Source organism: Pan troglodytes, chromosome 21 (genome assembly GCF_028858775.2).
Source record: "Pan troglodytes isolate AG18354 chromosome 21, NHGRI_mPanTro3-v2.0_pri, whole genome shotgun sequence".
NCBI classification, from domain to species: Eukaryota; Metazoa; Chordata; class Mammalia; order Primates; family Hominidae; genus Pan; species Pan troglodytes.
In genome coordinates this window covers 43,228,511-43,336,453 of record NC_072419.2, presented here as the reverse complement: position 1 = coordinate 43,336,453, position 107,943 = coordinate 43,228,511, and the positions used below count along the sequence as shown (strand labels likewise).

Below are 107,943 nucleotides of genomic sequence, written 5' to 3'. Positions count from 1 at the left end.
GCCTTCCATACTTCATTTTCTATTCAGAAAAGCTCAATTTTGGGTTAAATGGGCATGTCCTGGGATAATAAGAAAAAATAAAACCAATATAAGGAAGGGCATATTGATTTTTGGTTTTTTTTAATGCATGTAGGTGAGGCTGGGTTTGACAGATGTGTCCTCAGTTGTTTGTTTTTGAGACAGAGTCTCACTCTGTTACCCAGACTGGAGTGCAGTGGTGCAATCTTGGCTTACTACAGCCTCTGCCTCCTCGGTTCAAGCGATTCTTGATTCTCATGTCTCAGTTGCCCAGGTTGTTAGGATTACACAAGTGCACCCACACGCCCAGCTAATTTTTATATTTTTAGTAGTGACGGGGTTTTGCCTTGTTGGCCTGACTGGTCTCGAACTCCTGGACTCAAGTGATCCACCTGCCTCGGCCTCCCAAAGTACTGGGATTACAGGCAAAGCAAATAATGGAACAACAAAAGAACGAAGACAGGGATTTATTGAAAACAAAAGTACACTCCATAGTGGGGAAGCGAACCCACGCAGCAGCTCAAGGGCCCAGACACAGAATCTTCTGGGGTCCAAATACCCTCTAGAAGTTTCCCATTGGCCACTTTATGCTCTCTTGATGTAACTGAAGTGGTAGCCCACAATCAGTCTGAGTGGTTGCAGAAAGCAACCAATCAGAGGCCAGGGTGAAGTTACAAAATTATACTTCTATGCAAAGGAAGACTCTCCCGCCATCAGTCTGATTGGTTGTGGACAGCAACGGTTCAGAGGCTGGAGTGAAGTTACAAAGTTGCAAACGAAGACTGGAAGGCGCTCAGTGTGATTTGTTGCAGACAGCCAATTTCCCATCTGCCATGCAGAAAAGGTCCAAGGGAACAGCCTCTGGTTCTTTTGTTACTTAGGCGTGGAAAGTTGGGGTTTTCCTTTCAATTTAGGTCTAAGAAGTCACGTGAAACAGCCATAGGTTCCCTGCATCCAGACCCTATTCTCCTGCCTCATTTACTGCAGTCTTCTCTGCCTGCCTCTTTTAGCGACTAGCATGAGATGAGGATTCGTCTTCTAATATCCGTCACCAGTCCTTCCCCTCTGTCATTTAGCGAACCACTCACTGGGCACTAGGACTTTGGGGAGAGTCCCAAGAGGCCCCTCTTCGTCCAGCCTCCATCTCCTAACTCAAGGGGTACAGCTCAGTCAGATTATGTTTGGCGCCCAGGGACAGTGACAAACCCAGGGCCCGTGGATAGAGGAGGCATCTCACTACGCTGCATGAGGCCACCTGGCAGTAGGCAGCCCAGCCCTGCCCCAAAACCCAAGAGCCTAACCAGGAAGACGGGGGAGGCCGCGGGCTTCATCTCCCAAGCGATGGACTACACCTCCCAGCAGGCTCCGCGCGCGGGCTGAGGATCCCTCCGCTCTTTTTCTGTCCCGCCGGCTGGGCCCCCCGCGACCAGCCAAGGGCCAAGGACAGGTCTTTCAGAATCTGAGGTCCATCTTCTTATCACATTTCCGGGGAGGGACTGCTAGGAGCTCCGGAGGAAAAACGGACTTTTTTTGAGGAGAAAAGCGGAGGCAGACGGTGGATGACAAGACGTTCCGCAACTGCAGATTTTCGCGCGCTTTGGCGCAGGTGGTTGTGGGTAGCGCGCCTGGGAGGGAGAAAGAAGTCGGGGGCCGTGGCGCGCAGCCCGCGGGGCCTGAAGGGATGTTCGAGGACAAGCCCTACGCTGAGGGGGCGGCGGTGGTCGCCGCAGCCGGGGAGGCGCTACAGGCCCTGTGCCAGGAGCTGAACCTGGACGAGGGGAGCGCGGCCGAAGCCCTGGACGACTTTACTGCCATCCGAGGCAACTACAGCCTAGAGGTGAGCGGCAGCAGGTGGGGCGGCCGGACCCTACCCTCGCCAGGCCCCACCCCTGCCCCGCCCCTTCCCCGGCCTATGGGGTGGTGGGAGTTTCCCCACCTAGGAGGGTCGCTGCGCAGCCAAGAGCCGAGGGGCGGGAAAGGTGGGTGTAGCTCAGCCAATCCACCCATCATTTCGAGGCGGGAAACTGAAGCTCAGGAAAGGAGCGGCCTAGGTCCCGCGCCGCTCAGACCCCAGGCTTCCTGACCACACTTCCTTCTACCCCGCCAAGCGCCACAAACGTCATGGTGCTGCCCTTAAATCAGTAAGAACAAATATAATGGTAAAGTGAAAATGAACTGCATGCCAAGACATCACTGCCCAGAGCTTTAAATGGACCCTCAGTTCCATCTGAACCCCTTCTGTGATCCCCGTTTCACTCAAGAGGAAGCGGAGCCCTAGACGGGTTAAGCTACAGGCCCAAGGTCACACGGTTAGAGATGGAGCCAGACCCAGGGTCTGAGCCGTATAACCTCCACCCTGTGCTTCACCAGGGTGGAGCTGCCGATCGCTGTGCAGCAGTTTGATCAAAGCCAATGTGCACACGAAGCTGGTCTCAGCCCTACGTTTCCTCCTCCGTCAGAGCATCGTCCTGATGCTTTGCATCAGTATCTGGCTCTGAATAAAACAAATGTCAGTTATAATTACTTGATTTTTTTCCCCATCATTCTTGCATTTTATCCTCGCAACAGCCCTGTGAACATGGCATGGCAATGAGTATTAGACTGCTTTCCAGGTGATAATGGCAAGGCTCAGAAGGTTGTCTTGCCTAGGATTATTCTAATATAGAAACCCAGGCTGGGCGTGGCGGCTCACACCTATAATCCCAGCACTTTGGGAGGCCAAGGCGGGCGGATCACTTGAGGCCAGGAGTTCGAGACCAACCTGGGCAACACGGCGAAACCCCATCTCTACTAAAAAAATACAAAAACTAGCTGGGTGTGGTGGCGCCTGCCTGTAATCTAGCTACTCGGGAGGCTGAGGCAGGAGAATTGCTTAAACCCAGGAGGCATAGGCCGCAGTGAGTGGAGATGACACCACTGCACTCCAGCCTGGGTGACAGCAAGACTCTATCTAAAAACAGAGAAAGAAACCCAGACGAGCATAAGCCCAGTGTAGACAGAATTGTGATGGAGTGTATTTCATGTAGCACCACTGGCCTCATGTTCAAAGGCTTTCATGTGCCAAGGGCGCTGGACCCACTCCCAGGGTGCACCACTGACTCACCACCCAGTGAAATAATTGCTGGGTTCAAAGGCATAGAGTTGGAAAAGTGTTGATTGTATGTGTGCCTATATATGAAGGAATAGTACCTGAAAAAAGTGTCTTCAGAACTGGATAGACTGGGTAAAGGACAATGGTCCACATCCGTGGGTGGCATGACTGGAGAGCTGTGGGAAGAATAAGAAAGTAAGGGAGATTAGAATGAATGGCGTCTCAATTGAAAACAGATTGATTTTTGAAAGCCTGAGAAAGCATTTCTGACATCCTAGGTCTGATTTGGTCTCTCTTGCCCAAGGTCACACCATCTGTCATTGAATAAGCATTTACTGTGTCAAACTATGGTCAAGGTATGCACCTGTTTCAGATTCTTGAATATGACAAGTTTGTTCCCAGTTTTGTGGTATATCCATAACATTCCCTCTGCCTGGAATCTTTCCCCTCACCCCCAACACCAGGAAAGGTTAAGAGCTAAATCTCTAGTTAGGCAGAGTTGAATAGGACATCTTCAATGTTTGCTCTACTTATTTATTTTTTCTTTCTTTTTTTCTTTCTTAGAAACAGGGTCTTGGCCGGGCGCACGGTGGCTCACACCTGTAATCCCACCACTTTGGGAGGCCGAGGTGGGCAGATCACCTTAGGTCAGGGGTCCAAGACCAGCCTGGCCAGCATGGTGAAACCCCGTCTCTACTAAAAATATAAAATTAGCTGAGCATGGTGACGTGCACTTGTAATCCCAGCTACTCAGGAGGCTGAAGCAGGAGAATCTCTTGAAACCAGGAGGTAGAGGTTGCAGTGAGCCAAGCTCGCGCCATTGCACTCCACCCTGCACAAGAGTGTAACTCCATCTCAAAAAAAAAAAAAAAAAAAAAAGGAAAGAAACAGGGTCTTGCTCTTTTGACCAGGCCTGGAATGCAGTGGTGCAATTATAGCTCACTGTAAACTCAGACTTCTGTGCTCAAGTGATGTTCCTGCTTCAGCCTCCCCAGTAGCTGGGACTATAGGCATGCACCACGGTGCTCAGCTAATTTTTCAATTTTTTGTGGAGATAGTATCTGACTATGTTGCCCAAGCTGGTCTTGAACTGGCCTCAAGTGATTTTTCTGCCGCAGCCTCCCAGAGCATTGGGATTACAAGCATGAGCCACTGTGCCCAGCCCAATGCTTGCTTTAGAAAGCACAAATGTATGAACTGAAATTTTGTGTTTATTCTATCCAGTGTTTATTTTCCTCTTTTTTTAAAATCAATTTTTAAAGGTATTTGGAGTAGTCATTTTCATATATCTCATGCTTCCTAAGAAGTCTTTCTCCAATCCCTACCCCTCTCTAGTCTACCTGACAAACTCCTGCTTACATTTTTAGTGATTTACAAATTTTGTCTCCTTTTGTGAGGCCTTCCCTAAACTGTAGTCAAAATCAGTTATTCACTGCACTATATTCTCCTACAACACTTTATCTTCAGTTCTTCTTATAGCTTGTATATCTCACCAATTATAAATGATAGTATCTGTTCCTCTTCTTAGCTCCAGATGTGAAGTTCTGTGAGATCAGAAACCATTTTTTGTATTTCTAAGGCCTGGCAAGTAGGCCTTAGAAATGCAAAAAATGGTTTCTGATATCATAGAATTCATAGAATTTTTATGAAATAGGATTTTATCAAATAGAATTGTATTCTATTTTATTCTCATGGAATAAAATAGTTGACTTTTTTAAGGAAAGAAAGTCAGACCAGGCACAGTGGCTCACGCCTATAATCCCAGCACTTTGGGAGGCTGAGGCAGGAGGATCACTTGAGCCCAGGAGTTCAAGACCAGCCTGGGCAACATAGTGAGACCCTATCTCTACAAAAAATAAAATAGGCTGGGCATGGTGGCTCACACCTGTTATCCCGACATTTTGGGAGGCTGAGGCAGGAGGATCACTTGAGCCCAGGAGTTCAAGACCAGCCTGGGCAACATAGTGAGACCCTATCTCTACAAAAAATAAAATAGGCTGGGCATGGTGGCTCACACCTGTTATCCCGACATTTTGGGAAGCTGAGGCAGGTGGATCACTTGAGCCCAGGAGTTTGAGACCAGCTTGGGCAATATGGTGAAACCCCATCTCTACAAAAATTAGCTGGGTGTGGTGGCATGTGCCTTTAGTCCCAGCTACTCCAGAGGCTAAGGTGGGGGGAATTGCTTGAGCCTGGGAGGTCGAGGCTGCAGTGGCCCTCATTCCTGGGAAGTCAAGACTGCAGTGGCCCTGATTGTACCACTGCACTCCAGCCTGGGGCAACAGAGTGAGACCCTGTTTTAAAAAGTAAAATAAAAATCAGTGTATTCTTTAATGTTTTTTAAAAAATCGAAACAATAATTTTAGGACTTATATTTTCACCATCTTGCTAGAATTTTCATTTAGTAGCCTGTATCCAAAGGCTCTATAATACTTGGATGCTAATCCCAAACAACTCTTTCTCTTTTTATTTTTTGAGACAAAAAAAGTGCCTCAGGCACTTCTCCCATCTCAGCCTCCAGAGTAGCTGGGACTACAGGCGCATACCACCACGTCCTGCTAATTTTTTTGTATTTTGTAGAGATAGGGTTTTGCCGTGTTACCCAAGCTAGTCTCAAACCCCTGAACTCGAGCAGTCCACCCACATCAGCTTCCCAAAGTGCTGGAACTACATGCGTAAGCCACCATGACCAGACCCTATTCCCAAGCAATTCATTAATCAAAGCTTGTAAAAATATTCATCTTTAAGCTTACCTGCCTCATTTAGTGCTTTGAGAAAAGACTCCTCATTCCTTCAGGGTAGGAACATTGGGTTTATTGATGGCCACCCATTTCTACCCACCCCTTTTAGATTATTGCAAGAAATCTTTTTATCAATCTTTTTATCCTTCTAGGGTTTGGTCTTAAAGACAGTCTGTGGAACAGTGTATAAGAACACTATTGTGTTGTGCTATCAGATTTACATCTGTAATTCTTTTTTTTCTTTTTTTGAGATAGAGTCTCGTTCTTTCACCCTTGCTGGAGTCCAATGGGTCAGTCACAGCTCACTGCAGCCTTAACCTTCTGGGCTCAAATGATCCTCCCATCTCAGTTCCCCAGGTAGCTCTAACTACAGACATGTGCCACGTACCCGGCTGATTTTTTCCTTTTTTGTACAGACGGGGGTCTCACTATGTTTCCTAGGCTGATCTTGAACTCCTGAGCTCAAGCAATCCTCTGCCTCAGCCTCCCAAAGTGCTGGGGTTACGAGCATGAGCCACTGTGCCTGGCCTTTATCTGTAATTCTTTTTTTTTTTTTTTGAGATGGAGTCTCACTCCCGTCACGCAGGCTGGAGTGCAGTGGCGTGATCTCGGCTCACTGCAACCCCCACCTCCCAGGTTCAAGTGATTCTCCTTCCTCAGCCTCCCAAGTAGCTGGGATTACAGGCGTGCACCACCACACCTGGCTAATTTTTGTATTTTTTAGTAGAGATGGGGTTTCGCCACATTGGCCAGGCTGCTCTCAAACTCCTGACCTCAGGTGATCCACCCATCTCGACCTCCCAAAGTGCTAGGATTACAGACGTGAGCCACCGCACCGGCCTATCTGTAATTCTTAATCCTTAAACTTCAGCTATTGTATTTCAGCAGTGAAATCATGAAGTGATTCTAGCTTGGAGATGTCTGAAGTCTAATGCAGAAAATTGTTGAATTCCCAAATGTCACCTTTTTGTGGCATTGTAAATTGAGATATCTACTAATATAAAGAGCCGTGCTTACTACAGTCGTGTGCTGCAGAATGTTTCACTCAGTGATGGACCACACATACTTTATTTTTACTATATGTTTTCTGTGTTTAGATACACAAATAATTACTATTGTGTTACATTTGCCAACAGTATTTAGTATAGTAACATGCTCCACAGGTTTGTAGCCTAGAAACAATAAGCATACCATATAGCCTAGGTTTAGTAGGCTATGCTATGTTTGCACAACAAAATTGCCTAATGTTGCATTTCTCAGAATATATCCCTGTCATTAAGCAATGCATATGACTGTATTTTAAAGATGACATGTTTTGGGGTAAATAATTCCCCAAATGTTTACCTTACAAAAATGACAGTCTCCTTCATGTTGCGTAAGATTAATATTAATTTTTTATGTGTGACTCCCTTGCCAACTTTTTACTCTGTTCTTGCCTTTCCCTGCCACACTAGTTAAAGAGAAACATAAAGCAAAAATGATAGAAACTTCAGGATCATCAAGGCCATTTCTTAAAATCAAGAAAGTCATGCTGACAAATTTTAATAGAACTCTTCTGGTAATTCAGACATGCTTCACTTAATGACAGGGACATGGTCTAAGAAATGCAACATTAGGTGATTTTGTTGTGTGAACTTCACAGAGTATACTTATGCAAACCTAGATAGTGTAGTCTACTATACACCTAGGCTGTTTAATATAGCCTGTTGCTCCTGGGCTGCAAACTTGTTCAGCATGTTTCTGTACTGAACACTATAGGCAACTATAATGGTGAGTATGTGTGTATCTAAACATAAAAGGGGTACAGTAAATTATAATTTTTTTAATATATAGAACAGTTAGAACATACAGTATTACAATCTTTTTTGTGTGTGTGACAGAGTGTCCCTGTGTTGCCCAGGCTAGACTGTAGTGGCACGATCTCTACTCACTGCAACCTCTGCCTCCCGGATTTAAACTATTCTCCTGCCTCAGCCTCCCAAGTAGGTGGGACTACAGGTGCATGCCACCACACCCAGCTAATTTTTTGCATTTTTAGTAGAGACGGAGTTTTGCCATGTTGGCCAGGCTGGTCTTGAACTCCTGGCCTCAAGTGATTCACCCGCTCCAGCCTCCCAGGCATGAGCCACCGCGCCTGGCAAGTATTATAATCTTAAGTGACCACCATTGTATATGTGGTCCAGTGTTGACCAAGATGTTATGTGGCATATGCCTGTATTAGATTTGGAGTGTAGGTGAAAGAGTTTTTTTCTTTTTTTTTTTTTTAAGAGACAGGATTTAAGAGACAGGATCTCGCTCAGCTGCCTATGTTGGAATGTAGTGGCACAAACATAGCTCACTGCAGTCTTGAACTCCTGAGCTTAAGCGATCCTCTTGCCTCAGCCACCCAAGTAGCTGGGACTGCAGGCAAGCACCACCATGCCTGGCTAATTTTTTTATTTTCATTTTTAGAGTCTACGTTGCCCTGGCTAGTCTTAAACTCCTGGCATCAAGTGATACTCGCACCTCAGCCTCCCGAGTTACTGGGATTACAAACATGAGCCACCAAGCCAGGCTTTTATCTTTAGATTAATATTAATTTAGCATGTTATAGTTGTAAAAACACAGAACTAAGAGTAAGGAGTTTTATACCCATTACTGCAACTAACAGCTTTGTGACCTTGGGCAAATATCTTCACTTCTCTGGCCCTTTATCTACATAAGGAAAATTGAGACCAGATAATTCTACATCTCTTGTTTCTAGAATTAAAGCATTTTAACATAATATTATACCTGTTTTGGCTGTTTGTCTTTTGCTTGCCAGGGAGAAGTTACACACTGGTTGGCATGTTCATTATATGTTGCATGCCGCAAAAGCATTATTCCCACGGTTGGAAAAGGTATCATGGAAGGCAACTGTGTTTCACTTACCAGAATACTACGTTCAGCTAAATTAAGGTAAACCTCTTTGATGTTTTTAAATGTTATATAAGCTCTAAATTTTGGAATCAGTTTTCTCTTGTTTTGAGATCATTTGACTTCATTTAATTTTTATTTTATTTATTTATTTATTTATTTTTGAGACGCAGTCTCACTGTGCCAGCCAGGCTGGAGTGCAGTGGCACAGTCTTGGCTTACTGCAATCTCTGCCTCCTGGGTTCAAGTGATTCTCATGCCTCAGCCTCCCGAGTATCTGGGATTACAGACACACACCACCAAGCCCGGCTAATTTTTTGTATTTTTTTTTTTTTTAGTAGAGATGGGGTTTCATCATGTTGGTCAGGCTGTTCTCGAACTCCTGACCTCAAATGATCTACCCACCTCAGCCTCCCAAAGTGCTATAGGATTATAGACGTGAGCCACTGTGTGACTTCATTTAATTCTAAGTTATAACATAGATAATCCTTTCCCAATTTTCATATTCTTTCTCTGCCTTTCTCAAATTCTGCTAGAAACCTCTGTGTTGAATCTTTAGCTATACTTTTTAAAATTAATTTTTTAAAATTTGGAAATAATTTTAGGCTTACAGAGAAGTTACAAAAATAAGAAAAGGATAATACCCATATACCCTTGACTCAGAGTCACCTGTTATTGACATTTTATCCCATTTGCTTTCTCATTTGATTTTTCTTTCTTCAATATATAGATCTTTCCCTCTCTCTCTTTTTTTTTTTTTGAGATGGAGTTTCGCTCTTGTTGCCCAGGCTAGAGTGCAATGGTGCAATCTCGGCTCACCACAACCTCTGCCTCCTGGGTTCAAGCGATTCTCCTGCCTCAGCCTCCCGAGTAGCTGGGATTACAGGCATGTGCCACCACGCCTGGCTAATTTTGTATTTTTAGTAGAGACGGAGTTACTCCATGTTGGTCAGGCTGGTCTCGAACTCCCGACCTCAGGTGATCCACCCGCCTCGGCCTCCCTAAGTGCTGGGACTACAGGCGTGAGCCAGCACTCCCAGCCAGATCTTTCTCTTTTTATCCTCAACCATTTCAATCTAAGTAGCATACATTTATAGCCTTTTACCCCAAAATACTTCACTGTGTATTTCTTTAAATAACTACAGTACAGCTACCAACTTCAGCAAAATTAACACTGATAAAATAATTTTATTTAACCTGCTAACTCTTTTCTAGTTTTGTTAGTTGATTCAATAATGTTCTTTATGGCATTTTTTTTCCTGGAAGTACAATTTCTAATTAAGGATCAGGTATTGCATTTGCTTATCATGTCTATTTATTCTTCTGTAATTAGGAACATTTCCACAGCCTTTCTTTTTCTTTTATGACATTACCATTTTTGAAGAATATAATCCACAATCACTTTGTCCCTTTCTTTAATTAAAAAAAATTTTTTTAGAGGCCGAGTCTTGCTATATTGCCCAGGCCTCGAGTGCAGTGGCACCTTTTTAGCTCACTGCAGCCTCAAACTCCTCAGCTCAAATGATCCTCCTGCTTCAGCCTCCCAAGTAGCTGAGACTACAATCATGTGCCACCATGCCTGACTGATATTTTTAAATCTTTTTATAGAGACAGGGTCTTACTATGTTGCTCAAGCTTGTCTCAAAGTCCTGACCTTAAGTGGTCCTCTTGCCTCAGCCTCTTTTTTTTTTTTTTTGGGACAGAGTCTCACTCTGTTGCCCAGGTGGAGTGCAGTGGTGCGATCTGGGCTCGTTGCAACCTCCGCCTCCCGGGTTCAAGCGATTCTCCTGCCTCAGCCTCCTGAGTAGCTGGGACTACAGGCATGTGCCACCACGCCCAGCTAATTTTTGTATTTTTCGTAGAGACGCGGATTCACCATATTAGCCAGGCTGGTCTCAAACTCCTGACCTTGTGATCCGCCCGCCTCAGCCTCCCAAAGTGCTGGGATTACAGGCGTGAGCCACTGTGCCCGCCCTCATCCCCTCTTTTAATAGATGGTTCCCAATTTTGGATTTGTCTCCTATTAACTTTTGATTAGATGCAGGTTAGTCATTCCCTGATGGAAAACTGTATAAGTGATTTTGTCTCCTCAGGATATCACATCTGATGATGGCATGTGTTATCCATCTGCATCTCATTGGTGATGTTAATTTTTGTCATCTGGTCAAGATGTTGTCCTATTTCTCTACTGTATATTAATTTTTTTCACCTTGCAGCTACTCTATGGGTCTCAGATACATCTTTTACTTACTCTAGTATCAAGCATATAGAATTATTTGGCTGGATAGGAAACAAAACAAATTTAGCTATCCAGTTTGGATTCATGCTAATATTCTTTGTTTCTGGGACAAAACTATTTGTGGTCATTGTCTATTTGCTATTCCTGTGTTTCCAGAATAGAAGAGGAGCAAAGTTTAAAGCCCTATTCAGAAATGGCAAATAGGTTTTAGTTGATGCTAAATTTAAATTTTTTTTTATTTTTTATTTTTGAGACGGAGTTTTGCTCTTGTTGCCCTGGCTGGAGTGCAATGGCCTGATCTCAGCCTCCCCAGTAGCTGGGATTACAGGCGCCCGCCACCATGCCTGGCTAATTTTTTATATTTTTAATAGGGAGAGGGTTTCACCATGTTGGCCAGGATGGTTTCAAACTCCTGACCTCAGGTGATCCACCCGCCTCGGCCTCCCTAAGTGCTGGGACTATAGACGTAAGCCACTGTGTCCAGCCTAAAAAAAATGTTTTTAAACAATTTTGGTTCTAAAAATAAAATAAGATGATAAAAATTAAATGAAGATCAATGGGGTTAATTTTTTAATTGAGCAAGACATTATCATTGTTAGTATAAAACAATCTGATCTTTTTCTGTCAATGTTTGTCATCATTGTTCATATAATTTCAAAAATCTTTGTAATGACAGATTCTGGGGGAACTAAACAAAAAAGAATTATAACAAAACAAATGTAGAGCAGTACATGGCAGGAGAATCACTTGAACCTTGGAGGTGGAGGTTGCAGTGAGCTGAGATAGCACCACTGCACTCCAGCCTGGGCGACAGAGCAAGACTCCACTTCAAATTAAAAAAACAAGGCTGGGCGCGGTGGCTCACGCCTGTAATCCCAGCACTTTGGGAGACCAAGCCGGGTGGATCACAAGGTCAGGAGATCGAGACCATCCTGGCTAACACAGTGAAACCTCATCTCTACTAAAAATACAAAAACAAAATTAGCCAGGTGGGCGCCTGTAGTCCCAGCTACTCGGGAGGCTGAGGCAGGAGTATGGCGTGAACCCAGGAGGCGGCGCTTACAGCGAGCCGAGATTGCGCCATTGCACTCCAGCCTAGGTGACACAGTGAGACTCTGTCTCAAAAAAAAAAAAAAAAAAAAAATCAAATTTCAAATAATGAAACAAACTCTGGAGATGGACAGTGGTGATGGTTGCACAATGTGAATGTACTTAATGCTACTGAACTATAGACTTAACAGTGGTTACAACAGTAAAGGTTATGTATGTTTTACCATGCGCACACACACACATACACACAAATGTATTTTCAAAAATTTTAAATAATACAGAAGGCTTATAAGTAGAAAGGAGTCTCCTTGGCCACGTACAGTGGCTCACACCTGTAATCCCAGCACTTTGGGAGGCTGAGGCGGGTGGATCACCTGAGGTCAGGAGTTCAAGACCAGCCTGGCCAACATGATGAAACACCGTCTTTACTAAAAAATACAAAAAAATTAGCTGGGCGTGGTTGCGGGCGCCTGTAATCCTAGCTACTGGGGAGGCTGAGGCAGGAAAATTGCTTGAACCCAGGGAGGCGGAGGTTGCAGCGAGCAGAGATCGTGCCATTGTACTCCAGTGTGGGTGACAAGAGTGAAACTCCATCTCAAAAAAAAGAAAAGAAAAACGTCTCCTTTTGGCACTCTCTGTAATTAACCATTATTAATAATTTCTTCTGGCCAGGCGCAGTAGCTCATGCCTGGACTCCCCAGCACTTTGGAAAGCTTAGACGGGCGGATCACCTCGGGTCAGGAGTTCAAGATCAGCCTGGCTAACATGGTGAAACCTCGTTTCTATAAAAATACAAAAAATTAGGCGGACATGGTGGGGCACACCTGTAATCCCAGCTACTCGGGAGGCTAAGGCAAGAGAATTTCTTGAACCCAGGAGGTGGAGGTTGCAGTGAGCCGAGATTGTGCTATTGCACTCTAGCTTGGGCAACAAGAGCAAAACTCTGTCTCAAAAAAAAAATGTCTTCCTATGTACAAATACATAAACTTGTTTTTTGTTATTTTTTCCTTTTATTTTCTTTTCTCTTTATTTGTTTGAGACAGAGTCTTGCTCTGTCACTCAGGATGGAGTGTAGTGGTGTGATCACAGCTCACTACAGCCTAGACCTCACAGGCTGAAGCGATCCCTCACTTTAGCCTCCTGAGTAGCTGGGACCACAGGTATACACCACCATGCTTGGCAAATTTTATATTTTTTGTAGAGACGGGTCTCACCATGTTGCCCAGGCTGGTGTTTTTTCTTTTTAAAACATAAATTATACTATATGTGTTGCTCTACAGTTATTTTTCTTCATATTTTGGAAATTCTTCCATATCAGCATATGTAGTTCTACCTCATTAATTTTTTTAATGATACTAGGATATTTTAGGGTATAAGGATCTTTCATCTATTTAGCCATGCCTTATGGCCATTTCGATTGTATCCAGTCCTTTGTAGTTGCGGACAAATAAACATCATTGTAAAGATGATATTTCTGATAAATTCCAAAAATATGTATGATTCCTAAAAATGGGTCAAAAGATTTATCTTTTTTGGTCAGGCCCAGTGGCACACACCTGTAATCCCAGCACTTTGGGAGGCCAAGGCGGGCAGATCTCTTGAACCCAAGAGTTCAAGACCAGCCTGGGCAACAGGGTGATACCCTGTTTCTACAAAAATTAGCCAGGCATGGTGGTGCATGCCTGTAATCCCAGCTACTCGGGAGGCTGAGGTGGGAGAATCACTTGAACCCAGGAGGTGGAGGCTGCAGTGAGTTATGATGATGCAACTCTACTCCAGCCGGGCTGGTAAAGCAAGACCCACTCTCAAAAAAAAAAAAAAAAAAAAATCCATTAAAAATAATTACAAACTTATGAAAAAAAAAAAACTAAGTCTTTTTAAAATGTAGATTGATATTCTCAAAATCCCTTTCCCCCAAAATGTTTATTTTTTTTTGAGCTAGAATCTCGCTCTGTTGCCCAGGCTGGAGTGCAATGCACGGTCTCTGCTCACTGCAGCCTCTTCCTCCTGGGTTCAAGTGATTCTCCTGCCTCAGCCTCCCCAGTAGCTGGGGCTACAGGTGCATGCCACCACACCCGCCTGTATTTTTTTTTTTTTTTTTTGTATTTTTAGTAGGGACGGGGTTTCACTATTTTGGCCAGGCTGATCTTGAACTCCTAACCTTGTGATCCGCCCACCTCGGCCTCCCAAAGTGCTAGGATTACAGGTGTGAGCCACCGCGCCCAGCCTGTTTTTATCTTTTTTATTTTTTGTTTGTGTTTTTTGAGACAGGGTCTCACCTTGTCACCCAGGCTGGAGTGCAGTGTCGCGATCTCTGCTCACTTGCAACCTCCGCCTTCTGGGCTCAAGTGATCCTCCCACCATGCCCTCCTGAGTAGCTGGGACTACAGGTGCATTTCATCACGCTCAGGTAATTTTTGTATTTTTAGTTGAGACAGGATTTCACCATGTTGGCCAGGCTGGTCTCAAACTCTTGGCCTCAAGTGATCCACCCACCTCAGCCTCCCAAAGTGCTAAGATTACAGGCATGAGCCACCACGCCCAGCCTTCCGCAAAACGTTTTTAAGTGTCAAATTTTTAATGCTAAAAGAGCAGTTACCCAGCATCAATGTGTTCATTCAGAGAAATAAACAAAAATTTCAAATGATTTTGTTTGCTTTGACTTATAATAATTTGGGCTGTTTTCAAATTTTCAACTTAAATATAATTTTTTTAACTTTTATTATTATTATTTGAGTCAGGGTCTTACTCTGTTGCCCAGGCTAGAGTACAGTAACATGATCTCAGCTCACTGCAACCTCTGCCTCCCAGATTCAAGCAATCCTCCCACCTCATCCTCCCGAGTAGCTGGGACTACGGGTGTGTGCCACCATGCCCAGATAATTTTTGTAGCTCTTTTTTTTTAGAGATGGGGTTTCACCATGTTCCCCAAGCTGGTCTTGAAGTCCTGAGCTCAAGTGATCCACCCATCTTCGCCTCCCAAAGTGCAGGGATTACAGGGGTGAGCCACCACACCTGGTCCCATCTCTAGATTATTTATACCTAATACAATGTAAATACTATGTCAGTAGTTGTTACACTGTATACTTTAGGGAATAATCACAAGAAATGAAGTTGGTACATGTTCAATACGGACACAACCATCCTTTTTTTCCAATTATTTTTGATGTGTGGTTGGTTGAATCCATGGATGTGGAACTCACAGATATGGAGGGTAAACTCTAGAGAGAGAGAGAGTGTGTGTGTGTGTGTGTGTTTGTATGTGTATGGTGTTAGTGGTGGAGTAAAATATATATAACATAAAATTCATAAAGTTGACAATTTTTAAGTTCAGCATACCTTCACCTTCACATTGTTCAACCAACACCACCACCATTTCCCGAACTTTCTTATCTTCCCAAACTATACACATTAAATGGTAACTCAGCTGTTTAGCTGTTAGTCCAGCCCAGCTCTGCCTCAGTGAACTATGCTGTGCTCTGCTCCACTGAGGTGCAGGGCTGACTGTATCAGCACCAGCAGGGGGGATGGCTGGCCCCAACCTGAGGAGGAGAAAAAGAAGGAGGTACGCAGGTCCCTGGGGTTTCTGGTTGTATTCTTGTCCCTAGGCCCCTGCGTTGTCCCTTAGTGATGCAGAAACCTTATGATCCTGGCCCAGCCTTGCAGGCTCCCCTGGCATAGAGACACGTGCTCTGTGCTGTCTTCTAGGGGCTGCTGCTGCCCTATGTCTCCTGGCCAGTTGACATTTTGGCAACCATGAAGTGACCTGAAGCGAGCCTCCATTTACTGATATTATAATTGGAGCCTTGGTACCATTCACCCAATCTTGCTGAGCCAGCAGGGGTCTCTGTTGAGTCTCCTCTCAGATTTCGAATCTTCCTAATTTTGGTTTGAGATTCATACTTTGTTCAAGCAACCAATTCCACACTTGATGGAGCTGGAATTAAAGTTCTGCTTCTAAGGACACAATCATAGACACTGGTTATTTTACCTAGGCTTTGATTGGAATGGCATATTTTCAGATATGACCAGACTGCTTTAAAACATTGAGGTTGTTTTTGTTTTGTTTTTGTTTTTTAGAGACAGGCTTTTACTCTGTTGCTCAGGCTGGAGTGCAATGGCATGATCATAGCTCACTGCAGCCTCAAACTCGGGGGGGTCAAGCTGTCCTCTTGCCTCAGTGACCTAAGTAGCTGGGGCTATAGGTGCATTCCACCATGCCTGGCTAAGTTTTTGTTTTGTTTTGTTTTTTGTTTTTTCTTAGAGACTGGGTCTGGCTTTGTTGCCCAGGTTGGTCTTGAACTTCTGGCATGAGGAGATCCTCCTGCCTTTGCCTCCCAAAGCACTAAAGCACTGGGATTACAGGTGTGAGCCACCACACCAGCCAAAGTTTACTTTATAGAGCTGATAAAAAAGATTGGGAAGATTGACTCGCCATTGCAGAACAATCATGTATTTGGGTCATGTTTAAGTCAATATCTCACACCATTAGGAAGATTCATTCCTAAGAAGTTGAGTCTCATGGAGGGGGGAATATTACAAAGGACCAAAGCTGAATTTTAAACAAGAGAGAAGTGGTCCTGGAAACTGTTTCAGACTACATGACTGTCCCTTTGATCAAAGCAATTCCTTGAGCAATCATTATTGTTCAAAGGTTCCCTAACAAGGTCCCTGACCTTGCAGTAAGTAAAAGATGTCACTTTCTGACAAGCCCAGGAACCTCAAGATATTTTTGGGGACTTCAGGAAGAGAGGATTTCACCCAATGCATACAGGTATTATGGGAACAGTCTGATGATGGATCCTTGGCTTGACTTCTTAGCCTCAAGGCTTTTAAAAGTCTAATCCAAAATTCCTTATGAATGTTCCAACAAAACCAACTTAAAAGAGCCTAGGTGGCCACTCACTATTCTTATTGCCCCCTGTGCAAATAATCAGGCCAAATATATTACTAAACCTTATTTTGAAAGTAAATTGCGAGCCAGGCGTGGTGGCTCACACCTATAATCCCAGCACTTTGGGAGGCCTAGGCGGGTGGGTCTATTGAGGTCAGGAGTTCGAGACTGGCCTGGCCAACGTGGTGAAACCCTGTCTCTACTAAAATTATAAAAATTTGCTGGGCGCAATGGTGGGTGTCTGTAATCCCAGCTACTTGGGAGGCTTAGAAACGAGAATCACCTGAACCCAGGAGGTGGAGGTTGTAGTGAGCCGAGATCGCACCACTGCACTCCAGCCTAGGCCACAAAGTGAGATTCCATCTCAAAAAAAAAAAAAAAGAGAGAGAGTAAATTGTGGCGGGACCAGGCACAGGCAGCATTTTGGGAGGCCAAGATGGGCAGATCACTTGAGGCCAGGAGTTAGAGACCAGCCTGGCCAACATAGTAAAGCCCCATCTTTACCAAAAATATAAAAAACAGCCGAACATGGCGGTGCTTGCCTGTAATCCCAGCTACTTGGGAGGCCAAGGCAGGAAAATTGCTTGAACCCCGTGGACAGAGGTGGCAGTGAGCCAAGATTGCCACTGCACTCCAGCCTGGGCAACAGAGCGAGACTCTTGTCTCAAAAAATAAAATTAAATAAATAAATAAAATAAATATTTTTAAAAAGAAAGTAAATTGGTCCCACTAAGATTAATCTTTGGTAAAAATGGGGAATTGAAGAGGAAAAAAAAGTACATTCTATCAAAATTATAGCATACCTATTATTAAATTCCAGCCTTGACTATTTTTTTTAATTTATTATTTGCATAGAATTTGGACTAAGTCCTGAATTCTTTCCTGTCTGCAAGTCTTGAAATTGATGTTTCTAAATTTTTCTCCCACTTTTCTGACTTGAAATCACTAAAATTAAAACTGCTTTTTCCTGAAGTCTGGCAAACTGAAACTGGACAATTTTACATAAACTTCAGAAAAGTCACCATAGTAGCTTACATATGGAAACCTTTGTGGGCTGGGCGTGGTGGCTCATGCCTGTAGTCTCAACGCTTTGGGAAGCCGAGGTGGGAGGATCGCTTGGGAGGGAGCCCAGGAGTTCAGGACCAGCCTGGGCAACATAGTAAGAGACTACTTTTTAGTCTCTACAAAAAAATTTTACAAAGAATGTTAGTGAAGTGTGGTGATATGCACCTGTAGTCCCAGCTATCTTGGGAGGCTGAGGTAGGAGGATCACTTGAGCCCAGGAGTTCCAGACTATAGTGAGCTATGATCATGCCACTGCACTCCAACCTAGGTGACAGAGCAAGACCCTTCTCAAAAAAAAAAAAAAAAATGCTTTAAGCCCAGCATCTAAAAATCTCAACTGGCTGCCCCCTGTTCTCAAAAACTAAGTATCTATATCCCAGATAAATCAGATAACATCACTAAGTTAATGGCCGATATAAAGACCCAAATAAAAGATTGGCTAAACAGCTGGTTTAGATCTTGGGAAACTTGATAACAAAAAAAGTTTCTTTTTCTAAAAATTATAATCATTTGTTATTTTTTGTCTACACTGCTGTTATGGCATTTGAGGGTTTTTGTTTTGTTTTGTTTTCTTTTTTTTTTTTTTTTTTTTTTTGGCTGAGACAGGGTCTTACTCTGTGGCATCAGCTGGAGTGCAGTGGTGCCACCTCAGCTCACTGCAGTTTCTACCTCCTGGGCTCAATCCTCCCACCTCACCCTCCCAAGTAGCTGGGACTTAACAGGTACACACCATCATGCCAGGCTAATTTTTGTAGTTTTTGTTTTATAGAGATGGGGTTTGCCATGTTACCAAGGCTGGTCTTGAACTCCTGAGCTCCAAGGGTCTGCCTGCCTCGGCCTCCTAAAGTGCTAGGAACCCATGACAGTTACATCTTCAGTGTGAAATGTTAAATATACCTCCCCCCCGCCCCCCCAATAAAAGACCATCTTGACTAATCAGATCATTGTAACTATACATTAAGCCTTACATAGGAAAATATTAGTGTTAAACTTCAAATAAAACCAAAATGAAAACTGCCCATTTCACCCTTACCCCCAGCCTCAGCAACCACCATTCTACTTTTTCTTCCTCTATGAATTTGATTACTCTGAGCATCTCTTAGAAGTGTCATCCTACAATGTTTGTTCTTTTGTGACATGCTTATTTCACTTAGCGTAATGTCCTCAAGGAAATGGCTGATTCCAATGCTTAGCAGACGTGTTTTCTCTGATGCATCTGGAACAGCTTCTTATGCCAGAAAGTAAGGAGTGCTCAAAAAAATGGTGGAGGTGTGTCAAGGAACTTAGAAGCTAGGTTGAAAAGACTCCCATTAGTAGACTCCCGTTATTAGAAAGGAATGCTGCTTACATTAGAATGCCAGCTAATAAATGTAGAAAAAGTGGTAGAATTAGAAAATAGTCACCATTTTGCAACCTCATAGTAATAATTGATACAGTCAAAGATCATCAATGGATATTAAAACTAGTGAATAAAAGTTTGATGAAGAACAGAATATTCACGTAATTGCAAAGTATCTCCTATGAATCACTAATTACAAAGGAAAAAATAGAAACTTTGAAATGGAAAACATGGCACATACCACCTAAATCAAGTACAAAGTTATCAGTAATGGGACTAATGGATATGATCCTCTGACAAGGATATGACATCACTTAGGTAATACTCTTGTCAAAAATACATAGCCTAAATCTAATAATGAGGGAAGCATGAGACAAACCCAAATTAGGGACATACTACAATTAACTGACCAATTGTCTTCTAAAATGTTCGTGTTACAAAGAAGTCTGAGGAACTGGTTCCAGGCTGAAAGAAACAGAAAGGAAATGACACCTAAATGCAATACATGCTACTAGATTAGGATGTTTAAAATTGCTCCGAAAGAACATTTGGACAATTGGTAAATTTTAAATTTAAGTTGAAATATGGACTAATATTTTATCAATGTAAAATTTTCTGATTTTGATAATTGTACTTTGGTTATGTAAGAGAATTTTTTTTTTTTTCAGAAAATAGAAACTGAAGTATTTTTGGGTAAAGGGCATGAAAGCTAAACGTGACTCTCAAATGGTTCAGAAAAAAATTATATGTATATTGCAATAACTAGGATTATCCAGAGAAAAAGAGCCAACAAGCTATATATAGAGAAAAATTTATTTTAAGGAATTGGCTCACACGATGGAGGCTTGGAGAGTCGAAAGTCTGATGGGGTAGGCCCCATGTTGGAGACTGCACTTTGAGTCTTCATCTTGAGGGAAGAGCTGCAGTTTGAGTCTTGAGGCAGTCTTGTGGTAGAATTTCTTCTTACTCAGGGGAAGTCAGTCTTTTTTCTATTAAGACCTTCAGCTGATTGGATGAGTTCCACCTACATTATGAAGAGTAATCTGCTTTACTAAAAGTCCACCAATCTAAATGCTGATTTCATCTACTAAACACCTTCACAAAAAGATCCAGAATATTTGAGAAAATATCTGGGCATCGTGGCCCAGCCAAGCTGACACATAAAATTTACTACCATATATGCATATGTATATACAGTATACATGTATATATAGATGGCTGGGCAAGGTGGCTTACACCTGTAATCCCAGCACTTTGGGAGGCCAAGGTGGGGCAGATCATCGAGGTCAGGCGTTTGAGACCAGCCTGACCAATGTGATGAAACCCAGTCTCTCTAAAAATACAAAAAATTAGCCGAGCTTGGTGGCAGGCGCCTGTAGTCCCAGCTACTCGGGAGGCTGAGACAGGAGAATTGCTTGAACCCGGGAGGCGGAGATTGCAGTGAGCCGCGATTGTGCCACTGCACTCCAGCCTGGGCAACAGAGCAAGACTCTGCCTCAAAAAAAAAAAAAAAAAAAAAGATAAAGCAAATATGCAAAATGTTAATATTTGGTAAAGGGTATAAAGGACTTCTTATGCTCTCCTCGCAAGTGTAGGTTTGATGGTATTTCAAAGTAAAAAGTTTAAGAGATAAAATGAATGGTATACAATGGAATAAACTCCAGCTGTTAAAATGATAGAAGGGGTTTTACTGATGTAAAAACATGTACAAGATAAATTAGAGGAAAAAGCAAGGTGCAGAATATTGTAGGTACATTAATCCTTCTTTATCCTTGGTTTCACTTTCCATGGTTTCAGTAGCCCATCAGCCATGGTTTGAAAATATTAAATGGAAAATTCGAGAAATAAACAATTTTAAGTTTTAAATTGTGTATGGTTTTGAGTAGCATAATGAAATCTTGTGCTATCCACTCCATCCTGCTTGGGACGTGAATCATCTCTTTGTTTACTGTATCCATGCTGTGTATGCTACCTGCCTGTTGGCCACTTAGTGGCCCTCTCAGTTATCAGATTGACAGATCACAAGAAGGGTGAGTACAGTACAATAAGATATTTTGAGAAAGAGAGAGAGACCACATTCACATAACTTTTATTATAGTAAATTGTTATAATTGTTCTATTTTATTATTGTTAAACTCTTACTGTGCCTAATTTGTAAATGAAACTTTATCATAGGTATATGCGTATAGGAAAATATATACTCTATATATGGTTCTGTACTATTTGCAGTTTCAGGCATCTCTGAGTCTTGCAATATATTCCCTGAGGATAAATGGGGGGACTACTGTTGTAGTATGACATCATTTGAGTGGAAAAAATTATGTATGCCGGTATATGTTTATAAATTCCCAAAATACCTCTGCAAAGATAAACAAAACCTGGTGACAGTCTATTAGTCCCTAAGGCAACCATGATTGCCTTAGTGGAGAAAAACTGGGAGGCAGGTGATGAGAAAGAGAATTTTCATTATACATGCTTTAGTAACTTTTAGAATTTTGTGCTTGTGCATATTACTTATTAAAAAACAACACCTTCACACAAAGTATCATGATATGCATCTTTGTATTTTTGCCTGTATTTTTTACTTTCTTCTTAGGTTAGAGTCTTTAAAAAGTAATTTCTGGATGAAAGGAATTGAGCATTTTTAAGGCTTTTTATTCATGTTGCCAAATTGCCTCTAGAAAAGTGAACAAATTAGGCCGGTGCAGTGGCTCACACCTGTAATCCCAGCACTTTGGGAGGCCGAGGTGGGTGGATCACCTGAGGTCAGGAGTTTGAGACCACCCTGGCCAACATGGCAAAACCCCATCTCTACCAAAAATACAAAAATTAGTCAGGTGTGGTGGCATGTGCCTATAATCCCAGCTACTCAGGAGGCTGAGGGAGGAGAATCACTTGAACCCAGGAGGTGGAGGTTGCAGTGAGCCAAGATCGCGCCACTGCACTCCAGCCTGGGAGACAGACTGAGACTCCATCTCAAAAAAAAAAAAGTGAACAAATTAATATTTCTAACATATTTACATGTATTTACTGTAACCTCTTTGGAGTAGTGTTGTGGGGAGGTATTTTTTAATAGCCTATTGAGATATTATGACATACCATATAATTCATCCTTTAAACTGTACAGTTCCATGGTTTTTTGTATTTTCACAGAGTTGTGTAACCACCACCACAATCCATTTTAGGACATTTCCATCACCCTAAAAAGAAACCCCTGTTAGCATTCACTTCGTATTCCAACCCCCACACCCAGCTCTTGGCAGCCACTGATCCAACTTCTGTCTCTATAGAGTTTTCTATTCTGGACATTTCATATGAATGGAATCGTATAATATGTGGTCTTCTGTGTTGGCTTCTTTAGGATAATGGTGTCAAGGTTCATCCATGATGTAGCATGTATCAGCAGTTCTTTTTATGGCTGAATAATATTCCATTGCATAGATATACCACATTTTGTTTATCCATTTATCAGTTAATGAGTTATTTCTACCTTTTGGCTATTGATTAGTGTTGCTATGAACATTTGTATACAACTTTTTATGTGGACATATATTTTTTCTTTTGGATATATATGGAGAGGAGTGGAATTGCTGAGTCATATGGTGATTCTATGTTTAACTTTTCTTTGAGACAGAGTCTCACTCTGTCACCCAGGCTGGAGTGCAGTGGCATGATCTCGGCTCACTGCAACCTGCGCCTCCCAGGTTTCAACGATTCTTGTACCTCAGCCTCCTGAGTGGCTGGGATTACAGGCGTGAACCACCGCTCCCAGCCCTGTGTTTAACCTTTTTAGGAACTGTCAGGCTGTTTTCCAAGGTGACTGTACCAGTTTACGTCCCCACCAGGAGTTTACAAGGGTTCCAGTTTCTCCACATTCTTGCCAATTCTTCTTGTTATCCATCTTTTTTATTGTAGCCATCCCAGTTTTGATTTGCATTTCCCTGATGGCTAATGATGTTGAGCACCTTTTCATATACTTGCTTGGATAGTGTATTCTCTTCTCTCTCTCTCTCTCTTACATTTTTTTTTTTTTTTTTTTTTTTTTTTTTCTGAGACAGGGTCTTGCTCTGTCACCCAGGCTGGAGTGCAATGGCGCAATCATGGCTCACTGCACTCTCAACCTCCCAGGCTCAAGCGATCTGCCTACCTCAGCCCCTCGAGTAGCTAAGATCACAGGTGCATGCCACCATGCCAAGCTAATTTTTAAACTTTATATAGAGACAGGTTCTCTCTATGTTGCCCAGGCTGGTCTCGAACTCCTGGACTCAAAGCTGTCTTCCTGCCTCAGCCTCCCAAAGTGCTGGCATTACAGGTGTAAGCTACCATGCCAGCTTAAAATGTGTTTGTTTGTTTATTTTGAGACAGTGTCTCGCTCTGTCACCCAGGCTGGAGTGCAGTAGCGCGATCTCAGCTCACTGCAAGCTCCGCCTCCTGGGTTCACGCCATTCTCCTGCCTCAGCCTCCCATGTAGCTGGGACTACAGGTGCCCGCCACCACACCTGGCTAATTTTTTTTTTGTATTTTTAGTAGAGACGGGGTTTCACTGTGTTAGCCAGGATGGTCTCGATCTCCTGACCTTGTGATCCGCCCGCTTCGGCCTTTTAATTTTTTTTATAAGATGAGATCACACTATGTTGCCCAGACTCATCTCGAATTCCTCAGCTCAAGCAGTCCTCCCGCCTAAGACTCCTGAGTAGCTGGGACTACAGGTACATGCTGCCACACCCAACTTGAGTAGTATATTCTTTTTTTTTTTTTCTTTTTCTTTTTTTGAGACAGGATCTCACTCTGTCACCCAGACTGGAGTTCAGTGATGTGGTCACAGCTCACTGCAGCCTTGACCTCCTGGTCTCAAGCAATCTTCCCACCTCAGCCTCTTGAGTAGCTGGGACTATAGGTGCACACTACCAAGTCTAGCTAATTTTTAAGTTTTTTGTAGACATGAGGTCCCACTATGTTGCCCAGGCTGGTCTCAAACTCCTGGGCTCAAGCAATCCTCCCACCTCAGTCACCCAAAGTGCTGGGATTACAGATATGAGCCACCACACCCAGCAGTAGCATATTCTTTGTAACAGAATCCCAATGAATTGAAAGCTGTGAAGTTTACTTTGCTTCTTATTTTAGTTTTAAAAACTGTAATTATGATTTAAGTTATAACAGTGCTATAAGGTTTTTTTGTTTTCAAACACCCTGATGCATTTTGTTCCAGGTTAGGAAAGCCATTCTTGGGAGAGCAGTATGTACAATGGATTATATGATGATGTAGTAGTCAAGGCTCTTGTTTATAAAAAGCAAGTATCAGTCTAGGCAACAAAAAGTGATACCCCTGTCTCTAAAAAACATTTTAAAATTAGCTGGGTGTGGGGGCACATACCTGTGGTCCCAGCTACTTGGGAGGGTGGAGCGGGAGGATCGATTGCTTGAGCCCAGGAAGTCAAGCCTGCAGTGAGCCACAATCACGCCACTGTACTGCAGCCTGAGTGACAGAGCGGGACCCTATCTCAAAAAAATAAGAGATATCACTTACCAACTTTGGCTGACCTAAAAGAAGTATTGGATAGGTGATAAAATCTTTAGGATGACTTAAGAAAACTAGGCTTAGAAAAGGCCAGGAACAAAAGGATGCTGGCCACACAGCCAAAGAGCATATCACAGAATCCATCTAGCAGGGACATAGTTTGCATGGCTAGCAATGCTGTCCCTGGACATTGCCACTTTATTTGCCCCAGGAGATTGATCCTGCTGTAAGAATTCACCACTTCTTCACTTCTCTGCACCAGCAGCTTCAGATTCAAAATCTCAAGCAGATGTATCTGATAAAGGATATCAGATTATATGCCTTCATCCTAGCTTCCAGTAAAGCTGATCTGTTTAGTGGTAGACAAGGCTCAAAAGTGGAAATGTCCTCAAAGCAGAGGGTTTCACATGCAAAATGTGACCATCCAAAAATAAAAACAGTCTTTTTTTTTTTAAGACGGAGTTTCGCTCTCGTTGCCCAGGCTGGAGTGCAATGGTGCGATCTCAGCTCACCGCAACTTCCGCCTCCCCGCAACTTCCACCTCCCCGCAACTTCCACCTCCCAGGTTCAAGCAATTCTCCTGCCTCAGCCTCCGGAGTAGCTGGGACTACAGGCATGTGCCACCACGCCTGGCTAATTTTGTATTTTTAGTAGAGACAGGGTTTCTCCATGTTGGTCAGGCTGGTCTCGAGCTCCTGACCTCAGGTTGTCCACCTGCCTCGGACTCCCAAAGTGCTGGGATTACAGGCGTGAGCCACTGCACCCGGCCAAAAAACAAAATTTTTAAAGTCCTCTGTAAGGGAGCATAATTTTTTGTAAGCCAAAAAATATTTAGTAATCTGACAAATTTTTTGCTGCTATTGGTAAGAATCTTTTAATGAGGTCCTTAAGAGTCTCAGATTATAATCAGCATGTCCAGAGTTTGAATGCTGTATTAGGACGTTTTACGTTGCTATGAAGGAATACCTGAGGTTGGGTGACTTATTTAAAAACAGAGATTTATTTGGCCCAGGGTTCTGCAGGCCGTATAGGAAGCATGGGGCTGGCATCTGCTCCTGGTGAGGGCCTCAGGAAGTTTACAGTCATGGTAGGTGAAGGGGGAGGAGGCACATCACATGATGAGAGCAGGAGCAATTGAGGGTGGGAAGTGCCACACTTTTAAACAGCCAGATCTCAGGTGAGTGACAACTAAACTTACTACCATGAGGAGAGCACCAAGCCATTCATGAGGGATCTGCTCCCATGACCCAAACACCTCCCACTAGGCCCACCTCCAACATTGGAGGTCACGTTTCTTTTTTATTTTTTTGAGACGGGCTTTCACTCTCTTGCCCAGGCAGTAGCATGTTCATGACTCACTGCAGCTTCAACCCCTCAGGCTCAAGTGATCCTCCTGCCTCAGCTTCCTGAGTAGCTGGGCCCACAGTCACACACCACCATGCTTTGCTAACTTTTAAATTTTTTGTAGAGACGAGATCTCACTGTGTTGCCCAAGCTGGTCTCAAACTGGTGGGCTCAGGTGATCCTCCAGCCTCACCCTCCCAAAGTGTTGGGATTACAGGCATGAGCTACCATGCTCAGCCAAGGAAATTACATTGCAACATGAGATTTGGAGGGGACAAAACATCCAAACCATATTAAATAGCTTTGGATGATTTGCTATTAATGTCTTCTGTCACCTTAAAAAGAAATTATAAGTATTGGCCAGGCGAAATGGACTCAAGTAAGCCTTTCCAATCTACATGAAATAATCAGAACATAGGGCTGAGTGCGGTGGTTCATGCCTGTAATCCCAGCACTTTGGGAGGCCGAGGCAGGTGGATCATCTGAGGTCAGGAGTTCAAGACCATCCTGGCAAACATGGTGAAACCTCGTCTCTACTAAAAATACAAAAATTAGCCAGGCATGGTGGTGTGCACCTGTAGTCCCAGCTATCAGGAGGTGGAGGCAGGAAAATTGCTTGAAGCTGGGATGCAGAGGTTGCAGTGAGCCAAGATCATGCCACTGCACTCCAGCCTGGGCGACAGAGTGAGACTCCATCTCAAAAAAAAAAAAAATTACAAGTATTATTCTGTATATATTGCTAGACCTTTAATTAAGTGAGCTTTGACATAACAAGTTTTCTATCTAAGACCACATTAACATAGGGACATAAAAAAATGTACCCAGAATTGGCCTGGGCACGGTGGCTTGCTTGAACACAGGAGGTGGAAGTTGCAGTGAACCAAGGTGGTGCCACTGCACTCCAACCTGGGCACCAGAGCTATTTTTTTTTCTGAGTATGTGCTACCTTCTTTACTTTTGGTTGTGGAACCACACATTGGAACTCAAACTCTTGAATTTTACTCCTAACCTGTAACAATCTGGTGCTTTGTAATCAAATTCCCATTTGGAAAATGGAATTGTCTTTCCATTTGGGAGACTTCTGTTTTCCCTCAAACTAATTTTATAAACTGTCAATCTGTTAACTAACATTAACTTTGTAAATTTTATGCAAAATATTGTCTAGGTAATATAGAGAATAAAGGAAGTAGATAGGTGCTCTCGCTCCCTCCATAGAAGTAACTCTATGTGATGACCACTAATTAATAACCTGTATTCCCCTGGTGATCCTGGGAACGAAAGTGATTTCATAGTGAGGACTTTTTTTTTTTAATTAAATTTAGGCTTGAGGGATGGTGTTTGTTCTTTGTTCATGTAAGACAGTGTCTTGCTTTGTCACCCGGGCTGGAGTACATGATTGAGGCTCACTGCAGTCTCGACATCGTGGGCTCAAGCAATTCTCCCACCTCAGCCTCCCAAGTACCTGGGGCTACAGGCACATGCCACCACACCCAGCTAATTTTTTAAATTTTTGTAGAGATGGGGTCTTAACTATGTTGCCTGGGAGATCTGGCTTTTTAATAAAGAGTCTTAGTCATGAATAGAATATTTCCTTTCAATCCATTATATAAATGAATTTTAAAGGTGCCTTTTTTCTCCTCTTTTTTTTTTAGTTTAATACAGTTTTTTAGTAAAATGAAGAAATGGATGGACATGTCAAATCTACCACAAGAATTTCGTGAACGTATAGAAAGGCTAGAGAGAAATTTTGAGGTGTCTACTGTAATATTCAAAAAATATGAGCCAATTTTTTTAGATATATTTCAAAATCCATATGAAGAACCACCAAAGTTACCACGAAGCCGGAAGCAGAGGTGAGCCCTTAATCCTTATATAATTGACATAAAGATTATGATACAAACTAAGAGAATGTACTTTTTTGCAAGTCTGTTTTTTATGAAAAGTATTCCTGCAAAGAACTTAATTATTTTCTTTTTAAATCCATGTACAATTATCCATATTTGGAAATTCAGGATAATACTTTTACTTACTTTTCTTTCTGTTGTTGTTTTTTTTTTTTTTTTTGAGGAGTCTCATTCTGTTGCCCAGGCTGGAGTGCAGTGTCCTGATCTCGGCTCACTGCAACCTCTGTCTCCCAGAGGTTCTCCTACCTTAGCCTCCTGAGTAGCTGGGATCACAGGTGTGCACCACCCCGTCTGGCTAATTTTTTGTATTTTTAGTAGAGACGGGGTCTCACCGTGTTGGCCAAGGTGGTCTCGAACTCCTAACCTCAGGTGATCTACCCACCTCGGCCTCCCAGAGTGCTGGGATTACAGGCGTGAGCCACCACACCCAGCCCTATGTTCTGATTATTTTATGCAGATTGGAAAGGCTTACTTAAGTCCATTTCATAAATAATAGATTACTTTTCTTCATGAATGGAATTTCATGTGTAATTTGATCTATTTGATATTTATATTTACTATTTCAGTTTACATGATATTTAGCGAGCTAGTCAGACAAAAAGTAATTTTTTTCCCTTTTTAGGAGGATTCCTTGCAGTGTTAAGGATCTATTTAATTTCTGTTGGACACTTTTTGTTTATACTAAGGGTAAGATGACACTTTCAGTGGTCTTACATTTCTACTGTGGGAACTTGGTGCTATTTGACATGAGAGGTTTCTGGTTTTTGTGTCTTTTTTTTTTTTTTTCCCTTATAAAGGTAATTTTCGGATGATTGGGGATGACTTAGTAAACTCTTATCATTTACTTCTATGCTGCTTGGATCTGATTTTTGCCAATGCGATTATGTGCCCAAATAGACAAGACTTGCTAAATCCATCATTTAAAGGTAAGACCTTTTATTTATTTTTGAAAACTGATTATCAGTTTTTGGAAAAAGATTTTTAAAAGTTGACTATTTTTTTTTCCCTCTGCCCTTCCTACACTGTCAAACTAGGTTTACCATCTGATTTTCATACTGCTGACTTTAGGGCTTCTGAAGAGCCACCCTGCATCATTGCTGTACTGTGTGAACTGCATGATGGACTTCTCGTAGAAGCAAAAGGAATAAAGGAGCACTACTTTAAGCCATATATTTCAAAACTCTTTGACAGGAAGGTACTGTACTTATAATTAGATGACTGAGATGTTTACAGATCACCAGTAATGTGAAAAGAAAAAAATGTTTTAAGCAAGTTCTCAGCATTATAGAACTTAGGGTCAGGATTCCCAGGCTTTAGCCTCTACTGTGATTCAGAATTTCCTTATGATCTTGTGTGATGTGAGAAACAGAGCTGTTGAAAAATGTGACCAACTATATGTACTGTTGGGTAAATGTACTGTCAGAGGCAACCGTAGGAGGTACTGATAAAGAATTGTAAAGAATAGAACATCAGAGTAGGGCTGACAAAGAATTAGGAAAAACAGGAGGTCAGAATAAGCTGACTAATTTACTGCCACAATTTGAATAACTGCTGACTGTTGACTAAAAGTAGGATGATGTATAACAACCACAGTTTTAATTCCATGTAAATCGAGCAGAAAATCCATGATAGTTTTGTAGCCACTTGTAGGCTATCTGTGTGCATTCTGGACATTGTCTCCTTGGTAATTAACTTAGCTATTTCTACATTTATGAATTGGCTTGTTCCTTTGGGTTTCAATTTCTTATTTCCCCAACGTCGAGCCATTAAATGTAGTTAAGCCTCAAGATTTCTCTTTGGTAAAAGGAGGGGTTTGGATTATGGATCCCACTTTTCAAATATTATGAGATTTTTCTTTAAGCATAAATTCTTCCCTTACTGGTTTCTTCTTCTTTTATACAAATTTTTGTATTCAGTCTTGTGTTCCTCAGATATCTATATTATGGCCCATTGTCTGTATGCTAAACATCTCTAGCAAAGTAAACTTTTTTTAAAGGATCCCAGGGACTGGGCGCGGTGGCTCACGCCTGTAATCCCAACACTTTGGGAGGCCAAGGCAGGTGGATTGCTTGAGCCCAAGAGTTCCAGACGAACCTGAGCAACATGGCAAAACCTTGTCTCTACAAACAATACAAAAATTAGTTGGGCATGGTGGTGCACAACTGTAGTCCCAGCTACTTGGCATGCTGAGGCTGCAGTGAGCCATGATTGTACCACTGCACTCCAGCCCTGGTGACAGAACAAAACCCTGTCTCAAAAAAAAAAAAAGTTAAAAAAAAAAGTTATTTGCATGCTAAATAGTTTATCCTAGTCTGAAAGAAATATTTAATAATTCTGTTTTGTGTGTGTGTTATAACAATATGGAAATTTAGGTAAATTTCACGTTTGTGTGTGTATTAATATGCTTAATTATATGGTGTCCCAAAATAATTTTTTCTTCACAGATATTAAAAGGAGAATGCCTCCTGGACCTTTCAAGTTTTACTGATAATAGGTAAATATCTAGTACTAATGGTGCCTGGCTTATCACAAGCTGTCGTATTTGTTGATTTGTTGAAATTTGTTAAGCATAACAGTATATCAAAGTAAGACCTCCAAATTCAAGTTCTCTCTGCTTTAGTGGCATTGAATGTTTATTATCACTAAGACTTGTTGGCTTTAAATACATTTATTTTAAGAAATCAAGGCCAGGCACGGTGGCCCACACCTGTAAACCCATCACTTTGGAAGGCCAAGGCAGGCAGATTGCTTGAGCTCAGAAGGTTGGAGACCAGCCTGGGCAACATGGTGAAACCCTGTCTCTACAAAAAATACAAAAATCAGCCAGACGTAGTGGTGTGAGCCTGTGGTCCCAGCTACTTGGGAGGTTGAGGTTGGAGGATCGTTTGAATCTGGGAGGTTGTGGTTGCAGTGAGCCGTGATTGCACCACTGCACTTCAGTCTAGGTGACAGAGTGAGACCCTATTTCCAAAAAAAAAAAAAGAAAGAAAGAGGACGGGCATGGTGGCTCACGCCTGTAATCCCAACACTTTGGGAGGCCGAGGCGGGCCGATCACTTGAGGTCAGGAGTTTGAGATCAGCCTGGCCAACATGGTGAAACCACATCTCTACTAAAAATTCAAAAATTATCTGGGTGTGGTGGTGCACACCTGTAATCCCAGCTGCTTGGGAGACTGAGGCAGGAGAATCACTTGAACCCAGGAGGCAGAGGCTGCAGTGAGCCGAGATCATGCCACTGCACTCCAGCCTAGGCGACAGAGCGAGATTCCATCTCAATTTAAAAAAAAAAAAATTATTGATACTTATGTATTTATTTTTATTTTTTTAGAGATGGGATCTCACTGTGTTGCCCAGGCTGGTCTCGAATTCCTGGCCTCAAGCAATCCTCTCACCATAGCCTCCCAAAGTGCTAGGATTACAGGTATGACCCACCACACCTGGCCAATTGGCATTTAAAACAGCTACTCGGCCAGGCGTGCAATGGCTCATTCCTATAATCCCAGCACTTTGGGAGGCCAAGGCAGGCAGATCACGAGGTCAGGAGATTGAGACCATCCTGGCCAAAATGGTGAAACCCGGTCTCTACTAAAAATACAAAAATTAGCTGGGTGTGGTGGCACACGCCTGTAGTCCCAGCTACTTGGGAGGCTGAGGCAGGCGGATCGCTTGAACCCGGGAGGTGGAGGTTGCAGTAAGTTGAGATCGCACCACTGCACTCCAGCCTGGGCAGCAGAGCAAGACTCATCTCAAAAAAAAAAAAGAAAAGAAAAGAAATTAAGGCCGGGCACAGTGGCTCACACCTGTAATCCCAGCACTTTGGAAGGCCAAGGCAGCCAGATTGCTTGAGCTCAGAAGGTTGGAGACCAGCCTGGGCAACATGGTGAAACCTTGTCTCTACAAAAAATACAAAATCAGCCAGACGTAGTGGCGTGAGCCTGTAGTCCCAGCTACTTGGGAGGTTGAGGTGGGAGGATCATTTGAATCTGGGAGGTTGAGGTTGCAGTGAGCCATGATTGCACCACTGCACTTCAGCCTGCTTGACTGAGCGAGACCCTATTTCCAAAAAAAAAAACAAGAAAAAAAGAAAGAGGCCGGGCATGGTGGCTCACTCCTGTAATCCCAACACTTTGGGAGGCCGAGGTGGGCTGATCACTTGAGGTCAGGAGTTTGAGACCAGCCTGGCCAACATGGTGAAACCCCATCTCTACTAAAAATACAAAAATTATCTGGGTATGATGGCGCGCACCTATAATCCCAGCTGCTTGGAAGACTGAGGCAGGAGAATCACTTGAACCCAGGAGGCAGAGGCTGCAGTGAGCCCAGATCACACCATTGCACTCCAGCCTAGGCAACAGAGTGAGATTCCAACTCAATTAAAAAAAAAAAAAAATCATTGACACGTATTTATTTTTATTTTTTTAGAGATGGGATCTCACTGTGTTGCCCAGGCTGGTCTCGAATTCCTGGCCTCAAGCAATCCTCTCACCATAGCCTCCCAAAGTGCTAGGATTACAGGCATGACCCACCACACCCAGCCAATTGGCATTTAAAAGAGCTACTCAGCCAAGCTCGAAGTGACTCACACCTATAATCCTAGCACTTTGGGAGGCCAAGTTGGGCCAACATGGTGAAACCCCGTCTCTACTGAAAGTACAAAAACTATCCGGGCATGGTGGCACAAGCCTGTAGTCCCGGCTACTCAGGAGGCTAAGGCAGGAGAATTGCTTAAACCTGGGAGGTAGAGGCTGCAGTGAGCCAAGATTGGGCCACTGCATTCCAGCTTGGGTGACGGAGTGAGACTCTGTCTTAAAAACAAACAAAAAACAGCCACTCTCTTGAGAAACTCATAAACAGACCCAATGACTCTGTATTTGATTTTACATTCTTTCATTAATCACATGTTGGCAGTGCCCATATTTTTTTTTGGAGACGGAGTCTCGCTCTGTCGCCCAGGCTGGAGTGCAGTGGCGTGATCTCAGCTCACTGCAAGCTCCGCCTCCCAGGTTCATGCCATTCTTCTGCCTCAGCCTCCCAAGTAGCTGGGACTACAGGCGCCCGCCACCACGCCTGGCTAATTTTTTGTATTTTTAGTGGAGATGGGGTTTCACCGTGTTAGCCAGGATAGTCTTGATCTCCTGACCTCGTGATCTGCCTGCCTCGGCCTCCCAAAGTGCTGGGATTACAGGCGTGAGCCACCGCACCTGGCCCATTTTTTTTTTTTTTTTTTTTTTTGAGACAGAGTCTTGTTCTGTTGCCAGGCTGGAGTGCAGTGATGTAATCTTGGCTCACTGCAACCTCCACCTGCCATATTTCAAAGCCACTATTGTTTCCTTAGTGATCAGAAACCATTTTCATAATTAGATTCAACTAGTTTTCAGATTAAGTATATGTAGTCTCTCACTTTTGAAAGTAATTTATTGGTTGTGTATATGAATTTGAAGAATGTCCATAATCAGGTAGGACCCTCTGATATTGTTAGATGGTCAGAGTTAATAAAAATTAGAAAGTTGTCAAGTTTTCTAAGCTGTAAACACTAAATCTATCTTCAAGTCAAAATAAATCCATTGTGTAACTTAGTATTACAGCTTATAATAATTCTCTTTGCAGCAAAGCAGTGAATAAGGAGTATGAAGAGTATGTTCTAACTGTTGGTGATTTTGATGAGAGGATCTTTTTGGGAGCAGACGCAGAAGAGGAAATTGGAACACCTCGAAAGTTCACTCGTGACACCCCATTAGGGAAACTGACAGCACAGGCTAATGTGGAGTATAACCTTCAACAACACTTTGAAAAAGTAATATAACCTAGCCTGGCCTCAATCTTGAATGATCTTTTTCTCTCTGTGTGTGATTCTACTAACAGCAGAAGCATCTTTCAAGTTAAATCTTGAGCTTCTTCTACTAATTCATATTTCTCATGAAAGCCTTAAAAGGTAATTTTTAAAACTGGCATTTAGTATTTTTACCTCATTTCTTACTATTCATATTTTATATCCATTTTCCCAGCATGACTGGGTTTATTAGTAGAGTATATGTCTTTTGACATGAAGAAGAAGTTTTGCTTTCTTACAGTTCTTTCTTTGCTTCAACTTAGGCTCCGTTACGTTGCTTTAAATTTTAGTTTGCTTTCCTACCCGTGACACAAACTATGTGTTTTTCTGTAACTTCAGCCATAAAACTCTGGACTTGATTGTTAATGGCCAAGGCTTAACTCTGTATTTATGTGTAAAATGGGTTGGAGGAAGAGATCTAATGGAAAATTCACTTGTCTAGAACATAGTAAAACCTAAGTTTTAGTCCAAGCTTTACCATTAACTTTGTCAACTGAAATAAGTTTTTAAATTTCTCTGTTCCTATTTCCTCATATATAAAATTAAATTATGTATACATTATCTTTCAAATCAGTGGTGTGAAGATTAAATGAAATTATATGTAGAAAGTGCTTTTAAAAAGTGTTATTCAAATATAAGGATGTTATTAGCATAGTATTGCTAAAAATTTCATGGATATTATAAATATGAATAGAGAAGATGGTATATGCACTGAATTAAACACATAATAAGGAAGATGGTAACTTTTAAAAACTCACGGATTTTTCTTTTCTGACAGAAAAGGTCATTTGCACCTTCTACCCCACTGACCGGACGGAGATATTTACGAGAAAAAGAAGCAGTCATTACTCCTGTTGCATCAGCCACCCAAAGTGTGAGCCGGTTACAGAGTATTGTGGCTGGTCTGAAAAATGCACCTAGTGACCAACTTATAAATATTTTTGAGTATGTACAATACTGTTATTTTTCCAAATGTCTTTTTAAAATTAGATTTCTTGTTCCATTCTATTTTTAGTATATTCAGAATTCTCAAGATAGTGGATGTTCATCTAGCAAGTTTTACTATACCATTTCAATCACAAAATATATTGACCTAAAACCATATTGAAGTACCTATTAAAAATTATGTATAACAGTCAGGCACAGTGGCACACACCTGTAGTCCCAGCTACTTGGGAAGCTAGTTTGGCCAACATAGTGAGACTAATTCCATCTTGGCCAAGATAGGGAGACCTTATCTCTCCCTTTTTTTTTTTTTTTTTTTTTTTTGAGACAGGGTCTCGCTATGTCTCCCAGGCTGGAGTGCAGTGCTGCAATCACAGCTCACTGCAGCCTCCACCTCCTGGGCTCAAGCAACTCTCCCACCTCAGTCCCCCAAGTTAGCTGGAACTACAGGTGCAAGCCACCATGCCTAATTTTTTATATTTTTTGTAGAGACAGGGTTTTGCCATGTTGCTCAGGCTGGTCTTGAACTTCCGAGCTCAAGTGATCCAACTGCCTCGGCCTTCCAAACTGCTGGGATTACAGGCATAAGCGACCATGCCAGGCCAACTTTGTCTCTTAAAAAAAATTATATATAATGTTATTTCATGGGAGTATAGACTTTTAGAGATAAGTGTACCTTAAAGATTATTTCGCACTGATATTTCACTCTTGTAACTACCCCTGAGTTATGCATGTTTTGATTTTACATTGACTTTATTTTTAATTTATTTTTATTTTTGTTTGTTTCTAAAGATCACCTGTATAAGGACATACATTAACTTTAAATGGGGCCATTCTAAATGTCCATTAGATAGGGGACTAATTGCATATTGGTGGTACAGCCATAAAAATGGATTTATTTATTTATTTATTTATTTATTTATTTATTTTGAGACAGAGTTTCACTCTTGTTGCCCAGGCTGGAGTGCAATGGCATGATCTCGGCTCACTGCAACCTCCACCTCCCAGGTCCAAGTGATTCTCCTGCCTCAGCCTCCTGAGTAGCTGGGATTACAGGCGTACGCCACCACGCCCAGCTAATTTTGTATTTTTAGTAGAGACAGGGTTTCTCCGTGTTGGTCAGGCTGGTCTCAAACTCCTGACCTCAGATGATTCGCCTGCCTCGGCCTCCCAAAGTGCTGGGATTACAGACGTGAGCCACCGCGCCCAGCCCATAAAATGGAATTTTATACAGTTTTTTTTTGTTGTTTTTTAAGGAAGCATGATTCCTGGTAAAGATGGTAGAATGAAGCCAGATCAGAGAACCTTCTTTCCTAATACCTAATAAAATAAGAGAATAGTCAAAACCAGCAAAATATTTATCAATGGCAACCAAATGAGGAGAGAGATATGATTTCATGACAAATTTCCAAAGTAGAGATCAAAAAGAAAATTGATGATTCTGGTATTCCCATCCCTAAGCAGTGTTGGGGAAAGAGGGTATAGTGATAGATCTTGAGAATTCTCATCAATACTTCAGATTTGGAGAGAAACAAATGGGGGAGTAGGCAGACAGACAAAAAGTCATACAAACCTTCCCAATTGAAAGTCCATATGTACCACCAGCAGGATCCCAGCAGAACAACTGCCAAGGGCTGCCATTTTCCAACATTCCATGATGATTTGGGGAGAGATCCTCATATACCTAGACGTCCCTGACTAGGAATAGTGAACCCTAGAATAGGAATATTTAACTAAATCTCAGAAGACAACGCGAAGCCCTGGTCCTCCAAGAAAAGCTGAACATAGCTGAGCTCTCCCTCATTCCTCAAACCTTCAGGATACAAGAAAGTAGACAGAACAATCTCCAGCCTCAGAAATAGCTCGGAAGAAAAGCATACTGCCAGTAAGGTAGGAAGACTGTCACGGATCTACCTTCCATATCATTTGAGTAAATAGATCTGGATTGAACTACTGTTCAAACATGAATAATTTGAAAAGCAGTGACAAAGCAAATATACAAATATGTCAATAAGAAAAAGGAAGTATAGAATGCAAAAGAAAAAAAATCTAGACACAAATAAATGGAAACGCTGGGTGTTGTGGCCCATGCCTGTAATTGCAGCACTTTGGGAGGCTGAGGCGAGAGGATCAGTTGAGCCCAGGAGTTTAAGACCAGCCTGAGCAACATGATGAGACCCTGTCTCTACAGAAAAAATTTAAAAATTAGTCATGGTGATATGCATTCCAGCTACTTGGGAGGCTGAGATGGGAGAATCGCTTGAGCTCAGCCATGATCACACCATTGTACTCTAGCCTGGGCAACAGAGCAAGACCCTATCTCAACAACAAAAAAAAAAGGAAAGACATCTGTGTTTGTGGACTGGAAGACTTAATATTGTTAAGATATCCATATTAGAGGCCAGGTGCAATGGCACATATCTGTAATCCCAGGACTTTGAGAGGCCAGGGTGGGTGTATTGCTTAAGCTCAGGAGTTTGAGACTAGCCCGGGCAACATAGCGACACCTCATCTCTACAAAAACAAAAAAACAAAACAAATAAAACCTGGTCATTGTTTCTTTCTTTCCTTTTTTTTTTTTTTTTTTTCTTTTGAGGCGGAGTCTTGCTCTATTGCCAGGCTGGAGTGCAATGACATGATCTTGGCTCACTGCAACCTCCACCTCCCAGGTTCAAGCAGTTCTCCTGCCTCAGCCTCCAAGTAGCTGGGACTACAGGCGCCTGCCACCATGCGCAGCTAATTTTTGTATTTTTAGTAGAGATGGGGTTTCACCATGTTGGCCAGGATGGTCTCGATCTCCTGACCTCATGAGCTGCCTGCTTCAGCCTCCCAAAGTGCTGGGATTACAGGCATGAGCCAAGGGCTGCCATTTTCCAACATTCCATGAAGATTTGGGGAGAGATCCTCATATAACTAGACGTCCCTGACTAGGAATAGTGAACCCTGGAATAGGCATTTTTTTTTTTTTTTCAGACAGAGTTTCGCCCTTGTTGCCCAGGCTGGAGTACAATGGCCCGATCTGCAGCCTTCGCCTCCCAGGTTCAATCGATTCTCCTGCCTCAGCCTCCTGAGTAGCTGGGATGACAGGCATGCACCACCACGCCCGGCTAATTTTTTGTATTTAGTAGAGACGGGGTTTTACCATATTGGTCAGGCTGGTCTCGAACTCCTGACCTCAGGTGATCCACCCACCCTGGCCTCCCAAAGTGCTGGGATTACAACAGGCGTTAGCCAACAGGCCTGGCCAATTTTTGTATTTTTAGTAGAGACATGTTTCACCATGTTGGCCAGGCCGATCTCCAACCCCTGGCGTCAAGTGATCCACCTACCTTGGCCTCCCGAAGTGGGAATATAGGTGTGAGCCACCACGCCCGGCGTCAAACCTAAAAGCTTTAACATAGCAAAGAAAACAATCAACAGAGTAAAAAAACAACCTATAGAATGGGAAAAGTAATGGTAAACCATATATTAGTTAAGGGGTTCATACTCAGAATATGTAAAGAACTCCTGAAACTCAAGAACAACAAATAACTCAATTTAAAAACGTATAAAGGATTCAGCAGATATTTCTCCAAAGAGTATATGCAACTGGCCAAAAGCATATGAAAAAATATTTGATATCACTAATCAGGGAGTTACAAATCAAAATCACAATGAGATAATACCTCACATATCAGCATAGCCACTTCCCACTCATCACCCCAAAAAACCCAAAATAGCAGGTGTTGGTAAGAATGTGGAAAAATTGGGACCCTTACACACTGTTGGTAGAATTGTAAAGTGGTGCAGCCACTATGGAAAACCGTACGGACATTCCTCAAAAAATTAAAAATAGAACTACCATATAACTCAGCAATACCACTTCTGGGTATACATCCAAAAGAATTAAAAACAGCATCTCAAAGGGATATTTGCACATCATGTTAACTGCAGCATTATTCCCAATAGCCAAGATGTGGAAACACCTTAAGTGTCCATTGATAGAGAAAGAAAATGCTGTGGGTGTATGTGTGTGTGTGTAGATAGGTAGATAGGTAGGTAGGTAGGTAGGTAGATAGATAGATAGATAGATAGATAGATAGATAGATAGATAGAGATAGAGATATGAGATGGAATATTATTCAGCCTTATAAAAGAAGGAAATCCTGCCATTTGCTACAACATGGATGAACCTTTAGTACATTATGTTAAGTTAGTCAATCACAAAAAGACAAAATACTGCATGATTCCACTCATATAAGGTACATAGTATAGTCAAACTTACAGCAGCAAAGTTTTATTACATGTGTATACAATCTGTATTTTTATTATATAATTTTACGTGTTAAAATATTTTATCATATAAAGCTTTGCTTACATATGTAGATTTCCAACTGAGAATACAACTTTGGCTTCTAAAAACCAATTCTTGAAAGAAGGCATGTTGGCCAGGCATGGTGGCTCATGCCTGTAATCCCAGCATTTTGGGAGGCTGAGGTGGGTGGATCACAAGGTTAGGAGATCTAGACCAGCCTAGGCAACATGGTGAAACCCCATCTCTACTAAAACTACAAAAATTAGCCAGGTGTGGTAGTGCGCGCCTGTAATCCCAGCTACTTGGGAGGTTGAGACAGGAGAATCGCTTGAACCCTGGAGGAAGAGGTTGCAGTGAACTGAGATCGCACCACTGCACTCCAGCCTGGGTTACAGAGCGAGACTCCATCTCAAAAAAAAAAAAAAAGAAAGAAGAAGAAGGCATGTTAGTATTCTGGTGTGGAGTCTTTTTTGTTTGTTTGTTTTTGTTTTTGTTTGGTTTGGTTTGGTAATTGGTTCCTCTTGTATTTTGTAGATCTTGTGTGCGTAATCCTATGGAAAATATTATGAAAATACTAAAAGGAATAGGAGAGACTTTCTGTCAACACTATACTCAATCAACAGATGAACAGCCAGGATCTCACATAGGTAAGAAAAGAAAACTACAGTTGGCATAGCATTGAAAATAAGTAATCCCCCCAAAATTAGAAATTCACGGTTTTTCCTCTCCCGTTATTCTTATTTCTTTTTTTTTTTTGAGACCGAGTTGCCCAGGCTGGAGTGCAATGGCATGATCTCGACTCACTGCAACCTCCTCCTCCCAGGTTCAAACGATTCTCCTGCCTCAGCCTCCCAAGTAGCTGCTATTACAGGGACCCACCACCACACCGGCTAATTTTGTATGTTTAGTAGAGATGGAGTTTCACCATGTTGGTCAGGCTGGTCTCAGACTCCGGACCTCAGGTGATCTGCTTGCCTAGGCCTCCCAAAGTGCTAGGATTACAGGCGTGAACCACCATTCCCGGCCTGCCCTGCTATTCTTAATGTATCAGATTTAAGTTTATATATAATTTTTGCTTTTCAGTCCTTAACAACTAAAATTCATTAACACATGTTTTCTCTGTATTTCCCTGATAGACTTTGCTGTAAACAGACTAAAGCTGGCAGAAATTTTGTATTATAAAATACTAGAGACTGTAATGGTTCAGGAAACACGAAGACTTCATGGAATGGACATGTCAGTAAGTAAATCCACTCTCTGAGCTACTGGCAAGGTCCAAAAGTCATAGCCTGGAAGCAGTGTTTTGAGAGGCTCTGTAAGGCGTTGTGGGAGTCACCAATCTATGACACACTTGGCCAGGATGGCATTTAGTTGACTTTAGCACATGCAAGGCTAATCAATCTAGGCAGAAATGTGAAATAACGTAAAGTTCATCTTTGGTACACATCAGTGTTTTTTAAGTGTTTTTTTTTTTTTTTTTTTTGTCCTTCATTCCCAGCTAGTGATCCCTCCACCTGTTAAAGCAACTGTTAATTAAGACATTTGTCCATACCTTCCAAGGATTTTGGATTATAAAATGGTATGGGTTTTTCTTGTTTTGTTTTGTTTCTTTAACTATGACCAAGTCAGACCACTCTCTCCAATAAGATGTGTAAAAGAATTTTTACAAATTCAAACCTATCACATGATCTTTGTTTCCTCCTCCTTCATTATTTCCCTCTGCAGTCACTCTTGGAGTCTTCTAACTTTTCTATCCCAATAGGAACAGGTTGATGTCTTAAGGATGCTGCGTAACTATTGTAATAGAGTTTCTCTTTGTGTTTACCTGGAAATTTTTTTCATGTCTTTTCTGTGTTGGTTTCTCTTTTCTGTGTCTTTCTTTTTCATAGTTTACGCTAATATCTTGATGGTGCATACACTTCCATGGCTTCCTGAGAAAGAAGTAAATTTTTTTTTTTTAGACTGAGTCTTGCTCTGTTGCCCAGGCTGGAGTGCAGTGGCACAATCTCGGCTCACTGCAACCTCCATCTCCTGGGTTCAGGCGATTCTTATGCCTCAGCCTCTTGAGTAGCTGGGGTTACAGGCGCCCGCCACCACGCCTGGCTAATTTTTGTATTTTTAGTAAAGACAGGGTTTCACCATGTTAGCCAGGCTGGTCTCGAGCTCCTGACCTCAAGTGATCTGCCCACCTCAGCCTCACAAAGTGCTAGGATTACAGCCATGAGCCACCTCACCCAGCTGAAAGAAGTAAATTTTTAAACTTTTATTTATTTTAATTTTTTTAATTTTATTTATTTATTTTTTTAGACGTAGTCTCACTCTGTCACCCAGGCTGGAGTGCAGTGGCGCGATCTTGGCTCACTGCAACCTCCGCCTCGCGAGTTCAAGCAGTTCTCTGCCTCAGCCTCCCGACTAGCTGGGATTTCAGGCGCCCGCCACCACACCCAGCTAATTTTTTCGTATTTTTAGTAGAGACGGGGCTTCACTGTCTTGGCCAGGCTGGTCTTGAACTCCTGACCATGTGATCCACCTGCCTTAGCCTCCAAAAGTGCTGGGATTACAGGTGTGAGCCACTGCACCTGGCCAACTTTTTATTTTGAAATAATTATAGATTCACAGAAGGTTGCAAAAGTAGTACAGAGAAGTCCCACACATCCTTTGTCCAGTTTCCCTAATGGTTACAATTTTATATACTGCAGTATCAGAACTGGGGAATTGACATTAAAACAATGTGTGTGTGTGTGTGTGTGTATAAAATTGTATCATATGCATAGATTAACCATAACCAAAATAAAAATACTGAACTGTTAAAGATCTCCTTCCTGCTACCCCTTTATAGTTAGTTACACTTACTCCTCTCAGCCATTATTGTTTTCCACTTCTACATACTCTGTATGAATTTAGTTCTTTTCAATTTGTTTTAGTTATATTGTAGCCCAGGATATGGTTTATCATGGTGAATGTTCTGTGGCCACTTGAAAAGAATGTATACAGTAAATCCTCACATTTAACCTTGTCAGTAGGTTCTTGGAAACAGTGACTTTAAGCAAAAACAACATACAATGAAACCAATTTTACCATAGGCTAACTGATATAAACAGAAGTTTAAGTTCTTTTGGCATATGTCTAGTCACAATAACCTCACCAAACTTCTAAATAAAGACAAAACACTTATAATGTTAAACATTGAAATAAATAAGAGAAAGTAATAAAAATAAGGAAGATTATTACTTATCCAGTTATTCCTGTTCAGGGTCATGAGAGCCTACCTCAGCAGCTCAAGATGAAAGGCGGGCCCCAACCCTAGTCAGGACACCATTTCATCATAGGACACACACACACCCACACTTACACTGTCACAATTTAGATATGCCAGTTAAGCTAATGTACATATCTTTGGAATGTAAGAAGAAACCAGAGTACCCAGAGAGAACTCGTGCAGACATAGGAGAATGTGTAAATTTCATACAGTGGCCCCAGCTGGGAATCCATTATTTTTCATTGTTATAACAAAATGGTGTTGAGCGAAATGGTGTTATTCAAGGATCTGCTGTATTCTGCTATTGTTGGATGGAGTGTTCTGTAAATGTCAGTTTTATCTTGTTGGTTGATGTTGTTATTTTATATTCTTGCTGATTTCCAGTCTAGTTGTTATATCAGTTGTTGACAGAGGATGTTGAAGTGTCCATGTATGATTGTAGATTTGTCTATTTCTTTCAAGTCTGTCAGCTTTTCTCCACGTATTTTGAAGCTCTGCTGTTTGATGCTTACACATTTAGGATTGCTGTCTGCCTTCTTGATGAATTGACTCTGTAATCATTATAAAATGTTCCTCCCTGGCCAGGCGCAGTGGCTCATGCCTGTAATCCCAGCACTTTGGGAGACTGAGGCAGGTGGATCACCTGAGGTCAGGAGTTCAAGACCAGCCTGGCCAGCATGGCGAAACACTGTTTCTACTGAAAATATAAAAGGCTGGGCATGGTAGCTCACATCTCTAATCCTAGCACTTTAGGAGACTGAGGCAAGTGGATCACCTGAGGTCAGGAGTTCGAGACCAGCCTGACCAACATGGCAAAATCCCGTCTCAACTAAAAATACAAAAATTAGCCAGGCGTGGTGGCGCATGCCCATAGTCCCAGCTACTCAGGAGTCTGAGACAGGAGAATCACTTGAACCCAGGAGGTGGCAGTTGCAGTGAGCCAAGATCGCACCACTGCACTCCACCCTGTGCAACAGAGTGAGACTCCATCTCAAAAAAATAAATATATGAAAATACAAAAATTAGCCGAGTATGGTGGCAGGCGCCTGCAATCCCAGCTACTCGGGAGGCTGAAGCAGGAGAATCGCTTGAGCCCGGGAGGAAGAGGTTGCAGTGAGCCGAGATCACACCACTGCACTCCCACGTGGAAGACAGAGCGAGACTGCATCTCAAAATAAATAAATAAATAAGACTGGGCACGGCGGCTCACGCCTGTAATCCCAGCACTTTGGGAGGCCAAGCCGGGTGGATCACAAGGTCAGGAGTTTGAGACCAGCCTGGCCAACATAGTGAAACCCCATCTCTACTAAAAATACAACAATTGGCCAGGCATAGTGGTGTGCACCTGTAATCCCAGCTACTCGGGAGGCTGAGACAGGAGAATCGCTTGAACCTGGGAGGCGGAAGTTGTTGTGAGCCAAGATTGCACCACTGCACTCCAGCCTGGGCAACAGAGCGAGACTCTATCTAAAAAAAAAAAACTTAAAAATAAAATAAATAAATAAAATGTTCCTCTCTGTCCCTGGTAATTTTCTTTGCATCTACCTGATGTTTATGAATAACCACTCCTGCCTTCTTTTCATTAATGTTTGCATGGCATATCTTTTTCCATCCTTTTTCAAGTGACCTTTGAAGTGAATTTCTTATAGTCAGTATGTAGTTGGGTCATTTTTTTTTTTCTAATCTGTGCTAATCTCTGTCATTTAATTAGTAAATTTAGATGACTTAAAATTAGTAATTGTTATGTTAGCGCTTAAGTCTGCCATTTTATTTTTGTTTTCTGTTTGTTCTCACTCTTTTTTTTAATTTTGTTTTCTTTTTCCTCCCTCTCTGTTGGTTACTTGAACATTTTTTAGAGCCTTGTAAAGATTTTTTTTTTTTGTATAGATGTTTTGTATAGCCATTTAACCAATTTAAGTAAAGTATAGAAATCTTACCTCACTTAAAGTCCCTTTTTAAAGATTTTGCATAAGTAACTTTATTTTAGACTCATAATTGATTGATAGTTGTCTATGTACAGAATTCAAGATTGGTGGGAGAGGCCGGGTGCTGTGGCTTACCCCTGTAATCCCAACACTTTGGGAGGCCAAGGCAGGTGGATCACCTAAGGTCAGGAGTTCTAGACCAGCCTGACCAACATGGTGAAACCCTGTCTCTACTAAAAAATACAAAATTATCCAGGTGTAGTGGCACATGCCTAAAATCCCGGCTACTTGGGAGAGGCTGAGGCAGGATTGTGTTAACCCAGGAGGCAGAGGTTGCAAGGAGCTGAGATCACGCCATTGCACTCCAGCCTGGGCAACAAGAGCGAAACTCCATCTCAGAAAAAAAAAGGAAAAAAAGATCTGTGGGAGGCTGAGGCATGAGGATTGCTTGAGCCCAGGAGTTTGAGGTTGTAGTATACTGTGTATTGTATGTACACTGTGTAGTATGATTGCACTGTGAATAGCTACTGTCCTCCAACCTAGGCAACATAGCAAGACCCCATCCCTAAAAACAAAAAAAAACTTAAAAAAAGAAAAGAATTCTAGATTGACAATCATTTTCCTTTATGAGTTTGAAGGTACTGTTGCATTATTTTCTATTATAGATTCCACTGTTACTAATGAGAAGTCCAGTGACATTCTCATTCCCACTTAGTAGTATGTGACCTGTTTTTTTTTCTGAAATCTTTGAATATCTTTTATCACTGATGTTCTTAAATTTATAAAAATGTATCTTATTGTGTTTTTTTTCATTCATGTATTTGTCATTCCCACAGACTTGCCCGTTTAGTCTAGAAATTCATGCCCTGCAGTTCTTGGTCGTTTTATTTTGTTATTTCTTAGATGATATATTGCCCACTGATTTATCTTTCTGGAACTTTTATTTTTCAGATGATGGACCTTCTGAATTGACCTTCTTAATTTCTTCTCTTGTTTTCCATTTCTTTATCTCTTTTATTGTACCTTTTTTTTTTTTTTTTTTTTTTTTTTGAGACGGAGTCTTGCTCTGCCACCCAGGCTGGAGTGCAGTGGTGCAATCTCCGCTCACTGCAAGCTCCACCTCCCAGGTTCACGCCATTCTCCTGCCTCAGCCTCCCAAGTAGCTGGTACTACAGGCGCCAGCCACCACACCTGGCTAATTTTTTTGTATTTTTAGTAGAGATGGGGTTTCACCCATGTTAGCCAGGATGGTCTCGATCTCCTGACCTTGTGATCTGCCCGTCTCGGCCTCCCAAAGTGCTGGGATTACAGGCATGAGCCACTGCGCCCGGCCTTATTCTACTTTTAAAGATATTTACTCAACTTTTCATCTAGTCCCAATGAACTTTTAAATTCAACTATATTTTCATTTCTCTTTCATGTTCTCTAAAGTTACTAATTTAGATTTATTCGAAATTTTCTTGACTGCTTCGTCTCTGTTTCTCCTGAATTTTTCTCCATTTTTTTTTTTCTCTCTCTTTTTTTTTTTTTTGAGATGGAGTTTCGCTCTTGTTGCCCAGGCTGGAGTGCAATGGCACGATCTTGGCTCACCGCAACCACCGCCTCCCAGGTTCCAGCTATTCTCCTGCCTCAGCCTCCTGAGTAGCTAGGATTACAGGGATGCGCCACCACACCTGGCTACTTTTGTATTTTTTGTAGAGACGGGGTTTCTCCATGTTAGTCAGGCTGGTCTCCAACTCCTGACCTCAGGTGATCCACCCACCTCAGCCTCCCAAAGTGCCGGGATTACAGGTGTGAGCCACCATGTCTGGCCTTTTTTCTCTCTCTAAAAAATATTTTAAATTTTTTTAAATGTTAGTTTATATCTTTTATTAACTCATACACAGTTAGTTGTCTTCTGGTTTGTTGAAGCAGTAAGTCAGACATTTGCCACAATAATGTCTGTCAAAGTGGCTTGCCATAAACACTCCAGCACCACATTCATCAGAAGGGCACTCTCGACAAAAGCAACTAATTTTGCCGTTCTCATCTACCTTATAATATTTCAGGATAGCCAGCTTAACCTTCTTTCTCTTGTGCTTACTCTTCTTGGGAGTGGTGTAAGACTTATTCCTTTTCTTAGCACCACCATGAAGTCTCAACACAAGATGAAGAGTAGACTCCTTTTGAATGTTGTAGTCAGACATCTTCCAGTTGCTTGCCAGCAAATATTAGTCTTTGCCGATCAGGAGGAATTCCTTCCTTATCCTGGATCTTGGTCTTTACATTTCCTATCGTATCGGAGGGTTCAACCTTGAGGGTGATGGTTCTCCCTGTAAGGGTTTTCACGAAAATCTGCATTTGCAGATGGCGGATCTTTAAATTTTTTTTTTGTTTTTTGTTTTTTGTTTTTGGGACAGAGTCTCACTCTGTCACCCTGGCTGGAGTGCAGTAGCATGACCTCGGCCCACTGCACCTCCATCTCCCGGGTTCAAATGATTCTCCTGCCTCAGCCTCTTGAGTAGCTGGGGCTATAGGCATATGCCACCACGCCCAGCTAATTTTTGTGTTTTTTGGTAGAGATGGGGTTTCACCATGTTGGCCAAGCTGGTCTCGAACTCCTGACCTCAGGTAATCCACCCGCCTCGGCCTCCCAAAGTGCTGGGATTACAGGCTTGAGCCACCGCACCTGGCTTTTTTTTTTTTTTTTTTTTTTAATACGATGGTGTCTCGCTATGTTGCTCAGGCTAGTGTCAAAACTCCTGGGTTCAAGTGATCCTCCTGCCCCAGCTTCCCAAGTACCTGGGACTACAGGTGCATGCTGCTGCACCTCGCTTTTCTGTTTGTTTTGACCTATGTTTTTCAGGTAAGAGGTTTTCCTCAAATGTCAGATAATTCTTAGTGGTCCACTTAAATTTGAATGAGACACTAAAAACGTGTTCAAAGCTCTGTGAATGAGGCAGTAAAAGTTTGTTTCAAAGCTCTTTTATTTCAAGAGTGGAAGTAAAAAATCCATTGACCTCAGGTGATCACATAGTATTAGAGACTTATCTGCTGGTACCCGTAAGACTTTTCTGGAATATCTCAGTTTCTCCAGAGACATATCTGTAAATCTCTTGCCTGGCTGTTGGTGTTGTGGATCAGAAGAAGGAAGGGAAACTTGGTCTTATGGTTCAGTCTGCAGAGTTTCACCTAAAACCCTAGTCTTTTCTGTGCCTAATGTTCTCTACCTCTGAGTCTCCAGTTCAATTTCTCTAGAGAATAATCCTGTAGATTCCTGTGGAGACAGAATAGAGGTCTGTCATCTGATCCCATAGAGTGGGGGTTGTGTGGGGACCTGAGGATCCTAAGACTTTCAGATCACCCACCCAATGCTTCACCCCCACTTCCCATTCTGCCTGTGTCCTCAGTTGCTATGTATTTTAGATCAGATTCTTTTAAGTGTCTCACTGCAGGTCCTTATGCTTGACCATCGTCCCTTCTGCTGAGTAATTTGTCATCCTTCATATATTGTGGTTTACAGTTACAAATGACTGCTAGTTTTACTGATGATGGAGTTTCTGTTTTTTATCCTCCCTTGATTTGGGGTGATACTTGTTTTTTGTTTGTTTGTTTTAGTTTTTTGTTTTTTCTGAGACTGAGTCTCGCTGTGTCGCCCAGTATGGAGTGCGGTGGCGTGATCTCGGCTCATTGCAACCTCTGCCTCACAGGTTTAAGTGATTCCACTGCCTCAGCCTCCAGAGTAACTGGGATCACAGGCACGCGCCACCACACCCAGCTAATTTTTGTATTTTTAGTAGAGACGGGGTTTCACCATCATGGCCAAGCTGGTCTTGAACTCCTGACCTCAAGCAATCCACCTGCCTCGGCCTCCCAAAGTGCCGAGATTACAGGGGTGAGCCACCACACTCAGCCAATCTAGGGTGATATTTGAAAGAAAGAAGGCAACAAACACCATTTTTAAAACTGAAAACTTATATTAAACTTAATGGTAAAGTAGGACTTTTACTTTCTCAGTGAAATATTTCTTTTTCTGAACAGTTTTGTCTAAACTGACATATTACCTTTCATTTCTGTGTTTTGATAAATAAACCCTTATGTTGACAAAACAATTAACTGTCATTAAGAAAAATAACCAATTCTAATGCTTTTCTGTTGATGGGAATACTGACTTTTATTATTTGTTCAGATTTCAAAGCAGATTGTTATGTACACCTTATTTAAATTTATTCCCTACCCACTGAGCAAGAATAGGTATTATAGGAAAACTACCAATTTAAGAACTCAAATTTTTATCTCCAGTAATCTAGTGTAATATAATTTGCACGTTATTTTTTCTTGTTTTTATAGGTTTCTTTATGGAATGGCAAAGACTGAAATTGCTGAAAAATATTAAACTGTGGTCTTTCTCTTCCCCCAGGTTCTTTTAGAGCAAGATATATTTCATCGTTCCTTGATGGCTTGTTGTTTGGAAATTGTGCTCTTTGCCTATAGCTCACCTCGTACTTTTCCTTGGATTATTGAAGTTCTCAACTTGCAACCATTTTACTTTTATAAGGTGAGATGAAAACAAAGTTCTGTTATGAGATGAAAACAGTGTTTCTCACAGAAACATTGTATTTATCTTAGTGCTGAAGAAAAACACTGTTGTGATATCTGGAAAGTGTTTCCAGATGTGTTCTGAAAATATATATTCCTGGCTAGGCATGGTGGCTTACGCCTGTAATCCCACCACTTTGAAAGGCCAAGGTGGGAGGATCATCTGAGGTCAGGAGTTCGAGATCAGCCTGGCCAAAATGGTGAAACTCCGTCTCTACTAAAAATACCAAAAAAAATTAGCCAGGCATTGTGGTGAGCACCTGTAATCTCAGCTGCTTGAGAGGCTGAGGCAGGAGAATTGCTTTAACCTGGGAGGTGGAGGTTTGCAGTGAGCGGAGATCATACAATTACACTCCAGCCTAGACGACAGGAGCAAAATTCTGTCTCAAAAAAAAAAAAAAAAAGATAATATATATTCCTCTTGGGTGAAACCAAGAACACAAGAGAGAGTTGAGCATACAGTGGCTCACACCTATAATCCCAGCACTTTGGAAAACTGAGGCTGGAGGATGGCTTGAGTCCAGGAGTTTGAGGTTACAGTGAGCTATGATTATGCCACCACACTCCAGCCTGGGCACCTAAGCAAGACCCTGTTTCAAACAAAAAAAAAGAGAGAGAGAGAGAAGGTGAGAGTATCAGTAAATTAAGTCAATCTTACAGCTTCAGTTCCTTTGTTAACACGGACTTGAAAATGTGACCTGGAACTAGTACTTAACTTCAAATTTTCCATATTTATGAATGAAAATTATAATCCTATTAAACAAATGCATGATGAAGAACAAAAAACGCTTTCTACCAAGAGGAAGGAAGACCTAAAATTGATTTTGGTGGTGGTCTAACTAATAAAGCTGTAATAATAGATTATGCTTGTTCCCCAAGTTTGAGCTAATTCAGTGTGAATGAATCTTACTTACCTTACCTTTATTTTTCTTGCTAGAACTATTTTTGTTAATCTTTTCAAAATAAAACAGAGGTCATAGCTATTGAACTACATCATCACCCTCAATAACGTTTAGTCATCACAGTCAATAACGTTTAATGTTACATAGTAGCAAACTTTAAGACTAATGCTACTGTTACGCTTCTTGGCATGATTTAGTTAATATTTAGTCATCTAGGTACTTTTCTACTGGTGATAGAAAAATTGGTTTGAAGAGTTAAATTTTTATACCTAAAGTATGCCTGAATTAAAGTTGTAGAAAATGCAGGTCATTGGAAAGCTTATCTGTGTGAATTACTGAGTGTGATTAAAGTATTTTTAGGTTTCTTAGGGAGAAGTGATTCTACTATACACTCACTTTAATGTTAATGTGTGTATTCAACTTTTGCCATTAGGAAAAAGTTTAGTTTTGTCAACAACCTCATAGTAATTGGTTTTTATTTATAACATCCTTATTTTATTCAAGCAGCTAAATGCCTTTTTTTTTTAATAGAGACTCGGTTTCACTATGTTGCCCAGGCTGGTCTCGAACTCCTGGTCTCAAGCAATCCTCTCACTGTGGCCTCCTAAAGTGCTGGGATTACAGGCATGAGCCACTGTGTCAGCCTCCTTTGTTTTTTTAAACGACATAAATGATATGTGCTCATTGAAGAAAATCATAAACATAAATGTGGGCCAGGCACGGTGGCTCACGCCTATAATCCCAGCACTTTGGGAGGCCAAGGCGGGCGGATCATGAGGTCAGGAGATTGAGACCATCCTGGCTAATATAGTAAAACCCCATCTCTACTAAAAATACAAAAAATTAGCCAGGCATGGGAGCACATGCCTGTAGTCCCAGCTACCCAGGAGGCTGAGGCAGGAGAATCGCTTGAACCTGGGAGGCGGAGATTGCAGTGAGCTGAGATGGCGCCGCTGCACTCCAGCCTGGGTGACAGAGTGAGACTCCGTCTCAAAATAAATAAATAAATAAATAAATAAATAAATGTGAATATTAAAGTCATACATCATAATCTAATTATTAACAATCATATTATTAATATTTTGTGTATATAAACTTTATTCTAGATACTTCCCTTATAAAATGGAATTATAGTGTATATACGCAAAGTCACTTTAAATAGTTCATTCATTCTGTTATTTTGAGTTAGTGGAAAAAATAGTCTGGAAAGGAGCAATACATTCAAAATAGAACTAGACTTGGAACCCAAGACCTGACTTCTCCCACTGTTGGGCTGTTGACCAGTTTTCACCTATCGTTGCCTCAAGTTGTCATTTATAATATAAAACGTGAAAAACAGAAATATATGTGAACATATTTTAAAGAACTTAAAAACTCCTTTATAAATTAGAAGATGTTAGTAAGCCACAGAATTATGGTTCAAAGATGACTTTGGTTCTGTGCCACAGAATAAGGCCACAGTGGCCGGCCACAGTGGCTCACAACTGTAGTCCCAGCACTTTGGGAGGCCTAGGCGGGCAGATCACCTGAGGTCAGGAGTTCTAGACCAGCCTAGCCAACATGGTGAAACCTCGGCTCTACTAAAAACTACAAAAATTAGCCAGGTGTGGTGGCAGGTGCCTGTAATCCCAGCTACTCGGGAGGCTGAGGCAGGAGAATCACTTGAACCCGGGAGGCAGAGGTTGCAGTGAGCCAAGATCACACCACTGTACTCCAGCCTGGGCAACAGAGGGAAACTCCGTCTCAAAAAGAAGAAGAAGAAGAAGAAAGCCACAGCTAGTCCTACATGCAAGTCCAGACTAGAACTAACTGCTTGAAACCACATTGCCTTCTCACCTTTCTCTGCAGGTTATTGAGGTGGTGATCCGCTCAGAAGAGGGGCTCTCAAGGGACATGGTGAAACACCTAAACAGCATTGAAGAACAGATTTTGGAGAGTTTAGCATGGAGTCACGATTCTGCACTGTGGGAGGCTCTCCAGGTTTCTGCAAACAAAGTTCCTACCTGTGAAGAAGTGAGTCTGGGCAAGGCTGATAATCCTATCATTAAAAAAAAAAAAAAAAAACCAGCTTTATTGAGAGATAATTCCTATACCATAGAGTTCACCCATTTTAAGTGTACAATTCAGTGGTTTTAGTATATAAATAGATATGTGCAGCCATAACCACAATTTTAGAATATATTCATCACTTCAAAAAGAAACCTACATCCTTTAGCTATCACTTCCCTACCCCCGAATCTTCTCCCTAGCTGTAAGTAACCGCTAATCTACTTTCTGTCTCCATAAATTTGCCTATTCTAGATATTTCATATAAATGGAATCATAAAAATGTAGTCCCTTTTGACTGGGCATCTGTCACTTAGCATAATGTTTTTAAGGTTCATCCATGTTGTAGAATGTATTGGTATTTCATTTCCTCTTTTTTTTTAAGGCGGGGTTTCACTCTTGCCCGGGCTGGTGTGCAGTGGACAAACATGGTGCACTGACTGCACCCTCAACTTCCTCGGCCCAAACTGTCCTTCTGCCTCTCAAGTAGCTGAGACCACAGGCACATACCACCACACCCACACCCGGCTAATTTTTTTTTCTTTCTGTTTTTCTTTTTTTGAGATGGAGTCTTGCTCTGTCACCCAGGCTGGAGAGCAGTGGCACAATCTCGGCTCACTGCAACGTCTGCCTCCCAGTTCAAGCAATTCTCTGTCTCAGCCTCCCGTGTAGCTGGGATTATAGGCACCCACCACCACACCCGGCTAATTTTTTTTGTACCTTTTTTAGTAGAGACGGGGTTTCACCATCTTGTCCAGGCTGTTCTTGAACTCCTGACCTCATGCTCCACCTGCCTCAGCCTCCCAAAGTGCTGGGATTAGAGGCTAGAGGCTTGAGCCACCGCGCCTGGCCACACCCGGCTAATTTTGTGTGTGTGTGTGTGCACGCACGCATGTGTGTGTAGAGACAGGATCTTGCCATGTTGCACAGGCTGATCTCAAACTCCTGAGCTCAAGCAGTCCTCCCATCTCAGCCTCCCAAAGTGCTAGAATTGCAAGTGTGAGCCACCACATCTGGCTCATTTCCTTTTGTTGCTAAGTAATATTCCATTGTATGGATGCTACATTTTATTTATCCATTCATCGGTTGATAAATATTTGAGTTGTTTCCACCTTTTGACTTTTTTTTTTTTTTTTTTTTTTTTTGGGACAAGATCTCACTCTGTCACCCAGGCTGGAGTGCAGTGGCGCCATCACGGCTCACTGCAGCCTCAACCTCCCAGGCACAAATGATCTCCCCACAGCTTTCTGAGTAGCTGGGACTACAGGCACACACACCACACCTGGCTAATTTTTGTAGTTTTTGTAGAGATGGGATCTCCCTATGTTGCCCAGGCTAGTCTTGAATTCCTGGGCTCAAGCGATCCTCCCACCTCAGTTTCCCAAAGTGCTGGGATTACAGGCATGAGCCACCACAACTAACCCCTTTTGGCTATTATGATTGATGCTGCTATGAACATTCAGGCACAAGTTTTTGTGTGAACATATGTACATATGTTTTCATTTTTCTTGGAGTGGAATTGCAGGTTCATATGGTAACTCTGTTTAAGCTTTTGGGAAACTGTCAGACTGCTTTCTAAAATGGCTGCACCATTTTATTGTTCCTACGGTCAATGTAGAAAGATTCCAGTTTCTTCATATCCTTGCTAATGCTTGTTATTATCTGCCTTTTTAATCCTGCCATTCTAGTAGGAGTGAAGTAATATCTCATTGTGGTTTTATTTGCATTTCCCTGGTGGCTAATGATGATCAACATCTTTTTATGTGCTTGTAAGCTGTTTGCATATCTTCTTTGAAGAAATGTCTATTCAGATCTTTTGCCCATTTTGTAATTGGGTTGTCTTTTTATTATTGAATTATAGGAGTTCTTCATCTATTCTAGATACAAATCCCTTATCAGATAAATGATTTGCAAAATGTTTCTCCCATTTTCTAGGTTGCCTTTTCACTTTCTTTTTTTTTTTTTGAGACAAAGTCTTGCTCTGTTGCCCAGGCTGGAGTGCGGTGGCGCGATCTCGGCTCACTGCAAGCTCCACCTCCCGGGTTCACGCCATTCTCCAGCCTCAGCCTCCTGAGTAGCTGGGACTACAAGCACCCACCACCACGCCCAGCTAATTTCTTTGTATTTGTGATAGATGCAGGGTTTCACCGTGTTAGCCAGGATGGTCTTCCAAAGTGCTGGGATTACAGGCATGAGCCACTGCACCTGGCCTGTCTTTTCACTTTCTTGATGGTGTCTTTGAAATGCAAAATTTTTTAATTTTGATGGTGTCCAATTCAGATATTTTTTCTTTTGCTTGTGCTTTTTGATATCATGTCTAGGAAACCATTAAACTTACTTAAAAATTTTCAAATGTCTGTATAAAGATTGAACACTTTTCATTGGTGGTATTTAGAATTAAAAAAATAAAAAACAGAGGCTGGTGCAGTGGCTCATGACTGTAATCCCAGCACTTTGGGAGGCCAAGGCAAGTGGATTGCCTGAGGTCAAGAGTTCGAGAACAGGCTGGCCAATATGGTGAAACCCCGTCTCTACTAAAAATACAAAAAATTAGCTGGGCATGGTGGCACACACCCATAATCCCAGCTACTTGGGAGGCTGAGGCAGGAGAATTGCTTGAACCCAGGAGGCGGAGGTTGCAGTGAGCTGAGATCGTGCCATTGCACTCCAGCCTGGACAACAGAGCGAGACTGTGTCTCAAAAAAAAATTAAATGAATAAATAAATAAAAATTAAAAATGTATGCCCAGAGTTGTGCACAAATTACATTTTTAATAGTAGTATCGTGAGAAATTGTGGGGGTTTTTTTTGTCTACTTCTGTTATTCTTTTGTAACTCTTGTCTTTTGATTCTTTGTTTTGTCTCCTTATGTACTTCATTAATCTTCTTGAATTTTTCCCTAATCCCAAACTACTAGAACTGTCCAAGGCCAGGAGGAATTGGAAAGAAGATGGTTTCTTGAAATCTTTCTTCCATACTTCTTTGGTCTTTTGCAGCAGACAGTAACTTATTGGGCCACTCTTCAGTATTCATCAGTTTATTTCCATTGAAGAACTTCAGACTCCTTCAAGTTCAAAAAAGCTGTGAACTTGAAGAAGGATTAGTATTGAAGCCGTTGCTCTTATAACTTACTAGTTGTGTGACCTTGGGCAAATTTCACATTCAGATCCTCAATTTTCTCATCCCTAAATGGAGAATGATACTGCCTACCTCAGAGGTTTAGTTCTTGTGGTTGGTAACTTACCTATATAAATTATAAGGTTAAATGAAATGAACTCTTTCCATACGTTCGTTACCATTAAGAATTGAGCACTTTATCTAAGTTGTATTTTGTGAAGAAGTGAGAAAGAAATAAAATAGTAAAAAAAAGTTAAGAAAACACTTTTTCGGCCAGGCACAGTGGCTCACGCCTGTAATCCTAGCACTTTGGGAGGCTGAGGTGGGTGAATCATCTGAGGTCAGGAATTCGAGATCAGCCTGGCCAACATGGTGAAACCTCGTCTCTCCTAAAAATACAAAAATTAGCCGGGCATGATGGCACACACCTGTAGTCCCAGCTACTCAGGAGGCTGAGGAAGGAGAATTACTTGAACCCCGGGCGGTGGAGGTTGCTGTGAGCTGAAATCGTGCCACTGCATTCCAGCCTGGGCAACAGAATGAGACTTTATCTCAAAAAAAGAAAAGAAAACATTTTTAATAAGTTTTAATCAGCAAGTTTATCTATATGTAAATCAAAGGGTTTTTGTTTTCTACAGGTTATATTCCCAAATAACTTTGAAACAGGAAATGGAGGAAATGTGCAGGGACATCTTCCCCTGATGCCAATGTCTCCTCTAATGCACCCAAGAGTCAAGGAAGTTCGAACTGACAGTGGGAGTCTTCGAAGAGGTAGGTTCAACATTGGTAAAGGAATGAAAAAGTAACAAAGGGCATTTGGCTTTTTTTCAGGGAAAATTTTAAGTCTTGTGAGTATGTTATTAAGAAATCTAATTTTTTCAGCAGGATTCGAAAAGGAGCTTGATGCTTGTGCCAGCACCCCTGTGTAGCTCATTGTACACTATATTATATACTATAGTGTATTCTATATTAATAGAATTTTAAATGTAATGTATTTAATAAATATATGTAATCTTTCCTGAATGCTAATGGAGAACTGTTTAAATAAGCTAAAGTCAGGCACGATGGCATCTTTCTGTAGTCCTAGCTACTCAGGAGGCTGAGGCAGGAGTATTGAGGATTGTGTTTGAACCCAGCCTGGGCAAAATAGTGAGACCCCCCTCATGTCCCAGAAAAAAAGAAAAAGAAGAAAGGAAAAAACAAGATAAGTGTATTAGCCTCTTCTCACACTGCTAATAAAGACATACCCAAAATTGGGTAATTTATAAAGGAAAGAGGTTTGATTTACTCACAGTTCCACATGGCTGGGGAGGCCTCACGATCATGGTGGAAGGCAAAGGGAAGAGCAAAGGCACATCTTACATGGCAGCAGGCAAGAGAGCTTGTGCAGGGGAACTCCTCTTGATAAAACCATCAGATCTCATGAGACTTATTCACTATCAGGAGAACAGCATGGGAAAGACCCACCCCCATGATTCAGTGACCTCCCACCTGGTCCCTCCCATGACACGTGGGAATTATGGGAACTACAGTCAAGATGAGATTTGGGTGGGGACACAGCCAAACCATATCACTAAGCTAAATACCTACTTTTCCAAATTTCCCAAATTTATATTCTTCCTTTGCCTGTGTATGTCTCTGTAGAAAAACATTTAAAGCAAAATAAAATTTGTATTCTCTTTGGAATGCTTAAGTTCATCTAATAAACTAGTTATTTATACTCTTAAAATAGTTCATTTTGAGACTTACCAATGGAAAGATTTTAGTTCATTCTTCCTTATTTTTTCTTGTGATGTAGCGAGCTGATGTGTGTATCTTGTGGACTATATAGCGCTTGGATTTTAAAAAATCAGTTAAAATCTCCTGACCACATAGTATCCCTTAACAAATCTTAGATGAACAAGTATTCAGGTTACATAGTACGGTACATCCATTTTTGGACTCTGTGTGATTGTGTATGTGTGTTTGTCTGTTTGTCTGTCTGCAATCTTTGCTTTACATGCAATGCAGGATCATAAAAATGACTGCAGGCCAGGTGCGGTGGCTCACACCTGTAATCCCAGCACTTTGGGAGGCCAAGGCAGGCGGATCACCTGAGGTCAGGAGTTTGAGACCAGCCTGGCCAACATGGTGAAACCCCATCTCTACCAAAAACACAAAAATTAGCTGGGTGTGGTGGCGGGTGCCTGTAATCCCAGCTACTCAGGAGGTTGAGGCAGGAGAATCACTTGAACCTGGGAGGCAGAGGTTGCAGTGAGCCAAGATCACACCACTGGACCCCAGCCTGGCGGACAGAGCAAGACTGTTTCAGAAAAAAAAAAAAAAGGCCAGGCACAGTAGCTCATTCCTGTAATCCCAGCACTTTGGGAGGCTGAGGCAGGTCAATCATGAGGTCAGGAGTTCAAGACCAGCCTGGCCAAGATGGAGAAACCCTATCTCTACTAAAAATACAAAAATTAGCCAGGCATGGTGGCAGGTGCCTGTAATCCCAGCTACTCGGGAGGCTGAGGCAGGGAATCACTTGAACCTGGGAGGCAGAGGTTGCAGTGAGCAAAGATCGCGCCATTGCCCTCCAGCCTGGGCGAAAGAGCGAGACTCCGACCCAAAAAAAAAAAAAAAAGATTGCATAAGGTCAGGCACAGTGGCTCACGCCTGTAATCCCAGCAGTTTGGGAGGCTGAGGCAGGTGGATCATCTGAGGTCAAGAGTTCGAGACCAGCCTGGCCAACATGGTGAAACCCTGTCTCTACTAAAAATACAAAAATTAGCCAGGCATGGTGGTGCACACCTGTAATCCCAGCTGCTCAGGCAGCTAAGGCAGGAGAATTGCTTCAACCCAGGGGATGGAGTTTGCAGTGAGTGGAGATCGCACCACTGTACTCCAGTCTGGGGACAGAGCAAGACTGCATCTCAAAAAAAAAAAAAAAAAAAACAATGGCCGGGCGCAGTGGCTTACACCCGTAATCCTAGCACTTTGGGAGGCCGAGGCAGGCAGATCACGAGGTCAGGAGTTTAAGACCAGCCTGGGCAACACAGTGAAAACTGGTCCCTAGTAAAATACAAAAAATTAGGCAAGCATGGCAGCATGCGCCTGTAGTCCCAGCTACTTGGGAGGCTGAGGCAAGAGTGAGGCAAGAGAATTGCTTGAACCCAGGAGGCGGAGGTTGCAGTGAGCCGAGATTGTGCCACTGCACTCCAGCCTGGGCGACAGAGTGAGACTCCGTCTCCAAAAAAAAAACAAAAAACAAAAAAAAAACAAGATTGCATAAGATGTGAATACTCAGTCATTTTAATCAGTGGGAATAATTATAATTATTATAATTGTTTTTTGATCTTTACAAATCTTGTCAAAATGTTAAAAAAAGGCTCTTCTTTCTGTCAGTTATTAATGTTTAGAGAAATGAAAAAATAGTAAAAATATTTAGTATACTATAATTTAAAACTTCCGAAATATTGAGAATTATTTTCTTTTTTAAAAACTTACCAAGAATAGTTTAAACTGTGCTTGCCACCTTCCTCTCATATAATTTATAACTAAGTGAGCATCTTTTCTGTACCTTGACAGATTGTCATGTTTCTAAATTTGGATCCGCTTTACATTTGTATATTCATTACATTCTTATTGAGCATCCACCATAGCTGTTCCAGTACTGTGCTAAGAAAAGATCATTTCAATGGATTTGCAGCTAACTTTATGGCTTCAACTCGAGTCTTGCCTTGAAATGTCACCTTTAAACATGCCTAGTCAGATTCAAGGGCTTGCGTGGATTTCTTAGATATAAGGCATTCACATGGACTCTTGTAAAAGAGTAATGGAAACAACTATAGAAATTTGCACTTGTTTACTGAAGACAGGGGAAGTAAAAGCTACTTTCATAAGCCCAAGAATTACGGAGATATTTATTAAACTATAACTATTTTCCCAATCACCTCACTAATACAGAGAGCTTCTAAATCATTGCCAGGGGTCATTTTCATACCTTTTGAACATGTTTTGAAAATAGATTACAGGGCCGTGTGCAGTGGCTCACGCCTGTAATCCCAGCACTTTGGGAGGCCGAGGCGGGCAGATCACAGGTCAGGAGATCGAGACCATCCTGGCTAACACGGTGAAACCCCATCTCTACTAAAAATACAAAAAATTAGCCGGGCATGGTGGCGGTTGCCTGTAGTCCCAGCTACAGGCTGGGCAGGAGAATGGCGTGAACCTGGGAGGCGGAGCTTGCAGTGAGCCGAGATCATACCACTGCACTCCAGCCTGGGCAACAGAGCGAGACTCCATCTCAAAAAAAAAAAAAAAAAAGAAAAGAAAATAGATTACATGACTATCTAATTATCTAGTGAATGTAAAAATAAATAATGAAGGCCGGGCACGGTGGCTCAAGCTTGTAATCCCAAATGAGGCAGGTGGATCACCTGAGGTCAGGAGTTCAAGACCAGCCTGGCCAACATGGCGAAACCCTGTCTCTACTAAAAATAGAAAAATTAGCCAGGCATGGTGGCACATGCCTGTAGTCCCAGCTACTTGGGAGGCTGAGGCAGGAGAATCGCTTGAACCCAAGAGGCAGAGGTCACAGTAGGCCAAAATCGTGCCACTGCACTCCAGCCTGGGTGACAGAGCAAGACTCCATCTCATAAATAAATAAATACTTTTGTTTTAAAAGCATATTATTGACCTACCTGTAAGGAATAATTGGTTGAGGGAAGAATTGTGAAAAAAGATGTAGAAAAGGTGTAGGGTTGTAAGGGGCTAGAAAAACCCGTGCAGCTGGTAGAGAGGGAATGGAAAGCAGATCCTGTGAAAGGATAGCACAGGAAGAGAGGCAAAATCCATAATCCTTACTTTATTTTTGATCAACACAGTACTGCCAACCCTCAGATTAAGGCAAGGTAAGCAGATTTATATCATCTTTACTCATATCTTCTGATAGATTTACTAAAGATGATTCCATATCTACTAAATTAGAAAGCCAGAGCTACTGCCTTAAACTGCTTGGAGTGCAAATATTCACAAAGAGGCAAAACTGTGACCCAAATTCCTGATTTTTGCTTTTGCTTCCCTTCTTCTCAGGTGCTCTCTACTAGGTAAGATTGGGAGATATTGGACTACTACTAAAATTTAGTGCTCACTTCATTCTACCTCTCAACCTCTACTTTGTCCTTAATGTTTTGCTCCTTTAATGTAGGCAGAGGTTCAAGAAACCAGGAAGATGAGTGATCATAATTTTCACGTTTTATCGTAGTGACTTATTTCATGCCTCTTTCTCCCAGTAGACTACATATTCCATGAGGGCAAAGGCCATGTTATTCATATCTAGCTAGTGCCCAGCATAAGTAACTCACTATCTGTTGAGTGAATGAGTAAACCTAATTTATTATTTTGGAATACATTTCTGTTTTAAATTTATTATTTTTTTTTTAGATATGCAACCATTGTCTCCAATTTCTGTCCATGAACGCTACAGTTCTCCTACCGCAGGGAGTGCTAAGAGAAGACTCTTTGGAGAGGACCCCCCAAAGGAAATGCTTATGGACAAGATCATAACAGAAGGAACAAAATTGAAAATCGCTCCTTCTTCAAGCATTACTGCTGAAAATACATCAATTTTACCTGGTCAAACTCTTCTAACAATGGCCACAGCCCCAGTAACAGGAACAACAGGACATAAAGTTACAATTCCATTACATGGTAACGTTATAGTGCATTTGTTTTGTATTTTTTCTGAGATAAAAATTTAAGAAATGTCTTAGTGGATTAGATCACATGGTTTTTCTAACTCATTATTTTTTCTTGAACCTATACTTTTTTTTTTTAAATAGATTTGAATTTTTTAGAGCAGTTGTAGATTCACAGCAAAATTCAGAGGAAGGTACAGACATTTCTCATATTCCCTCTTCCCCAACCAGAGGCATATAAAGCCTCCCTCATTATCAGTATTCCACACCAGAATGCTACATTTGTTACAGTTGATGAACCTACATTATTGACACATTACCCAATGCCCATAGTTTACTTTAGGGTTCACTCTTGGTGAATAGTTTATTGATTTTGAGAACGTATAATGACATGTATCTGTCACTATAGCTCCATACAGAGTCGTTTCACTGCCCTATAAGTCCTCTGTGCCCCACCTTTTTGTTTTGAACCTATAGTGGGTTTTTTTTAATTTTTAAATTTTATAAATTTACTACCCTCTCTGTTTGTTTAGACTTATTTTACTTTTTCTTTTCTTCTTTTTTTATTTTTTGAGACAGGATCTCACTCTGTCACCCACGTTGGAGTACAGCAGCATGATCTCATCTCACTGCAACCTCTGCTCCCAGGCTCAAGTGATCGTCCCACCTCGGCCTCCTGAGTAGCTGGGACCACAGGCAAGTGCCACCACTCCCAGCTAATTTTTTGTATTTGTGGTACAGATGGGGTTTTACCATGTTGCCCAGGTCTCAAACTCCTGAGCTACTTTTAAAATGTTCTTATCTGAGCTTTCCAATATGTATGTATTGAGCAAAAATTCTGTTTTTTGACTAACAGCTCAAGTGCTCAAAATGTTAAAAAAAAATGCTTTTTTTCCTAATAAATTTAAACTATAAATGTATCCCAGGCAAATACAAAATAGAGAACAAAATTTGCTTTTTTTCCATAAATTTAAAGTATAAAAACAAAACCAAATATTCTTGTTTCTAGAAAATAAGGATTTATGCGGGGCATGGTAGCTTTCACCTGTAATCCCAGCACTTTGGGAGACCGAGGCAAGAGGATCACTTTAGCCCAGGAGTTTGAGACCCAGACTGGGCAACATAGCAATATCCTATCTCTACAAAAAATTAAATTAGCTGGGCATGGTGATGTATGCCTATGGTCCCAGCTACTTAGGAGGCTGAGGCAGGAAAATCACTTGAGCCCAGGAATTTGAGGCTACAGTGAGCCATGATCACGCTACTGTACTCCAGCCAGGACAACAGAGCAAGATGTTGTCAAAAAAAAAAGAAAAAGAAAAAAAAAGGGGGGCCCGGGGGGCGCCAGGCACAGTGGCTCACACCTATAATCCCAGCACTTTGGGATGCTGAGGCAGGTGGATCACTTGAGGTCAGGAGTTTGAGACCAGCCTGGCCAACGTGGTGAAACCCCGTCTCTACTAAAAATAGAGAAAAAACATTAGCTGGGTGTGGTGGCGCGTGCCTGTAGTCCCAACTATTCAGGAGGCTGAGGCAGGAGAATTGCTTGAACCTGGGAGGCAGAGGTCTCAGTGAGCCAAGATGAGGCCACTGCACTCCCACCTGGGTGACAGAGTGAGACTGTCTCAAAAAAAAAAAAAAAGTCCAGCTGCAGTGGCTCATGCCTGTAATCCTAGCATTTTGGGAGGCCGAGGCAGGCAGATGGCTTGAGCTGACGAGTTCAAGACTAACCTGGGCAACATGGCAAAACTCCCATCTCTAAAAAAAAAATACAAGCCGGGCACGGTAGCTCACTCCTGTAATCCCAGCACTTTGGGAGGCCAAGGAGGGCAGATCATGAGGTCAGGAGATCAAGACCATCCTGGCTAACATGGTGAAACCCTGTCTCTACTAAAAATATTTTAAAAATTAGCCGGGTGTGGTAGCATGTGCCTGTAGTTCCAGCTACTCAGGAGGCTAAGGCAGGAGAATTGAACCCGGGAGGCAGAGGTTGCAGTGAGCCGAGATCACGCCACTGCACTCCAGCCTGGGCGACAGAGCAAGACTCCATCTCAAAAAAAAAAAAAAAAAAAATTTACCAGGCATAGTGGCTTGCACCTGTAGTCTCAGCTATTTGCGGGGGTTGAGATGGGAGGATCACTTGAGCCCAGGAGGTCGAGGCCACAGTGAGCTGAGATGGCGCCACTGCACTCCAGCCTGAGTGACCAAGTGAGACCCTGTCTCAAAAAAAAAAAAAAAAAAGAATTCAGTCATAACCTAGAATTACTATTTTGTAGCCTTCTTATACACACAGATATATGTATATATAATTGTCAAAATATATATAGTTGACAACTTTCCTAGAACATATGCAGATTATTTCTAATAATGCTTATACATTCAGGTGTCGCAAATGATGCTGGAGAGATCACACTGATACCTATTTCCATGAATACAAATCAGGAGTCCAAAGTCAAGAGTCCTGTATCACTTACTGCTCATTCATTAATTGGTGCTTCTCCAAAACAGACCAATCTGACTAAAGCACAAGAGGTACATTCAACTGGAATAAACAGGCCAAAGAGAACTGGGTCCTTAGCACTATTTTACAGAAAGGTATGTGTTTTTATAGCACTTAAGAAGAATTTGTTTAATCAATGGAAGAAAGATTGAGTAACAGAGATAGACTTTGGTCTTTTTTTTTTTTCTAATATACATAACACAAAATTTACCATTTTAACCATTTTTAAGTGTACAGTTCAATGGTATTAAATACATTCACATTGTTGTGCAGCTTTATTACTACCGTCTATCTCCAGAACTTTTTCGTCTTCCCATTCTGAAATTCTGTATCCATTTCTCCCTTTCCCCAGCTTCTGGCAACTACTATTCTACTTTCTGTTTCTGTGAATTTGACTACTCTAGGTTCTTCATATGAGTGAAGTCATACGATATTTGTTTGTTTTTGTGACTGGCTTAGCATAATGTCTTCTAGGTTCATTCATATTATAGCTTGTGCCAGAATTTCCTTCCTTTTCAAGGCTGAATAATATTCCATTGTATGAAGAAGAGAAAAAAAGAACAAAAGAAAAAATATTCCATCGTATGAATATACTTTTTTTAATACCACATTTTGTTTATTCATTCATCTGCTGATGGGCATTTGGGTTGCTTCTACCTTTTGACTATTGTGAGTTATGCTGCTATGAACATTTGTGTACAGGTGTCTGTTCAAACCAGGCGTGGTTGCTCATGCCTGTAAACCCAGCACTTTATGAGGCCGAGGCAGGAGGATCACTTGAACCCAGGGGTTTGAGACCACCCTGGGCGACACAGTGAGACCCTATCTCTATTAAAAAAAAAAAAAAAAAAAAAAAACAGCCAGGTGTGGTGGCAGATGCCTATAGTCTTGGCTATTTTGGTGGCTGAGGTGGGAGGATCACGTGAGCCCAGGAGGTTGAGGCTACAGTGAGTCAAGATCACACCTCTGCACTCCAGCCTGGGCAACAGAACGAGGCCCTGTCTTAAGAAGAAAAAAAAATAGCAACAAATATCTATTCAAGTCTCTGCTTTCAATTCCTTTGGGTATATTCCCAGAAATGGGAGAGTAATTTAGTATTTCATTTTCTGAGGAACCACCGTACCATTTTCCACAGTGGCTGGACCATTTTACATTCCCACTAGCAAGGCACAAGTGTTCCAAGTTCTTCACATCGTTGCCAACGTTTCGTGTTTTCTGGTTTGTTTGTTTTTTTGATAATGGCCATCCAATGGGTGTAAAGAGACATCTTACTATAGTTTCGATTTTCATTTCCCTAATGATTAGTAATATTGAGTATCTTTTCATGTGCTTTTGCCCGTCTATATATCTTCATTATAGAAATGTCTATTCGAGTCTTTTGCCCATTTTTTTAATTATGGGTTTTGGGTTTTGTTTTTGTTAAATTGTAGGAGTTCTTTATGTATTCTAGATATTAATCCCCTATAAAATATACTATTTACAAGTATTTTCTCCCATTCTGTGGGTTGTCTTTTCATTCCGTTGATAGTGTTCTTGACACATGAAAGTTTTTAATCTTAATAAAGTCAATTTATTCTTTTCATTTTTTGTCTGTGCTTTTGGTGTCATACACAAGAAATCATTGCCAAATCCAGTATTATAAAACTTTTCCCCTATGTTTTCGTCTAAGAGTTTTATAGTTTTTAGCTCTTATATTTATTATGTCTATTTTTTTTTGAGACAGTCTCACTTTATCACCCAGGCTGGAGTGCAGTCACGCAGTCACAGCTCACTGCAGCCTCCGCCTCCCAGGTTCAGATGATCCTCCCACCTCGACCCTCTGAGCAGCTAGGACTACAGGCATGTGCCACCATGCCCAGCTAATTTTCGTTTTTTGGGTTTTTTTTTTTTTTTTTTTTGAGACAGAGTCTCACTCTGTTGCCCAGGCTAGAGTGCAGTAGCGCAATCTCGGCTCACTGCAACCTCTGCCTCCCGGGTTCAAGCAGTTCTCCTTTCTCAGCCTCCTGAGTAGCTGGGACTACAGGAATATGCCACCACGCCTGGCTAATTTTTGTATTTTTAGTAGAGACGAGGTTTCACCATGCTGGTTAGGCTGGTTTCAAACTACTGACCTCAGGTGATCCACCCGCCTTGGCCTCCCAAAGTGCTGGGATTACAGGCGTGAGCCACCATGCCGGGCCTGTTTTTGAACTTTTTTGTAGAGACGGGGTTTCACCATGTTGCCCAGGCTGGTCTCGAACTCGTGAGCTTAAGTGATCTGCCCACCTCAGCCTCCCAAAGTGCTGGGATTACAGCCATGAGCCACCACGCCCAGCCCATTTTAATTTTTGTATATGGTGTTAGATAAGGGTCTAAAGTCATTCTTTTGCACGTGGATATCCATTTTTCCCAGCACGATTTGTTGAAAGACTGCCCTTTCCCATTGAATGAGCTTAGAATCCTTGTTGAAAAGTCACTTGAGCATAGATATGGGGGTTTAATTCTGGGCTCTCTATTCTATTCATTGGACTATATGTCTATCTGTATTCAGTACCACACTGTTTTGATAACCATAGCTTTGTGTCATAAGTTTTAAAATCAGGAGGTGTGAGACCTCCAACTTTGTTTTTCTTTCTTAAGATTGTTTTGGCTATTTAAGATTTCTTGAGAGTCTTGTATGAGTTTTAGGATGGATTTTTCTCTTTCTGCAAAAACGTTGTGGAATTTTGACAGAGATTGCATTGAATATGGAGATTGCATTGGCTAGTGTTGACATCTTAAGAATGTCAAGTCTTCCAGTCCATGATCATAGGATGTCTTTTCATTTGCGTCTTCTTTAATTTCTTTCAGCAACATTTTGTAGTTTTCTGTATATGTCTTTTGCAAGACAAGTCCTTGCTTAAGATTATTCCTAAGTATTGTATTCTTTTTGATGCTATTGTAAGTAATAAGTAAGTAGAATTGTCTTAATTTCATTTTTTAGATTGTTCATTAATGTAAAGGAACACAAGAGATGTTGTTGTATTGATTTTCTTGCAGCTTTGCTGATTTGTTTATTAATTCTATCAGTTTTTATGGATTCTTTAGGTTTTTTGAGTTTTCCATACATAAGATTATGTCATCTGTGAACAAAGATAATTTTACTTCTTTCTTTGCAATTTGGATTTCTTTTTCCTGCCTTATTGCTCTAGCTAGGAATTCCCGTTCTATGTTGAATAAAAGTGGTGAAAGCAAACATCCTTGTCTTACTCCTGATCTTAGAGGAACACCTTTCAGGTTTTCAATTTGAGTATGATGTTAGCTTTGGGTTTTTTATATACAGTTGACCCTTGAACAACATGTTTTTGCACTGTAAAAGTCCACTTATATACAGACTTTTTTCAGCCAACACAGAATGAAAATACAGTATTTGAGGGATGTGAAACCTGTGTATATAGAGGGCCATCTTTTTGTACATGGGGATTCTACAGGGCCAAACGCAGGACTTGAGTATGCATACATTCAGGTATATGCAGGGGCTCCTGGAAGAAATCTCCTGTGTATACCAAGGGATTACTGTATATCCTTTATTATGTTTAGGTAGTTTCCTTCTCTTCCTAGCTTTTTGAGTATTTTTATCATGAAAGGGTGTTAAATTTTGTCAAATGCTTTCCTGTATCACTTGAAATGATTATGTGGCCATTTTCCCTTTGTCCTTTTAATATGGTGTGTTATACTGAATGATTTCCTTGTTTTAAATTATCCTTACCTTCTAAGAATAAGTTCTACTTGGTCATGGTGTATAACCCTCTTCATATGCTGTTGAATTTGTTTTACTAGTATTTAGTTGAGGATTTTTGCGCCAATATTCATAAGAGATAGTGGTCTGTATTTTTTCTTATGCTTTCTTTGTCTGGCTTTGCTGTCAAGTAATGTACCTTTAGCCACTTAAAAAATACATTTGACCTTTCAAGAGAACATTATGATCCTGGTGAGCTATAAGTTTAGACTCAGGCTCACAGGGTTTGATTCTGTTTTCAGATCTAACTTATGTTTTTTGCCAGCTTGTATTCTTTTCTAACTTTGAGTAAGTAGTTGGCCAGCCTCTGGAATTTACTGAAACTCTTTTGTGTTATGTTGCTGTAGAATGGAGTTCACTGTGGGACAAATACATGTTGGATCTCATGGGTGAATTTTAATTAGTGAAGAATCATTCTAAAGATTGATGGGATACTGTGAGAAGGCTATATATTTTTTTATTATTTTTTTTTTTTAGAGACAAGGTCTTGCTCTGTTACCCAAGCTACAGTGCAGTGGCATGATCATGGCACACTGTAGCCTTGAACTCCTGGGTTCAAGTGATCCTCCCTCTTTGACCTCCCAAAGCATTGGGATTACTGTGTGAGTCACCACCCAAGCCATTATTTATTTATTTATTTTTGAGACAGTCTTACTCTGTCTCCCAAGCTGGAATGCAGTAGCGTGATCTCAGCTCACTACAGCTTCTGTCTCCCAGGTTCAAGCGATTCACCTGCCTCACCCTCCCAAGTAGCTGGGACTATAGGTGTCCACTACCACACCTGGCTAATTTTTGTATTTTTAGTAGAGACACGGTTTCACCATATTGGCCAGCCTGGTCTCAAACTCCTGACCTCAGGTGATCTGCCCACCACAGCCTCCCAAAGTGCTGGGATTACAGGCATGCGCCACCATGCCCAGCTGTTACTCATAATTTTTATTATAAATCTAGGCCAGGCATGGTGGCTCATGCCTGTAATCTCAGTATTTTCAGAGGCCAAGCCAGGAGGGTTACTTGAGGCTTGCAGTTCAAGACCAGCCTGGGCAACATAGCGAGACCCAGTCTCTACCAAAAAATTAAAAAATTAGCCAGCACAGTGGCCCATGCCTGTAATCCCAGCTACTCAGGAGGCTGAAGTGGGAGGATAACATGAGCCCATGATTTTGAGGCTGCAGTGAGCTAAGAAGGTGCTACTACACTCCAGCCCAAGCAACAGAGTAAGACCCCGTCTCCAAAACTCAAAAATAAATAAAATAAATCTAGTGTGTTACCCTTTAAATTAGCATATGACCAGTTCTTATTATAATGCCTAAATTATTTTAATATTAATGGAAAGGGACTAAAAACGGTTGACCTTAGACATAACTTGAATTTGTCGTATCTCTTATGAGCACATTTTGAATCATCAGCTTCTGATAAGATAGACATGTTAATCAGATATTTATAACCAAACATGACTGCAGTGCATCCCACAACTAGATGGTTGGCTAGCCCATTCTATTGCCCAGGTTGGAGTACAGTGACTATTCACAGGCACAGTTATAGCACGCTAGAGCCCAAACTCCTAGGCTCAAGTGATCCTCTTTCATTACCCTCCGAGTACCTGGGTCTACAGGCAAATTTAAGTGTATTTCTCTACTAATCATTCTTTTTTTATTATTATTTTGAGACACTAATCATTCTTTTTTTATTATTATTTTGAGACAGGGTCTTGCTCTGTCACCCAGACTAGAGTGCAGAGGCACGATCATGTCTCACTGCAGTCTACCTCCCAAGCTCAAGAGATCCTCCTGCCTCCTGAGTAGTAGGACCACAGGCATGCACCACCCCACCCAGCTAAATTTTTTTTTTTTTTTTTTTTGGTAGAAATGGAGTCTCGCTGTGTTTCCCAGGTTCGTCTTGAACTCCTGGGCTCAAGCGATCCTCCCACCTCAGCCTCCCAAAGTGCTGGGATTACAACAGGTGTGAGCCACCATGCCCAACCAATTGTTCTTGTAATAATTTTTTGGTTTTTTTTTTTTTTTTTTTTTTTTTTTTAAGATGGAGTCTCACTCTGTCACCAGGCTGGAGTGCAGTGGTGCAATCTCAGCTCACTGCAACCTCTGACTCCCTAGTTCAAGCAATTCTCTGCCTCAGCCTCCCGAGTAGCTGGGATTACAGGGACGCACCACCATGCCCAGCTAATTTTTTTATTTTTAGTAGAGACAGGGTTTCACCACGTTGGCCAGAACAGTCTCGATCTCCTGACCTGGTGATCCACCACCTCAGCCTCCCAAAGTACTAGTATTACAGGTGTGAGCCACTGTGCCCGGCCTAATAATTTTTTTTTTTTTTTGAGATGGAGTCTTGCTCTGTCACCCAGGCTGCAGTGCAGTGGCACGATCTTGGCTCACTGCAACCTCTGCCGCCCGGGTTCAAGCGATTCTCCTGCCTCAGCCTCCTGAGTAGCTGGGATTACATGTGTGTGCCACCACACCTGGCTAATTTTTGTATTTTTAGTAGAGATGGGATTTCATCATCTTGGCCAGGCTGATCTTGAACTTCTGACCTCGTGATCCACCCGTCTCGGCCTCTCAAAGTGCTGGGATTACAGGCATGAGCCACTGCGCCCGGCAATAATTTTTTGTATGTCCTTTTTTCTCTATGCTAAATAAATCTTCTTTAATTTATACTCTTCCTCAATCATGTTTTTCTCCATTCTTTTGTCACTTGCTGTCATGGAAGGTCTCAGCCCACACTCTGAATTAGATAATTTTACATTAAGATAAAACATGAGGATTATTTTTTACGTTTTTATATCAAATCCTATTTCTTTCACAGTACCTCTAATGTGTTTTCTGACCTCGGGCATAGTGATTATCTATTTATTTCTTAGATTTCAGTTTAGCTGTTTGAAAATAATAGTAGCTTAAACAAGAGAATTTATCTTTCACATAAAGTCTGTGTAAGTAGTATGGGACTGCTGTGGTTACCACGACCATTAAGAACCCAGGTCCTGGCCAGGTCGGTGGCTCACGCCTGTAATCCTAGCACTTTGGGAGGCCAAGACGGGCGGATCATGAGGTCAGGAGTTCGAGACCATCCTGGCTAACATGGTGAAACCCCATCTCTACTTAAAATACAAAAAAATTACCCAGGCATGGTAGCAGGCACCTGTAGTCCTAGCTACTTGGGAGGCTGAAGCAGGAGAATGGCGTGAACCTGGGAGGCGGAGGTTGCAGTGAGCCGAGATCACGCCACCGCACTCCAGCCTGGGCAACAGAGCAAGACTCCATCTCAAAAAAAAAAAAAAAACCCAGGTCCCTTCAAGGTTTTTTTGGCCATTTTCAACACAAGGTTTCTAACTCAGTCCATGATGACTGCTTCCCTTCCAGATATCATATCTGCATTCTAGCCAGCAGAAAGAAAAAGAGCATGCCTCCTCACCTTCAGAACCTGTCCTAGAAGTTACATACACCAATGCTGTTTATTTCCCACTTAGTCATATAGCCACTTGTAGAATTTTTTTTTTTTTTTTTTCTTTTTGGAGACAAGGTCTTGCTCTGTCACCCGTGCAGGGGTACAGTGGCAAGATCATGGCTCATTGCAGCCTCAACCTCCTGGGCTCAAGCGATCCTCTCACCTCAGCCTCCTGAGTAGCTGGGACTATAGGCACAGGCTACCACACCCAGCTTATTTTTTAATTTTTTGTAGAGAAGGGGTTTCGCTATGTTGCTTAGGATGGTTTCAAACTCCTGGACTCAAGCAGTCCATCCACCTCACCCTCCCAATGTGCTGGGATTACAGATGTAAGCCACCGTGCCCAGGCAGAATTTTCAAAGGGGCAAATATAGTCTTTATTACAGGAAGGTGGGTGTAAATGTTAAGGGTTCTGTTATTGCAGAAGAGGAGACAGACACTGGAAAACAACTCATTTATAGCTTCTACAACCATTCTTTGTCTTCTGTTCCTTTCAATTATAGCTCATTTATTTTCATTACATTGTGGGTTTTGGAGCAACTGATTCTCCAAGGAATTTCATCTTTTAGGGAAATCCCTTCTTTGAATGAAATAGTCTTCAGAAGTGTAAACAAAATATATGAAAGCAGGGCTGCTTTGGTTGGCAGTTGGGATGGTTGAGGGAGAGTCTTGCTCTTTTCACCACCTTTACTGGCTTCTCTCCTCTGTCCCTTCACCCCCTCCTATGCCTAAGGACTGTTTTAATAACAGAGCTTGAAAATATAGCAGTTTCCCCATTTACTTACCACTTTTAATTTTCAAAATGGCAAATTATTTCCTCTGATAATTAACCTAAGTTTGACAGAAATAAGACTTTTTGGTGAATTCTTTATTTTGAATGTTGTTTTAGAATCTAACATCCTTTTCCTTTCATTTAATTATAACCTGCTCAATATAGATTAGAAGCTAGAAAATATAAAAGGAACTGAAATGTCTGAATCTATAATAAATTCAAAATAACCATTCATCGAGTAAATTATAACGATTATCTATGCTGAACTCAGTGTGATGCTGGTGTTCTATGCCTAAATAGAATTTACTGTGAATGTTAGAATCAAAAGCCTTCCAGCGTATGTGTATCCTGTAAGCATTGGATCAGCTCTGTAAAAGATACTTTACCAAGTATTACTTAACTACATATTATTTTTAATTATTCTAGCTAGGACTATGTATCTTATCTTCTCCTTTCATGAATATAAAGTTCTAGCATCTTTCTCTCTGCTCTTACCCTACTGTTTACTGAGCATGGCTGGACCAGAAACAAGGGGAGAGGATGCAGAAAATTTGTTTGCTGTAAAATAAATCACTGGTGGCTTTGGAGTCAACTGTTTGTCTCTCTTTATATTAGATTACTGAGTAGCTTAAATTAGTTTTTAAGCTCAGTTTGTAGGTATTTTTCTGCCAAAGATAATTTTCTGTAAGGGGTAACTTACTTTTTTTTTCCATCTGGAAATTTAAAGACATAGTTTGGGCCAGGCGCAGTGACTCATGCCTGTAATCCCAGCACTTTGGGAGGCCGAGGCCAGCAGATCACCTGAGCTCAGGAGTTCGAGACCACCCTGGGCAACATGGTGAAACCCCATCTCTACTCAAATACAAAAAAAAAAAAATTAGCCAGGCGTCGTGGCACTTGCCTGTAGTCCCAGCTACTCGGGAGGCTGAGACACGAGAATCACTTGAACCCGGAGGTGGAGGTTGCAGTGAGCCAAGATCATGCCACTGCACTCCAACTTAGGCTACAGAGTGAGACTCCGTCTCAAAAAAAAAAAAAAAATAGTTTGAATAGAATAGTCTGGTTTAGGAATACCACATCAGGGTTATCAAGTCTTAAAATAAAAAAACAGTCTTGCAGGATCTAGGGCCAGGGAATTGAACTGAATTTATTTTCACAGGCTTTAAAAAAAACAACAACTTTGTATCTTACTTATTTTAACATTCCTGTTTTGTTCCCATTGTGCTCATAAAAAGTGTAGAATATAGGAGCAATTTTTTAAATGGTTTTGCTTTCTGACTTATTTTTGGAGTCAAACATTTATTATTTGGCATGTTAGACCCCCTAGCAATTTTACCTGGACCCAAAGAGAATAGATAGAGACTTCTGAGCTTTGAAAAATTATGCATTCGAGCTGGGCACAGTGGCTCACACCTGTAATCCCAGTACTTTGGGAGGCTGCAGTGCATGGATTACTTGAGGTCAAGAGTTAAAGACCAGCCTGGCCAACATGATGAAGCCCTGTCTCTACTAAAAATACAAAAATTAGCTAGGCATGGTGGCATGCACCTGTAAGCCCAGTTACTCGGGAGGCTGAGGCAGGAGAATTGCTTGAATGCAGAAGGCAGAGGTTGCAGTGAGCCAAGATTGTGCCACTGCACTCCAGCCTGGGTGACAGAGCGAGAATCCACCTAAGAAAAAAAAAAAAAGGAAAAATTATGTGTTCATAATTGTCATGATGCAGGTAAATCCTATATTTCAGTTTTTCTTACTTTACATAGTTGGCAGCATAGAGTAATAGATGACATCTTTAAAAAATTTTTTCAAGTAGTTTTGCTTTACTCTATATCCTCCTGCCATAGCAGTGAACTAGTGCTATAGAACAGAAATTTTATTTAATTTAATATATCAACAGCCTATGTTTTTTAATCTTGGTCTTGGTAAGACATAAAAATTTGAGAAATGATTTACTTGGTGTTTTGCATCAATGTGTTACCTTCTATTTTAGGTCTATCATTTGGCAAGTGTACGCTTACGTGATCTATGTCTAAAACTGGATGTTTCAAATGAGTTACGAAGGAAGATATGGACGTGTTTTGAATTCACTTTAGTTCACTGCCCTGATCTAATGAAAGACAGGCATTTGGATCAGCTCCTCCTTTGTGCCTTTTATATCATGGCAAAGGTAATGTATAAATTGGGAGAAGAGGCTGGGCATGGTGGCTCACACGTATAATCCTAGCACTTTCGGAGGTCAAGGCGAGCAGATAGCTTGAGCCCAGGATTTTGAGACTAGCTTGGGCAACATGGTGAAACCTCATCTCTATAAAAAATATAAAAATCAGCTGGGCATTGTGGCTTGCACCTATAGGCCCAGCTACTTGGGAGACTGAGGTGGGAGGATCTCTTGAGCCCAGGAGGCCAAGGCTGCAGTGAGCCGAGATCATGACACTGTACCTCAGCCTGGGCAATAGAGCAAGACCCTGTCTCAAGAAAAATAAAAGTTTCTGTACCATTTGCATATTGCTTTCTCGTGATTTATTGTGCTGCCTCAGAAGAGCATTTTACTTTCTAGTTGCTACAACGTGTTCTAAGTCATAGAATAACATATCTTGCTTGTTTTTTAAAATTCTCATATATCTGATACAATCATTTGTCTTGACTGTACTGGCCACGCTGGCAGTCCTAGCAGATGTATACAGTTAAGACTTGATTTTTCAGCTTTTTGAGACAGAGCATATGTTTTTAAACTCCTTTGTGACCCCTCCTCCCACAATGCCTCTTTGAAATCTCTGTAAAAAATAGGTCTTAATAATTGTTACTGCAGCACTATGGTGGTTGACGAGAACATGCACCATACAAAAGGGAGCAAAGAAGAAAATGGTTGATTCATTTTTTAAGAAAGATTGGTTTGATGTAAAAAAGCACCGACTATGTTCAATACAAGAAATACTGGAAAGACACTAGTTACCAGGACTCAAGGAACCAAATTGCATCTGATAGCCTCAAGAGTCATGTGTTTGAAGTGTATCTTGCTGATTTGCAGAATGATGAAGTTGCAGTTAGAAAACTCAACCTGAAGGGCCGGGCGTGGGCTCGTGCCTGTAATCCCAGCACTTTGGGAGGCCAAGGCAGGCAGATCACGAGGTCAGGAGATCAAGACCATCCTGGCTAACACAGTGAAACCCTGTCTCTACTAAAAATACAAAAATTAGCTGGGCATGGTGGCACACGCCTGTAGTCCTAGCTACTCGGGAGGCTGAGGCAGGAGAATCACTTGAAACCGGGAGGCAGAGGTTGCAGTGAGCCAAGATCATGCCACTGCACTCCAGCCTGGATGACAGACTGAGACTCTTATCTCAAAAAAAAAAAAGAATTAAAAAATTAAAAGATAAATGTTACTAACTAATCGTGTGTTTTCCAGAAGACTGTTAGAGTTCAGGCTTTGCCATTTCTAGCTCATCATTATAGAGAACAGGTTTAGCACTAATGGACAGTGAAGCAGGGGAAAAGAGTGACTTAAGTGAAGTTTATGATCACAGAGATCCCAGAAGGAATTCCTTTTTGGATCACTAATCCATTTTCTTCCTTTTGGCCACCACTGTGACTTCTGTCTAAGCATTAGAAACCCTACAGTCTGTCCTGAAATGTTAAAACCTAATCCTGTAATAGCCACTCAGTTTGATTGAGAATCATCACTGTAAGATATTTTTAATCCTTCGTATGTGGTTAATTTACTTTTAAGTAAGTACTTAAAAATTAATAAAACTGGAGACTGCAGGGAATTAAACAGATCTGAGTTTTCTTATATCTTTTTTTATATAAAGAAATGGATTTTCAGTAGAGTCACACCATAGCAGTTTCACTGCTTTTTGATTAATGAAACTATTAAGTGAGTCCCCACAGGCCACAAAGCCTGAACTTTAAAGGTAGAAAAAATCATAAATGTTAGTGGTTTTTAGTCATGGACTGGCCTGGGGTTAATGGTTTTCTGCAAGGTTGCTCTCAGTGCCAACTTATAATTGAAGTTTTGTTCAGAGCCATTTTTCTTTCAAAAAGCAGTTGATAAATGCGGTTTTTATTTTCCTTAGGTAACAAAAGAAGAAAGAACTTTTCAAGAAATTATGAAAAGTTATAGGAATCAGCCCCAAGCTAATAGTCACGTGAGTTACATTATTTTTCCTACTGTCCAAAAATAGATTTACTCTTTTCCACTGACAAGTTATATAAAAGGTAAACTTATTTTATAGTTTTAATATACTTCAGATTTTCTGTTTTAATGAATAACATTAAACTCGAGAGATAATTTCATTGAAGGACAGTTTCAATAGAAGCCGGGAAGTCTGACTGTTTCCGACTCATCCATATACTTCATATACTTCTCATAAGTTCTGCCATTCCATTTGTTCATTTAATGAAAGATATGTGTAATGGCTGGGTGCGGTGTCTCACGCCTGTAATCCCAGCACTTTGGGAGGTGGAGGCAGGTGGATTACCTGAGGTCAGGAGTTCGAGACCAGCCTGGCCAATATAGTAAAATCCTGTCTCTACTAAAAATACAAAAATTAGCCAGGCGTGGTATCACACGCCTATAATCCCTGCTACTCGGGAGGCTGAAGCAGGAGAATTGATTGAGCCCAGGAGGCAGAGGTTGCGGTGAGCCAAGATCATTCCACTGCACTCCAGCCTGGCCGACAGAGCAGACTCTGTCTCAAAAAAAAAAAAAAAAAGTTATGTATAATAATAATAATATTCTTTAATTATATGACTTTATTTTTTAATGATATTTAAACCCAGTGAAATTTGAGGATTCATTAACCTAACTACAGCTTCTTTTGCCATCTGCTAAGCATCCTAATGTTTGCATCTTTGAATAGATGTTAAACATTTCTGATTATATTGTTCTGACTGTGGTGAAAATTCCATGAAACCTTTCAGTCATGGTAGCAGAGTGGACTGGCACACAATAAGCATTTAATGAATGTTCATGTCATATTGTTGTTATTATTGTACCTGAAGAACACAAGTAAATTACCTTAAGGATTTGATCATTCAAGAACCTAGTTGCTCTGCTCTTAGGAAGCATAATGGCCTCTTCTCTGGCCCTGGAAATTGTAGACAGAAAGAGAGAGGTAGTGGCCTAGACTGCAGACCAAAATAGAGATGTGGCCTCAGTATTAGTAGTTATATCCCCTTCTAACAGAGCTTTGTTTAAGCCCTAAAATACATTATAGCAAGCAATATAGAGACATTTGAAGAACCAAGTACAGGTATTTGTTATATCCTGTGATAAGCTAAGAGTTTCTGGGCTTCTTCAGGAAAATCCCTCAGGAACAGAGCCTAGAAAGCTCTAGATTGTCCTTGAAGATCATTAAGGTGAGGTTAGTGTGAGTCAAGAATGGGCCAAGCCATGGTTCCCTGAATATCTTCTTAATACCAGTAACCTATAATACAGTACAAGGGGGAATGGATCATGCCTTTCCAGCTATCTCAGAGGTGAGAAATAGTTTAGGGGCAGGGAAGGGAAAAGATTTTCATGTGGCCATCTGAAAGGAGATGGGAATGGGCTAGGGGCAGAAAAACAAGCTGCATTAAGAACAAATGACTCTGGTCCAGGCGCAGTGGCTCACGCCTGTAATCCCACCAGTTAAGGAGGCCAAGGCAGACAGATTGCCTGAGCCCAGGAGGTCAAGGCTACAGTGAGCCATGATTGTGCCACTGCACTCCAGTCTGAGCCATGAAGTGAGACTCTGTCTCTAAAAAAAAAAGAAAAAAAAGACCAATTGATTGTTGTGTAAGGAATTAAAAAGAAGGAGGAATTAATTCAGGTCTTTTGTTTTTTGTTTTATTTTGTTTTGTATTTGAGCAGAGTCTTGCTCTGTTGTCCAGGCTGGAGTGCAGTGGTGCGATCTCAGCTCAGTGCAACCTCCACCCACTGAGTTCAAGCAGTTCTCCTGCCTCAGCCTCCCTAGTAGCTGGAATTACAAGTGTGTGCTACCATGCCCAGATAATTTTTGTATTTTTAGTAGAGATGGGCTTTCACCATGTTGGCCAGCTGGTCTTGAACGCCTGGCCTCAAGTGATCCGCCCACCTCAGCCTCCCAAAGTGCTGGGATTACAGGTGTGAGCCACCGCACCTGACCAAATTCAGGTCTTTAAAGTTGCTTTCATTTAGTAAAACCTGATCATCAGTCTTTAGTTGCTATTTCTTCTATTTTATAAACTAAGCCCATCTTAGATGGTAGGCTCTTCTCCAGTATCCTCTCTTTTATGGTATGTGTTATAATCTATACTTACTAGAGCTAATAACATTTTACCCTTGAGTATCACTTATACAGACAAATAGTTTTTAATTGGTTTGATATTTTGCTCTTCTCACTTTGATTTTGTTTAACCTGTACCTCTGTGACTGAGCTATCCTTTTCTTCCCCTCTGGCATGTAGGTATATAGAAGTGTTCTGCTGAAAAGTATTCCAAGAGAAGTTGTGGCATATAATAAAAATATAAATGATGACTTTGAAATGATAGATTGTGGTAAGTTATCCAATTTAACATATTATATGTAAAACACATTGGATCACACTGTACATAATACAGTGGGTGTCAGACAACATGGAAATGTGAATCATAAGGAGGTGAGGTGGACAATGCATATGTTTTGAAAACAAATAAGTTTGAGATTAGAATGTGCTGGTATAGTTTATTGAAACCATTAATTTGTCCCCTGTTAATTGTGTTTTGGAAGAAGTTTTCTAGTCTACTTATACATGTTAATGAAACACGTAAAAGAGACTTAATAAAATTCTAAAATCTGAATGACAGGGAAAACAAGGTAGCTGACAGTAATCTTCCCGAGGAGTCTGTTAAGAAAATGTCCTGGCTGGGCATGGTGGCTCACACCTGTAATTCCAGCACTTTGGGAGGCCAAGGCGGGTGGATCACGAGTTCAAGAGATCAAGGCCATCCTGGCCAACATGGTGAAACCCCATCTCTACTTAAAAAAAATATACAAAAATTAGCTAGGTGTGGTGGTATACGCCTGTAGTCCCAGCTACTCAGGAGCCTGAGGCAGGAGAATCGCTTGAACCCAGGAGGCGGAGGTTACAGTGAGCTGAGATCACGCCACTGCACTCCAGCCTGGCGGCAAAGTGAGACTCTGTCTCACACACACACACACACACACAAAAGAAAATGTCCTGTTCATATAAGTATTACTTATAGGTAATTCTGCTACCACAGGCAAGACTGCACCCTCTTGCCACCATCATGCTAAGACTTCAGGCACTAGTAATCTTTTTTTTCAAAGAAAGGAAAATCAAATGGTTAGTATTCATACACCTCTTCTGCCTACCTCCTTTCCCTTATCTCATCTTTCCATGTATTTCAGGTGTATGTAATATATACATGTGTATATACTATGATTTTTTTTTTTTTGAGATAGGGTTTTGTTCTGTCACCTACACTGAAGTGCAGTGGTATGATCATGACTCACTGCAGCATGGACATCCCAGGCTCAATCAATCCTTCCACCTCAGCCTCCCGAGTAGCTGGAACTGCAGGCATGCACCATCACCCTGGCGAATTTTTATATTTTTTGTAGAGACGGGATTTTGCCATGTTTGCTCAGGCTGGTCTCGAAATCGTGAGCTCAAGTGATCCGCCCACCTTGGCCTCCCAAAGTACCAGGATTACAGGCATGAGCCACTGTGCTAAGCCTAGGTACTGTGATTTCTTTAATGCCACAGTGTGAGACATTTAGGTCATTTCTCCTTTTCTTGTCTCGTCTTGTCTCGTCTCGTCTTCTCTCCCCTCTCCTCTCCTTTCCTCTCTTCTTGCCTTCCCCATCCCCCTCCTCTCCCCCTCCCCTGCCCTCCTTTCTGTTTTATTTTTTCTTTTCTTTTCTTTTCTGAGACAGGATCTTACTCTGTTACCCAGGCAGGAATGCAGTGGCACAATCATGGCTCACTGCAGCCCTGACCTCCGGTGCTCCTTTCATCTCAGTCTTGCTGCCACACCCAACTAATTTTTTGTAGAGGTGGGATTTTGCCATGTTGCCCAGGCTGGTCTCCAACTCCTGGGCTCAAGCAGTCTCCCTACCATGGCCTCCCAAAGTGCTGGGATGACAGGTGTAAGCCACCATGCCTGGCCAGGTTGCTTCTAATTATGCACAGCTCTGTGATGAGCATCATTTGTAGCTTAATCTTTAGGCCACATCCTTAGGATAAATTCTTAAGAGAAAATCTGATGAATTAAAGCAAATTTTTAAATTATAAAAATATCCATAATCATTATGGTGTCCACTGGGATATAAACTTTTAAGATTTCATTCACCAAAAAGATCTTTTAATAATGTCCTAGAATCTGACTCCGTTTGAGGATAATAGGCCAAACTCAATTCTTTTTACGTAAGTGTATTATTCTGGAGCCTTTTCAAGGCAACGAGGAGTATATAAGACAGTAATCCTAGCCAGGTGTGGTGGCTCACACCTGTAATCCCAGCACTTTGGGAGGCCAAGGTGGGTGGATCATCTGAGGTCAGGAGTTCGAGACCAGCCTGGACAACATGGCGAAACCTTGTCTCTACTAAAAATACAAAAATTAGCCAGGCATGGTGGTGAGCACCTGTAATCCCAGCTACTTAGGAGGCTGAGGCACAAGAATTGCTTGAACCCAGGAGGCAGAGGTTGCAGTGAGCCAAGATCACACCACTGCACTCCAGCCTGGGTGACAGGGTGAGACTGCATCTCAAGGAAAAAAAAAAAAAAAAAAAACGCTGGGCACGGTGGCTCACGCCTGTAATCCCGCACTTTGGGAGGCCGAGGCGGGTGGATCACAAAATCAGGAGTTCAAGACCAGCCTGGCCAAGATGGTGAAACCCGTCTCTACTAAAACTACAAAAATTAACCAGGTGCAGTGGCAGACACCTGTAATCCCAGCTACTCAGGAGGCTGAGGCAGGAGAATCACTTGAACTTGGGCGGCAGAGGTTGCAGTGAGCCAAGATCCTGCCACTGCACTCCAGTCTGGGCGACAGAGCTAGACTCTATCTCAAAAAAACAAACAAGCCCGGGCGCAGTGGCTCACGCCTGTAATCCCAGCACTTTGGGAGGCCGAGGCAGGTGGATCATGAGGTCAGGAGATCCAGACCATCCTGGCTAACACGGTGAAACCTCGTCTCCACTAAAAATACAAAAAATTCTCCGGGCGTGGTGGCGGGCGCCTGTAGTCCCAGCTACTCCAGAGGCTGAGGCAGGAGAATGGCGTGAGCCCAGGAGGTGGAGCTTGCAGTGAGCGGAGATCGCGCCACTGCACTCCACCCTGGGCGACAGAGTGAGACTCCATCTCAAAAAAAACAACAACAACAACAAAAAAAGCCATTTTCTATATTTGTTATACATGTTGCTTACCTATCCAGGGTGGTTTTTCTGTTCCTACAAAACCAGACATCAGAGGTTAGCTAGAAAGCTGTGGATCACTTGCCTGTTTTGTGTTTTTTCTATGAGAAACTAACTGCTAGCAAGTATCTGAGCTACAAGAGCAGTGAAGTTCCAGAGAGTAGAAGTAAGCAAAAGATAATAGACGATGTCGTTTTCTGTTTTGTTTTCTTTTTGATAAGTATCTGCCAAAGAAACTTGAGGTGACTGAGAGTTTGCCACTTCCTGTATATATAGGTTTCAGATCAAATTCTGCTACACAATTTCTTTCTTTTTTTTTTTTTTTTTTTTTTTTTTTTTTGAGATACAGTCTCACTCTTGTCGCCCAGGCTGGAGTGCAATGGTGCGATCTCGGCTCACTGCAACCTCCACCTCCCAGGTTCAAGTGATTCTCCTGCCTCAGCCTCCCGAGTAGCTGGGATTACAGGCACCTGCCACCATGCCCAGCTAATTTTTGTATTTTTAGTAGAGACGGGGTTTTGCCATGTTGGCCAGGCTGGTCTTGAACTCCTGATCTCAGGTATTCCACCCGCCTTGGCCTCCCAAAGTGCTGGGATTACAGGCGTCAGCCACTGCACCTGACCTTTTGTTTGTTTGTTTTGAGACCGTGTCTTGCTCTGTCACCCAGGCTGGAGTACAGTGGCACAGTCACAGCTCACTGCAGCCTTGACCTCCCAGGCCCGAGTGATTCTCGACTCAGCCACGTCCTGGCTAATTTTTATATTTTTTGTAGAGATGGGGTTTCACCATGTTGCCAAGGCCAGTCTTGAACTCCTGGGTTCAAGTGATCCATCTGCCTTGGCCTCCCAAAGTGCTGGGATTACAGGCGTGAGTCACCGCACTCTGCCTTACATACGGTTAACTAGATATATTTATTAGCAAGTAAGCAAACAACCATTGTTACAGATCCTGTACAGTGGTGGTGGCACAGGGCAGGGAGAATATCCAGTGATAATGAACTCAGGAATTCTGGCACTCAAAAAGAGAGAGCACAGTGGCTTACGTCTACAATCCCAGCACTTTGGGAGGCCAAGCCAGGAGGGTGGCTTGAACCCAGGAGTTCAAGACCATTGTGGGTAACATAGTGACAGCCTATTGCTACAAAAAATTTTTTTAAATAGCCACACATGGTGGTGGGCTTCTGTAGTCCAAGCTACTCAGGAGGCTGAATTGGGAGGTTGGCTTGAGCCCAGGATGTCAAGGCTGCAGTGAGCCATGATCTTGCCGCTGTACTCCAGACAGAGCAAGACCCTGTCTCAAAAAAAAAAAAAAGAGAGAGAGAGAGAAAGTTATGTAGGAGGATATACAATCAGACAAGTCTATATTCAGATAAGTCACCTTCCAGTTCTTAGAGCTATGGTTAGATGCTATGACCCAGATTTGGACACACCAAAGAACACCAACTTGGGAAGAACAGTTCTGGTTCTATAAACAAATTCATTATGAGTTGTAAAATAATTACTGTTTAAAAAGCACACACACAATTTATATATCCTATGCAGTAAGTTCATATATCCCAGTTCTATGTCTGACCACCACCCATAGAAAAGATTTGCTCAAGAACAGGTGCCAAGATTTCAGATGCAGGATTCAGTCAACCTTAAGGCTAGCATCAAGCAAATACCGTGGATCAGAATTCAGGGCTGGACACAGGACTTCTCAGAGCTTTTAGCCTTAACATTGTTATCCCTAAGAGTAAAGCCGAGAGACTTCACTGGATCTTTCATCCCTTTCATGGCTATTGAGGGTAGTGTCTCAAATATTTTAACCAATCTGCTTATCTTAAATACTTTTGATTTCCTGAACATGAGCTCATTTTTAGCATTAGTCACACTTAATAAACATTTATTATTTTCATCAGTAAAAACCCATTTCTGGCTGTACATGGTGGCTCACACCTGTAATCCCAGCACTTTGGGAGACCGAGGCGGGCAGATCACTTGAGGTCAGGAGTTTGAGACCAGTCTTGCCGACATGGTGAAACCCCATCTTTACTAAAAATACAAAAATTAGCCAGGCATGGTGGTGAGCACTTGTAATCCCTGCCACTTCGGAGGCTGAGGCAAGAGAATTGCTTGAACCCTGGGGGCTGAGGTTGCAGTGAGCTGAGATTGTGCCACTGCACTCCAGCCTAGGCAACAGAGCAAGACTCTTTCTCAAAAAAAAAAAAAATTCTGACCTTGAGTATGTTAATGAGCAAAGCATTGGTCATTGACTGAGATATGCCTAGCAGAAACTGTTGGAGTGGAGAATGAATTTCCTGATTAAAACACCAGCTCACTCCTCATGGGCTGTGAATTCTTCAATGTCATGTTAGCAGACTGCTCCAGAGTGGCAGTCTTGATTAGAATACTTGTGAGACCCAGGTTATAGCTTAACCTAAGTAACACAAACATAACACTGTACTCAAGTGTATTGTAGTTAATTGAAAACTTTACATTGCTTCCTTAGAAACTTGTTTTAAGGATTAAAAAGAATTATATTTAGGCTGAGTGTTGTGGCTCATGCCTGTAATCCCAGCACTTTGGAAGGCTGAGGCAGGAGGATCCCTTGAGCCCGGGAATTAAAGACCAGCATGAGCAACACAGCAAGACCCCCGTCTGCAAAAAATGAAAATAAAAAATTAGCTGGGCATGGTGGCTCACACCTGTAGTCCCAACTACTTGGGAGGCTGAGGCAGGAAGATCACTTGAATCCAGGAATTTGAGATTGGAGTGCACTATGATTGCACCACTGCACTTCAGCCTGGGTGATAGAGCAAGATCTTGTCTCTAAAAATAAAAAAGATAATTATATGTATATATATGTATGTGTGGACATACACACACACACACACACACACACATAGTCATGTGCCATATAATGATGTTTGAGTCCGTGATGGCCCACACATACAACAGTGGTCCTATAAGATTATAGTGCTGTATTTTTACTATACCTTTTCTATGTTTAGATATATTTAGATGCACAAATACTTGCCATGGTGATACAATTGCCTGTGGTATTCAGTACAGTAACATGCTGTACAGGTTTGTACCTTAGGAGCAATATACTATACCATCCAGCCTAGGTGTGTAGTTGGCCATACAATCTAGGTTTGTGTAAGTATATTCTATAGTATTCTCATGACAAAATCATTTCAACAATGCATTTCTGAGAAGATAACCCATCATTATGCAATACACAACTATGTATACATATACGCATATATATAATATTTAATACAGGGCTTGTTCATAGTAAGGCCTTAGTAATAGCTATTATTTATAAGCAATATCAAATTTATTGTATTAATGAGTATGGCTTTTTTAGCATTAGTCACACTTAATAAACATTCACTATTTTCATCAGTAAAAACCCATTTCTGGCTGGACATGGTGGCTCACACCTGTAATCCCAGCACTTTGGGAGACCGAGATGGGGTCTCACTGTGTTGCCCAGACTGGTCTCGAACTCTTGGGCTCAAGTGATCCTCCCACCTCAGCCTCCCAAAGTGCTGGAATTACAGGCATGAGCCACCATACCTGGCCAAGTATGTTTTTTTAAATGTCTTTTTTTTCTTTAGTTTTTTTTTAATTTTAGAGATGAGATCTTGCTCTGTTGCCCAGGCTGGAATGTAATGGGGCAATCATAGCTCACTGCAACCTTGATTTCCTGGGTTCAAGCGATCCTGTCATCTCAGCCTCCCAAGTAGCTAGGGCTAAAGGTGCATGCCACCACACCTAGTTTTTAAATTTCTTTAATTTTTAAAAAAAATTTTATAGAGACAGGGTTTCACCACACCCAGCCTCCCACAATTTTAAATGTTTGGTTCATTCAAGTAAAGTATAGCTCCTTACCTTATGTTAGTATTAACAGCTGGAATTGGAATGACACAGAAATATAGAGACACTATAGTCTCTGTCTCAAGAAATTTCTAATCCAAGGAGGACATTAAATAATTTTAGGCCAGGCGTGGTCGCTCATGTCTGTAATCCCAGCACTTTGAGAGGCCAAGGTGGGAGGATCACTTGAGCCCAGGAGTTAGAGACCAGCCTAGAAAACATAGGGAGACCCTGTCTCTACAAAAAGTAAAAAAAAAATTAGCTCGGTGTGGCAGCGTGCACCTGTAGTCCCAGCTACTCGGGAGACTGAGGCAAGAGGATCAAGAACCTTTCATAAAAACAAAACAAAAAAATAATTTTAATTGATCCATATAATGAGAATAACCTAGAAGAGCTGTTAACAAGCCAGTATCCTTTGAAACAGTGTTTCCCAGAATGGTAGTATAAGTGTTTTGGGGGGTCCAGGCGCAGTGGCTCACGCCTGTAATCCCAGCACTTTGGGAGGCCAAGGCGGGCAGATCACCTGAGGTCAGGAGTTCGAGACCAGCCTGTCCAGCATGGCGAAACACCATCTCTACTGAAAATACAAAAATTAGCCAGACGTGGTGGCATGCTTCTGTAATCCCAGCTACCCAGGAGGCTGAGGCAGGAGAGTCGCTGGATCCCAGCGGGCAGAGACTGCAGTGAGCCGAGATTGCACCACTGCACTCCAGGCTGGGTGACAGAGCAAGACTCCATCTCAAAAAAAAAAAGTGTTTTGGGGGAAGAGAGACTATACACAAAAAATTGGGGAAGTATGGAATTAAAGTGAACATGAGAGTTATTTTTTTTCCCCAACTGCAGTACTTCTCAGAGCCTTATACTAACATGAATTTCTGAATTTCCAATATAATATACAGCATTTCCTCAACTTTATTTAACCACATAGCTCCCCTCCCCTCCCACCCTAGTCAAGATCCTTTAGAAATAGCAGAAGTGAAAAAGACATCCAAATTAAGACTGACATCCCCTGGGGCTGTTTGGTCTTTGAACCATGTTTGTGTTTTCTGGTTTTCCTAAGGTGAAGGCATTGCTTCTACCCATGTTCTCAGTGTTTGTAGGCCAGTGTATTGAGAATGAGAGCTTTTTTCATATATGTGCTAAATTCTTTTTAATTGGTAGTGGTTTTCTTAGCACATGGTTCTTGTGTATACAAGTAAATGATAGTTTGTAATACCCTGTAATACTCTTCCTTCCCCAAAAAATAGTAGGACAAAGTTCTGCCTGGTTTCACAAGCTATCCCAGAGTTGCACCATTAAGTAGGAAACTATGTTGGGGTAAGCTGTTATTTTACAATTGAGGGTGCTCAGTAAAACCTGAACACTGGTTCCTGATCAGGGTTCCTGTTGTATGTGGTACAATAAGGCTCTTAGAACACCTGTCACCTGCCATGTATTTGCAGAGAAATAAATGTAATTCATTTTGCTTCTTCCTTAACCTCAGGATATGCTTTACCTTTTAGAATCTTTCCACCTTTCTCAAAGACACAAGAAGAATATCTGCAGGCCTTTTAATTGTCTGAAGCTGAGGTTTGCCACTGCCTCCCATACTGTAGAACTTAGCTAAACACCAGCCCAGGGCTGTTACCCCTCTAAGAGCCACTAGTGACAGTGAGCTCAACAGCTATGGTTGTGAAAACATTCTGAAGTGGAATCTAGAGAAAAGAGCACCACCTTCAGTTCATATGTTTGCATTTCTCTAGATTCCAATTTGACTTATAAGTAATACAGATGGATTGCTGAACCTTCTCTGAAAATATTAATTTCTCTACATAAAGATTTGTGGGTTTTTTTTAATATTGTAGAAAGGTCATTTAAATCACCAACTTGTATATTAAAGTATGCTTTGTGGCTGGGCATGGTGGCTCATGCCTGTAATCCCAGCACTTTGAGAGGCTGAGGCTGGTGGATCACTTGAGCCCAGGAGTTGGAAACCATCCTGGGCAACATGGCAAAACCCCGTCTCTACTAAAAATAAAAAATAGCCAGGCATGGTGGCACGTGCCTGTAGTCCCAGCTACTCAGGAGGCTGGGATGGGAGGATCACTTGAATCCAGGAGGTCAGGGCTGCAGTGAGCCAAGATTGCACCACTGCACTCCACCCTGGGTGACAAAGTAAGACCCTGTCTCAAAAAATAAAAAGTATGCTTTGTATCACAACATTGCATTCTTTTTAACAGACTTAGAAGATGCTACAAAAACACCTGACTGTTCCAGTGGACCAGTGAAAGAGGAAAGAGGTGATCTTATAAAATTTTACAATACAATATATGTAGGAAGAGTGAAGTCATTTGCACTGAAATACGACTTGTCGAATCAGGACCATATGGTATGTTTTATGTTTTACTACTTTATTATTATTTGCTGTCATAGTTGGATTACTGTAAGTTTATTTTGCTAGATAAATATGTCCAAGTAAAATTACTAGCAATTAATCAGAGCATGACCAGTAACTTAATCAGTGATTAAGGCTATGGTACAACAGAGACCAGAGGAAATCATGGGATCTGTTGCCCAGGCTAGAGTGCAGTGGCGAGATCTGGGCTCACTGCAACCCTTACTTCCAGGCCTCAAGCGATCCTCCCACCCCAGCCTCCCAAATAGCTGGTACGACAGCCACATGCTACCACGCCTGGCTAATTTTTTTGTATTTTTAGTAGATACGGGGGTTTCACCATGTTGGCCAGGCTGGTCTTGAACTCCTGGACTCAAGCAATCTACCCACCTCAGCCTCCTAAAGTGATGGGATTACAGGTGTGAACCACCACGCCTGGCATGAATTTTATCTATACCATGATTATGTTGCTAGAAATTCCGTATACATATGGGTAAGAACTTGATGGGAACATGAATATTAAAACAACTAATTTGTTTTTTTTGTTTTCTTTTGTTTGTTTGTTTTTTTTTGAGACAGTCTCACCCTGTCACCCAGGCTGGCGTGCAGTGGTGCGATCTCAGCTCAACTGCAACCTCTGCCTCCCGGGCTCAAGTGATTCTCCTGCCTCAGCCTCCCTAGTAGCTAGGATTACAGGAGTGTGTCACCACACCTGGCTAATTTTCTGTATCTTTAGTAGAGACAGGGTTTCACCATGTTGGCCAGGCTGGTCTCGAACTCCTGACCTTGTGATCCGCCCACCTCGGCCTCCCAGAGTGCTGGGATTACAGGCATGAGCCACTGCACCCAGCAAATTTGGTAAATTTTTCTGTTGTTATATTGTGAGATTAATGTTTTTCTCAAGTTAAAGACAAAAGGGGCCAGGTGTGGTGGCTCATGCCTGTAATCTCAGCACTTTGGGAGGCCGAGGCGGGCGGATCACCAGAGGTCAGGAGTTTGAGACCAGCCTGGCCAACATGGTGAAATCCCATCTCTACCAAAAATTAGCTGGGCATGGTGGCAGGCACCTGTAATCCCAGCTACTCGGGAGGCTGAGGCAGGAGAATCACTTGAACCCAGAAAGCGGAGGTTGCAGTGAGCAGAGATCGCGCCACTGCACTCCAGCCTGGGCGACAAGAGGGAAACTCTGTCTCAAAAAAAAACAAAAGGAGGTCAGGTGCTGTGGCTCATGCCTGTAATCCCAGCACTTTGGGAGGCTGAGGCAGGTGGATCACCTGAGGTCAGGAGTTCGAGACCAGCCTGACCAACGTGGTGAAACCCCATCTCTACTAAAAATACAAAAATTAGCCAGGCGTGGTGGTGGGCACCCATAATCCCAGCTACTTGAGAGGCTGAGACAGGAGAATTGCTTGAACCCGAGGCAGAGTTGCAGTGAGCCAAGATTGAACCATTGCACTCCAGCCTGGACAACACAGCAAGACTCAGTCTCAAAAAAAAAAAGAAAGAAAGAAAGAAAGAAAGACAAAAGAAAGTAGATAGGCCTGGATCATTAATAGAGGCACCACTAAGAAATTTTTATGCAGACCTTAGTTTTGGCAGTCGCAGCAGGCCTGAGAAAGTGTTGCCAGTGTGTAAGCTGAGGTTGCTTCCCAGAAGACCAGACTTTAGCTCTAAAAGAGAGAGACCAGCCAGGCGCCTCCCAAGCCTGTAATCCCAGCACTTTGGGAAGCTAAGCCTGGAGGATTGCTTGAGCCCAGAAATTTGAGACCAGCCTAGAAACACAGGAAGACCCTGTCTCTTAAAAAAAAAAACTAAAAATTAGCCGTGTAGTGGCTGGTACACACCTTTAGTCCCAACTACTCAGCAAGCTAAGGTAGGTGGATCGCTTGGGCCCAGGAGGTGAAGGCTGCAATGAGCCACAATCGCACCACCACACTCCAGTCTGGGCAACAGAGAAAGACCCTGCCTCCAAAAAAAAAAAAAAAGAAAAAGGAAAAAAAGAAAAGAAGGCCCTAGCAGAAGCTGCAGCCAGACAGCCAATAGCTGTTTCTATGTATCTGTGTGCATCTGTAGATTTCTGTTCTTCCTCTTTTCATGGAATATGGTCTATGACTATCCTCAGAGGTCATAACTGTTCATCCTGCTTCAGTTTCACTTCCCCTCTGTCATGTGCTATACTCGGAATATCTCTACCATCTTAATTTATTTCCATTATACAGGATATTAAAAATGAAATCCTTGCTCATCCAACTTATTTCTAAATCTTTTCCATTTCCATATGAAGTCTTTCCCATTTCATTAACAGATTTTTTCCATGTTGGAATCATCCTGCTGGCTAATAGAATTCTCTGCCTCTTTTATTCTCTCTGCTACTGCTTTGGTTGTGAGCAGGTATGTGTGTAGAGAGAGCTTGTTACAGCAAGTGTTAGAAGATTGGTTACTCTTTGTCCCTACTTTTTTTTTTTTTTTTTTTTTTGAGAAGGAGTCTCGCTCTGTTGCCCAGGCTGGAGTGCAGTGGCACAATCTCAGCTCACTGCAACCTCTGCCTCCTGGGTTCAGGCAATTCTGTAACTCAGCCTCCTGAGTAGCTGGCATTACAGGCGCCTGTCACCACGCCCAGCTGATTTTCGTATTTTTAGTAGAGACAGGGTTTCACCATCTTGGCCAGGCTGGTCTTGAACTCCTGACCTCATGATCCACCCGCCTCAGCCTCCCAAAGTGTTGGGATTACAGGCATGAGCCACCGAGCCCGGCCTGTCCTTACTTTTTAAGCATGAATATGAGGTTCTCATGCTCGTGGCTTAACTCCTGGTGTCTTGTCCAGAATTTTTTTTTTTCTTTTGAGACAGAGTCTCACTCTGTCACCCCAGGAGGAGTGCAGTGACATAATCGCGGCTCACTGCAACCTCTGTCCCCGGGTTCAAACAACTGTCATGCTCAGCCTCCCGAGTGGCAGGGACTATAGGCGCACGCCACCACACCTGGCTAATTTTTATATTTTTAGGAGCTACTCAGGAGGCTGAAGTGGGGTTTCGCCATGTTGACCAGGCTGGTCTCCAATTCCTGGCCTCAAGTGATCCGAGCACCTTGGCCTCCCAAAGTGCTGGGATTATAGGAGTGAGCCACTGCACCCGGCCCCAGAATTCCTTTTTTTTTTTTCTTTTTCTTTTTTTTTTTTTTTTTTGAGGCAGAGTCTTGGTCTGTCACCCAGGATGGAGTGCAGTGGCACAATCTGGGCTCACTGCAACACCTCTGCCTCCTGGGTTCAAGCAATTCTAGTGCCTCAGCCTCCCAAATAGCTCGGATTACAGGCATATGCCACCACGCCCAGCTAATTTTTGCATTTTTAGTGGAGACGGAGTTTCACCATGTTGGCCAGGCTGGTCTCAAACTCCTGACCTCAGGTGATCCGCCCATCTCAGCCTCCCAAAGTGCTGGCATTACAGGTGTGAGCCACTGTGCCTGGCCAGAATTCTTAATACTAGTTATAGGACTTCCTGAAAGATCCAGGAAAATAGGCCAGGCATAGTGGCTCACACCTGTAATCCCAGCACTTTGGGAGGCCAAGGTGGGTGGATCACCTGAGGTCAGGAGTTCGAGACCAGCCTGGCCAACATGGTCATCTCTATTAAAAATACAAAATTAGCCGGGCGTGGTGGCACATGCCTGTAATCCCAGCTACTTGGGAGGCTGAGGGAGGAGAATTGCTTGAACCTGGGAGGCAGAGGTTGCAGTGAGCCTAGATTGCGCCATCGCATTCCAGCCTGGGCAACAAGAGCAAGAGATACTCCATCTCAAAAAAAAAAAAGATTCAGGAAAATAAATTCTAGTTTATCTATTTTTGTTAAAAAAAAAAAAAAAGAAGTAAAGGATCATTTTTTTTTCTCAACCATAAATGAGCTTTTTACAGTATAACTGTTTTCTAACTAGAAGATACCATAAGAATAAAAATATGGGATTCAAAAACAAAGAAAAACTTTTATCTAAAAAATCTGACTTTTGGGTTATTTTAGATGGATGCTCCACCACTCTCTCCTTTTCCACATATTAAACAACAGCCAGGCTCACCACGCCGCATTTCCCAGCAGCACTCCATTTATATTTCCCCGCACAAGAATGGGTCAGGCCTTACACCAAGAAGCGCTCTGCTGTACAAGTTCAATGGCAGCCCTTCTAAGGTAAGGTGAATAGGCTAAAAGTTGGATTTCAGATTAACAGTCAGTAACTGTTAATCCTGCCTCTTTTTTTTTTTCTTTTTTGGCCAAGTTACTACTATACTAATAAAATATGAAATGTTAACTATGGCATGTCTCCTCTCATCAAGAGCAGTATATTCAGTTTGAGGTAGTTTAATCCATTATTATTGACATGGTATTTGTGGAGTTCACTTTGAAAGTCCAGCATGTTTTCCTTTTCAAGCAAGATCTTGAGAAGGGACCAGTAAGGCAACACCTGCAAGTGGTCAGACCTGGGGGATGTCAAGTTGAAAGAAAGGCATTGGAAGTGAAAGTGCATTTGGTAGATGGCACCCAGGATAGGAAGATGTCTGAAAACACAAGCCTCCTCTTATGTACACAGACAACTCTGTGATCATCTCCATCCTTATCCTTGTTCAGTGGTGAAGATGTGGTATGGACATGATTGCTGTTTTCAGATACTTCATGGACTATCAAGCAGATATGTTCAGTATGTCTCCAGAAGTCAGAATCAGTATAAACTGGAAGAAATTGTAGTGGGGCAGATTGTAACTCTGTCCAAATACAGTGGCTCCTTCTTATTACTTTCCTATTCAGTTATACAGATAACTACAGAGTTCCTACTATACTTGACAAAGTTGGCTAAGATAATATACCTGACTGGACACAGTGACTCAAGCCTGTAATCCCAGCACTTTGGGAGGCCAAGGCGGGCAGATTGCCTGAGCTCAGGAGTTCAAGACCAGCCTGGGCAACATGGTGAAACCCCGTCTCTACTAAAAATACAAAAAATTAGCCAGGCATGGTGGTGCGCACCTGTAATCTCAGCTACTCTGCTGTGGAGGCTGAGGCAGGAGAATCACTTGAACCCGGCAGGCGGAGATTGCAGTGAGCCGAGATCACCCCTTTGCACTCCAGCCTGGGCGACAGAACGAGACTCTGTCTCAAAAAAAAAAAATGTTGAAAATCATTACTCTAAGGAAGAGGATCTCAAACTGTAGGGAGCTTTAAAATCATCGGGAGGGCTTGTTAAAACAGATTAGGGCCGGGCGCGGTGGCTCACGCCTGTAATCCCAGCACTTTGGGAGGCCGAGGCAGGCAGATCACGAGATCAGGAGTTCAAGACCAGCCTGGCCAACATGGCGAAACCCCGTCTCTAAAAATACAAAAATTAGCCGGGCATGGTGGTGGGCACCTGTAATCCCAGCTACTTGGGAGGCTGAGGCAGGAGAATCGCTTGAACCCAGGAGGCAGAGGTTGCAGTGAGCCGAGATCGTGCCATTGCACTCCAGCCTGGGCGACAAGAGCAAGACTTAGTCTCAAAAAAAAAAAAAACAAAAAAAAAACAGATAAGGCTAGGCACGGTGGCTCACACCTGTAATTCTAGCATTTTGGGAGCCCGAGGTGGGGGACCACTTGAGGCCAGGAGTTCAAGACCAGCCTGGCCAACATGGCAAAACCCTGTCTCTACTAAAAAGACAAAAAAATAGCCAGGCATGGTGGCATGTGCCTGTAGTCCCAGCTAGGGAGGCTGAGGCAGGAGAATAGCTTGAGCCCAGGAGGCAGAGCTTGCAGTGAGCCAAGATCATGCCCTGCACTCCAGCCTGGGCAACAGAGAGAGACCCTGTCTCAAAACATAAAAAATTCTAGATGCTTCTGCTGCTTCTGGTCTGGGTACTACACATCGAGAGCTACTGTTATACAGTAAATTCACTTGTTTTGGTTTGGATTGGTTTGGTTTTTGAGACAAGGTCTCACTCTGTTTCCCAGGCATGATCACTGCTCACTGCAGCTTCAACCTCCCCAGGCTCAGGTGATGCTCCTTAACCTCCCGAGTAGCTGAGACTACAGGCACAAGCCACCACACCTGGCTAATTTTTGTATTTTTTGTAGAGACCAGGTTTGCCATGTTGCCCAGGCTGATCTGAAACTCCTGGGCTCAAGTGATTGAACCATCTTGGCCTCCCAAAGTGTTGGTATTACAGGCCACCACACTTGGCCTTAAATCTAATTTTTAAAACCACCTGAAAAGATTAGTTCAAGCCATCCCTTATTAGGTTGTTCTAAGTTTTAAAAAGAGTCCTTATCCCAGTGTTAAGATTTGGATAGAGGACAGAGCACAGGAAAAAACAATTAGCTTGGTTGTTTGCTGCCATTTCCCCTCTCCCTCTTTTACTCACACACGTTCTCTATTTCTGCACAGAGTTTGAAAGATATCAACAACATGATAAGGCAAGGTGAGCAGAGAACCAAGAAGCGAGTAATAGCCATCGATAGTGATGCAGAATCCCCTGCCAAACGCGTCTGTCAAGAAAATGATGACGTTTTACTGAAACGACTACAGGATGTTGTCAGTGAAAGAGCAAATCATTAATGTTGTTCTTGTTTCTATGATAAAAGCACTTTCAGATTGTTCTGCAGAAAGTTGGAGCTCTGTCCTTCAAACCTTTTAGCCCTATAGATGATAAATATCACTGGGTTATAAGAAAAAATTGCACAAAAATTATGTGCTTTTTAAAATATTTATCCAAAATATAGTTGACAGAGATGTATTTTGAGTTGGATTGGAAAGGAATATTTTAAGTGCCTTTTAAAAATACTAATAGTCCGGCCAGGCGCAGTGGCTCACGCCTGTAATCCCAGGACTTTGGGAGGCCAAGGTGGGCAGATCACCAGAGGTCAGGAGTTCGAGACCAGCCTGACCAACATGGAGAAACCCCATCTCTACTAAAAATACAAAATTAGCCGGGTGTGGTGGCGCATGCCTGTAATCCCAGCTACTTGGGAGGCTGAGGCAGAATTGCTTGAACCCAGGAAGTGGAGGTTGTGGTGAGCCGAGGTTGCGCCACTGCACTCCAGCCTGGGCAACAAGAGTAAAACTCCATCTCAAAAAATATATATATATATAAATAGGGAATTTTTTTTAATGTTTGCTCCTTGAGTTAGTTTTCAAGATGAAATAAGGAGAAACCCCATAACTTTTTAGCTCTCTTTTAAAAATAAATGTCTCCTTCTGTGTTCTGTAATATGAGGATAAATAATCTACTTTTGGTAAGCATGCTTTGAGATATTTGTATTCTTCATTTAATATTGAAGGAAGGGGTTGGTTCCCATAGTACCTGGCCAGAGGGTTATATACCATCCTGTCTCTGGCCCACTGTGGTAATTCCACATCCAGGTACCACCGCCATTCAGAGTTGTCTCACCCCTTCTCGTGCCTTTTCTCTCCTTGAGCTTTATAAACAGATTTGTACCTGAGCCCCAGTGCTACACTCATCCTTGCTTTCCAGCCCTAAGCCATCTCAGCCTGATGTCACAACCCAATAAATGGGGCACTTTCTTCTTTTGTAAACTATTATCATTTTGGTTTCTGTGACATTAACTTAATTATATATGATCGTATTAACTCATGTAGTTCTCAAAATAGGCAGCTGCTTCTCAAGCCAGTAAAATAAAATTCAGTTAGTTATTAAAAACTAAATTCCTATTAGTAAGGTAACACCATGATTATGTGTGATATACTGTTTTTGAGATCATAGTTATCAGTCATTCTCAATATCTAATTGAGTCCCTAAGAATATTTTAAACCTTTTAAAAACCACATAAATATCATCTCATGCCTCATAATTCTAATATATTTAATACATCAGTAAAATAGCTGCTTATTACTTCCCACACTTTGTTCTCAGTATTGTTAGTGCATCATGAGTTTCCTGCTAGTGTTTGACCACTGGGTACTCCTGAAGATGTTTTTTAGTACTAGGGATGCTTTTCAGTATTAGGGATGCTTTTTTCAGTACTAGGGATGTACTAGGGAGTACTGAGTACTCCTGAAGATGTTTTTCAGTACTAGGGATGCTTTTTTCAGTGCTAGGGATGCTTTTCAGTACTAGGGATGCTTTTTTCAGTGCTAGGGATGCTTTTCAGTACTAGGGATGCTTTCCAAAATATCACCTCTTTAACGTTTACTTTTTCTAGTGTGTGTCTGGAATCCAAAGGACATGAATAAGCCACTCATAATTAATTTTGAGAAGTTTTATCAAATGTTTATGTTTCTAACTGCAAACCTTAATTTTGGAAAGGCACAATGTTTAACTCACCTATGTTTAACCATGGCTAATTTAAAATAGTCTAAGATTTGGCTGTCACTAATTAGTATTCTCAAGAATTTCATTTTTCAATTTTAAGAAGAAAAGGGATTTTGGTCACATTTTGCTTGTAAATGAAAATTACATCCTCATTCTTTGTGTAGTATCTACACATTGTTATAAGCCAAAAAACAAAGTCTGTCTGGAATCTTTGTACATATTTGTATGTTGCTATAATTGTTATTTTTATCTTCATTATTGTGCAAAATATAAATGAGCATTTGTACATTGACTGTATAAGAAACCATGGGCCAGGTCCTGTGGCTCATGCCTATAATCCCAACACTTTGGGAGGCTGAGGCAGGAGGATTGCTTCAGTCAAGGAGTTCAAGACTAACCTGGGCAACATAGCCCTCATCTCTACAAAAAATAAAAAAATTAGTTGGGTGTGATGGCATGTGCCTGTAGTCCCAGCTACTCAGGAGACTGACATGAGAGGATCACTTGAGGCTGGGAGATTCTGAGGCTGCAGTGAGCTGTGATTGCACCACTACACTCCATCCTAGGTGAGAGGGCAAGGCCCTTTCTCAGAAAAGGAAAAAAAAGAAATTCTGGACATGTTTTCATCAGTTTTCAGGACTTGGTATCAATGTACATAGAATGGCTAATAAAAATTGGAATTGAGATTATTGAAAAAAAACTCTTTTCTGTATGACTGGAAGCAGTTGCACAGCCATCTGAAATCTGTCTGTTTTAATATCTATGTCTCTAAAATTCCTTAGAATAACTTAAAAGTTAATGTTCCTGTGGTTTCCAGGGTCTAGGGGGAAAATGAAAAATAACTGCTTAATGGATACAGAGTTTTTTTGGGGGGAGTGATGAAACTATTTTGGAACTTGATAGAGGTGGGGTAGTTGCATAACATTGTGAATTTACTAAATGCCACTGTATTTGGACATTTAAAAATGGTTAATTTTATGTTATGTAGATTTCGCCTTAAATTTTTTTTTAAGTCTTGATTTCACCCTAAATTTTTTTTTTAAGTCTTAGATACTATATTAGTCCATTTTCATACTGCTGATAAAGAAATATCCAACCGAGACTGGGAAGAAAAAGAGGTTTAATGGACTTACAGTTCCACGTGGCTGGGAGGCCTCACAATCATGGCAAAAGGCAAGGAGGAGCAAGTCATATCTTACATGGATGGTGGCAGGCAAAGAGAGCTTGTGCAGGGAAACTCCTGTTTTTTGTTTGTTTGTTTGTTTGTTTGTTTGTTTTTGAGACAGAGTCTTGCACTGTCACCAGGCTGGAGTGCAGTGGTGGGATCTTGGCTCACTGCAACCTCTGCCTCACGGGTTCAAGTGATTCTCCTGCCTCAGCCTGCCAGGTAGCTGGGACTACAGGCGTGTGCCACCACGCCCAGCTAATTTTTGTATTTTTGTAGAGATGGAGTTTCACCATGTTGGCCAGGATGGTCTCGATCTCTTGACCTCATGATCCGCCTGCCTCAGCTTCCTAAAGTGCTGGGATTACAGGCATGAGCCACCATGCCCAGCGGAAACTCCCGTTTTTAAAAGAATCAGATTTCATGAGACACATTCACTATCAGGAGAAGAGCCCAGGAAAGACCTGACCCGATAATTCAATCACCTCCCACTGGGTTTCTCCCACAACATATGGGAATTGTGGGAGTTACAATTCACAATGAGATTTGGGTGGGGACACAGCCAAACCATATCATTCTGCCCCTGGCCCCTCCCAAATCTCACATCCTCAGATTTCAAAACCAATCATGCCTTCCTAACAGTCCCCTAAAGTCTTATTTCAGCATTAACTCAAACCTCCACAGTTCAACATCTCATCTGAGATAAGGCAAGTCACTTCCATCTATGAGCCTGTAAAATCAAAAGCAAGTAAGTTACTTCCTAGCTACAACAGGGGCATGGGCACTGGGTAAATACAGCCATTTCAAATGAGAAAAATTGGCCAAAACAAAGGGGCTACACGCCCCATGCAAGTCTGAAATTGAGTGGGGCAGTCAAATCTTAAAAGCTCCAAAATGACCTCTTTTGACTCCATGTTTTACATCCAGGTCATGCTGATGCAAGAGGTGGGTTCCCATGGTCTTGGGCAGCTCCACCCCTGTGGCTTTACCTCCCAGCTTCCCTCCCAGCTGCTTTCACAGGATGGTGTTGAGTGTCTGCGATTTTTCCAGGCACACAGTGCAAGCTATCAGTGGATCTATCATTCTGGGGTCTGGAGCACAGTGGCCCTCTTCTCTCAGCTCCACTAGGCAGTGCCCCAGTAGGGACTCTTTGTGGGGACTCCAACCCCACATTTCTTTTCCACACTGCCCTAGCAGAGGTTCTCCATGAGAGCCCTGTCCCTGCAACAAACTTCTGCGTGGACATCCAGGCATTTTCATGCATCCTCTGAAATCTAAGCAGAGGTTCCCAAACCTCAATTTTGACTTCTGTGCACACCATGTGAAAGCTGCCAAGGCTTGAGGAGTACATGCTTTGAAGCCATGGCCCAAGCTCTACATTGACCCCCTTCAGTCACGGCTGGAGCAGCTAGGACGTAGGGCACCAAGTTCCCAGGCTGCAACCAGCATGGGGATTCTGGGCCCAGCCCACAAAACCACTTTTTCCTCTTAAACCTCCAGGCCTGTGAATGTGGGGGGGGTGTGATGAAGACCTCTGACATGCCCTGAAGACATTTTCCCCATTGTCTTGGTGATTAACATTCAGCTCCTCATTGCTTATGCAAATTTATGCAGCCAGCTTGAATTTCTCCTCAGAGAATGGGATTTTCTTTGTTTGTTTGTTTGTTTTTTGTTTTGAGATGGAGTTTTGCTCTTGTTGCCCAGGCTGGAGTACAGTGGCGCAAACTCAGCTCACCACAACCTCCACCTCCCAGGTTCAAGTGATTCTCCTGCCTCAGCCTCCCAAGTGGCTGGGACTAGAGGCATGCACCACCAAGCCCAGCTAATTTTCTATTTTTAGTAGAGATGGGGTTTCTCCATTTTGGTCAGGCTGGTCTTGAACTCCCAACCTCAGGTAATCCACCTGCCTTGGCTTCCCAAAGTGCTGGGATTACAGGCGTGAGCCACCATGCCCAGCCAGGATTTTCATTTCTATCACATTGTCAGTCTGCAAATTTTCCGAACTTTTATGCTCTGCTTCCCTTATAAAACTGAATGCCAACCAGGCACAGTGGCTCACACCTGTAATCTCAGCACTTTGGGAGGCCAAGGTGGGCAGATCACAAGGTCAGGAGATCGAGACCATCCTGGCCAACGTGATGAAACCCTGTCTCCACTAAAAAATACAAAAATTAGCTGGGTGTGGTGGTGCACTCATGTAATCCCAGCTACTCAGAAGGCTGAGGCAGGAGAAATGCTTGAACCCGGGAGGCAGAGGTTGCAGTGAGCCGAGATCGTGCCACTGCACTCCAGCTAGCGACAGAGCAAGACTCCATCTCAAAAAATAAAAATAAAAATAAAAATGCCTTTAACAGCACCCAAGTCACCTCTTGAATGCTTTGCTGCTTAGAAATTTCTTCCACCAGATACCTTAAATCATCTCTCTGAAGTTCAAAGTTCCACAAATCTCTAGGGCAGGGGCAAAATGCCACCAGTAGATTTGCTAAAACATAACAAGAGTCACCTTTGCTCCAGTTCGCAACAAGTTTCTTATCTCCATCTAAGAGCACTTCATGCTGAATTTCATTGTCCATATTATTATCAGCATTTTGGTCAAAGCCATTCAGCAAGTTTCTAGGAAATTCAAAACTGTCCCACATTTTCCTGTCTTCTTCTGACCCTCCAAATTGTTCCAACCTCTGCCTATTTCCCAGTTCCAAAGTCACTTCCACATATTCAGGTATCTTTTCAGCAGCACCCCACTTCTGGTACCAAAATTACTGTATTAGTCTATTTTCATGCTGCTGATAAAGACATACCCAAGACGAAAGTAAAAAAGGTTTAACGGACTTACAGTTTCACCTGGCTGGGGAGGCCTCACAATCATGGCGAAAGGCAAGGAGCAAGTCACATCTTACATGGGTGGCGGCAGGCAAAGAGAGAGTTTGTGCAGGGAAACTCCCATTTTTAAAACCATCAGATTTCTTGAGATGTATTCACTATCATGAGAACAGCCCAGGAAAGACTTGCCCCCGTAATTCAATCACCTGCCACCAGGTTCCTCCCACGACACATGGGAATTGTGGGAGTTACAATTCAAAATGAGTTTTGAATGGGGACACAGCCAAGCCATATCAGATACATATGAAGAAACAGGATTATTTCAAGGCCTTGGAATGAACATGTGAACTACGTTATAGTTAATTAAGGAAATGGCTCATTACTCTCTTTGGAGTGCTTTCAAGGTGTATTTCTCCACATGAGACCTACAGCTTAAAAATTCTTTTTTTTTTTTTTTCTTGAGAGGGCGTCTCGCACTTGTTGCCCAGGCTGGAGTGTAATGGTGTGATCTCGGCTCACTGCAACCTCCGCCTCCTGGGTTCAAGCAATTCTGCCTCAGCCTCCTCAGTAGCGGGGATTACAGGCTCCCACCACCACGCCCAGCTAATTTTTTGTATTTTTATTAGTAGAGACAGGGTTTCACCATGTTGGCCAAGCTGGTCTCAAACCTGCCTTGGCCTCCCAAAGTGCTGGGATTACAGGCATGAGCCACAAACCTGGCCTTAAAAATTCTTTCCTAATTAAGATCTTAATGTGGGCCAAGTGTGGTGACTCATGCCTCTAATCCCAGCACTTTGGGAGGCCAAGGCAGAAGGATCACTTGAGGCCAAGAGTTGAAGACCATCCTAAGAAACATAGTGAGACACCTGTCTCTACAAAAAAAAAAAAAAAAAGTGGTTAGATGATTAGATTATATTCAGATTTTTATAAAAAGGGTAATGTTCCTGCTTGTTTTAATTTTGTTCCTTGTGAGTGCTTTCACTAAGCCAAAAAGCATTTATTGGCTGCCTACTCTGTTCCTACCCTCGGCTAGGTGCAAGGGATATAAAGATGAACCAGATATAGTACCTGTACTCAAGATATAATATTGCTAGCCCCTCATATGATAAGTATAGTAATACAGCTCTGTGCCAAGAGGGGTAGTTTAGCACAAAGAAGGAAGTGTTTTACTCTACCTGAGCACATGCGCCAGAGGAACCTCTAAAAGGAGAGTCTTGCTCTATTGCCCAGGCTGGAGTGCAGTAGCACAATCTTGGCTGACTACAACCTCCACCTCCCGGGTTCAAGCAATTGTCCTGCCTCTGCCTCCTGAGTAGCTGGGATTACAGGCACCTGCCATCATGCCCGGCTAACTTTTGTATTTTTAAGTAGAGATGGGTTTCACCATGTTGGTCAGGCTGGTCTTGAACTCCTGACCTCAAGTGATCCGCCTGCCTCTGCCTCCCAAAGTGCTGGGATTACAGACATGAGCCACTGTGCTCAGCCAGTAATTTCATCCTTGTGGGAAAATAACTGTTTGCCAGGACAGTAAAAGTATTCAAGACAAAGTGAGAATAAACTGTGGAAAGACCTAGATGTGTGAAAGTACCATAGGTTTGGGAATTACAGGTAATTTAATGTTTTAAATCCTTACATGACCCTATTTGAAGATAATCTGGCAAAGCTGGACTGCAGCGTGCATATGCACAAGTGTCATAGAAAATAGGGCTATTTCGGCAGGCAGGAGGCTTTCATGGTTGGGCTTTCAACACCAGGTTAAACAGCTCAGGCTTGAATATTTCTGGTGGTTCTCAACATTGGCTGCACCTGGGGAAATTTTCTTTTTTTTTTTTTTTTAAGATGGACTCTCACTGTTACCCAGGCTGGAGTGCAGTGGTGTCATCTGCAACCTCCACCTCCTGGGTTCAAGCAATCCACCAGCCTCAGCCTCCCAAGTAGCTGGAACTACAGGCGTGTGCTACCTATTCAGGAGACTGAGGCAGGAGAATAGCTTGAACCCAGAAGGCGGAGGTTGCAGTGACCCAAGATTGAGCCACTGCACTCCAGCCTGGGTGACAAGACTGAGACTCCGTATCAAAAAAAAAAAAACAAAACAAACCCTGAAACTGGGTAATCTCCCAGAAAGGAGGTTTCAGCCAGGCACGGTGGCTCACACCTATAATCCCAACATTTTGGGAGGCCGAGGCAGGTGGATCACTTGAGGTCAGGAGTTCGAGACCAGCCTGGCCAACATGGTGAAACCCTATCTCTATTAAAAATACAAAAATTAGCCGGGCGTGGTGGTGGACGCCTGTGTCAAGTGAGTCCGTGTGAAGAGACCACCAAACAGGCTTTGTGTGAGCAATAAAGCTGTTTATTCACTTGGGTGCAAGTGGGCTGAGTCCGAAAAGAGAGTCAGCGAAGGGAGATAGGGAATGGGTTGCTTTATAGGAGTTGGGTAGGTAATGGAAAATTATAGCAAAAGGTGGTTATCTATTGTTAGCAGAGGAGGGGTTTACAAGGTGCATGGTGGAGAGATCATAAGACTCATTGTCCAGAAGAAGAATGTCACAAAGTTGATTGATCAGCTAAGGTAGGGCAGGGACAAGTCACGATAATAAAATATTGTAATGTTAGTTCATCAGTTAAGGCAGGAACTGGCTGTTTTACTTCTTTGTAGTTTTTTTCTTTTGCTGCTCCAGACTTCTTGGCTCCTGCAGGCCACCTAGATGTGTATGTGCAGGTCACAGGGGTTATAATGGCTGAGCTTCAGCTCAGAGGCCTGACGGCCTGTTATCCAGGCTATTCGGGAGGGAGGCCGAGGCAGGAGAATTACTTGAACTTGGGAGGTGGAGGTTGCAGTGAGCCAAGATCATGCCATTGCACTCCAGCCTGGGCAACAGAGTGAGACTCCGTCTCAAAAAGCAACAACAACAACAACAAAAAAAAAACAGAAAGGTTTCATTGGTTCATTGTTCCACAGGTTGTACTGGAAGCATGGCTGGGGAGGCAAGGCGCAGGGCAGCAGGACCCTGGGCCTGGCTTGCAAAACCATTCTTCCCTTCTAGGCCTCTGCCCCCACTTTTCTGGGTGGGGCTGCTGCAAAGTTCTCTGAAATGCCTTTGAGAACTTTTCCTCATTGTCTTAACTATTAGCACTTGGCTCCTCTTTACTTCTGCAAATTTCTGTAGCTAGCTTGAATTCCCGTCCTGAAAATGGGTTTTGTTTTTTGTTGTTTTTTTTTTTTCTTTCGAGACGGAGTTTCCCTCTTGTTGCCCAGGCTGGAGTGCAATGGCGTGATCTTGGCTCACTGCAACCTCCGCCCTCCAGGTTCAAGCGATTCTCCTGCCTCACCCTCCCAAATAGGTGGGACTATAGGCGTGTGCCAACATGTCCGGCTAATTTTTGTATTTTTAGTTTTACCACATTGTCCAGGCTGGTCTCTAACTCCTGACCTCAGGTGATCCACCCGCCTCAGCCTCCCAAGGGTTTTTCTTTTCTACCACATGGCCAGGCTGCAAATTTTCCACACTTTCATGCTCTGCTTGCCTTTTAAATATAAGTTCCAGTTGTAGATCAACTCTTTATTCACGCGTATAAGCATACACTATTAGAAGCAGCCAGACCACATCTCTAATGCTTTGCTGCCTAGAAATTTCTTCCACCAGATACCCTATATCATCTCTCTCAAGTTCAAAGCTCCACAGATCTCTAGGGCAGGGGCACAATGCCACCAGTGTCTTTGCTAAAGCATAGCAAGAGTGACCTTTACTCCAGTTCCCAATAAGTTCCTCATCTCCATCTGAGACCACCTCAGCCTGGACTTCATTGTCCAGATCACTCTCAGCATTTAGGTCACAATTTAACAAGTCTCTAGGAAGTTCCAAACTTCCTCTCAACTTTCTGTCTTCTTCCGAGCCCTCCAAACCATTCCAACCTCTGCCCATTACCCAATTCCAAAGCTGCTTCCATATATTCAGGTATCTTTATAGCAATGCCCCTACTTTCCAGTACCAATTTTCTGTATTAGTTTGTTCTCTCACGGCTATAAATAAGTACCTGAAACTGGGTAATTTATAAGAAAAGAGGTTTAATTGGCTTACAGTTCTGTGGGCTGTACAGGAAGCTGGCTGGAGAGGCCTTAGGAAACTTACAATCATGGCGGAAGGTGAAGAGGAAGGAGGCACATCTTATGTGGCCGGAGCAGGAGGAAGAGAGAGCAGGGGGAGGGGCTACACACTTTTAAACTACCAGATCTTGTGAGAAATCACTATCACGAGAACAGAAAGAGGGAAATATGCCTCCATGATCCAATCACCTTCCACCAGGCCCCTCTGTAAGGAAAATGGCTGTGCTTCAGTCAGGAGTAGGCTGAGGCAGACATCCAGTACAGCATGACAGCAGGTTGGGACCACAGGTGCACAATTGCATGCAGTATGTAATCACATTTATGTAGCCATTTTGATGTATCCTGTTTGTGTGAGCTCATACCTGGCTTTGAGCCACTATTGTCTGTGAAAATATAACTGCTCTGCTGACTCTGTAGGAGAGAGAGAGATAATAAGGCCATGTCCCAACTGCCTATAGTCCCTAGAGTGTTCTTTCAGCTACCCACCACCCATCCACCAACTCCTCTTGGACCCCAGCTCAGATTGGAAACTGACACCCTCTTCCAACACTGGGGATTACAGTTTGACATGAGATTTGGGTAGGGACACAAATCTAAACCACATCAGGGAGCCACTGAAGAGGTTTTAATTTTAAATAGATCTACAATGACAAAATTTGATGTTTATTTTAGAGTTGCAGTTTCCTAATGAGCAAGGACAGGATTATCTGAGAGACGTGTTAACAATACTGATTCCTAGGCTCCACTCTTGACCAGTGAAATCATAATCTCCAGGGGAATTGTTACTGAAACACCAGGAGTTCTATCTTGGTCTTGTTGCTGGCTGCATAGAAAGCCAATCACTGCTGGGCACAAAATGGCTCACACCTGTAATCCCAGCACTTTCAGAGGCCAAGGCAGGCAGATCACCTGAGGTCAGGAGTTTGAGACCAGCCTGACCAATATGATGAAACTCCGTCTCTACTAAAATGCGAAAATTAGCCAGGCGTGGTGGCATGCACCTGTAATCCCAGCTACTCGGGAGGCTGAGACAAGAGAATCACTTGAACCCGGGAGGCGGAGGTTGCAGTGAGCCAAGATCTCACCATTGCACTCCAGCCTGGGCAACAAAAGCAAAATTCTGTCTCAAAAAAAAAAAAAAAAGAAAAGAAAAGAAAGCCCATCACTGAGACAAGTATTGCCAGGGAAGAGGGTTTTAATCATGCTGCAGTTGAGGAGATGGCAGATTAGTCTCAAATCCATCTCCCTAAGCAATTAAATTCAGGCATTTATATAGCAAGGAAGAAATGTAACTTCATACAGAAAAATAGGAATTAAGGTGGGGTAAGGAAGAGGAGCTGGTCAAACAGGTATTGGATAGAGAATCATGATGGGTGAAGGGTCTGGCACCTCACTGTCCTCATGCAGTGATCCTGGTGAGTTTAAGTTCCTAGATACTGTCTGGGAGCCCTGCTGGTTGGTTTCCTGAGAAAGGAACTCAGATAAAACAAATGTAACTTTCTTAAGTTTTAAGACTGAGTCAATTTTGTTTTATTCAAAAGAAACCATAAACATCAGTCCTATGAAACAATTGACATCAGTTCTATGGGACAATTGGACCAGTTTCAGTCCCCTCTCCCAACTTTCTATCAATTCCTCAATCATGGGGAATCTGGTCATTGATTGATTTTTTTTTTTTTTTTGAGATGGAGTCTGACTCTGTCACCCAGCCTGGAGTGCAGTGGTGCAATCTCAGCTCACTGCAACCTCCATCTCCCAGGTTCAAGCGATTCCCCTACTTCAGCCTCCTGATTACCTGGGATTACAGACACACACCACCACGCCCAGCTAATTTTTATATTTTTTAGTAGAAACAGGGTTTCACCATGTTGGCCAGGCTGGTCTCTAACTTCCGACCACAGGTGATCCACCTGCCTTGGCCTCCCAAAGTGCTGGGATTACAGGCATGAGTCACCGCACCCGGCCCACTTTTGCTGTTTTTTGGTCCATGTCTTCATGGACCAAAATCTCAAGGAGGCTTCTGTGATTCCAGCAAGGGTGGCTTTGCGGGTTGGTGAAAGTCATATCTAGCCAGGTCCAAGCGAGATGGGCAGGATTTCGCCTCTGGCGTGTCTCACTGATGGGTCGTCTAGGGGTGCTCTGTAGAAAGGTGACTCTTGAATATTGAGAGGACAGTATCCCTCACTGAGGGTCATCTGGAGCTTGATGTCCAGAAGGTGACAGGAAACAAATTGGGTTATCAGATTTAGAAGACATGGACCAAAAAGAAGCAAAAGTAGGAGACTAACAAGTGGGCCTAAAAGAAGACAACCCAGGAGAACCATTTCCATGTTCCCTCCTAATCTAACCAACCCTGAGAGGCTTGTTCCTTGTTCCCATACATAGGACACTCAATTTACGAGTTGTCTGATGTTGTCTTATACTTTTCCCAATTGATTTAACCAAAAGCAACATTTTTCATCTAAGGCTAAACAAATTCTTCCCTGTGCTGCCATTAACGTATGTAGTCCTTGGCGATTTGGGAGGACTATGGCTACTGACGAGTCAATTTGTTCTTGCACAGCTATTAAGGTTTTAGTTGTGGCATCAATGTTGTTGGCTATGTCTGTTGAGAGCTGGTCAAGGAGGCTTCTGTGACTCTGGCAATTCTGGTTCCCATACTGGATATAATGCCACATCTAGCAAGAAGTGGAATTAATTGGATAGCCCTCTTCACCCTGGGCAAGATGAAATGCTTGGGCCGGGCACAGTGGCTCATGCCTGTAATCCCAGCACTTTGGGAGGCTGAGGTGGGTGGATCACCTGAGGTCAGGAGTTCGAGACCAGCCTGGCCAACATGGTGAAACTCTGTCTCTACTATAAATACAAAAATTAGCCGGGTGCATGCCTGTAATCCCAGCTACTAGGGTGACTGAGGCAGGAGGATCGCTTGAACCTGGGAGGCCGAGGTTGCAATGAGCCAAGATCGTGCCATTGCACTCTAGCCTGGGCAACAGAGCAAGACTCCATCTCAAAAAAAAAAAAAAAATAGAATGTCCATAGATCCATAAATTGGTACTGAAGAGAGAGATTGCCAGGAGCTCTGAAGATGTCTGGAGATACACAGCCTATGGTACACATTCCAGTCCAGTTAATGCAGAGGCATTGGTGAAATAACTGGCCACAAATGTAGAAGGCTCCTCGGGTCTTAAGTAGAGATGTCAAAAAGAAACAAAGGGGGCTGGGCGCAACGGCTCATGCCTGTAATCCCAGCACTTTGGGAGGCCGAGGTGGGCGGATCACGAGGTCAGGAGATCGAGACCATCCTGGCTAACACAGTGAAAACCCATCTCTACTAACAATACAAAAACAAAATTAGCCAGGCGTGGTGGCGGGCACCTGTAGTCCCAGCTACTTGGGAGGCTGAGGCAGGCAAATGGCATGAACCCAGGAGGTGGAGCTTGCAGTGAGCCAAGATCGCGCCATTGTACTCCAGCCTGGGCAACAGAGCAAGACTCCATCTCAAAAAAAAAAAAAAAGAAAGAAAGAAAGGGGTGCCACTTGCCCCCATTACCCGACAGGATTTGGAGGAAAGCTGCCTGGAGAAGGAGGTAGGCATAAAGTAGACAGCTCTTGTATTTCGAAGGAAATGTATAGAGTCCTACCTGCCACTTCCAGAGTTGTCCTTGGCTTTGTTCCTTTAATGACAACGTCTGATTTGGAAGCTGGTGAGTGAAGAGCCCCTTCAGTTCAAGGCCATTATTGGGTGGAGATCTGACCGGGAGGCCTTTTGTCTCCTGGGACAGTCTTTCCAGTGGCCGAGCCTATGGCAGATTGGTCAGGCTATGCATGGCATCCTTCCATTTTGGGCAATTCCTTCTCTAGTGGCCTAGTCTTCCCCACTGATGGCAGTTACCTGGAGGAGTGTCTTGAAGGCAACCTGGAGGGGGCTGGTGAGCTTGCACAACAGCTAGTAGTTGAGCCTGCCTCTTGTCCCTACATTTTCGTTTTCCTTAGCCCTGTCCTCCTTGTCCTGATTTTGGTTATAAAAGATGGAGGAGGCTCATTTGAGGATTTCTGGCATAGGAGCACTTGGTCCTAAGGCTGACTTTTGTAATTTTTCCTGATATCCGGGATGGCTTGGGTAAAGAAATGGTCCTTTACAACTAGTTGTCCCTCAGGGAATTCTGGGTTTAAGTTGGGTTTCCTGTAGCCTTTCGAGAAAGGCTATGGGATTTTTGGTTGGCCCCTGGTTTATGGTGGCTAACTTATTAGAGTTCCTAGACTTAACCTTACTTTATTTTATTCCCTCTGTTAGACACAGCAGCATGTGGTTCCTGGCCCATATTTTTGCTTGGATATTGTAGTCCCAGTTGGGGTCTTGTTGGGGAACAGCTGTAGCCCCTCGAGAGTAGTTGACGTTTGCCAGGTGTAATTCATCCCCACAGTGTCTGGCTGCTTCATAGATGGTTTCTCTTTCCTCCCGTGAGAGGGCTTGTCCCAGGAGGATATTTATGTCCTTTCAAGTTAATCTAAATGTAAGGGCTGACCGGGCACAGTGGCTCATGCCTATAATCCTAACACTTTGAGAGGCTGAGGCAAGTGGATCACCTGAGGTCAGGAGTTCAAGACCAGCCTGACCAACATGGCGAAACCCCGTCTCTACTAAGAATAGAAAAATTAGCTGGGCATGGTGGCATGCATCTGTAGTCCCAGCTACTCGGGAGGCTGAGGCATGACAATTGCTTGAACCCAGGAGGTGGAGGTTGCAGTGAGCCGAGATCATACCACTGCACTCCAGCCTGGGTGACAGAGCAAGAC

The 107,943-nt window shown here is 42.4% G+C and overlaps 1 protein-coding gene and 1 pseudogene across 4 annotated transcripts; one reads left to right on the top strand and one right to left on the bottom strand.

Moving 5' to 3' along the window:
- The first annotated feature begins 1,396 nt into the window (after positions 1-1,396).
- RBL1 (RB transcriptional corepressor like 1) lies at positions 1,397-95,750 on the top strand. 4 transcript variants are annotated; one of them, XM_001139919.7, is made up of 22 exons: positions 1,399-1,855; positions 8,654-8,787; positions 27,847-28,047; positions 28,721-28,785; positions 28,896-29,024; positions 29,133-29,293; positions 30,543-30,592; positions 33,706-33,892; positions 34,707-34,873; positions 39,702-39,814; positions 40,304-40,407; positions 48,751-48,888; positions 51,680-51,844; positions 55,632-55,764; positions 60,415-60,681; positions 63,052-63,263; positions 73,144-73,320; positions 75,227-75,298; positions 77,579-77,669; positions 86,612-86,760; positions 90,780-90,944; positions 93,166-95,750. In XM_001139919.7, the coding sequence occupies exons 1-22, from the start codon at positions 1,700-1,702 to the stop codon at positions 93,334-93,336; spliced, it is 3,207 nt and encodes a 1,068-aa protein (XP_001139919.1). In that variant the 5' UTR covers positions 1,399-1,699; the 3' UTR covers positions 93,337-95,750. The 4 variants fall into 4 exon arrangements, with proteins under 4 accessions (XP_016793370.1, XP_001139919.1, XP_063658997.1 ...); XM_063802928.1 differs by having other exon boundaries at positions 1,631-1,855; positions 33,706-34,030; XM_016937881.4 differs by lacking the exon at positions 28,721-28,785 and having other exon boundaries at positions 1,397-1,855; positions 33,706-34,030.
- On the bottom strand, positions 46,211-46,736 carry LOC104003573 (ubiquitin-ribosomal protein eS31 fusion protein-like; annotated as a pseudogene).
- Positions 95,751-107,943: the final 12,193 nt, after the last annotated feature.

Excerpts from the sequence above, each read along its gene's own strand:
- RBL1 (XM_001139919.7), top strand. The coding sequence starts at position 1,700 with ATGTTCGAGGACAAGCCCTACGCTGAGGGGGCGGCGGTGGTCGCCGCA. Across the intron at positions 34,874-39,701 it reads CAACTTATAAATATTTTTGA|ATCTTGTGTGCGTAATCCTA; the intron begins GTATGTACAATA and ends TGTATTTTGTAG. Across the intron at positions 40,408-48,750 it reads TTCATGGAATGGACATGTCA|GTTCTTTTAGAGCAAGATAT; the intron begins GTAAGTAAATCC and ends CTCTTCCCCCAG.